At 42.3% G+C, this 130,136-nt stretch overlaps 3 protein-coding genes and 1 pseudogene across 9 annotated transcripts; all 4 read left to right on the top strand.

The window, feature by feature from the left end:
• LOC111956317 (phosphatidylinositol 3-kinase regulatory subunit gamma-like) overlaps positions 1 to 39,591 on the top strand; it is a 50,533-nt pseudogene extending 10,942 nt beyond the window's left edge.
• Positions 39,592 to 44,053: 4,462 nt separating this feature from the next.
• LOC111956765 (gamma-interferon-inducible lysosomal thiol reductase) lies at positions 44,054 to 47,018 on the top strand. Its single transcript, XM_023977349.2, has 7 exons — positions 44,054 to 44,292; positions 44,723 to 44,911; positions 45,071 to 45,145; positions 45,484 to 45,573; positions 45,897 to 46,049; positions 46,185 to 46,253; positions 46,671 to 47,018. Exons 1-7 carry the CDS (start codon positions 44,176 to 44,178, stop codon positions 46,737 to 46,739), a joined length of 762 nt encoding a protein of 253 aa, XP_023833117.1. The 5' UTR covers positions 44,054 to 44,175; the 3' UTR covers positions 46,740 to 47,018.
• Positions 47,019 to 48,865: 1,847 nt separating this feature from the next.
• Positions 48,866 to 51,094, top strand: mpv17l2 (MPV17 mitochondrial inner membrane protein like 2). Its single transcript, XM_023977350.2, has 5 exons — positions 48,866 to 49,234; positions 49,553 to 49,714; positions 49,873 to 49,949; positions 50,082 to 50,208; positions 50,312 to 51,094. The coding sequence occupies exons 1-5, from the start codon at positions 49,045 to 49,047 to the stop codon at positions 50,410 to 50,412; spliced, it is 657 nt and encodes a 218-aa protein (XP_023833118.1). The 5' UTR covers positions 48,866 to 49,044; the 3' UTR covers positions 50,413 to 51,094.
• Positions 51,095 to 58,875: 7,781 nt separating this feature from the next.
• pde4ca (phosphodiesterase 4C, cAMP-specific a) lies at positions 58,876 to 121,115 on the top strand. Of its 7 annotated transcripts, none has more exons than XM_023977445.2 (15): positions 58,876 to 59,594; positions 98,272 to 98,463; positions 99,157 to 99,198; positions 99,858 to 99,894; positions 101,067 to 101,140; positions 101,295 to 101,341; positions 101,648 to 101,760; positions 114,411 to 114,504; positions 114,783 to 114,967; positions 115,138 to 115,236; positions 115,429 to 115,593; positions 115,739 to 115,838; positions 116,048 to 116,325; positions 117,265 to 117,447; positions 117,587 to 121,115. In XM_023977445.2, the coding sequence occupies exons 1-15, from the start codon at positions 59,377 to 59,379 to the stop codon at positions 118,112 to 118,114; spliced, it is 2,355 nt and encodes a 784-aa protein (XP_023833213.1). In that variant the 5' UTR covers positions 58,876 to 59,376; the 3' UTR covers positions 118,115 to 121,115. The 7 variants fall into 7 exon arrangements, with proteins under 7 accessions (XP_023833213.1, XP_070292929.1, XP_023833215.1 ...); XM_070436828.1 differs by having other exon boundaries at positions 101,295 to 101,340; positions 101,638 to 101,760; XM_070436832.1 differs by lacking the exon at positions 58,876 to 59,594 and adding an exon at positions 66,114 to 67,173 and having other exon boundaries at positions 101,295 to 101,340; positions 101,638 to 101,760.
• The last annotated feature ends 9,021 nt before the right edge of the window (positions 121,116 to 130,136 follow it).

A 130,136-nucleotide genomic window follows, 5' to 3' on the forward strand; every position in this document is an offset into this window, starting at 1 on the left:
TGTGTTGGGTCATTGTCCTGTTGAAAAACAAATGATAGTCCCACTAAGCTCAAACCAGATGGGATGGCGTACCACAATATTCTGCAGCGATAGCCATGCTGGTTAAGTGTGCCTTGAATTGTAAATACATCAGACAGTGTCACCAGCAAAGCACCATCACACCTCCTCCATGCTTCACGGTGGGAACCACACATGCGGAGATCATCCGTTCACCTACTTTGTCACAAAGACATGGCGTTGTAGCCAAAAACCTCAAATTTGGACATCAGACCAGAGGACAGATTTCCACCAGTCTAATGTCCATTGCTCGTGTTTCTTGGCCCAAGCAAGTCTCTTTTTCGTATTGGTGTCCTTTAGTAGTGGTATCTTTGCAGCAATTTGACCACAAAGGCCTGATCCACGCAGTCTCCTCTGAACAGTTGATGTTGAGATGTGTCTGTTACTTGAACTGTGAAGCATTTATTTGGGCTGCAATTTCTGAGGCTGGTAAATCTAATGAACTTATCCTCTGCAACAGAGGTAACTCTGGGTCTTCCTTTCCTGTGGCGGTCCTCATGAGAGCCAGTTTCATCATAGTGCTTGATGGTTTTTGCGACTGCACTTGAAGAAACCTTCAAAGATCTGGAAATTTGCCTATGCCCACCCATGGCTGTGCCCCTGCCCAGTCATGTGAAATCCATAGATTAGGGCCTAATTTCTTTATTTCAATTGACTGATTTCCTTATATGAACTGTAACTCAGTAAAATTGTTTTATATTTTTGTTCAGTGTATACAGTACATACATAAAAGTAATACTTTTTTTATTCAAAATTGGGGGTCAAAATTGTCACTTTCTCAAATGTTTTATGAGATTGGAGAACACATATTTAAGAGGGATCAATTCAAACCACAGGTTTTCAATGAGTTTCAAGTTCGGAGACTGCGATCACTGTATCAACATGTTAGATTTGTGGTCAATTTAACCATTTCTTTGTGGATTTTGACGTGTGCTTGGGGTCATTGTCTTGCTGAAAGGTCCACTTGCAGCCAAGTTTCAGCCTCCTGGCAACCAGGCTTTCTGGCCAAGATGTCCTGGTACTTGGTAAAGTACGCTTAACGGCATTGTCACTTGGATTGAAACTGGTGCTATGGTCAGATGACATGAAAATAGAGCTCTAATGCCATTGGTGTGTTTGGTGTTGGGAAAAAATGGAGGCTTATGCAGAAAAGTACCTCATGGATCTTTTGTTATGGGGCTATTTTGATTCCACTGGTCCCCGGGGCCTTGTTAAAGCCAACGGCATCATGATCTTTACCAAGTACCTGGACATTTTAGCCAGAAACCTGGTTGCTTCTGCCAGGAGTATGAAACTTGGCTGCAAGTATTGGAAACAGGGGTGGGAATAATACACAAATATTTTGTATTACTTGTTAAACAAAATATAAACTCAGCAAAAAAGAAACGTCCTCTCACTGTCAAGTGCGTTTATTTTCAGCAAACTTAACGTGTAAATATTTGTATGAACATTAGATTCAACAACTGAGACATAAACTGAACAAGTTCCACAGACATGTGACTAACAGAAATTGAATAATGTGTCCCTGAACAAAGGGGGAGGAGGGGGGGTCAAAAGTAACAGTCAGTATCTGGTGTGGCCACCAGCTGCATTAAGTACTGCAGTGCATCTCCTCCTCATGGACTACACCAGATTTGCCAGTTCTTGCTGTGAGATGTTACCCCACTCTTCCACCAAGGCACCTGCAAGTTCCTGGACATTTCTGGGGGGGAATGGCCCTAGCCCTCGCCCTCACCCTCCAATCCAACAGGTCCCAGACGTGCTCAATGGGATTGAGATCCGGGCTCTTTGCTGGCCATGGCAGAACACTGACATTCCTGTCTTGCAGGAAATCACGCACAGAACGAGCAGTACGGCTGGTGGCATTGTAATGCTGTAGGGTCATGAGGGAGAAGGATGTCTTCCCTGTAACGCACAGCATTCAGATTGCCTGCAATGACAACAAGCTCAGTCCGATGATGCTGTGATACACCACCCCAGACCATGACGGACCCTCCACCTCCAAGTCGATCCCACTCCAGAGTACAGGCCTCGGTGTAACGCTCATTCCTTCGACGATAAACGCGAATCCGACCATCGCCCCAGGTGAGACAAAACCGCGACTCGTCAGTGAAGAGCACTTTTTGCCAGTCCTGTCTGGTCCAGCGACGGTGGGTTTGTGCCCATAGGCGACGTTGTTGCCGGTGATGTCTGGTGAGGACCTGCCTTACAACAGGTCTACAGGCCCTCAATTCAGCCTCTCTCAGCCTATTGCAGATAGTCTGAGCACTGATGGAGGGATTGTGCGTTCCTGGTGTAACTGGGGCAGTTGTTGTTGCCATCCTGTACCTGTCCTGCAGATGTGATGTTCAGATGTACCGATCCTGTGCAGGTGATGTTACACGTGGTCTGTCACTGCGAGGATGATCAGCTGTCCATCCTGTCTCCCTGTAGCGCTGTCTTAGGCGTGTCACAGTATGGACATTGCAATTTATTGCCCTGGCCACATCTGCAGTCCTCATGCCTCCTTGCAGCATGCCTAAGGCACGTTCACGCAGATGAGCAGGGACCCTGGGCATCTTTCTTTTGGTGTTTTTCAGAGTCAGTAGAAGGGCCTCTTTAGTGTCCTAAGTTTTCATAACTGTGACCTTAATTGTCTACCGTCTGTAAGCTGTTAGTGTCTTAACGACCGTTCCACAGGTGCATGTTCATTAATTATTTATGGTTCATTGAACAAGCATGGGAAACAGTGTTTAAACCCTTTATAATGAAGATCTGTGAAGTTATTTGGATTTTTACAAATTATCTTTGGAAGACGGGCCTGAAAAGGGGATGTTTCTTTTTTTGCTGAGTTTATAATTCTCTGAGCAATTGTATAATTTAATTTGCCCTTTTTTTTTCATAGAATATAGCTTAGTGTTTGTATTTTATACTGTCTTTTTTGCTCATCTTTATCAAGGGAGTCAATCATTTTGGATACTTTTTGTTGTTGTTGCGTTAGCTAGGGCTAGTCAGCCGTTCTTGTGCCATAAATCCGGTGTTTTTTTTAATCCTAAAGCTTGTTCTTCATCTTTTTCTAAATGCTGAGCTAACATGTTTTCAGCACTTTTATTTCCATGACTGATCAAAACTCATTTTCTCATGCTCTCTCGTCTCTCTGCAGCAGACCTGTCCTGCCCTACCAAGCAAAAAGGCAGTAACTTCTCATTTGGTTGAAAAAGAGTTAATGTCATTTTTGTTACATTAAATACATGCTTAATTATGTGGACAAGTATCCTGCCTCTATTGTGCTTTGAAGAAAATGGGGGTCATGTTAGAAGTAACTGCATAAATTTACTGTGAAACCATGGTAAATAAAATAAACAATTCTCAGTTCCACGCTATGAGCAGTTACTGCCTTTTTGCTTGGCAGGGCAGTATAGTGAGCCATATGTTTGGAACATCAAATTGCAATGAAATCGCAGTATCACATTGAATATAGAATCGTGGGAATCACAATACATAAGTATACCGATTTTAATATTGCACTGTGAGATCCCTGGCACTTCCCAGTACTTGTAAACGTATAGGACAGACTGGGTTGTCAGGAGAGGTCCTCAGAGTTGATGATCGGTGAGAGAAACCAGTTGGGCAGCAGAGATCTCTCTGATTTGGGGAGACATGCCAAAAGCTCTGCCAACAGAGACAGTGGAGCCAGAGGAGAGTGAGTAGGGCTTGGCACAGCACCAACAATGCATTGTAGATTAGGAATGGGTAGGTCCACATTTGACAGATATAATCTTTATCTTCCTCAAGAAATGGAGGCCCTAGTTTGTTGTGTGAATAGATAGCCTACTCGTTGTGTATACTTTTTTCCCTCATATGTACAGTGCCTTCAGAAAGTATTCATACCCCTTGACTTCCCACATGTTTACAAATGTAATTAAAAGTGAAAAGCTGAAATGTCTTGTGTCAATAAGTATTAAACACTTTTCTTATGGCCATAATAAAATGTGCTTAAAACAAGTCATAGGTTACATTGACTCACTGTGTGCAATAGTGTTTAAAATCATTTTTAAATGACTATCCCGTGTATTTGGGGAGTTTCTTCCATTCTTTTCTGCAGACCATCTCAAGCTCTGTCAGGTTGAATGGGGAGCGTCGCTGCACAGCTATTTTCAAGTTTCTCCAGAGATGTTCAAGTCCAGGCTCCGGCTGGGCCACTCAAGGAGATTCAGAGACTTGTCCCGAAGCCACTCCTGCATTGTCTTGGCTATGTGCTTAGGGTTGTTATCCTGTTGGAAGGTGAACCTTCGCCCCAGTCTGAGGTCCTGAGCGCTCTGGAGCAGGTTTGAATTAAGGATCTCTTAGTACTTTGCTCTGTTCATCTTTCCCTCTATCCTTACTAGTCTCCCAGTCCCTGCCGCTGAAAAACATCCCCCACAGCATGATGCTGCCACCATGCTTCGTCGTAGGGATGGTGCCATGTTTCCTCCAGACATGACGCTTGGCATTCAGGCCAAATCTCAATCTTGGTTTCATCAGACCAGAGAATCTTGTTTCTCATAGTCAGAGTCTTTTAAGTGCCCTTTGGCAAACTCCAAGCGGGCTGTCATGTGCCTTTTACTGAGTGGCTTCCGTCTGGCCATAAAAGCCTGAAGGCCTGATTGGTAAAGGCCTGATTGGTGGAGTGCTGCAGAGACAGTTGTCTTTCTGGAAGGTTCTCCCATCTCTGCAGAGGAACTCTGGAGCTCTCTGTGACCGTCGGGTTCTTGGTCACTTCCCTGACCAAGGCCCTTTTCCCCTGATTTCTCAGTTTGGCCTGGCATTTCTAGGAAGAGTCTTGGTGGTCCCAAACTTCTTCCATTTAAGAATGATTTTTTGGGGTTAACAATTCTGTCTCAGAGCACTACTAACAATTCCTTTGACCTCCTGGCTTGGTTTTTGCTCTGACATGCACTGTCAACTGTGGGACCTTCTATAGACAGGTGTGTTATTTTCCAAATCATGTCCAATCAATTGAACTTACCACAGGTGGACTCCAATGAAGTTGTAGAAACATCTCAAGGATGTTCAATGGAAACAGGGTGCACCTGAGCTCATTTTCGGGTCTCATAGCAAATGGTCTGAATAGTTATGTAAATAAGGTATTTCTGTTTTATTTTTAATACATTTGCAAGCATTTCTAAAAACCTGTTTTTCACTTTGTCATTATGGGGTGTTGTGTGTAGATTGAGGTGGAAAGTGTTTTATTTAATCCATTTTAGAATAAGGCTGTAATGTAACACAATTTGTAAAAAGAGAAGGGGTCTGAATACTTCCTGAATGCACTGTTAAAAACTCCACCTTTAGACAAATCCACCTTTTAGCAGGACAATAACCTAAAACACATGCCTATACATGGAGTTGCTTATCAAGATGACGTTGAATGTTCTTGAGTGGCCTAGTTACAGTTTTGACTTAAATCGTCTTGAAAATCTATAGCAAGACTTAAATGGCTGTCTAGAAATGATCAACAACCAATTTGACAGAGCTTGAAGAATTGTAAAAATAATAATGTGCAAATATTGTACAATCCAGGTGTGGAAAGCTCTTATCGATTTACCCAGAAAGACTCACAGCTGAAATCACAGCCAAAGGTGATTCTAACATGTATTGCCTCAGTGGTGTGAATACTTACATAAATAGATATTCTGTATTTAATTTTCAATAAATTTGCAAACATTTCTAAAAACATATTTTCACTTTCTGATTATGGGGTATTTTGTGTAGATGGGTGAGAATCAATTTTGAGTTCAGGCTGTAACACAAAAACATGTGGAATAAGTCAAGGGTTATGTATACTTTTTTGAAGGCACTGTATTTTTATTTTTTTTAGATAGAGATTTAGCCTTGATTTAATGTTTAGTTGCATTGTTAAAAAAACAGAACCTTTATCTAATGGGCTTATTTTGTATGGGCTGAATTCTTCATGCATTTGAAGATGACTTGGTTTTGTATTCGTATTCTAGAATGCACAGTCTAGGCATATGTTACGAGTACACTCTAGTTTCTTCCTCACCTTTCACAGGGAAACGTAACTTTGAATAAAATGGCCAATTGAAAGAATCCCTTGACTCAATGCGTTTCAAATTCGCTCAACTTTGGTCCTGGCTGTTTTAAGAGACAAGTATGCCTAGGCCTTTCCTTTGCAGATAGTTTTTACAGATACTTCCATTCACATAAATGTGTGTTATTTGCCAGAGAAACACAGGCACTTTGGGAATTACATCAGATTTGAAATCAAATCAGGCTGAAGGCCCCACTGTTGTCCTTTTGACATTTTAAAATTAAGCGTTTCTCGTGTTGCAAAAATAATTCTGCGAACGAGGAGGGTTTTCTCCTCCCTCTCCCTGGCCTCACTTTTACTGCCTGCTGAAGTGAACCATGGCTTGGCATTTTTGCAAACTCCTCCTCCTCATCTCCCTGGTTCACATACACGTCTGATACTGTCTCCAGGCAGCTATAAACTATCCACCCGCCCCAGTTCTCAGAAAGGAGAGGCCTTTCTCTACTCTGCTCCATTCTCCTTACCAGGAACCCGCTTTCAAATAACCCAACGAAGGGAAGGGGATGCTATGCCAATCCAGACCTAGGCAGCAGATGTAGGGACCAGCTGGAACTGTGCTCGCTTTTATTTGCAGGCTTTATATTGCTTTGTGAATATACACTGAACAAAATATATATGCAACGTAAAGTGTTGGTGACATGTTTGATGAACTGAAATAAAAGATCCCCGAAATGTTCCTTCCACACAAAAAGCTTATTTCTCTCAAATGTTTTCCACAAATTTGTTTACATTCCTGTGAGTCGGCGTTTCTCTTTTGCCAAGATAATCCATCCACCTGATAGATGTGGCATATGAAGAAGTTGACTAACAGCATGATCATTACACAGGTGCACCTTGTCCTGGAGACTATAAAAGGCCACTCAAAATTGTGCCGTTTTTTTTTTTTTACAAAATGGCCACAGATGTCTCAAGTTGAGGGAGCGTGCAATTGGCATGCTGATTGCAGTAATGTCCACCAGAGCTGTTGCCAGAGAATTGAATGTTCATTTCTCTACCATAAGCCTCCTCCGTTGTTTTAGAGACTTTGACAGTACGTCCAACTGGCCTCACAACCACCTGGATTGTGCAACATTTGCCCAGTATTCTTTTCAAAATTATTTTCAAAATTATTCAAGCTCTGTCAATGGTTGTTGCTAGACAACCATTTTCAGGTCTTGACATATAGTTTTTACTTAAATCCGCTTGAAAGTTCTGTCACTCGGGAACATTCACTGTCTTCTTGGTAAGCAACTCCAGTGTATATTTGGCGTTTTAGGTTATTGTCCTGGTGAATTTGTCTCCCAGTGTCTGTTTGAAAGCAGACCTGAACCAGGTTTTCTATGCTTAGCTCTAATCCATTTATTTTTATCCAAAAAAACTTCCAATCCTTGCAGATGACAAGCATACCCATAACATGATGCAGACACCACTATGCTTGAAAATATCAAGGGTGGTACTTTGTAACATGTTGTTGGATTTGCCCCAAACACAACGCTTTGTATTCAGGACAGAAAGTTTATTGCTTTGCCGCATTTTTTGCGGTATTACTTTAATGCCTTATTGCAAACAGGATGCATGTTTTGGAATATTTTTATTCTGTACAGTCTGTCTGTCTTTTGACTTTGGTTAGTATTGTGGAGTAATTACAATGTGGTTGATCCAGCCTCAGTTTTCTCCTGTCATAGCCATTAAACTCTGTTTTTAAAGTCACCATTAGCCTCATTTATGAAATCCTTGAGCGGCTTCCTTACACACCAGTAACTGAATTATGAAGGATGCCTGTAGTATCTTAGCAGACCAAACCAAAGTATAATAACTTCATCAAACTCAAAGGGATATTCAATGTCTGCTTCTTTAAATTTTACCCATATAGGCTTGCCATAACAAAGGGGTTGAATACTTATTTACTGAAGACATTTCAGCTTTTTCATTTCTAATTCATTTGTAAACATTTCTAAAAAACAATTCCACTTTGACATTGTGAGTCACACAATATCCCATAATTTAATTCATTTTAAATTCAGGCTGTAACACAACGAAATGTGTCAAGGGGAAAGATACCTAGTCAGTTGAATGCATTCAACTGAAATGTGTCTTCTGCAGAGGTGCGGGGGGCTGCCATAATCGACATCCATGTCTTTGGCACCCAGGGAGCAGTGGGTTAACTGCCTTGTTCAGGGGCAGAACGAGAGGTTTTTACCTTGTCAGTTCGGGGATTCGATCCAGCAACCGTTTGGTTACTAGTCCAACGCTCTAACCACTAGGCTACCTGCTGCCAGCACTGCATGTTGGTGTTCTAGCTAGGTAATAAAAGTCAAATATTTTAACTGGGGAAGTCTGTTAAGATTAAGAATAAATTCTTATTTACAATGACGGCCTACCCCGGCCAAACCCGGACGACACTGGGCCAATTGTGCGCCGCCCTATGGGACTCCCAATCACGGCCGGATGTGATTCAGCCTTGATTTGAACCAGGGACTGTAGTGACGCCTCTTGCACCAAGAAGCAGTGCCTTAGACCTCTGCGCCACTTGGGAGCCCAATGGGTTGCCGTCACTCCTGGTGTACAGACTAAGTTCTGTTCCAACGACAGTGACCCCCCCCAAAAAAAGAAGATAATTTGTATAGTAAACTGAAAGATTCAATACTGCTCTGGCCAAGAGAATGGGGGAATAGGCCAAGGTAATACATTGCTGTCACAATGACAGCGGTTCATACCAGGCAAATTTCATGGCTCCACCTATATAGTGTTCTATCTAGAGCAGGGATGGGGTGCCACAAAAAACAGAACTCATCATGAGGGGCCATGGTGATCAATGGGCCCCACCCTGGTCTGCTAGACTAATATAGCAATTCAAAAATGTTTAGCTGACATGGGCTTATTGAGTGACTACTGATGCAGATTTAATAATGATATCCACATTTCTAAATTGCACCTTGTGTATTCATTATTCTAACTCTCAACAGTAAGTTGAGACTGCGACTGAGTTCCTAAAAAAAAAAAAATCAAATAAAAAAAGATATATTTCTCAAAGGTTTAACCTGACTAATGCAATCGTAAAGCTGAAATCCTTATCGATGAAACGGCCAAGTCCGTTTTGGCAAACAAGCACACACGATTAGAGCACAATATGTACTGCAATTGTTTTATCATGCTGCACGACAGCCGTCAGATAAGCACCAGAAAAACGAACGCTGTTGGGGCGGCCAGTGGTATCGTTTCCCCCTACTGCGTATTTCATCTTTTTAAGAATTTAATCTCCATTTCTCTGCATGAAATATCCTCGGCTGAATGGCTCTAAAGCCCTCATGAGTAAAGAGAGACACAGAAAGGGAGGGAGGGAATGAATGTGGGAGAACTAGCCATGTCTTACATAACCAGACTGATGGAGGGGATAGCTCAAATATTTTTTTGCTTCAAATAGCAAGGCCTTATCCAATCTGCAGTGCCACTGCTGCTTTCCACAAACCTCTGTGAGAAGATGGTAAGCAAATGCAACATTTTACGCTTGATAATCTCGCAATTAAGTGAACATGGCTGAATGTCAAGACGATTTTTATTCGTTGTAGAAGTCTAGAAATAGGCGCTAGCCGGAGAGGCTCGGCTGGTGAGCCTGTGAGCAGACCTTTAAACTTCTACACAGCCTACCGATTCCAGCGTGAATAAAGCTGTTTATAAAGCCACCCCCCAATGGCTGCTTCACCGGGCATGTTGACTTGCAGGCCTGCCTGCCAGCACGCAGACTGCCAAGGTAGTTCTAATTGCGTAATGATGAGTTGGTGCTGTCACCAAAAACTCAAAGATGACTCCAGGGCCACAGCTGTTTTTCAAAAAGAAGATTAAAAATATATATATTTATTTGCACGAAAACCCAAGCAACTCCAAGCGTGAGGGAGAGATGGAAGAGGTATCGTTCTGGAGGAGTATATGGTGATTCCTCACGGAACTAGACCAAAAACATTAAATGTAATCCATAGAAGGTACTTTGGAAGAAAGTGTATACAGTGCCTTCAGATAGTATTCACACCCCTTGACTTTATCCACATTTTGTTGTTACAAAGTGGGATTCAAATGGATTTCATTTTCATTTTCTGTCAACGGTCTAAACAAAATACCATTTTAATCTCAGTGGAAGAAAAATTATAACAAAAAAAAAACACTAAACCAAAATATAAACACAACATGAAAAGTGTTGGTCCTATGTTTCATGAGCTGAAATGGGAAAAATGGGAAAACAAATATGTTTACATCCCTGTTAGTGAGCATTTTTCCTTTGCCAAGATAATCCATCCACCTGACAGGTGTGGCATATCAAGAAGCTGATTTAACAGCATGATCATTACACAGGTGCACCTTGTGCTGGGAACAATAAAAGGCCAGATGTGCAGTTCTGTCAGACAACACAATGCCACAGATGTCTCAATTTTTTTGAGGGTGCATGCAATTGCCATGCTAATTGCAGGAATGTCCACCAGAGCTGTTTCCAGAGAATTGAATGTTCATTTCTCTACCATAAGCTGCCTCCAATGTCGTTTTAGAGAATTTGGCAGTACATCCAACCGGCCTCACAACCGCAGACAATTTCAATTAACTGATTTTACTTATATGAACTGTAACTCAGTAAAATCTTTGAAATTGTTGCGTTTTTATATTTTTGGTGTGTGTTTGTGTTGAATGAATACATACAAACACCTTGGCTGTGTTCGAATACCCATACTAACATACTGTGTACTACATAATGAGTGTACAGTATATACTGCATATTATTAGTTAATTCTAGTGTACTGTAAACGAACGGTATCCTTTCAGTTGAGCATACTAACGCTACGCCTGTCTACCGGAAGTTGATGCTGTTGCTATACAACCTCTCGCTAGCTTGTTAGCATAACAAATGACTAGCTAGACATTTTACCACTCTAGCACTCCAGATTGAATTTACAAACATACCCAGAGTCTGTGCTCTGGACGTTTTGTAAATTGAGAACGTTGTCAGATTGTCCATTTTGTAAATTCTGAGCGTTTCCCTCTCGGAGCGTTCAGAGCGCACACTGGATACTCTGGCTGAGGAGTAGGGTTGATCTGAGCTTTTTGACCATCACAACGGCAGTCAAGCACACAAGCTAACTGGATAGCTACTTCCAGACACAAATGAGAGAACACCTCACTCGGACCATTTTACTCACGCTAGCAGAGCTGGTTAGGCTGTTCTAATGTTATCCAGAGCATTGGTGACTAAAAAGGTGGGGTTTTGTCTCCCCAATTTCATGGTATTCAATTGGTAGTTACAGTCCTGTCCCATCACTGCAACTCCCGTACGGACTCGGGAGAGGCTAAGGTCGAGAGCCGTGCGTCTTCCGAAACACAATGCCCGCTTAACCCGGAAGCCAGCCGCACCAATGTGTCGGAGGAAACACCGTGCACCTGGCAACCGTGTCAGCGTGCATTGCGCCCGGCCCGCCACAGGAGTTGCTAGTGCGCGATGGGACAAGAACATCCCTCCTGGCCAAACCCTCCTCTAACCCGGATGACACTGGACCAATTGTGCGCCTCCCCATGGGTCTCCCGGTCGCAGCCGGCTGCGACAGAGCCTGGACTCGAACCAGGATCTTTAGTGGCACAGCTAGATGCAGTGCCTTAAACCACTGCGCCGCTCGTGAGGCCTTGTAACAATTAATTATGCTTTTTGGCCGACCTTTACTGACACCGGCCATATTCAACAGGTGTTGAGTGTTCGTAAATTCATCAGTTATTCTGCGCTCTGGCACACTCAGACGCGAGTGCTCTGAAATCGGAATAGATAGCTAAGAGTGAATTTATGTTCATTGAGAACGCACAACGACTATAGCACTTAGCTAAGAATGACGTGAATAATCAAGTCAAAGGTTGGGTAGTCAGTTAGATGGCATATAGTTAATATACTGGTAAGTTTGATGTATTAGTAGCCAACTAACATTAGGTAGCTAGCTAACATACCGGTACTTACTGCTGTAATGATATGCGGTTTGTAAGGATAGCATAGCCAACAAATTGTCAGCCAACAATAACGTGTAACTTATTTGAAAAGTCATTACTTTATTACATTGCTGAACATTTTCTTAACATTTGTCATAATTAGTTAAAGCAATGAATTTGTATCCGCTCTCGTCAGACTTCGGCTGCATATTTTCTTCAAATTGCATTATGGGCCCTAACTTTAATTTAGGCGAATGTAGTACGACATCCGGGAACTTTTGGCATACGAACTCTATCCATACTATGACCATTAAGCATACTACATACCAAATTTACATCACAAATAGTATGGTTAGTGCGGTTAGGATGAGTATTCGAACACAGCTCTGGATTGTACAATATTTGCCCATTTTTAATTCGTTTCAAAATTCTTCAACCGCTGTCAAGTTGGTTGATGACCATTGCTAGACAGCCATTTTCAAGTTTTGCCAAAGATTTAAGCCAAAACTGTAACTAGGTCACTTAGGAACATTCAACGGCGTCTTGGTAAGCAACTCCAGTGTATATTTGACCTTGTGTTTTAGGTTATTGTCCTGCTGAAAGGTGAATTTGTCTCCCAGTGTCTGTTGGAAAGCAGACTGAACCAGCTTTTCCTCTAGGATTTTGCCTAGCTCTATGCCATTTTATTTTTTATCTGAAGGGCCTTGATACACTGGTAATTTGGGGGGGGGGCAATATTACTGGCAGTGGGATGTTGCCAGCAACGGGATGAGACACTGGTGCAGTCATCAGTGTTGTCAACTGAAATGGAATCTTGGATGATCTACATTTTTATTTCAGCCAATCGGAGCATAGTCGACAGTAAATTCAGTTGGCAGAGACAGTGAAGATGGATGCTGAAACCCTTTGTGCTTGTTTCAGCTTTCATTTTGCTAAGGTAAATATTATTACTAGTATTACTTCTACTTACATTATCTCTACCAATTCATTATCCATGTGATGGATACGATGTTAAAATCATTTATACATGTTTCCTAGCAAAGACAAGAAGGGAATGTTGCGGAAAAATAGAGGACATGGACCAGGTGGTTGTTGCTACAGTGACAGGGGAGGTGCTGCTGAGAGAACTGGATGAAGAGGACTCTCCCGCCTATAGAAGCTGGTTGAGGATGGACAAGGATGCCTTCAATTTCCTGTTGAGGATGGTGGAGCCACAGACCAGAGGTAGAGATACACAACTCTGCAAGACTATTCCTGCAGGGGAATGCGCCTAACAGTAACACTGAGATACCTGGCCACTGGGTTTACTTTCTCCGCTTTAGAATACACCTTCCGTGTGAGTCAACAGTGTTTTAAATGGTTATTTAGACATGCAACGCCCTGTATGAGATCTTCAGGCAAGAATACATGAAAGTGCTGATGACAGTGGAGGAGTGGGAGGCCATTCCAAGGAAGTTTGGGGAAAGCTGGAACTACCCACAGTGTCTTGGTGCCCTAAACGGCAAACGCATCACCATACCACCTAATGCTGGTTCCAATTTATTATAATTACAAAGGGACCCAACTCCGTTGTGCCTATGGCACTAGCAGATGCCGATCTGCGGTTCATTTATATAGATGTTGGTACCGATGGCAGGGTCGGCGATGGAGGTGTCTGAGCCAGGTGCGGCCTGATCAGCACACTGGAGGAAAATACAGTGCACATGCCACCTCCAAGAAGTCTGTCAGTAAGAGAGGTCCCCGTGTCCTGTGTTGTGGTGGAAGATGAGGCGTTTGGCCTGAAGCCCTACATCATGCAGCCTTTATCCTCGGACACAGCTGGATGAAGAAAAGGAGATCTACAACTACCGCCTCTCCAGAGTGAGGAGGTGTGTGGACAATGTCTTTGGAATTCTGGCAAACCGGTTTAGGGTCTTCAGGTAGCCGGTCAAAGTGGTGACCATCACCAATGCAGCGTGTGCACTGCACAACTTCCTCAGGTCTCTAACCCTTACCCGCCATGTGTGCACATTCCATGGCCTCTGCTGCACGCTCTTCCGGTTTGGCTCGCTTCCTGCTGGGTTGACTTGGAGGGTTGAAGGGGTTGCCAGGGGAAGTTTGGCACCAAGGTTGTCAGTACTCACACTGGTTTCTATAGAGTCCCATAGAAACACGAGCTGACTGTAATATTTCCATTTGGAATTGTACACATCTGCTCCTGATCCAGATCACTTGGCACAGACCATCTTGTGCTTGCAGTTCTTTCAGCTCTTCCACTGCAAACGCAAAGAATGTATTACCATGCGAGCTGTATATATGTGTTGGTTATAATACAACCAATACACTATACATGGGAATTGAAATTCATTTTGTTGTATGAATTGAATTAACTAGATACTCTGCATCAGTATACATAACCCACTTCTTAGATCAGGAAAGTGGGAGCCCACAATTGATATCCCATGACTAATTAGGAACTATCATCACATTCCGGTTACATACCTGAGAAGGGCACCTCTGTGCTCAGCCTGTGCCGGCATTTGAGCCACTTGTCCCTGTTTTTGTAGTCCTCATCTCGACTTGTAGGCATCTCGAGGATTCCAGAGATGGGGGTTCCCTGTTGGAAAAAAGTGCAGGGTGTGAGCAATGAAAGAATGGATAACAAACAGGCAAAGCTTTGTTCGCCTATTTACGTTTGTTAGCTAGCTAGTATAACAAATTGCTGCTGGTGCTGCAAGCCATCAAAGCTGCAGAATTATCTACAGTGTGTAGCTAACTTCACCGGCTAGCTTGATACGTAGTCAGCTAGGTAGCCAACTGTGGTTACTATACAGCTAATAGTACAGCTAATATTAGCTGACTATAGTCTAATAACATAGGGAAAGGCACCAATTATACGGCGCACTGATGATTGTTTCAGAACCGTGGACAGCGACCATATCCAACGTGGGAGAGTGCATTTGTTAGTATTTGATATATTAGTGTTGTACCACTTTGTACATCATAACGATATACAATTTCAGTATCGCATGTTTTAGCGTGATGGACTGTGCAATCCCAGTGACAGGTGTCTTGTGCACCATTAATTATTATCATTTATTTTGTTTTGAGACTAATCGACTACAGAAACTTTGGTTGACCAAACAGCCTATCAACCAAACAATTGACCAGTCAAGGGTGGTCAGCCCTAATAAAAACATATATATATATATATATATATATATATATATATATATATATATATATATATATATATAACACTGCTCAAAAATATAAAGGGAACACTAAAATAACACATCCTAGATCTGAATGAATGAAAATTTCTTATTAAATACTTTTTTCTTTACATAGTTGAATGTGCTGACAACAAAATCACATAAAAATTATCAATGGAATTCAAATTTATCAACACCATGGAGGTCTGGATTTGGAGTCACACTCAAAATTAAAGTGGAAAACCACACTACAGGCTGATCCAACTTTGATGTAATGTCCTTAAAACAAGTCAAAATGAGGCTCCGTAGTGTGTGTTGCCTCCACGTGCCTGTATGACCTCCTACAACGCCTGGCATGCTCCTGATGAGGTGGCGGATGGTCTCCTGAGGGATCCCTCCCAGACCTGGACTAAAGCATCCGCCAACTCCTGGACAGTCTGTGGTGCAACGTGGTGTTGGTGGATGGCGCGAGACATGATGTCCCAGATGTGCTCAATTGGATTCAGGTCTGGGGAACGGGCGGGCCAGTCCATAGCATCAATGCCTTCCTCTTGCAGGAACTGCTGACACACTCCAGCCACATGAGGTCTAGCATTGTCTTGCATTAGGAGGAACCAGGGCCAACCGCACCAGCATATGGTCTCACAAGGGGTCTCATCTTGGTACCTAATGGCAGTCAGGCTACCTCTGGCGAGCACATGGAGGCTGTGCGGCCCCCAAAGAAATGCACCCCACACCATGACTGACCACCGCCAAACGGTCATGCTGGAGGATGTTGCAGGCAGCAGAACGTTCTCCACGGCGTCTCCAGGCTCTGTCACGTCTGTCACATGTGCTCAGTGTGACCTGCTTTCATCTGTGAAGAGCACAGGGCACCAGTGGCGAATTTGCCAATCTTGGTTTTCTCTGGCAAATGCCAAACGTCCTGCACGTGTTTGGCTGTAAGCACAACCCCCACCTGTGGACGTCGGGCCCTCACACCACCCTCATGGAGTCTGTTCTGACCGTTTGAGCAGACACATGCACATTTGTGGCCTGCTGGAGGTCATTTTGCAGGGCTCTGGCAGTGCTCCTCCTGCTCCTCCTTGCACAAAGGTGGAGGTAGCGGTCCTGCTGCTGGGTTGTTGCCCCTCTACGGCCTCCTCCACGTCTCCTGATGTACTGGCCTGTCTCCTGGTAGCGCCTCCATGCTCTGGACACTACGCTGACAGACACAGCGAACCTTCTTGCCACAGCTCGCATTGATGTCCATCCTGAATGAGCTGCACTACCTGAGCCACTTGTGTGGGTTGTAGACTCCGTCTCATGCTACCACTAGAGTGAAAGCACCGCCAGCATTCAAAAGTGACCAAAACATCAGCCAGAAGCATAGGAACTGAGAAGTGGTCTGTGGTCACCACCTGCAGAACCACTCCTTTATTGGGGTGTCTTGCTAATTGCCTATAATTTCCACCTTTTGTCTATTCCATTTGCACAACAGCATGTGAAATTTATTGTCAATCAGTGTTGCTTCCTAAGTGGACAGTTGATTCACAGAAGTGTGATTGACTTGGAGTTACATTGTGTTGTTTAAGTGTTCCCTTTATTTTTTTGAGCAGTGTATATACACTGTATATACAATACCAGTCAAAAGCTTGGACACACCTAGGATTTTTCTTTTCTTTTTACTATTTTCTACATTGTAGAATAATAGTGAAGACATCAAAACTATGAAATGACACACATGGAATCATGTAGTAACCAAAAAAAGTCTTAAACATATCCAAATATATTTTCACTACTACTTCAAAGTAGCCACCCTTTGTTTGACGAGCAGGTGTCATGTAGTGTACCTTTTTTTATATAAAAAAAGGTAGGGGCATGGATCAGAAAACCGGTCGGTATCTCCTTCGCATAGAGTTGATCAGGTTGTTGAATGTGGCCTGCAGAATGTTGTTCCACTCCTCTTCAATGGCTTCGCAAAAGTGCTGGATATTGGCGGGAACTGGAACACGCTGTCATACGTGTTGATCCAGAGCATCCTAAACATGCTCAATGGGTGACATGTCTGGTGAGTATGCAGGCCATAGAAGACCTGGGACAGGAATTGTGTACAGGTCCTTGCGACGTGGGGTCATGTAATATCATGCTGAAACACAAAGTGATGGCGGCGGAGGAATGGCACGACAATGGGCCTCAGTATCTCGTCACGGTATCTCTGTGCATTCAAATTGCCATTGATAAAATGCAATTGTGTTCATTGTTCGTAGCTTATGCCTTCCCATATCATAACCCCACCGCCCCCATGGGGCACTCTGTTACATCAGCAAACCACTCGCCACCATACACGTTATCTGCCTGGTACAGTTGAAATTGGGATTCATCCATGAAGAGGACACTTCTCCAGCATGCCAGTGGCCATCGAAGTCACTGAAGTCGGTGACGACGCCGAACTGCAGTCAGGGCAAGACCCTGGTGAGGATGACGAGCACGCCGATGAGGCCGCTTATGGTAGAGAAATGAACATTACATTCTCTGGCAACAGCTCTGGTGGACATTCCTGCAGTCAATATGCCAATTGCGCGCTCCCTCAACTTGAGACATCTGTGGTGTTGTGTGACAAAACTGTACATTTTAGAGTGAGTGGCCTTTTTATTTTCCCTAGCACGGTGCACCTGTGTAATGTTCATGCTGTTTAATAATCAGCTTCTTGATATGCTGCACCTGTCAAGGGATGGATTATCTTGGCAAAGGAGAAATGCTCACACGTGTAAACAAATTTGTGCACGGAATTTGAGAGAAATAAGCTTTTTTTGCACATGGATCATTTCTGGGATCTTAATTTCAGCTAGTTAAACATGGGACCAACACTTTACATGTTGTGTTTTATATTTATTTATATATATTTTTTAAATAATATTTTTAATTGTGGGATAATTACAATCAGTCAGCAGGTAATGTCAGTGGGAAAATGTCCCTTTCTGGGGGTGGGGGGGGGGGGCTCCCTTCAACGGCATATTGAAACGTTCCGGATTGCCCTTTTTTAATGAAATGTTTTGGGTGGGTTGATTTCTGAATGTCGGTTCTCCCTCCCTCACATCTTGGAAGTATGTACATGCCTCCTTTCTCTTTCCCTCTTCCCTCTCTCGCTTTCACATGACTTGTGGATGCGTGCATGTGTGTCTCAACCTTTTTGAGGAGTTTTTTTTTTAAATGTGCATATGTTAGAGCGAGTAGAGGAAGAGCTTTCGTGTACTTACTGCATGTGCTTGCCCGTTATGGAGAGGTGAGGGAGGGAGAACTGACATTCGAAAATCAACCCACCGAAAATGCGCGCTGCTGCGTGCTAGCGCAGGCTAACGCTCACCGCTCGCTCATCCTCCGAAAAGCAGGCAAAGTTTCCATGTTTAATGTGCAACGGATAGAGCGAGCGAGAGGGGCGGAATGTGCTGACAGTGTTTTTTTTTTTGTGTCTTAACTCCCCAAATTAATAATCAGTGCGGTTTAGCCGTGCACTGCCAGGAGCAGGAGGCTGCCAAGCTCTGGCCTCGCGAGCGGTGGGCCCGAAAAGGAGGCCCTGGCAGCCGGCCACAGAGCTTTTGCTTGTTCAGGATTTTTGATTCAATCCTTTATTGTGCTCCACTCAGGCAAAGGGCCAAGGCGAAACAAACGCAGAGAAATGACTGGAGGGATGGAAAAAGGAGAGGGAAAATAAAAAGGGAAATGGGATCTCTCTTTTTTTCTCTCTCTCTTTTGCCTCGCTCTGTTGCCCTTCCCTCTTTCTCTCTTCCCTCCCTCTCTCCTTTCCCTTTATTTTTATATATTTGTAAAAAATGTATTTAACCTTAAACTAGGCAAGTCAAGGATAGAGGGAAAGGAGAGGTCTTTATTTATCCCCATCTCCTTTCCCTCTATCCCCCTCTCCCTCCCTCTCTCCTTTCCCTCTATCCCCCTCTATCCCTCCCTCTCTCCTTTCCCTGTATCGCTCTCTCCCTCTCTTTCTCCCGCTGTGACTGAAAACATATTTGGTTTACTGTATGGGGTGGTTGTGGTGAGGGTGAAAAGTCGACAGCTCTGGTTTTGTCGTCTTTCTTCCCCTTTGTCTCAATGGCAAATTGCTTCTCTGAGTATTTGTATTTTGAACAATGTAAAAGTAATGTATAAGACAATAGTCTTGTTGGCTGCCTCCAACTGCTGTTTATGGGCTATGTGGTCTTTCTTGAGCAAATATGAAATGAAAAGCACATGCATTGTAAAGGACAAGAAATGGTCTGGTCGTGCTCCTATGTCAATGGAGGCCTCCTGGAGTCCAGTTTTAAGGTCTTGTCAGAAAATGTAACCATAATTTGTGTTGTTTCAGCTGTTTCTCTTCTGGATTTGACCGAGCAGTTCACACCGCCAGAAACTGCTCCCCATACCCTGGTGAACCTAGTGGAGGCCATTGAGAAGAAAGGTACACACAACGCTACACACAGCACCATAAACATGCATACACAGTAAACATAAATAGTAGTGGCCATTCAGAGGAGAGATACTATGGGAATGCAATAAATTACTCATAGGTTTTGGCGTAATGGAATACTGTCTAATACCTCCACAGACTGCACTGCACCGTTACACTGTTGTGTTTATTTGTCGCTGATAGATTTCTCACCTGTGCGCTGATAGTGCCATGCAGTGATGCAGGACAGGGGGCTACATTCACACTGCATTATGCACGAGGTCTTCATTCACAGTTTCTCTTTTTTACACATTCAACACACACACACACACTTCCTCCCACTCTAACCAATTCCACAACATTGTGTGAAATATATATATTTTAGACAGACGTGTCAATTTCACGGTTCGGCCCATAGTGTAAATGACACATTTTCATTTACATCGCACATTCAGCAATTCCACTCTTTTGAGAACACATTCAGCCCTACATTGGGCTCTGGACAAAAGTAGTGCACTATATAAGGAAAAGGGTGACTTGTGGTATGCAGACTGAAATACTTCCTCTAACATTTTCTTCCACACAGGTTGCACAGATCGGTCTCTTCCTCTATCCTGCATCATAGCTCCCCGGAGTGTATTCATAATCACATCCCTAGTAGAGATGTGCATGAGTAATCAAGTCCTCGAACGGACGTCAAAACTAAATTTTTACCAGAGATGTAAAAAAATATATACAAAAATCTAATACTGTAAAACGATTTGGTCGAAATGTTGTCTTTATGACAACGTTAATTTGCTTTGACTCTGGTGTTCCATTTGTGCTTGTGCATTTGCGGGCTCCTTAAATTCCCTTTCGTGTCTCACTCAATAGCGTTCTGACTGCTCCCTCTAGTCTACACCCTACAGAAATAAATGCCTATAAAAACGTATCTAACTGATAGGATACACATGCTATATTCCTTGCCAAATAACGACAGTTTTTAAACAAATTCTAAATGGACTGGTTGACTGAAGTATGGAAATATGTGTTCCAACAATGACTTGCAGTTTTGGAATAATTGTCATTTTCCGTTTAGGCTACTTTGCTTTTGACACTGGTTACCCCAGCCACAAAGTCAAAATTTGCTATATCGTAAAAATTCATGAAAACCAACATTTGCTTTTTGGTCTAAATTGAAGGTAGGGGCTAGGCATAATGTCACTGGTGTGGTTAAGGTTAGGGTTGACGGTTAGGTTTAAAATCAGACTTTAAGAAATTGTAGAAACAGGCCAGTGTTTATGATTTTGTAGCTGTGGTAACTAACGTTAGTGATGACCGTACTTTGCGAGCTGCTAGTGACATTTTGAATTGGTTCGACTCGGCTATTACCCCGTAAACATAGACTGGTTCCACACTGAAAATAGCCAACAACATTAGTTTGATAAAGACGGAGCGTATTTTCATCAGAATCCTGGACATAATTCATCCCCATGCATTGTTAAATGTAGAAACATTCCAAGGCAGAGGCATAATAAACTAAATCGAACGTCTGTATATCGAAAAGACCGATTTTGTTTTGTAACCCTGAAAATGTTATTTCAACTGCCAAATTGAGCCACGTTTCGAATGAGCACTCTTTGAGAATAGCTGTTCCAGACACGAGATGCGAATCCCACTTTACAGTTTTCTTTTTCTTTTTTTTTTATACATAATGTTTTTTTTTACTATAAAATAGGTGTCTTGATTGTAATAAGGCTCTGTAAATAGGAGCTACATTATCAAAACAAGGCTATGCCATTGCCCAGCAAAAGGATTCTACAAGCAAGCGCCACACTGCTGAGGTTACTACCCTTTTGAAGATTGTTTTCCACAATATAATATAACCAGTTGATATTAGTTTCAATAAATTAATCTTAAATGGCAATACTTTTTTATAGACTGAATATGAGTCAATTTAGCAATTAGGATTCACTATCTGTAATGGTTGTGATACATTAGGTATTGTTGCTCATAATTAGGTACTGTTGGCATATAGATAAATCACACGCTCCAACAGTCAAAGTTCAAATGCCAGGCTCTAATCCCTAGGGTCTTTACATTTAATGTTACCATCTGTCTGCGTTTGTCATGCCAAGTCAGGCAGTCATGCATACTATAGAGGGGCTTGTTTTTAGAAGGCTGATGAGCTATTGTCTCGATTYGTCTGCAGGTCTGGACTGCAAGACACTGTACAGGACACCTGTGGCGTCCTCCAACTCGGAGAGCCCAACACAGAGCTGGAGTGGTGGTGAGTTACTCCCGTTACGCTCCAGCTGTATTTGTTCTGTTAGAATTATTAGTATAGTAATGCTCGAAATTAAATGTTTTGAATGAGTGTTAAATTCGTGGGGGGTGAGTTATCTTATTAGACTTAAACTGTAGTAGGCCATTTTATATCCAATTTGCGGTAACTTACTTTGTACAACTTCTATAAATAATACATGTATACCTTTTCTCAAACCCATAGTGCATGATAAGACTTGCTACACTATTAGCATATAAATGTAGGTATATCATGCACGTAATGCATTCAAAATGCTTCCAATGCTTTTTCCGTGTGGCAAATCTGGCTGAATGAAATGCAGCTGGCCGGACCCACTGACTCTCTCTCTCTCTCTCTCTCTCTCCCCAGAGGTGGAGTCAGGTAGTGACGTGGGCGCCTTGTCGGAGTGTGTGGTCCGCTACCTGAGGGAGCTGCCGTCCCCCGTCATCCCCCCCGGTGTTTACCCAGACCTGCAGGCTGCGCTGCAGCACGGCGCCGCGGGTACATGCCACATTTCACTGACCCCTGCTTGTGCGCAACCGCCCCCTCCCACCAACCTATCCCCATCCCAGACAATACAGACCTAGGCTATAGAAAGTCACAGAATCGCATGAAGCTGATTGTGTGGCGTGTCAATCGCGTGCCCCCCTCCTGCCTGCGAGAATAAGCCAGGTGTGGAGTGCTGGGGATGAGCTAGTCACAGGCATCCCAAAAATGAAACTTGTAAAGCTACCCTGGTCCCTGGGGATGTCAGAGACTTTGTGTGTATGTATGCTGAGCGCGAGTTCCTTTTTGTATGTTCACACTTGCTTGTGTGAGTGAGTAAGGGGCTGTGGTAACATGTGGTCTGCCTCCTATCACAGACGTGACGGCAAGCAGCAGCGGAGGCAGGGAGCTGAGCCTGGTCCTGGAGAGGGCCACTAGTGTGCCCCTGCACCATCGCCTCACTCTGCAGTACCTGCTCACACACCTGGGCAAGGTGGGCCAGGGCTCCCAGCTCAACGGCCTGGACCCTCACACCCTGGGCCTGGTCTTTGGGCCACTGCTGATCCGGCCCAGCTCTGCCACTTGGTGAGTAGGAAAATACATGATCTAACATCTAAGGATAAATTAAGTATTCACACCCCTGAGTCAATACTTTGTAGAATTACCTATTGGCAGCGATTACAGCAATTTGGAATTTCCAACACATTAATGTTTCTTATAAAAACTAGAAGTCAGTCTTTGTTGGTTGTTGTTTTTACAATGTTCTAACGCCGCATTCACACCACCCAGACATATGCCAACAAACAACAGAGTTGGGTCAGTGTACGCTGCTCGTCTGTGTTGGTTGCCATTTTGTTTGGTAATATTTTGTCCAATTCGGCATGTTCAATCAGCGTTTGGTGTCAGGAATGGGAGTATTGTGTGAACAGTGCGCAAACATCTTAATGGATTGCATTCATACTGTATAAACCGTTGCTTTTCAATAGTTCTCAAATTGCTTTACATTGTATTGGAGTAACTAACCTCAAACCCCACCCTTGTGATGTACAGCAGCCATTTTGTGTCAGATTGCGTAGTTACCACACAGCTAGGGAATATACTACCACATAGCTAGTGATATCCTCTTGAGATGGACAAGTGAGGGCTCCAATGGCACTGGATTAGTGGAAGAACATGTGATTGTTAGTGCTCTCTCCCTCGTGTGACTCGAGAGGAAATCCCTAACGCTAAAAGCTGTTATTACAGACTGCAGCTGAGTACTTTTCCCCTGCCTGCTCAGCACCATGTGTTTGAATGACCTGCCGCTGACTGAACATCTTATGACTATGTGTCTTACTCCCTGCTGTTGTTGATTGACAGGTTGGAGGTGGGGGAGGAGTTCCCTGCACTAGCGCTGGAGAGGCTGCTGATGGAGAGGGCCATGGGCCAGGAAGTCCCGCCCCCTGGTATGGATGGGTAGATACAGTGCTTTAAATTGGAGGGCTCAATATAAATTAATATAGAACCTGGACTGGATGGAAATAGTGTTTTTTTTAGAATGGTTTGCACAGAATAATGGATTGTACTATTTACTGTGCATAACTTAGTGCTGATTTGTACAGACCAATAAGCACACACGAAACATCCCCAACTAAAGATGATTTGGCTTGTGTGTCAGGATCTACATGTGTAAATGAGACCTTTTCTATTGAAAATCTCTTGTGATGTTTGCTTGTCCAAAACATTCTAATCTAATGGGGTTTTCGGTTGTATCCGTGTGTTTTGTAGCTCTACCAGTCAAGCCAATGAAGGCCAAAACCACGACTCCAGCCATGACTGAGACTCACATACTGAGTGATTCCGAGTGGTACTGGGGGGAAATCTCCAGGTAAAGAGCCACTCGTGTATCAATAACATTTCTAAATCCTCAATTAAATAATTTACTACATCAACAAAATAGTTTTGGCCCCCAAGTTTTCTAAGGAAAAAAAAACTATTTTTTAWTGTTAGACATAAAAGAAACTGTTAAAACACCAGCAAATCAGCTCCAAGTGATTTTAATAAGAGATTGACTTCGGAAATTATTCAGACCCCTTGACTTTTTCCACATTTTGTTGATTACAGCCTTCTAAAATAGTTTTTTTCCCTCATCAATCTACACACAATACCCCATAAGGACAAAGCAAAAACTGGTTTTTAGAAATGCTTGCAAAAGTATTAAAAATAAAACAGAAATACCTTAGTTACATGAGTATTCAGACCATATGCTATGAGACCCGAAAATGAGCTCAGGTGCATCCTGTTTCCAAATGTATTTCATATTAAAACTGAACTATTACATTAACATAGGTATTCAGACCCTTTACTCAGTACTTTGTTGAAGCATCTTGGGCAGAGATTACAGCCTCAAGTCTTCTTGGGTATGACGCTACAAGCTTGACACACCTGTATTTGGGGAGTTTCTCCCATTTCTTCTCTGCAGATCCTCTCAAGCTCTGTCAGGTTGGATGGGGAACGTTGCTGCACAGCTATTTTCAGGTCTCCAGAGATGTTCGATCAGGTTTAAGTCCRGGCTCTAGCTGGGCCACTCAAGGACATTCAGAGACTTATCCCGAAGCCACTCCTGCCTTGTCTTGGGTGTGTGCTTAGGGTCGTTGTCCTGTTGGAAGGTGAACTTTCGCCCCAGTCTGAGGTCCTGAGTGCTCTGGAGCAGATTGTCATCAAGGATCTCTCTGTACTTTGCGCCGTTCATCTTTGCTTTGATCCTGACTAGTCATCCAGTCCCTGCTGCTGAAAAACATCTCCACAGCATGATTCTGCCACCACCATGCTTCACAGTAGGGATGGTGCCAGGTTTCCTCCAGATGTGACCCTTGTCATTCAGGCCAAAGAGTTCAATCTTGGTTTCATTAGACTAGAGAATCTTGTTTCTCATTGTCTGAGAGTTTTTAGGTGTCTTTTGGCAAACTGCAAGCTGGCTGTCATTTGTCTTTTACTGAGGAGTGGCTTCCGTCTGGCCATTCTACCATAAAGKCCTGATTGGTGGAGTGTTGCAGAGATGGTTGTCCTTCTGGAAGTTTCTTCCATCTCCACAGAGGAACTCTAGAGCTTTGTCAGAGTGACCATYGGGTTCTTGGTCACCTCCCTGACCAAGGCCCTTCTCCCCCGATTGCTCAGTTTGGCCGGCCAGCTCTAGGAAGAGTCTTGGTGGTTCCAAACTTCTTCCATTTAAGAATGATGGAGGCCACTGTGTTCTTGGGGACCTTCAATGCTGCAGAAATGTTTTGTTACACTTTCCCCAGATCTGTGCCACGACACAATCCTATCTTGGAGCTCTACGGACAATTCCTTTGACCTCATGGCTTGGTTTTTGCTCTGACATGCACTTTCAACTGTGGGACCTTATATAAACAGGTGTGTGCCTTTCCAAATCATGTCCAATCAATTGGATTTACCACAGGTGGACTCCAATCAAGTTGTAGAAACATCTCAAGGATGATCAAAAGATACAGGATGCACCTGARCTCAATTTTTAGTCTCATAGCAAAGGGTCTGAATGCTTATGTATTAATGTTTTACATTTTTTWAATAAATTTGTAAACATTTCTATTAACCTGTTTTTGCTTTGTCATTATGGGGTATTGTGTGTATATTGCTGAGGATTTCTATTTAATACATTTTAAAATTAGGCTGTAACGTAACAAAATGTGAAAAAGTCAAGGGGTCTGAATACTTTCTGAAGGCGCTGTATGTGATCATATACAAATGTAAGCAAGGTTTGAAGTGGTTATGTTTTAATCAAATATTATATCTATTTGGGTTTCTTGCGGTCAATTTGCAATCTATTATGTGGAATTATGTTCCGGACCCCTGACCATCCGCTCAAGAAAAAATCGTCCCGCGGCTGAATGTAGTTGATGATCCCTGGCCTATAGTATTTATTTATCCAGTAACCACATTTTTGTGTGGATTAAAACTGGATTATAGTAAAAACTATTTGTAGATTATGGTATACGATAATCAGCTCTCATGAAACAGCCTATTGTCGTCATGTGCTAGCCATTAAATTGTATTGTGTGTTAAAGTAAAATCTTGCGTAATTTGGTCAGCTGCGTGATTAACTGCTTTGTTMATTCGTGTTAGAAATTGAGAGTTCCGGCAAAAGTTTCCACACTCTCAAAAGGAAACTCTCAGCCAGAGTCGAAGCAGTTTAAGCACCTCCTTCGCCAAATCCTAATACGTCCAAATAGCCAGTGACGAAAACCCCAAAATCTGAGCTTCTGCTGCTCGTTATCTCACGCATTCCATTTAGTCCCGGAAGATTCTTTGGTCTACGCGCAGAATCTGCCCACGGGATATTATATTGTGAAGGATGTGGCGCTTTAATGAATTCACAATCCCCTTCAACTGTGCCATTGTGTTTCCAGGGAGGAGGTGAACGAGAAGATGAGAGACACCCCTGACGGGACGTTCATGGTCCGCGACGCCTCCAGCAAACTGGAAGGAGAGTACACACTGACCCTCAGGTGAGAGGCTACTCCTTGTATCAAGTAATACAGTATATGTCTTATGTAAAGAGCGGAGGACGGTCAACATTACACATTTACTAAACTTCTGTAAATTAGTGATTTTTGATCTCCTTTTAGAATGTGGAATGTAAGTTTGCTATTGCGATTCTTGGGTTCAGGTTTGGAAAAAGAGCAAATGGTTAAAAGGATCTACAGAATGAATCTTAATGAAAGCAACGTCACTTGGGGCGGCAGGGTAGCCTAGTGGTTAGAGTGTTGAACTAGTAACCAAAAGGTTGCAAGTTCGAATCCCCGAGCTGACATCAAATCTGTTGTTCTGCACCTGAACAAGGCAGTTAACCCACTGTTCCTAGGCCGTCATTGAAAATAAGAATTTGTTCTTAACTGACTTGCCTAGTTAAATAAAGGTAAAATTWAAAAAAACTTTCACAGAGATTTCAAATGTATTTCTCACCGTTTCTCCACCACAGGAAAGGAGGCAACAACAAGCTGATAAAGATCTGCCACCGGGGCGGTCGCTATGGCTTCTCCGAGCCGCTCACCTTCGCCACGGTGGTGGAGCTCATCAACCACTACCGCCACGATTCCCTGGCCCAGTACAACGCTAAGCTGGACACCCGGCTCCTCTACCCCGTCTCCAAATACCAACAGGTACCTACTTTACACTACATGTACATTGACAACAACAGACAACTTTACTGTGCATCGAAATTGAACTTTGTCCTATTGCTGGCCTTTCTAACCTTCCTAATCTTCTGTAGTCTATACCAGAACCACAGATGCATATTTCAGCCAACTCAGATGTATACATTCAGATTTTTTTTCTCTCCACTCCTCGAATTCCAAGACATTGCCGGTTAGAGTGCAAGTTAGAATTACATTTTCATGGAAGGTTTGATTCAGTTCCTGCTCAATTTGTATTGCAGCATCATTGTCTTCCCGCTTGATTGGTTGCTTTGTGAATATTGTCACTGACGATTGTATAACGTTGCTTTCCTCAGGAGCAGCTGGTGAAAGAGGACAGCATTGAGGCGGTGGGCGAGCAGCTGAAGGTGTACCATGAGCAGTACCAGGAGAAGAGCCGGGAGTACGACGTGCTCTACGAGGAGTACACACGCACCTCACAGGTACTATACTGCTTCCTGTACTGTAAAGGGCGTACTGGGTCCATACTTCTGGAACACACCTCTGTCTCAGGCTCTGTCCCAATACTCTGAAATTAGATATTGTTCTTGTATCCTTCTTTTATCCTTGCTCTATAACCAATGATCTGAGAGGACAGGTGAAAAGAAAATGGTGGAAATTCACATCTCTCCTAACTGCCATTGCCATGAGTGGAAAAGCGAAGAAGATAAGACTCCATTTCAAAGTATTTCAATGTCCTGTGTGGTTTAGTTGGTAGAGCATGGCGCTTGCAATTCCAAGGGATGTGGGTTCGATTCCCACTGGGGCCACCCATACGTAAAATGTACGCACGCATGACTGTAAGTGGTCGCAAAAGGAGAGGAAACAAATAGGAGGATTGCATTGGTCCCATCATGCCCCATGCTGACTTGTGTTCCCCTGTGTGTCTCTGTCAGGAGCTCCAGATGAAGCGCACGGCTATCGAGGCCTTCGGCGAGACCATCAAGATCTTCGAGGAGCAGTGTGAGACCCAGGAGCGCTACAGCAAAGAGTCCATCGAGAAGTTCCTACGCGAAGGCAACGACAAGGAGATCCAGAAGTAAGGGTTTTGCCTGTCCATAGTGACATGGGTATTTAAACCACAACTTGTGTCAAACTAGTACCTCTGTATGTACGTAGGCTGTATTTTAAGACAATTTAAATCATCAGTCAATGTATTGTAAAGAACAGTCAAACCAGACCACTACCAATGAACCCCAGAGGTGATTTGTTATGGGCTCCCCCCCCCCCCCCCACTCACTTCAGGATACAGAGCAACTCAGAGCGTCTGAAGTCTAGGGTGACGGAGATCCACGACAGCAAGAGAAAGCTGGAGCAAGATCTGAAGCAGCAGGCCACTGACAACCGAGAGATTGACAAGAGAGAAACAGCCTGAAGCCGGACCTCATTCAGCTAAGGAAGATCCGGGACCAGTACCTGGTGTAAAAATACAATACTATAGAGACATTTTTTTGTTTACCTTGAAACATATTCGATTGAGTGCACTCATCCCAACATCATCAAAAGCTCTGTAGCAGGATAGCTAATAGCTAATGGTGTGATCATGAAAACACGCAAGACTGATGGCATAGCTATGTTCAACAAGTTATATTATTAAATATGCAGTTTATATATATATATATATATTATATTGATATTTGTTGACTGAATTAAGTGGACTTGTGTGCAATTCTGTTTCTTTTGTCTTGCAGATGGTTGACACAGAAGGGGACGAGGCAGAAGAGTATCAATGAGTGGCTGGGCATAAAGAACGAGGCAGAAGAGAAGTGACAAAGCTGCAACATTTGGCAAGTGTTTAGATTGCATGTTATAAAGCTATACCCGTTGGGTGCGTCTGTAAAACGTAAATTTGAAACTGTTGCCTTGTATTCTGTATTGACGTGATATTGTTCCTGTATTTGTATGGATTCATATTGACGTTTTTATTTTTTTATTTTTTTACCCCTATTTCTCCCCAATTTTCGTGGTATCCAATCGCTAGTAATTACTATCTTGTCTCATCGCTGCAACTCCCGTACGGGCTCGGGAGAGACGAAGGTCGAAAGTCATGCGTCCTCCGAAGCACAACCCAACCAAGCCGCACTGCTTCTTAACACAGCGTGCCTCCAACCCGGAAGCGCAGCCGCACCAATGTGTCGGAGGAAACACCGTGCACCCGCCCCCCTTGGTTAGCGTGCACTGCGCCCGGCCCGCCACAGGAGTCGCTGGAGCGCGATTGAGACAAGGATATCCCTACCGGCCAAACCCTCCCTAACCCGGACGACGCTAGGCCAATTGTGCGTCGCCCCACGGACCCCCCGGTCGCGGCCGGCTGCGACAGAGCCTGGGCGCGAACCCAGAGACTCTGGTGGCACAGCTAGCGCTGCGATGCAGTGCCCTAGACCACTGCGCCACCCGGGAGGCATATTGACGTATTTTATTAGGATCACCATTAGCTGTTGCGAAAGCAGCAGCTACTCTTCCTGGGGTCCACACAAAACATGAAACATGACATAATACAGAACAGTAATAGACAAGAACAGCTCAAGGACAGAACTACATACATTTTTAAAAAGGCACACGTAGCCTAAAAAAGCAATACATGCATACATACACAAACTATCATGGTCAAATAGGGGAGAAGGCGTTGTGCCGTGAGGTAGTTCTTTAGCTGTTTTTTGAAACCAGGTTTGCTGTTCATTCGAGAAATTTGAGAGAACTCTGAGGGTTTTCTTTAATGGAAGCTTCTGTTATGTCAAACGTGTACTGGGGGGGGGACTGTGGGAGGGGTCTCGAATGGTTGAGGGACAGCAATTGGGGAACTGTGGGGGGATCATTTGAGGATTCGGGTTCATGTTTTTTGGCCTGTTGGTAGATCGGTCAACATGCCCTTGAGCAGGTCATTGACCCTGGATGCTACGGTGTGTCGCTCTGAATGGGAATCTGTTGGATGACTGGTATGATGTAGTTATTGAGCGGTTTCACTGCAAGTATATTGTATGTTTCGAATATTCAATGAATAAAAAATCAATTAAAACAGTGTGGTGTACTGCAGGGAAGCTCTCTAGACCCTCTACTCTTTTCTATTTTTACCACTGACCTGCCACTGTCATTAAACAAAGCATGTGTGTCCATTTTCTTGTTGTAAAAAGATATTTACAAAATGACAATTATGTCCTTGCAACCAATTTGTGCCCACTGAGAATAACCAGGTTGCCTTTCCGTAAAAGCTGCAATGCCTTTAAACTCTGCATCAGCTACCCAAAAGTAATCCTAACACCTTTTATAAAGGATTTTGTAAAACATCCAGTGAGACGATGAGTCATTAACACCCTGTTTCCCTCCTACAGCTCATACTCGCTGGTGGAGGAGGATGAGGGCTCGCCCCACCACGACGAGTGCACATGGTACGTGGGCGACATCAAGCGCACCCAGGCAGAGGAGCTGCTTAGGGACAAGTGTGACGGCACCTTCCTAATCCGAGAGAGCCAGACGCAGAAGGGCTCCTACGCCTGCTCCGTGGTGTGAGTGTTTATTTCAGTGTGTTACATGTCAGTCAAAAGGGCTAAGATTATTCTATGATGGGTTGAACTATTTTAAAACGGGGAAAGAAAATGTATGCGGTTTTACTTCCCACCTGTTGTTGGCCTTCCCCCAAATGACCATTGTACACTGTGCCATTTAATAAAGAGGATACCAAAGGGGGGAGACCAATATAGCTCCTGGGGAGGTCAAAGCTGTGTGCTGGAAAACCTTGGCAGGGTTGGGGCTTCAGATCCAGCCCTAACGTCTCACTTAAAATGTAGTTTTTAGTGTTTAATTACAAATGAAATGTCTATTAGTGAAAACATTTTTACTTTTAGTTTGTTTCTGTAAAACATTAAATGAGTTTGCGCTGTCTCCTCCAGTGTGGACGGCGACGCCAAACACTGCGTCATCTACAAGACGGATAAAGGCTACGGCTTCGCCGAGCCTTACAACCTGTACGGCTCCCTGAAGGACCTGGTGCTCCACTACAAGCAAGAGTCCCTGGTCCAACACAACGACCAGCTGAATGTAACCCTGGCCTACCCAGTCCTCACCCAGACCCAGCAGCAGCACCCTAGATGAAGGGCAGTGTGACACGACGACCCCCAACGGTGACCAGCACTTCCAAAGCATGGCAACAACAAAAAAAAGAAGCACACTCATTACGTACCACCGTACCAGCCGCAGTAAACATTTAGACGAAAACCCTGTTTGTAGACTGAAAACAACATAAGCACACAGTTATGATGGAAGCTTTCAGACCATAGTTAGAAGAGCAAGAAGGAGCGAGAGTAGAGGGGAGAGAGTCGGGGAACTGGAGGTTAAAGATACTGGATGGAGCTCAGCTTCTTTTCTTTTTTTGTCTTGGCACCCACTTACCCTTCTAGGCAAAGGCCTGAGCTGTCATCCCCAGTAAGGACTTGGCTAACCTGGCTGCTCACCACACTGCGCTTCACAACAACGAGATCTAAGAGATGGGGGGGGGGGAATCCAGCTTTCAGATACATGGTCCTGGAAAGGCAGGGTGAAGTGGCTGGACGCACCAGTCACGTTCTATAAAAAGATTGCTTAAGTACCATAGAAAGAGCCTTGATTGACTACAAGCCTGTGTTGGGAAAGAGGGGAACTATATAGGGTGGGATGCTGGGGTAGGGAGAGGGGGGCATGACAGAAAGCTTTAGAAAAATATATTTTAAAAAGTTTAATTTACTGGTCTCCAGTTTGTTGTAAGATAAACATTCTTTATAAAAATAGACATAGTATATTTGTTGTATTGTGAAAAGATAGATAGATATTCACAATAGATCAAATATATATATATATATATGAATAGATGAATGCCGTTTCTAAAGGGATTCAGGTTTCCCTTTCCGTTTAATCATGGGTAGTGGAGAAATCCCTGCAAGCTCGTTTCTTATTTCAAATGTTCTCTTCAAGTGCTTTCCTTTATACTGTAGCCTATAGCCATGATGGACTAAGGTATTACTGTTAGTATTCTTGAGATGTTCTCATTTCTATGCTAATATACTCACAGATCATCGACCTATCAGATCTTAACTCTCAGTACTGAATGGCTTAGTCTCTAGGAAGCCTATGCAGTGTTCTTTTCACAAGCGCTTGCTTTTATGTCGCAGCGTCACTACTACTCACGGTACTTCCTCTTTTGAGCTTGACTGTTGTTTTTATTTGACACGAGCTTGATTCACAGAGCTGTAGAACTTTGTTGTACAAAATGGAAAAAAAATGATTCTTGTCGTTTATATGATCCATATATCTACCGACAGTAACAGGCGGTGTGACTGTCAAACAGAAACTATTGAATGGTTTTCTTTTCAACTGTGTCCCCCCCTGCAGGGGAAACTGCTGGAGGACGCATGGTATCCAGCTAAACGTGAGCCCAAATGAAGGATGTCTTTTCATGTAGCAAAAAAAGATTGGATCCTTTTTGACAGTAAGCATGACCACGGAGGTCCGGGGGATTTTCCATAAGTACCATATGCATGAAAATCCTTCTTTTGTTTAGTACCTAGACAACTTGCTCTAGTACTTGTGCTGTTTTAAGTGCATACGTCTTGTGTACTAGACCTGTATAATGCACAAACAATAGTAAGTGAATAAGAATACATATAGATTTACAGACAGACACACTGTCGAGGTGAATCCCTCCGCGGGTACTGAGCAGTACTTTTATTTTGCGGCTTAAAGGACTTCTTCTTGCCGACTCTTCTATGCTTTTGCGTAGCACAGACTTTGTTCGCGTGAAGACACTTCAGCCAAATTTCAAACGTTGATTCATTACTAAAAGAAGCCTGATGTAATGAAACAGAGGATATTGAGGATTTTAAACGTGGTGGCGCTTTCAGATTTCTTGAGAAAGAGGAAACTTTCCAGAGAAAAGGAGTTGTGCTATTTTTTTTGTAGAATGGCGCTCCTTTTGGGTAGTTTTAAACATGATAATTTGCTCAGAGCAGATGTATTTTTCTCATGTTGGTTGTACAGATTAAGTACGATACGTGGATACTGCAACTGAATAGTCATGCTATTGGATTGGTTAACTAGTTGGAGGAAATTGGAGTAATTTGGTTTGTGTAATTGTCACATTTTAATTGGAAGTTGAAAAAAATAACATTTTGTGGAGCGTTGCATATTGGCGAGAGCATTTTGTGTTCAAAATGTATTTTTGGTACAAATATTAGTAGAAGAAAAATAATGATCTAAAGGAAAAATAGCTTGGTACTGTATAGTAGTGTTTTGCACAGTTCTTGGCCAGAAGAATAGCCTAGAATTAAACTCGAAGTGACAGTAGTGAGATGCCTATAAAAGAGTGATTCACAAAGTTAAGAAGTGCCTTAGCTCTTGTCGTTGTCAGAGGAGCTTCTCTCCTATAGACCGTGCTACCGCATACTGTATGCTTTGTTAAAAAAGCATTTGCCAATGATCTAATGTCAAAACCCTGAAGAGAACTGGCAAATGCGCGTAGTTGTAGTCTTTCCTGTAGTGTGCGAGGTCCGAGTTATGGAGATTGTGTTAGTTTAGTTATGCTTCTCTTTTGTTACATAATTTTTAATAAGGTTACAATTGTATTTTTTTTTGTGACGGGCTATAGCTTAGTGCTCTTCAGTGAGCGAGGCAGTTTCCTTTGGGGTTTGTTGTATAGTTTATTGAATCACACCTAGAGTGGATAGAAATGTGAATACACAGTCGTAGCCCAATACGTAGCGTTTTTTGTTTTAATAAACCGAATCTCATTCAATAAGCTCTTAAGTGAATGCATGCAGTACTTCTCGCGGTGTTTTCACGTCAATTCCCTGTGAATTCATATTCTGTTTACCCATCTACTGACTCATGTATTTACTCAGTCCATCGGACCAACATTTTGCAAATGCACTTTTTCCTTAAAGAAAATKTCACCAAAAATGATCTTTTGGTATTTGTTTCATTCGTCCATTGTTGATATAGTCCTACATTTTTTTGCATGTCAGCAATCCAGTTCTCGAGATGGATGACTTTCGAAATACAGTACAGAAATACAGCCGGTATGATGCATTTTGCTTATGATGCWAAATTTATCATACCGGTTGTATTTCTGTATTTCTAAAGTCATCCATCTCGAGAACTGGATTGCTGACATGCAAAAAAATGTAGGACTATATCAACAATGGACGTAAGGTTTTTTTTAAAGTTTTTATATATAAAACTTCAACAGGGACTAAAACAAATACCAAAAGATCGTTTTTGCGTGGAGTTTTTCTTTAATTGAGTCTCCAAAATTAGTTAATTCTAAACCGCATTAGTGAAGCTCAGTAGGCCATGATAGTATTGTTTGTTTTATTAAGTGTCATGTCAGGGATGTTTTAATCGGACTTTCTTTGTGAAACAGAGTGTGGGGGAAAACACATTCAGTCGTCCCCTTACTCGATACATTTGGTGGAGGCTTCACGAACTCTGAAATTGTAMGCCGGTATTGGGGCAAGTAGGACAAATGTCCATTTATTGCTGTTTTTCATGATTTTAATGGTTTAACTGTGTTATAAATCTGTGTTTGGTTTTGATTGTGCCAGGCCCACCCATTTCCCATTCGAAAATGGGTGACTCATTTCATACCAAATGAAAGGGAAGCTAGCTAATATGCAATCGGCATATTTGGTCGGTCCTCGACGCTCCAACGGTATGGATGTCATCGCGTCACATTAACRTCACTTGATTAACATTAATGATAACACATGTGCAGTGATAGTGTTTTGGCGGTCGTGCCCATGAGATGACTTGGAGCAGGGTTAGCTTTGAGTTGTCCTTTACCCAGTTATCGTGAAACCGTCTCATAGCACTCTCCAAAATGTTCAGGTGAATTAACCAGGCCATTACTATTGCTTATCTTTGGTACAAAACACCTGTAAATAGTGGTGTCATACTTCTACCATATCAGTTACCGAATACAAGTAATTCACATTTTATTACGTTTGAATATCTAGGTTTGAAGCATATTTGAAAGAAATATATAGAAATATATCTTGACGTATTGTTTTGGGTTATATATTCTGATTTTAATTATGCTGGAAATTGATCCGAAACAGACGCTGATTAAATGAGCTTAGATGTGAAACGAGTCTATTGACAAGTGCCACAGCAGCTTTGCATCAGTGGGCCAAGTCATTTCTAGTTTTCGTGTTAACGCCCTGATGTGTAAGTCATAAGCTAAGCTTTATCATTATCACCAGCAAGCGTTCCTTCCTTTTTGATCGTGGTATTATTGGTTTTAATTGACCCGCAATGATTGAGGAAGAGGGGGCACGCTCATCTACGTTTTAAAATGCAGCGCTGAATCTAGTTGTCCATGATGACATACTGATTGGCAAACCTTGGCCCCATTCACCTACTCACACGTAAGTGTCTCTGTCAAATTTGAGTAGAGATKATCAATAGTCTTGACACAAGTGTCTTTCAGCAAAGCTCCGTTGTTGCTACCCTACCAAGGACGGTGACGACAGAGTTGACCAATACTGGGACTAACTGGTGTCTAGACTACAGCCTGTATATTTTGAGATTATAAAATGTATTATCTGAGCAGAAAATAGATTCCTATACAGATATGCTTTGTCCATAGGGATGGGGAAAGCACCTTTTTATTTTTTTTCATTTATTTTTAAATCATGGTGGAAAAATGACATGAAAATATATTCTCAGCTTGGAGATTCTGGTTGTGTTTTTTTATATTGCGAGAGGAGGCAGTTTGAAAGTGATAACAGGGGAGTGTTTGAGGTATGAAAATAATGTATGATTCGAAGAGAGGGGCATTTAATAATCGGATAAAAGTCCCCCAAATGCACTAGACAACACATGATACTTCATACCGGCCAAACATGTTGCCAACAAGTTAAGGAACAAATTTAAACAGTTCAGAAACACTCCTTCAGTGAATAACCAACCTTTGTAGATGGAACAATGATATCATTGGAACGTGTTCCTTTATGGTGCCTAGGGTTTGTTTTTAATTAGACTTCTTTTTTTTTTAGCAAATTGATTTGTCTGTCCAAGTGTTTTTGTTTATCTTTGTTAATGATAACCTTACAGAATCTATCAAATAAGCTAGCTTGAATATTTTCCTTCATACAGAAAAGTACAAATGTTTACGATATCTAATTAACCAAATAGCAAGTATGCGTTTGAGAGTCAATCTGTCTGTCCCTAAAAGGGACTCCGATAGATTGATTTGATTTCTTTTTTTCCTTTGTCATTTTAAACTTGAAAATGTTATGACTGCTTGTTCATTTGTTTTGATTATTTTTGTACTTGTCGAACAGTGCTCCCTCTAAAAAAAAMAAAAAAMGAATTGTTACTGTCTTCTGCTTAGAACCGAATCGACTAAATCATTTTTTGATTGGTCTGCAATGGGCCCTCTTCCCTGAGTGGCTCAAAATCCTTGATTTCTGTTCCTTTACCCTCTGTACTGCCGACTACTTCATCTTAGACTGAGCCTTGTGTATTCACGACTGAATCTTAACTTTAGATAAAGGCTTAACTTCGCGTTTTTTGATGTCAATGGGAAATTTTGAGTTGCGCTTGCAGATCTCAGTTAGGATTTGGCCGTAGATTGCACCCTAGATGATTTGGGAGGTTTTAGTTTTCAGGCTTTTCAAGTTTGAAAGCGAGGGAGGTGCACACTACTTGGTGAAAAATGTATGTCTACAGTCTTGGGTTGAGTCAACTATTAAATTAATTTGGAAATGTGTGAAAGTGAAGAGGCATGTATTTCGATTTTGCACTAAGTCATTCTCGTCTCACTACACTCTAAGATAAAGACGTTCCGTGACTTGCTCTCTCTCATTCAAAACGTTTTTTATTTGTTCAGTCCTATTTGTAAACTCCATTTAAAAATATGCTTTCATTTACTTCTAAAAGTTTATCTAATCTCTGTAACCCTTCAATCAGGGTTGGGTAGTAACGGATTACATGTCACGGGCATTACGCAATTCAATTACAAATATATGAAGTAGGCCTAACTAATCAGCCCGGATTACATTTTTTTAAATTATAATAATGTAATCGGATTACAGTTACATTATTAAAAACATCTGATTTACATGTGGGATTACTTCATCTAATATCAAGAGAAAAAAAGGATAAAACTTTTGTCCGTTTTGCTGTCATTTAGCACACCCTCAAGACTTCTCCCATGCACTCAAATATGCTATTGTTCTGCTGATCGCCCATCAAGGGTGGGTGGCTTCTTTTGTATTCAAACGGGTTTAGTGACTAGGTAAGGCTTCCAAAAGATTTACACCTAGCCTTCTGGTCAATCAGACAGTTGTCTGGACTCAACAGTGTTCCTGCTTGCTGCTCTATAGCAGTGCACTTTCACTCTAGCTCTCTCCTTTGGCTTTGTGTGCTCCTAGCGGGAGAGAGAAATGCTCTCTGATTAGCTCTCTGGCCAATAAACACAGTCTTGAAAGCAACCACTGTTGTTACTTTAGAAGAGAAGAGGGTCCCAGCTTTCTGTAGGTTTACTTTTATTGATCAACTCTTAATATTGAACAAAGGGCACTCACGTCGGCCATTCAATTCCAAGGTGATTGCATAGGCCTACTCCTCATCATTATTATTATTCATTAATTTACTATTTAATAATCAATTACACAGGTATAATTAGAATGTAGATTTAGCAACTAGCTAACCACTTCATCAGGTGTTGAATGAGCCCCAAATGATTTAGCCTGAAGTGAACAAAATTATGTAGACAAATGTAATCTCTTGAAAAAACATTTTGGAAGATTCAGGAACCCTATTGTGACTGACAATTAGGCAATTGTTATTAGTTTACAAACTCAAAATTCATGACAATGACTGGTTTAGATTGCACATCTAAATATCTGGAATAATGCATTCCTGCTTGGACATGTTAGATTAATCAAATGTATTTCTTGAATCATACTAATACACTACCTTTTTAATGAAGCATTTTGAATGACTATAAGTTAATTAGGCAACACATTCTCTCTATTGCGTGACCCTGCAATAACATTTTTGTGCGACCAAATCATGGGTGGGTGCCCCAACTAAAAACATTTAGTATGGAGCCTTGTGACTATGCTCTAATACATTAGAATATAGAACTTGTGAATTATAGTCCCCAATTTGGAAATAGTCATGTTGCTAAATTAATAATGTATGCTATTTAGCAGACGCTTTTATCCGAAGAGACTTAGTCATACGTGCATAGATTTCATGTATGGGTGGTCCCGGGAATTGAACCCACTTCCCTGGCGTTACAAGCACCATGCTCTACCAACTAGGTGCACTTTAAAAAAGCATATACATCTGGGTGTTAAAAAATAACTTTAAAAAAACGTTAAGTAATCTGATTACTCAAAATGAGAAATGTAATCTGATTACTGATAATTTTTCATGTAACTGTAATCCATTACTGATTACATTTTAAATAATCTGGCCAACACTGCCTTCTATGTAGATTTCATCCTAAGTGGCTGTGTATGTGATCATGTGACTCATTCGAATGCAGGTCAGGTACAGTACATTTTGACAAACCTTTCTTTGGAGAAAACAAAGTACAGTATGATATGATTCTTATTGTTCTGAGATGTGGTGTGAAGTTTTTCCCTTTTTCAAAACGGTGACTGGAAATTAACGGGACAGTCTGATAAAGCTACTCTACACCAAAGTGCAATTGAACTCAGAGGGAGGGAGCACTGTCAGTGAACCAGTGGGAGTCTACTGGTTGTGATGTGCACAATCCTTATGTACTTAAAATGATTATTCTCTCTTTCCCCAATCTGTCTTAATTCAGATGCAACATTTTATTTCTTTTGTTTTCTGTGTACAGCTTGCTTTGGAGTTGTTTGTCTCAAACAGGTACTCTTACTTCTGTACTGTTATTTCCTTAGGTTGATGAAATGATTTTTAAAAATCTATAAAATATGTAAGAAAAAGAAAGAAAAGGTCTTGTGTATTTTGTCAGTAAGTTTCAGTCAAACCTGCACCATGAATAAATGGGRAAAATTCAGAGAGTGGGAGCCTTTCCTGCTCTGAGGATAGTTTGGGTCAATTCCTTCTTGAATTCCTGTCAGTTGAAGGCTATGGTAGACTTGCCGACGTGTGACGCAGTTGGTATTGAATTTAAACCACAGGAGGGTGCCATTTTCTGGATGAATTTCAACATGTGTGGGCCTACACACACATTAAGGGTTGGAATCAATCAAACCTGTACTGACTGCATTTGAGCCAAATTTCAGAAGAATCACTTTTCTCATGTTCAACGAAAAGCATATTTGTTATTACTATATGTTCACTTGGGGTGGGGGGGCGGGACTCAGTTTGGGTTCATTGAAACATGCATTTCCTGGGGTTTTAAGTAGACAATTCCATAAGGAGTTTGCAAGAGAGCAGAGACAGACCGAGGCAACAATCGATCCTTAGAGGAGAACCGACTACAGAAAAGTAGTCCAGTCATAAACAGTCAACTGTCACAGGATCATCATAAAGTCATCCTCCTGTCCTGTTTGTCTGCACTGAAGATTATGAGACAGCCCTAAAGGATCCCATGACACTAGGTTAATCTTTAACAATAAATTAGTCTGTCTTTTGCTGTGGTGTGCATTGCCCATGAGGCCATGACTCTTGAGTAAGAACAGTCAGGTGGTATGAGGAACAGTAGCAGGGTTTCTAATAATAAAGGGGGAACTTCCAAGATCTTTGAGCGAAGACCACACTGACTCACCAGTGGCCTGATTGGTTGGAAATTACAATTTAATACTGCCACTGATAGACTGATTGTGCAACCCAACACTACTACGAACATGTTGACATAAACCTCATATTTCCTCATTCTGCCTGAAAAACTACTTCTAATCAATGTGAGAAACTTGCTTCCTAAAGGACACTTAGTACATTGCAAGACGTCAGTGCTCCACACAGTCAATAATAGACCAAAGAAGTGTGTAGGCGCTTAAAGCGATAGAAGACCGCAGCAATGTAACAGGACGATTTGGAAAGAGTGAGTTGTAACTGGTTTAATCTATGGATCCGACAGGCCCAGAGGAAGAGTGCTCTTGCCTCTGCATCGCAGGATCGATGGATCAAAACCCTGTTACAGCTCACTTTCCACATCAACCTGTTACAGTGATGTAGCAATGTAAAGCATGCATTGATGTGAATATCTAGAACAATATACAGTTGAAGTCGGAAGTTTACATACACTTAGGTTGGAGTCATTAAAACTAGTTTTTCTTGTTTTCTTCTTGTTCACAATTTCTTGTGAACAAACTTGTTTTGCCAAGTGGGTTAGCACATCTACTTTGTGCATGACACAAGTAATTTTTCCAACAATTGTTTACAGACAGATTATTTCACTTATAATTCACTGTATCACAATTCCAGTGCCAGTGGGTCAGAAGTTTACATACACGAAGTTGACTGTGCCTTTAAACAGCTTGGAAAATTACAGAAAATGATGTCATGGCTTTAGAAGCTTCTGATAGGCTAATTGACATCATTTGAGTCAATTGGAGGTGTACCTGTGGATGTATTTCAAGGCCTACCTTCAAACTCAGTGCCTCTTTGCTTGACATCATGGGAAAATCAAAAGAAATCAGAAAAATAACTAGACCTCCACAAGTCTGGTTCAGCCTTGGGAGCAATTTCCAAACGCCTGAAGGAACCTTGTTCATCTGTACAAACAATAGTACGCAAGTATAAACACCATGGGACCATGCAGCCATCATACCGCTCAGGAAGGAGACGTGTTCTGTCTCCTAGAGATGAACATACTTTGGTGCGAAAAGTGCAAATCAATCCCAGAACAACAGCAAAGGACTTGTGAAGATGCTGGAGGAAACAGGTACAAAAGTATCTATATCCACAGTAAAACGAGTACTATATCGACATAACCTGAAAGGCCGCTCAGCAAGGAAGAAGCCACTGCTCCAAAACCGCCATTAAAAAATCCAGACTACGGCTTTGCAACTTCACATGGGGACAAAGATCGTACTTTTTGGATAAATGTCCTCTGGTCTGATGAAACAAAAAGATAACTTTTTGGCCATAATGACCATCATTATGTTTGGAGGTAAAAGGGTGATGCTTGCAAGCCGAAGAACACCGTCCCAACCGTGAAGAACGGGGGTGGCAGCATCATGTTGTGGGGGTGCTTTGCTGCAGGAGGGACTGGTGCACTTCACAAAATAGATGCCATCATGTGGATATATTGAAGCAACATTTATTTTTTTTATTTTTTTATTTCACCTTTATTTAACCAGGTAGGCTAGTTGAGAACAAGTTCTCATTTGCAACTGCGACCTGGCCAAGATAAAGCATAGCAATTCGACACATACAACAACACAGAGTTACACATGGAATAAACAAAACATACAGTCAATAATACAGTAGAAAAATAAGTCTATATACAATGTGAGCAAATGAGGTGAGATAAGGGAGGTAAAGGCCATGGTGGCGAGGTAAATACAATATAGCAAGTAAAACACTGGAATGGTAGATTTGAAGTGGAAGAATGTGCAAAGTAGAAATAGAAATAATGGGGTGCAAAGGAGGAAAATAAATAAATACAGTAGGGGAAGAGGTAGTTGTTTGGGCTAAATTATAGATAGGCTAGCTATGTACAGGTGCAGTAATCTGTGAGCTGCTCTGACAGCTGGTGCCTAAAGCTAGTGAGGGAAATAAGTGTTTCCAGCTTCAGAGATTTTTGCAGTTCGTTCCAGTCATTGGCAGCAGAGAACTGGAAGGAAAGACGACCAAAGAAGGAATTGGCTTTGGGGGTGACCAGTGAGATATACCTGCTGGAGTGCGTGCTACGAGTGGGTGCTGCTATGGTGACTAGTGAGCTGAGATAAGGCGGGGCTTTACCGAGCAGAGACTTGTAGATAACCTGTAGCCAGTGGGTTTGGCGACGAGTATGAAGCGAGGGCCAACCAACGAGAGCGTACAGGTCGCAATGGTGGGTAGTGTATGGGGCTTTGGTGACAAAACGGATGGCACTGTGATAGACTGCATCCARTTTGTTGAGTAGAGTGTTGGAGGCTATTTTATAGATGACATCACCGAAGTCGAGGATCCGTAGGATGGTCAGTTTTACGAGGGTATGTTTGGCAGCATGAGTGAAGGATGCTTTGTTGCGATATAGGAAGCCGATTCTAGATTTAATTTTGGATTGGAGATTCTTAATGTGAGTCTGGAAGGAGAGTTTACAGTCTAACCAGACACCTAGGTATTTGTAGTTGTCCATGTATTCTAAGTCAGAGCCGTCCAGAGTAGTGATGCTGGACGGGCGAGCAGGTGCGGGCAGTGATCGGTTGAATAGCATGCATCTCAAGACATCAGTCAGGAAGTTAACGTTTGGTCACAAATCAGTCTTCCAAATGGACAATAACCCCAAACATACTTCCAAAGTTGTGGCAAAATGGCTAAAGGACAACAAAGTCAAACTATTGGAGTGGCCATCACAAAGCCCTGACCTCAATCCTATAGAACATTTGTGGGCATAACTGAAAAAGTGTGTGCGAGCAAGGAGGCCTACAAACCTGACTCAGTTACACCAGCTCTGTCAGGAGGAATGGGCCAAAATTCACCCAACTTATTGTGAGAAGCTTGTGGAAGGCTACCCGAAACGTTTGACCGAAGTTAAACAATTTAAAGGCAATGCTACCAAATACTAATTGAGTGTATGTAAACTTCTGACCCACTGGGAATGTGATGAAAGAAATTCAAACTGAAATAAATGATTCTCTACTATTATTCTGACATTTCACATTCTTAAAGTGGTGATCCTAAGACAGGGAATTTTTCTAGGATTAAATGTCAGGAATTGTGAAAAACTGAGTTTAAATGTATTTGGCTAAGGTGTATGTAAACTTCCAACTTCAACTGTATATGTATCTGGGTAAAGCTTGCAGGTATAATGCTTAACTTGTAATAATCATGTACATGTATGAGCCTTTAATGTATTATAAGGTTTATAAAATGTTTTGTCTATGTATCAGCTTTTCAACTGGCTCAGAATGTTAGGTATAAGAAGTAGGCTATAAAAAGTATGGTATAAATATTTAGTCAGGATATGATTATAATACATTATAAACAGTTAAGTTATGCTCGTTTTACAATACAGTAATGAATCTCTATAAACAGTAATAAGAGTCGGATGAAACAAAGCTCCAAAAATATCTCCAGGTGAATAACAACTCGTGACAACGTACGCGTTTTCAAGACAATTCCAACTCGTGATGTGGTACAATGTTACTAGTCTCTCTAGATATCTGTGTTGTCTAGCTTTTTCAAATGGTCCCGATAGAGTCTGTTTTTCCGGGCTACAATGTTACGCCACCGTTGTTTTTTATAGCACTACTTTGCCGGTGCTTAGTGACGTTGTTAGTGGTCACATGACTTAGAACCAATCACATAATCGAAAATCTCTTTAACAAGGAAGAGGGCAAGCGACGCAATTTGAATCACTTGAGATATTTGCTAGTTTAGGTGGGTGACGGCAGAGTTTGTCATCTTGTGCTGAAGGAAAGATGAAGGGTATTATTCTGTTCACACTTTTGACCATCTGGTCAAATGTAGATTGTACGCCGTGCTCATATTCTCCATCACAGTGGTGTACCTCCGTGGACTCAGCCATCGAATGTGGGGTAAGATACATTCACGAGTTTCTTCTCGGGATTAAATGGATAGAATGTTTTGGTAACACTGCATGAAAACTTTCATTTTGATTACATGGATCGTCAGTCCTTGCATCCAATAGCCATGTCTATGAATTTGAGTGTGGTTTAATTTCTCCAGCCACATCTCTCAGCTTTTTCCCGAAACGGGTGCGTTTCAACTCCTGATTGCCGCTTTATTAGAGAATGGACTGAGAGAATGAGAAACGTGTGGTGAATCTTTTTGTACATTAAAAATAATATTAAAATATAACATCAACACCCATCAACTTTTTCTCTTCCATATGTCCTGATTGACATATCATATCTAGAACCAATTTAGACCTACTAAACATTCAACCAAACTCATTCTGTGTGTGTATTGCTTTACTGTAAAGTCGTTTTACTTTTCTTGTGGCAGGTTCTGAAGCAGTGCCTGGAAGCCAATTCCACCAAGCCCAACACACAGGTGCAGCCCGTGCAGGTGGAGCTGTATTTTGAAAGTCTGTGCCCAGGATGCCGGTTATTCCTTACCTCACAGCTCTTTCCCACATGGACCATGTTGCAGGACATCATGAGTGTCACACTGGTGCCCTACGGAAATGCACACGTAGGTCTTATACAGTAGGCTAGAAATGATGACGCTTGTCTCATGTATTATGACACTATATTGGATATTGGATATTGCTTAGACAACGTAGTTAGCAGTGATTGGAGTTGAGGAATTCTGTGTTTTAGTTTGAAATCATTTTCGTTGGTCTCACTACAGGAATCTTTTGATGGGAAGCAGTATCAGTTCACCTGCCAGCATGGTGAGGAGGAGTGTCTCGGCAACATGATTGAGGTGAGATTTTGGTAACGCTTTATTTTACAGCCCACTGTTGACCAGGTAGTTACTTGTAAGTGACTTATTAAAACTGTACTTGTCTAATAATTGCATAGTAATAACACTTTGGTTTCTCTGCGATTCATTGGCACACGCTTCACTTTGTAAGCTGAATTATTTGATGTAAGTACCAGAAAGTGTCACCATTGTCACCACATAGCTTCCTATTTGAATAGCAGGTAAGTAAGTAGCAGCTTAAAACGGGCTGTAACATGAAGCTTTCCAGAAGAAAAAAAAGTGACATTGTTTTACACCTTTAAAAAAAAAAAAAAAAGTATCTTCCCTTCTCTCTCCAGACCTGCATATTGAATGCTACAGGAAGCAAAGCATTCCAGATCACCTACTGCATGGAGGCCTCCACTGATGTAGTTAAAGCGGGAGAGAAGGTGAGTGACATGTTACCTCTTACCTTCTTTCTCTCAACACAAGACCATGAAAAGACCACGCCTCAAACAATATACAGCAACCCCCTATTTTTATTCAAATGCTCCTGAGAAATACGAAACAAAGAGGCTGAAATTAAATCCAGAAATGTATAATACCGAATCACTTTTTGTGGTTGGTGATTAATGATGTGTTCTGCTCACATGTGGTAGTCTAAGGGTATGGCTGGAGGGCAAGATAAGATATGACCGGATGGCATTGTAAATATGAGGATACTTGGAAATATTGACAATAATAATGTTCCAACCACCTGTCCCCTTGACAGTGTGTGGCGCTCTATGACCCGAACACCAAGTGGGACAGCATCATGACCTGTGTGAAGGGAGACCAGGGGAATCAGCTGATGCATCAGAACGCAGTGAAGACTGGTGCCTTGAAGCCAGCCCACGAATATGTGCCTTGGATTGTCATAAATGGGGTTAGTTCACTGAGGCGAAATATTTTTGTTGTATGTGTCAGCAAGTTTACTGTATTGCTAACGGCTTCTAGTAAAGTCTGTCACATTCGACAAAGTTTATTGCCTCGATTTGTTATATCCGGAATCTTCTTTCAGGAGCACTCCGATGACCTTCAGAACAAAGCAATGTCTTCACTCTTCACTCTGATCTGTAGCATGTGGAAGGTAGGTTTTGGCGAACAAACTTACCATTCCAGTTTTAACAGTGTTATGTCCTATCCATCTTGTCCATTCTTCCTTCCTTGTTTCTATACAGTGTATTTGGAAAGTATTCAGACCCCTTCCCTTTTCCAATTTTTTTTTATTTTTACGTTACTGTGGGAAAAGTCAAGAGGTCTGAATACTTTCCGAATGCACTGTGCGTAGTTTTCCTGTCTATAGAAACCACTGACTAAGATCAAATGATTAGAATGAGTATAGACTAGTCTTTGCAGATACTGTACTAAAAATAGGTAATTCAGTCACCCTCTGAAGTTGGAATTTGTTGACGCCATTCTCCACTAGAGTATGCTGTGAGGAAAAAGAAAGATAAGCGTGCCATCCTTTGATTTCTGAAGTATACTCTGTCATACTATCCTTTAGGGGCCCAAGCCTGAAGCCTGCGGTGCAGCTCCAATGAAACGACACAGAAGTTACTGCCATGACGAGTAAATAATCTACGTCTTACCATACCGCCGTATGCCTTTGTGTTCAACTTCAATTACCAAATAGGGATGGTAAATCTGAACTTTTTGACACACTATCAATAATGTTTTAAACTGGTTTGACTGTCGGTATCACATAGTTCTTCAGATATTCAAGAAAAGGGATGTCGTGTACTGTATCACATTGCTCAGTGAATGAGCCTTCTGTGGAATGAGCTATCTGAAATAAACTCTCTTAGTCATCTGTTTTTATGAAGGGACGAAATTAAAGCTAACTATTTTAAAAGGACTCTGTCTTCACTTAATCTGCATTTTATGTTGAATGTGATGGGTGTATAGCCTATGAGAGCAGATCTTTCATTTTTGACAAGCGCTGTGGTGTAATGGAGATGAATACCTCTTTGAGTGAGGGCTCTTACAGTAGAAAGGCTTTGACGTGGTTGTCATGGTTCTGCATGGCCTCAGTCTTGCCTAGGGGAGACAGCAGTCAAACCAGTGATAACAAGCCTCTTCCCTGGTGGTTTAATAGGACTGCCTGTGCTGCATTTAGTAGTGTTAAAGAGCCATGTTCTTCTATATAATGCTGATTACGAGATAAAGGGTCATGTCCTTCAAGATCATTTGGTTTGTCTATTGGATCACAATTTTTAAAATGTATACCGGTAAGAAAGAAATGCAAGATGAGATTGAAAGTATGATGGCTACAAAATTTCAGTCTTTTTGATTATTCTTCGGGTTGTTAGAAGGGGTTCACAGCAAAATTATTTGACCGTTAGGAAAGACACCTACATCCAAAGTCTCTTGGTCAAACGGGGCAGCGGATATGAGGGTTTAAGTGAGACTACTTATAACAGTGCCACTTATAGGCCAATCAGTGCCAATCTTTTGACGTCTTTCCTCACGCTGAACAAATTTGCCTGGAGGACCCATAAGGTCTGTCAGGATAGATTTTCCTCCATCTTGGACATTTTGGAAAACCTTTTAAAAACTTCAAATGTTTGTTAGACCATGGTGCATCTCTTAGCTTTTCTCAAACTAAGGGATTAGTTAAGGGATGACTGAGTTATTGATAAATCAGGAAAGCAGGTTTTACATGTCCATTTAAATATTTTGTTAATACACTTCACAATGTCCTATCATCTTGAAACTGTAGGGTCATCAGACATTACCATGATGAACCATTTTAAGTTTGGCATTGATATCTTTAAGAAAAAGGAAACTACAGTATTAACAATTCACATTTTGACTATGTAACGCTAATGCTTAAAATAATCCATAAAAAAATCTTGTTCTCATGGACTAAAAGTCAGATTCACTCCAGATGTGTTATTTGGACTAATCACAATAGTCTAAAGAGTTTGAGAAAATAATATTGATGCACTCAAAGATGGCCACACTTTACCAGTAGATGCATATTAGGACATGTGCTAATATGCTACAATATGCAAAAAATACTTCAAAAATCTTTTTCTCATGAACCATAGGACCAAATGACACCAATTTGGAATGTAGGCCCATTTTAATGGCTTAACTTCGTTTGAGAAAAGCTAAGGGATTGGTCAAAAGATGGCTGAGTGATTGACAAGTTAAACATCAGATTTTACCTGTTCAAGAATGAGTAGCATACTCACAGGCCTTACACACTGATCTAAAGCTAGAGATGCTTGTGTTGCATAGGCCCTACCTAGGTTTGGATGGATGCACCATTTTTATTGAGCCATTTGGTTGTTTAAAACAAACCACCTTTACACAATATGGATTATGATCCCTAGTGAATCAGTGACAAAACTGAAGTCTGGATTTCTGCTTACTCAATGTCTTTCTAATCAAAGCAGACATATGACCTTTGTTCATTTTCTATGCATTGTTTCTGGAGTGTTTTATGAAAGACAAAATAGTAGGCTAGGCATAGAAAGTTATGTCAAAACAGTTCAATGTTGGTCTATTTATGGATTTAATTTGTCAAGTATTTTTCATCATACAAATTATTTGATGTGTTAACGTAATTTTTTTTGAGAAATCCGAATTCGCGCTTCAGCTGTTTTTTGTTGTTGTTGCGCAGCATTGGCGGCGAGGATGATGTCCTCAAACTCCTCCCTGTTTCGCATTTGACACATAACCAAATTGCGCTTGGCAAGGGCAGGTAGGCCTAGTCAGGGGACCTGATGAAATAAACTGATATAGCAGCCTATATAAGTATGGATAGCAGCACTCTTCGATAGTACTGCAAAAAATATATATACGATATTGAACCTTTTATAGTGCCGTAGTGGACCAGTTAAATTGGATTTACGTCGTTTAGAATAAGAATCATGATTCCTCAGTCGAGCAGAGCATTTCTCTTCAAGATTGCTGGTTATTGGAAGCCGCTTTTCAAAGGCAGGTTTCTAATTGTAACGAATACTGTGAGCTGCGGGTGTATGCTTGCCGCCGGCGACATCATTCAGCAAACCAGGGAGAGACGGAGGGTCCCCGAGAAGGCACGTGACTGGACGCGAACAGGTAAGGTCCACGACCAAGGACAGCAGCCGATAAGGAGCCCAATTTCCACCTTGTATGAAATAAGTTCTGAAGCGAAATTAACCATGTGCTAGGGGCAAGAGAGCCAATCATAGTCATAAAGTAGCCTAGCCGAAATAAAAATGCAAAAGCATACACAATGAACTTCAACTATAATATTCCAAACAATAGGTATAATGATATGCTTTATGTTGACATAATTTTTGCTTATTATGTTTTCCAACATCCTATACAGTAGTTATGGGTTTCACTAACTGCAAAGAACGTTTCATTTAGCTGTGTTACTGCTACCCTCTGCAGGTTGCATGTTTGCAGTGGGATGCTCAATGGGGCCCTTCATGCACTACTGGTACCAGTGGCTGGACAAGTTCTTTCTTGGCAATGCTTTACCTGCTGTCACGAAGAAAGTCCTCACTGATCAACTGATTGCATCACCGACCATGGGAGCATGGTATTTCATTGGTGAGATATTGATGTGTTTTTTCAAGAAGTCAATATTTCAGTATACTGAAATCAATGTGTACTTGGACTGTTTGCAGAGAATGGGAATTGTCAGGGCAAAAAAATACAAAGTGTTTTTCTTTATGTATTTCTTCTTTATTGTCCCTTTCTTTCTCCAGGTATGGGAAAGATGGAGGGCCACAGTCTATCTGAGGGGTTAGAGGAATTCAAAGAAAAGTTCTGGGAGTTCTACAAGGTTAGTGGAACAGTTTGGCTAAGAGTATGAGGAACAGTTTGATTAAGAAACCCAAGCCTATTGTACTGAATATTGCTGTCCCGGTTGATGCTCCTAGTTCTCAGAGTTTGTTTGTGCTCCTTTTCATTCAAGGCGGACTGGTGTGTTTGGCCCGCGGCACAGATGATCAACTTCTACTTCTTGCCTCCTAAGTTCCGTGTCCTCTATGTCAATGTCATCACCCTGGGGTGGGACACCTACCTCTCCTACCTCAAACACCGTAAGAGCTGCTCTGACGCCATTTTGTTTTTGTCTATTCAACATTACACCGTCAATGATTCAGATGTTCTTTAACAGTAATAGTATCGTCTCTGTTGTTCCAGGAGACAACGTTGAAGGAAGCACTGGAGATGTCACTGAGTTGAATGAGCCAGAACTGGAAGTGTCAGGGTCAGCAACCAAACAGTTGAAAGAGAAGCTCTAACATTGCATTTTTGGGAGCATCGCCGGACTTGAATTCGATGTCAATGTCACTGACCATGACCATGGCAACATTCCTTATCATGTGTGCCTTAAAAGCACTACCTATTTCAACAGTTTTATACTAAACTGTGGTGAAAAATGTGGCACCCAGACAATGCATACCACATGTACTGTATAGTGCATGCATTTCCACTATAGCCTAAAGCGTTGTCTGGTTGTTGGTGTATTTAGTGTCTAGTTGATTAGTATACGAAGGCAATGTCCCGGTCAACTCAGTTGCTAATCTACCAACCTATTAATGAGAGTGAGACTTGTTTCAGGTGTGCCACAGTTTACTTCTCCTACTATAATATAATCTATGTTGTTTACCCAGTCAAACCTGTTTAAGTAATGACTGATGTGCAGAAGGTTACACATATCATTCTTGTGTAATAGGCATAGGCTAATATATGTCTAGTAGGTGACATGAATTACTCCTCTTGTGTTATTTAACAATCCTGTATTTTATTGATAGGAATAGCTTTTTCAAGCATCTTAAAAGAGTTCTAAAATCTTGATAATCTTTTATTTAAATGATGTCTTTTAATTTCAACCGATTTCTTTACTGGTATGGTTTGAATGTGTTAATATCGAATGTTATTTATAATATGCCTGTAGGTTTCTTAGGTTTATATTGAAGTTGAATAAATGCCTTATAATACAGTATGTCAAATGAATCAATCCAATACTGTAGCTGCAACTGGTCAAAGATAATGTTAATCTCCAAACAAAATGTATGTTTATAATTGCATTGTAACAACAAACTCCAGGGCCCAGATTCACAAAACTTTCTTAAGAAGAAATTTCTTAACTGCCATATTCTTCCTTAACTATAGACTTATGAAGAAAGTTAAGAAAAGTTGCTATTCCTCAAAAAGGTTGTTTGAAATGTTATTGCGTTATTTCTTATGTTTCTCCTTAAGCACGAAGTTAAGAAGACATTTGATTCTTGAAAATAAAGTTATTGGATTTGTTCTTGGAAATGTTCTCAATTTCAAGATGGGTAAACCCTTGTCTGAAACTCAGGGCAGTGAGAGAATAAGCTAATTAAAGCAATTGAACATGTGTAGCCCTTTTCTGCAGTCATTGGACAAATTGCCTTTTAATGGCCTCATAGGTGGAATGTTATTCATATTTTTTATAATTATTTCAAATGTATTTTAAAAACGGGTGTTTCTATGTCAAACGGATTTGTTCCATTTCAGTCATCTGTCATGTATATTAAGTGTAATATATGGGATGCAAACTCCAAATCAAATACATTTGAACTCTATATCTGACATGATACAGGTGTCGTGTTTTGTTTAAGCCCATAACCATGTGTGTGAGGTGTATACTTTTGTTTCAAAGTAAATTTGTTTAAGACTAACAAGAAACACTGCGTGACCCAGATTTAACCCAATGCTAAAGAATGTGCAAAGCTGTCATAAAGGCAAAGGGTTGCTACTTTGAAGTAGCTCAAATATAACATATATTTTGTTGTTTAACACTTTTTTGGTTACTACATGATTCCATATGTGTTATTTCATAGTTTTGATGTCTTCACTATTATTCTATAATGTAGAAAATGGTAAAAATAAAGAACAACCCTGGAAAGGGTAGGTGTCCAAACTTTTGACTGGTACTGTATATATATATCTATATATATTTTTTAAACTATATTATTACACCTAGTGTGCACATTACTGCACTTAAAATGTGAAGAAATAATAGTTTTGCAGTTTTTTTTTTTAAACAGGACAAATCTGAGGGGGCACATGTCAATGTACCCCCTATGGGCATGACACCACTACGACATACATTTGATGTGGAAGTGTAGCACATGATGCTACTACATGTAACCTGAGATACCTACTGGCATAGGCATAAGGATAGCCTACCTTGCAGGCAGACCTGGTGATTTTTAACGTTGGCGAGGGTAATTTTCTGCTTTTTCGGAACAAACTGCTTTTTATTACAGTATTGGAAGCTTTTCAAAGTCAAATTCAGATGGGGTCAACATTTCATCAGCATTTCATCAACATTTCATCAGTTCATCTGCTCAGTGGATAAGCAGTGGATAATATAATGTGACGTATGAATTCGAACCCTCCCAGGCCTGCCAAACTAGTAGGTCTAGCTGAGGATTGTGGAGATAGACAAGTATCTATTTCAAACCAGCATCTCTATTCTGATCTCTTGCTCTGCAGTTGAACTGGAATGCTCCCTGAACTCTTCCCTTTGTACACTTCAAATCCAATTATTGGCCACATCACAGGTTGACATGCATGTTTCGATCTATGAATCATCTTTTTGTGAAGGAGAGTGAACGAACACAGACCGGTTGCAATGGAGTGCGAAAGGCCAGTTCAGACCAATGTCTTTATGGATATTATAAAAGATCTATGACATCATGGTACTCAAATCATTTCTGTGGGACTGTTTCAAAGCTTGGCTCATCGTGTAGGACCTGTGGTAAGCATGAAGAAAGACTCTTCATCAAGGTTTTTCAGTTTAACACAACAGAGATTCCCATTGGATTGTTATACCTTTAAATGACATCTACTGAGTCAGTTCCCACTGGGCACAGACGACAGTTCAACGTCGAGTTTTGATTTATATTTGGTTGAGTTGTCAACTAATGGTGAATTCAACAAAACATTTCACCATGATATAGGATTTAGGTTCAAAGTTGAGTGAAATAAATACGTAATTCCCTTACTTTGATGACATTTTGCAAATCCAATCAGTGTTCCATGTTGATTCAACTTCATCACATAGATTTATTTTGTTGAAATTACGTGAAAGCAATGTTCATTCAACCAGTTCTTGCCCAGTGGGTTATTACGAGACTGCATGGTTTTAGTCCAATTACTGTGGAATAAAGACAATAAGCACTTGTTGTAAAGAAATACTGTGTGTAAATACTGGAGTGATGTATGATTGCTAATAAAATTGTTCATAGATCAATTCTGTGTACCATGTGTATAGGCTGTAAGCACATTGAAATGAAGTCGTTTTCAAGTCGTTGAAACAATGACCAAAAAAAATAGGTATTTTCAACCTTCACTTTCAACCAAAACCGAACGTAGACGGACATCTTTGTATTGTCGTCTTTTCAGCGACGTGAAATATACATCTTTTCCACAACCTGAGAAATATGTATTTTCAATGACCTGAAAAAGTTGTCTTTTCAACTTTCAACCAAAACCGAACTTAGATTTGACGGCGGGCACAGTCATTTTTTCCACAACATTGTGTTAGGTGGGTAGGAGGAAATTATGTCATACTGAGTGCTATAGACGAGTTCAAATAAAATGTGCGTACTGTACTAAGATCAATACTTAATTGAGGATGGAAATGTGTTTATGTTAAACTCTGTAGTGAAATAATATACAGTTCACTGAGTGTATAAAACATTAGAAACACCTTCTTAATATTGAGGCGCACCTGATTTTGCCCTCAGARCAGCCTCAATTCGTCGGGGCATGGATTCTACTAGGTCGGAAGCGTTTCACAGGGATGCTGGCCCATGTTGASTCCAATGCTTCCCACAGTTGTGTCAAGTTTGCTGGATGGCCTTTGGGTGGTGGACTATTTTTCAAACGCACAGGAAACTGTCGAGCATGAAAAACTCAGCAGTGTTGCAGTTCTTGACTCAAACCGGTGCACTTGGCACCTACTACCATACACTGTTCAAAGGCACTTAAATCTTTTGTCTTGCCTATTCACTCTCTGAATGGCACACATACACAATCCATATCTTAATTGTCTTAAGGCTTAAAAATCCTTCTTTAACCTGTCTCCTCCCCTTCATCTACACTGATTGAAGTGGATTTAACAAGTGACATCATTAAGGGATCATAGCTTTCCCCTGTATTCACCTGGTCAGCCCATGTCATGGAAAGAGCAGGTGTTTTGTAATGTTTTGTACACTCAGKGTATATTCACTTTAATACGATTTCTCTTGTACAAGAGTACAACATTTCAGGTATTTCAGGTATTTTATGGCAATGTATTCAGTGGTCTTATAAATATGACAATAGTGAGTGTATTAGCATAGATAGCTTTCCTGCTATTGTTGTTATTGTTTATGGCAAGGTACCATTCTGTCATAGATGGAAAATGAAGTCATGGGATTGAAGGGGTTTTGTTTGCTTCAACCGTCTGAAGCTTTATTAAGAGATGGCCTGAAAGACAGACCTAGTTTCAAAACAGTGACCTGGAAAATTGTGCTAAAGGTGATACAGTCCCAGGAACGGCCGGGTGACTCACACTAATGGTGCTTTCAAGACAACTGGGAACTCTGAAAAAAAACCTGAGATCAAATCAGGACGTCAGTGATCGTCAGGTTGAAAAGTCGGCGCTCCAGTTGGATTAATGTTCAAAACCATTTTTTTTTGTCAGAGTTCGTTTTGTCAGAGTTCCCAGTTGACTTGAACTCACTGAAGTCGGAAGTTGGAGATTTCCCAGTTCCGAGTTCCGAGTACCCAGTTGTTTTGAACGCGGCATGTATTCTTCCACTGCTGTCAGTGGGCGTGCCATAAGTCTGGGTGGTTGCAGTCTGGTCTCACAGACAAGACGTAACATAATACATGTAAATTCAGTACATTCAAATTAGTATGATATGTCACGTTTGGTATGGTTACATAAGACAGTAGCTTACTTAAGACAAAAACGAAAGGAGGGTGGTTGGTCGGACAACTTGAGAATTTTAGCCAATCAGCAACTTTGCAACTACTTAGCATGTAAACTAACCCTTCTCCTTCCTCTAACCCTAACCCTAACTGTAACCCTTTCAGTTAACCCTAACCCTAACCTTAACCATTTAGCCATGTAACCTAACTCCTAACATTAATCCTAACCTTAACCATAACCCAGTGTTTCCCAAACAGTCCTCGGGACCCCAAGGGGTGCACGTTTTTGTTTTTGCCCTAGCACTACACAACTGATTAAAATAATCAACTAATCATCAAGCTTTGATCATTTGAATCAGCTGTGTAGTGTTARGGCAAAAAACAAAACATGCACTCCTTGGGGTCCTAACCCCTAACTCCTAGCCTAGCTAATGCTAGCCAGCTAGCTAACGTTAGCATTAGCCAAATAGTCACCTAGCTATTGTTAGCCACAACAAATTGGAATTCGTAACATATCATGTATTTCGCAAATTCGTAACATATTTGGTTTTGCAAATTCATAACATATCATAAGAATTGTAATTCGTAACATATCATACGAAATGGAGGGACTGCGAATTTACATACAGAATAATACTAAATGCTCTGAGACCAGGTTGGCAGGTTGGCAGGTAGCCAGGCAAAGGAATAGAGCCCATTTCCAAGAAACAGAGCTTAGATGGCTTTGAAGATTTTAAGATTTCATCACATTTCCAACATTCTCATGAAAACACCAAAGTCTTTGTAGACCAATTTAGAGTTTCTTATCTAMTGTTGTCATCGTTCTCCCAGTCTTCAAATTAAGTACAACATACAGACATTTATTGTCTTGTGTTTGATTCTATAGATTTGTTAGGTTTATTTCCAAATAGCGGAGTAAAGGAATACATTTGGTTTGAAGGTATTTTGGTATATAAAACATTTTGTATTTTTTGTTATTGTTATGTTGTGGCACCTTTTGAAAATGGAAAACCGTTTTATTAAGAGATTCCATTTGAGTTTCTGAGACGGTCATATTTTACATTGAGGAAACGTATATTAAATGTTGGCATTGTGATGTAGGCATATTGAGCTTGACGGGTGGACAAACACCAAACAACCCCAAAAATGTTAACAAACAGTCAGATATAAGTTTTGTCCACAGAGTCGCAATCTCAGGCCTTAGGTGGCCACTGCTAGTGTTCTAATGTGTTTTTCACTCCCATCCAGGACCAGTGGGAAAATGCTTAACCTGCATGAAGAACATTCAGAGGAGGACTCCATGGAACCCATACTCAAGCCTGACCTCACCTGTACTGTCAAAAGCCTCTTCTCTGGGAGACTGCAACTCCCCCTTCTGTCCAGCTGACACTCCACCCAGGACGTCAGAAAGAGCGCAGAACAAGCACAGCCCSTCTCCAAGTCCTCCTCGCTCGGCCTCCACTTCACTAGGAGCCTGGAAACCATCACCGGCTGTTTTTCCAGGGCTCTCCAGTAAGTGAAATGTTTTTTGTTGTTGCTCTTGGGCCCAATTCCAAACCAATTTATGACTCTTTCCTCATAGGTCTTTGTTAGTCTGGTTGTTTGTTTGGAATGCTGGGGCTTTCCAAGCCTCTTCTCCCTGTGGTGTGGTGCAGAGTGAGTGGGAAAGGTAGCAGATGAAGGTGGGCTATATTTAGACGTTTAGATCCTCTCAGTTGGAGTAGTGCTTTCTATATCTTTCGTGCTATGCTTGCCTCAACCTAAAAATAAATTACAATATTTTGATACTTTGAAATAGTAAAATGGTCCTAATACAAGTCCTTGCTGACTCCCGATAGCATATTATTGGATGCAATATGCACATGAAAGAGCCCTACTGAATAATTAAGGACATTGCTTGGCTCTGTTGAAGGTCTGGTATGAACAAGCTATAGAAATATCAACTTTATTCTTGACATGTCTTCCTCATTCAATGGAACGACATTTTCCCAATAATGATCTATGACAGCTCTGCAACTGCAACTACAGAAATTAAATGTAAATTACAGGGCCAGCTCCAGGCATAAGCGACATAAGTGGTCACTTAGGGCCCCAGACCACTAGGAGGCCCCCAAAGCCCCAAAATAAAAATCATAATAATATACACTGAGTATACAAAACATTAAAAACACTCAGCATTGACAACAGTGCCTCACAGTCTTTATATGCTTCTCACTGTGGCCATATTGTCTGGCAAGACGGCCATGTGCTTGCATGTTAAGTTGCAAGTGCAGTTTTAATGCAGTGCCAAGGGAATTGAAGTGCCTGGGTTGGTAGCTACGATACACTCTCAAACTAGTATGTAGTTCAATGGAATCTAAACAAAACTTGATCAATCCTGTTAACGTCAAACCTTTAGAACTGGGCGTTAAGAGTGTAGTACTCTTAACAGTTGGCACTGTGCATTCCTCTTAACTGTATGGATTGTGGTTATTTCTAGCCTTTATGTTGACCTAACTGCTGAGATCTCCAGTCATCGTCCTCATGCTTGTTCTCATGGGGAGCATTACAAGACGCTGCTTCCTTTCGAAAGCAAAAATATGCCATCATGCATGTCCTGCTAATATCCCTGTATATGGTCAGGTCATTTTGGTCTGGTTAACACTGAAAAACAGCTGTGTTTAAAGGGATAGTTTGCCCAAATATAACATTTTCATTATATTTTCTTGGAAGTAGTCCAGGGGCCAGGGGTGACTGCAACCCAAAATGATGCTTTCACTGGCTAATATTAGCGTTGATTATCCTCCCCAAAAATTGGGTTAATTTGTGCCCACTTTAGCATTGTCTGAATTGCAAGCCAAAATCAACTTCAGCTAAAAAAACAAGTCCTTTTGACGCAACAAAAGCATTTCAATTGAGCTCTATTCAATATTTTCTTMAAACGAACCTTGGTGATCTGTCGAAGGCTAACTTGAAATGTTACTCTTATTTAAGAAATAACTTTAGAACAGCAGGTTGGTTCAGACATTTAATCATTTACCCTGAGATGGTTGTTTGTGGCTGTTAGAAAGTGGTGCGTCAGTCTCTCCTAAAGGGGTCGAGTAGCTCTTTTCACCACCGTCCCATTGTTAAGGATTGGTGTTCTTTAATAAGGACACTCGTTGACAGTTGCAAGAGAACCAAAAAAGCCTGTTTTTAAAAGGCAACACTGTCTTAGCCTCTACCCGGCTGGCTGTCATAGGTTCCTCCTGCGTCAGATGTTCTGACTCCTAGGTTATTCTGGGGAGCGCGGTGCTCAGCTGCAAGTCGTAAGATCGCAGGAAAACCTTTTCTCTTTTCCTCCTGATAAACAAAGCCCCCCAGGGAAGCGAGTACTCTAGTCACAGATAGAGAGAGCCATCGTGACAGGGCCCATGCTCTTTATCATTTTATCTACCCTGACTTTTTTATAGTCGCGGGCCCTTCATGTGACTTTTCCTGGTAGACTTGTGAGCATGTGAAAGGCAAAATGGATTTTTGGACTTCGCAATAGCGCTGGGACTTAGACCAGAGTAATGTTAAGTTGAGCAGGGTTAATGTTTATACTCAGAGAAATTGAGAGAGGAAGTTATTATGGAGCATAGTTTGAAGTGGACCAGTGCTATGCTCTGGCAAGGGGAGGGGGAGGGGGTGATCTGTCATGCCTCTTGTTCACTGTAAATCAGACGTCCATATTTAGTCGGGAGGGAGGGAGGGAGGGAGGGAGGGAAGGCCTAGCAGTTATGTAAACAAAAGCCTGGGCAGGCAGGGGAGGGATTGCACTGCACTAATGTTTGAGTCCATTAACCACAACTATGATCTTTGGAGAGAGACAGGGCTGTTTTCAAATTAAGGACAGGGTCAGATAGAGCGCTGTCTAGCTTTTTCAGGTGCTCTTATCAGAGCACTTTCTAGAGTCAGTTTTAGTTGTATCCCTGACTAATGGAGAGATAAACCCAGGTTTACTGGCCTCTGCGCTGACCAGTTAGTTTTGTGAGAGGAGGATTGGAACAGCCAAGCTTCACGGTTGATCAGATTCACCAGGACAGCATAGCCAAGCTAGGACATTTGCATTTTTTGCATTTTAGTCATTTAGCAGACATTCTTATCCAGAACGACTTACAGGAGCAATTTGTGTTAAGTACCTTGCTCAAGGGCACATTGACAGATTTTTCACTGWGTCGGCTCAGGGATTTGAACCAGTGACCTTTCGGTTACTGGCCCGACACTTAATCTCTAGGCTACCTGCCACCCCCAGGACAAAGGGACAGAGGGAACCAGGATCAAACAACTGAGTGAAAACGACTGACGCCATGAGTGAAGCGTGCTCTGAGAGCTCTGAGGAGGAGCGGTCCGAAGAACAGTCTGAGGAGGTGCCGGTCAGCAGGCTTCCAGTCATCCAACTCAAGCCCAGATCGCCAGGCACATCCCCCAAGATGTCCCCCCGTGACTCCCCGCTGCTCTTCAGGAAGCTGCTGATGAACCGGAGCATTAGTCTACAGAGGCGCTTCACTCTGGCCCACACTCCCAGGTAGAGACCTCCTTGTGTTCCATGCCTGTTTTATCTGAGCTTGGGGTCCCTCAGGGTTGTGTGACTACCCCGTTGTATTTAGAGAGCAAACCTTCAAAGGTGGTAGAAGAAAACTCTTCGAGACCCTTTCTAAAGGTGATCTGAAGTTTAAGTCAGCAGTGAGGGTTTTTTATACTGCAGCTAACAATTACTTTTGAAAGTACTGACTTGTGCTGTGCTTGAATAGATGCCTTTGTTGTGTATGAGCAGAATTTCTTCTGGCCTGAGGTGGTCTAAATTAGTCGGAGCCTTGTTTCTTTGTTGTGTTTTGCACATAGTGACTGTTAATTAGAAAAAAAATATTATGGATTCTTTAAAGTTAGGAGCTTTCATGAAATGGTTTTACAAGGTCCTCTTCATACACTAGAGTTGTTGTAATAAACAGATTTACACTCAATATTGTGGAATATAAAAGATTTGTTCTCTGGATTTTGCTTGTTTATTTTTTTWAATCTCATCCCCTCTTTAATCTGCACACGTGTCCTTGTTTTTCTTGTGGACTAACAAAACAAATTAGATTAGGTGTTCATGATATTCTTCAAGTAGGGCTCCTGAGTGGCGCATCAGTCTAAGGCACTGCATCTCAGTGCTAGAGACGTCACTACAGACCCTGGTTTGATTCCAGGCTGTGTCACAACCGGCTGTGATTGGTAGTCCAAAAGGGCGGCGCACAATTGGCCCAGCGTCGTCCGGGTTAGGTTTTGGCCGGTTTACRCTGTCATTGTAAATAAGAATTTGTTCTTAACTGACTTGCCTAGTTAAATAAAGGTTTTTAAAAAACTCCCAAGTAAATGTGAATTTAGTCCGTTTTTGGTTGGTCTGCCAAATGCTTATTCATTGGGTGCTCTGCTGAGGTGAAAAAAAATATAGGCCAATTATGTAAATTTGCATTAAGCCTACAACATACTATATACATTTACTGAAGATTTGTTACAATTGTGTGACCGGAGTTTTATTTGTAGTTCAATATACAGTCCTTGAACATGGGCTCACTGATGACAAACTTGCAATATTTCATTTGTATTTGTATTTGGTAGTTATTAAGGCAGTTATATACAATTTCAAATATTATATCACATTACATTTCATAACACTTTACCAAACACATTGTGTTCCCTCAGGCCACTACTCTAATACCACATATCTACAATACAACATCCATGTGTACATGTGTGTAGAGTGCGTATGTGTGTCTGTACCTGTGTGTGTCTCTTCACAGTCCCCGCAGTTCCATAAGGTATTTTAATCCGCTTTTTAAATGTGATTCTACTGTTTGCATCAGTTACCTGATGTGGAATAGAGTTCCATGTAGCCATGGATCTATGTAGTACTGTGTGCCTCCCATAGTCTGTTCTGGACATGGGGACTGTGAAGAGACCTCTGGTGGCATGTCTTGTGGGGTATGCATGGGTGTCTGAGCTGTGTGCTAGTAGTTTAAACAGACACCTCGGTACATTCAGCATGTCAACACTTCTTACAAAAACAAGTAGTGATGAAGTCAATCTCTCCTCCAATAACCTGGTTAGGCCTAAGTTTAAGACTCTCTTTGAAGTTGAGTCGTACAGTATACTCAAGTTCTTCTGCATTGTCAAGTACAAATGTGTTTCTTGACTAGGTGGCTTTTTGTCATACGCGGCGGTTCGTCACCTTTTCTGCTCGGATACTAGAAAGCAACGTGATGCGCGACGTCCCCTGAAAAGGCAGAGCCACGCTCATTCTAGTAGTACTTAATGAGGACAGCTGCCTGATAGGGACGCTTTTCAAGCCCTTCTCTGACTAAACCTATTGATAGGATTAGTTTAATGACCCTGTTACGCCATTCCCACTAGTCATAACCCATGATATTGATGCAAATCAAATATTTACTGTGTTTGTGTTGAAGAGACGAAGCATCCGGGCCGATTAAAGAGCACTTGACCTTAATTGCTTTGGAGCGAAATAAATAGTTTGTCGGGTAGGACAGTTTTTTCAAACAGTAAAACACTCACTGGGTTTTTTTCTCATATGTTTGTGACAGTGTCTGCCTCAGAGGGATGGGTGTTTCCAGTTTATACACCATGTGTTGCTTGTGCAAAAAGCAGTTTAGGAGAATGGAGAGAATTGCACTCATTAACATCACACACACCCTCACAAGAAGTAAGACGTAAGCACACAGGACTGTTAAAGAGGTGTCTCTGAATTGTTGGAAGCAAAGTAACGTTTCAGCAACCATGAAAAACGTAAAAACCCTGAGACTGTTGACATGGTACAAAACCTTGTCACCTATGTTAGCCTCTAATTTGCATATAAATAAACCGTTTTTTWAAAAATGGGTTCATACATCTTTATTACATTTTACTGGTGGGATCATTTTGCTAAGGCATTTAAACATTACTCCTAATGGTCCTGCCTGTGAGTGTGTGATATAAACCAAGAAAGGCACTCCATCTTTATGGTTTATCTCAGATCTGTCCATCTCATGGAAATTTGGTCTTTTTAAAACTATAATTAGAAAGAGGGGCCATCCTGTAGGGACGGAGCCTTATGAAGGGCCTGAGCCCCTGAGAATGTACAGTGCCCCTAACAACGAGAACGAAACAAACTGCTGGAGATGAGTTATAGCAGGATGGCTGGAAAAGGGGATGAATTAAACAAACTAGCAGTCTGTTGGAAAAACGTACAGACAGGCAGCTTAAGTTTATCAGGGCAGGAGACGATAAATGTTTTAGTTTGAGGGAAATGTTGGAGACCATGTTGGAGGAAACCACAGTAGTTCCTTCCGGTGTAATGTGATGCTTTGTTGTCAAGCATTGTGCTTTATGTTGATTGCCTTAGAAAAACGGCTGGACTGACAGGCACTTCCCTAGTAAAAGTGAGTCACAGTAAAAAATAAAAATAAATGTAAAACGTAATTTCTGAGCGATGAATGAAAGTACTGCACCTCAAACAGTTTTTTAGTTGATTGTTAGAAAAATACCTTTGACTGGGTCAAAGTCAGGTGAGGCATCCCTTTTTTCATAGCATTGATGCTCGTTTCATTAGCAACACAATTCAATCATATGGTACTATATGTTGATCAGTCCTGTTGTTTTGTCTGGTCTTGAGGATTGTTAAGTGCTGTCTGGCGTTAGCAGGCGTAACTGATCAAGGCCTGACCCCAACGGCATTCACTTTCAAGTGCCTCCAGGTGGTTCAACTCTCCTGCAGTTGCTTTACCCTCTGTATGACACTCAACAGACATGGCATAGTGCAAAAACCCACATCCTTGTCCTTTTACACTGATTGTGCTTAGGTTAATCCTTTTGTTTTGGGGTACGGTTTTTCGTTCTCTGTCTAGGTCACCAGACAGTTGTCTTGAACACAACAGTAGCCTGTTTATAGTAAAGCAAGGCTCTGGGTCTGGTTTTACAAGGCTCCGGGACTGGTTTTACAAGGCTCCGGGTCTGGTTTTACAAGGCTCCGGGGCTGGTTTTACAAGGCTCCGGGTCTGGTTTTACAAGGCTCCGGTCTGTTTACAATGCTCCGGGTCTGGTTTTACAAGGCTCGGGGTCTGGTTTTACAAGGCTCCGGTACTGGTTTACAAGGCTCTGGTCTGGTTTTACAAGGCTCCGGAACTGGTTTTACAAGGCTCCGGTCTGGTTTACAAGCTCCGGGTCTGGTTTTACAAGGCTCCGGGTCTGGTTTACAAGGCTCCGGGTCTGGTTTACAAGGCTCCGGGACTGGTTTTACAAGGCTCCGGTACTGGTTTTACAAGGCCCCGGGACTGGTTTACAAAAGGCTCCGGGACTGGTTTAACCAGAGCTCGTGTCTGGTTACAAGGCTCTCGGACTGGTGTTTACAAGGCTCGACGACTGTTTTACAAGGCTCAGACAGGACTGGTTTTACAAGGCTCCGGGTCGGTTTTACAAGGCTCCGGTCTGGTTTTACAAGGCTCCGGACTGGTTTACAAGGCTCCGGACTGGTTTTACAAGGCTCCGGCCGAACTGGTTTTACAAGGCTCCGGGTCTGGTTTTACAAGGCTCCGGGTCTGGTTTTACAAGGCTCCTGGACTGGTTTTACAAGGCTCCGGGACTGGTTTTACAAGGCTCCGGGACTGGTTTTACAAGGCTCTGTGTCTGGTTTTACAAGGCTCTCGGACTGGTTTTACAAGGCTCACAGACTGGTTTTACAAGGCTCCGGGTCTGTTTTTACAAGGCTCTGTGTCTGGTTTTACAAGGCTATGTGTCTGGTTTTACAAGGCTTTGCATAGTGTTCCAGTTAGAAACTACATCAGGGCCAATGTTTGAATCATGTTACGAATCAAAATTGCCCCTCGCTTTTCGAAATTGGACAAAAAATTTAACAATGTAATGCCTCTAATTTCCACCAGAGGCTGCTATATTATGTATTGTAGATACATATTTTTGCCTCTGGGCTTATGCTCAGACTGTTGGATTGATGTGTTTCCTTGACAGTAATCCCGTATGTTGCCCACCCATGTCTTAGTCACTCTGGAGCCTCATGCAACATACAGGCCTGGCCTCCTTTGCTGCAAACCAGCTGCAGGAGGTATTTGTTTCATGTAAACATTATCTTACTACTGCAGAGGAAGCATGACCATAAACAATATGAGTCTGTTTTCATATGAATAACTTGAGGACTCACAACCAAGGGCACATTCAAGGACATATGAAGAGGGGAAAGATGACTATGCATATACATTGAGTTTACTAAACAGACCTTCCTAAAATTGAGTTGCACCCCCAAACTTAATMTTTTGTCTTGCCCATTCACCCTCATACACAATCCATGTCTCAATCATTCTTTCACCTGTCTCCTCCACTTCATCTACACTGATTGAAGTGGATTTAACAGGTGACATACACTATATATACAAAAGTATGTGTACACCCCTTCAGATTTATGGATTTGGCCATTTCTGCCACACCCGTTGCTGACAGGTTTATAATATCGAGCACACAGCCATGCAATCTCCATAGACAAACATTGTCAGTAGAATGGCCTTACTGAAGAGYTCAGTGACTTTCAACGTGGCACCGTCATAGGATGCCACCTTTCCAACAAGTCAGTTGGTCAAATTTCTGCCCTGCTCGTGCTGTAGGTGCTGTTATTGTGAAGTGGAAATGTCTAGGAGCAACAACGGCTCAGCCGTAAGTGGTAGCTCACAAAACGTGACGGCCGAGTGCTGTAGCGTGTAGCGTGTAAAAATCTTCTGTCCCCAGTTGCAACACTCACTACTGATTTCCAAACTGCCTCTGGAAGAAATGTAAGCACAAGAACTGTTCGCCAGGAGCTTCATGAAATGGGTTTCCATGGCCGAGCAGCTGCACACAAGCCTAAGATGCCAAGCGTCTAGAGTGATGTAAAGCTCACTGCCATTGGACTCTGGAGCAGTGGAAACGCATTCTCTGGAGTGATGAATCAAGCTTCACCATCTGGCATGACAAATCTGAGTTTGGCAGATGCCAGGAGAACGCTACCTGCCCGAATGCATAGTGCTAACTGTAAAGTTTGGTGGAGGAGGAATAATGGTCTGGGGCTGTTTTTCATGGTTCGGGCTAGGCCCCTTAGTTCCAGTGAAGAGAAATTTTTATGCTACAGCATACAATGACATTCTAAACGATTCTGTGCTTCCAACTTTGTGGCAACAGTTTGGGGAAGGCCCTTTGCTGTTTCAGCATGACAACCTGCTCCCTTTCAATTGCTACCATGGTTATGCACATGCGTTTCATATTTCTTCTGTAAGAAACATTTCTATTTAACCCTATCCATATAGGCCAATTCCCATGAGTGTAAAGGGTTAAACAAGCAGCATTCGCCAGAGTAGCCTGTTCTCAGACTGTGCATATAGAATAAACACGTGCGTAGAAGCTTCTGGACTAGTGCACGTAAAAAAAGACCAGGGAAAAGTCTGATCCGCAGCCGCTCCATAGTTTAAGCACTCAGACAGAACTCCATGTCCATGACACCTCCCCCTCCCATTATCTATTGGATTTAAAAAAAACACAGTTTTATTGAGCTACTGGGGTGAGTTGCCGCTGCCTCATTTGGAAGCAGGTCAGTCCTATGAGTGCGGCTTGTAGTGGAGCTATAGGGAACTAGACGAGGCATCCGTAGAGGACCGCAATGGAAGCTTGCATCTGGGTTTAGAAAAGACCTCTCTCCTCCTGCCTCCCCCTTCACTAGCATAGTCCCGGTAGGCTTCAGCAGTACAACCCGGCCCCTAGCACCATTCAGACTGCTCCAACTTCTCATCTTATGACTCTCTCTCTCTCTCTCTCTCTCTCTCTCTCTCTCTCTCTCTTCTCTCTTCTCTCTCTCTCTCTCTCTCTCTCTCTCTCTCTCTCTCTCTCCTCCTCTCTCTCTCTTTCTCTCTCTCCTCTCTTCTCTCTCTCTCTCTCTCTCTCTCTCTCTCTCTCTCTCTCTCTCTCTCTCTCTCTCTCTCTCTCTCTCTCTCTCTCTCTCTCTCTCTCTCTCTCTCGGCAGAGTTAGTGTTGTTGTCTGTTATTCCAAGGCGGAGTAAGTGTTGTTGTTTCTTGTTCCAGGCCAGAGTTTAGTCCCAGCAGTTTCAGAAGAGAGGAGAGTCTGATATAGACGGTTGAGGGGCCACACACTCCTGGGAGCATTTTTGGGATTATTTTCTCTCTGTCTCTCTTGATTTTTATAAAGTTCTTCAAGCTTTTATTTGAACAAAGAAAGAAGCAGCTCTTGGGCTCTAGATCAGCGCAGTATTTGTTTTAAGGCGACTTTTGGACCCTATTTGGAGGACTCTCGCACCCCTCCCCCTGTCAGTCCTCTGGCTATTGGGAAGATTGAGTTTTCTGTTAACCTATTTAGGAATGCGAGGAGTAAAAGTGAAAAGTTTATCTCGGCTTCTTGCTGGTGAGCAGAACGGAAAACAAGCAGGGAATTAGCTCCAGACCTGCGCTGACAGCTGATATGAGACACAATTTAAATTGATTTGATTTGGCCCGTTGGTAAACTCATATGCTTTCTGAGATGGGCTCCTAACAGGCATCATTCTRCCTTTTTAGGTGTGTTTACACAGAGTTAGGTGAACTTTATCAGTAAAAAAAAAAAAGGACATATCCCCACTGCAGGGACCAGAACCTGAAGAACTTTGGTGGCTCAGTTGAGCTTTCTGCTTTTCAATGAAGGCACTACTTTATCATAACATGTTCTTCTTCTCAGGAATTGCATGGAAAACCTGTTATTGACCGTGCAGAACTTGAATTAATCCCTCTTGTGTCTCTGCTAGATGCAGTAGATGTAACTTTGTTCTGCTTTTGTGGACCGATTGTTCTCACAAAGGTGTACCATGTTTAGTTTGTAACTGAACAGTACCAATAGACATTGGACATTCACATTCAACCCAGACAGGCCACATAAATGTTGCAGTCCATTCTGTTCATCCCCTGTCATCTGAAGGCTGTTGCGTCTCTGAATTCCACCGGTACCTTTGGCTCTTTGAAGTAGCCGGCCCAATGATGAACAAAGACTCTCGCTTCCCCAGGAAAGCTGTGCATAGCAACCCCTCCTCTCGAAGGCACTCATGCATTGGGTATGTACAGTCCTGTGGTGTAAGCTGTTTGTTGTGATGAGTTACTTGCTGACACAACTCTACTGTGTGTGTGTGTGTACTGTACAAATACCAGGGCTGGAAATTGCCAGGGACCTCAAGATACGATATTATCACAATACTTAGGTGCCGATACAATATGTATTGCGATTCTCACAATTCTCACGATTCTATTATGTATTGCAATTCGATACTACGATTTGATGTTCCAAACATATTGCTCACTGTATGTCTGCTGCAGAGAGATAAGAGAGAGCACGAGAAAATGAGTTTTGATCAATCATGGAAATAAATGTGCTGAAAACATGTTGGCTCACTATTTAAAAAGAAGATGGAGAACAAGCTGTATGATGAAAAATACTGGAGTTTTGGCGCAGGTACTGCCGATTGCGCTCTTAGAAAAAAAGGGTGCTATCTGGAACCTAAAATGGTTATTTGGCTGTCCCCATAGGAGAACCCTTTGAAGAACCCTATTTGGTTCCAGGTAGAACACTTTTTGGTTCCATTTAGGACCCTTTCCACAGAGGGTTCTGCATGGAACCAAAAAGACTTATCCAATGGGGACAGCCGAATAACTATTATGGAACCCTTTTTTCTAAGAGTGTAGCGCTAGCTAACGCTACCTAGCAACAAAACAACATTTTACAAATCGATACTTGGAGTCAAAGTATCGATATAATATGGTAAAAAAATAATATCGCAGTATGTAACTGTATCGATCCCCCCATCACTAACAAATACTGGACTGTATGTTCTCTATTATAAGTTGTTTTCATATTCATTACGCATGACAAATTATTACATTTTTCTCCCTGTAACCAGTAAGACATAATTAATCATCATTAAATAAGGATAATGATCATGAATTAATCCTTAATAATGATTTTTATATGTGTTGCCTCTTTTTTTACCTGTTGTTGGTGATACCAAAGGGTTTCTAATGTAGTGGATAGTAAACTTTCATAAGGTTATCATCGAGGAATATTATTGAGAAGTAGACTCCCCCCCAAATCATTGTATCTTTTAACAACCAAAGTTTCACTGCTGTGCAGAAGTGCTATCCCTAACAGTTCTAACATATTGCACTTGTCTGCATTTGGTTTCAGTTGTATCACTTTGTGCTCACTTTGTGCTTTTTGCCTTTCAGGGAAGTTGTGATATGCCACGGGATTGTTATTTATAGTAACATACTCAGCATTTTAGTTGGTGCTAAAACACCCTCAAGTGGGTGACAAGAGAAGCCAATGTTGAAGCCAAAGCTCTGTCATTTGGTGGTGTTGCTATTCTTTGTTTAGTTTCAGCAGTTTTCTGTGGTGTGTTTTCAATGTTTTTATAGAGTATTTTGGAGTGTTGAGCATTTTGTTATGTTCTAGGGCATTTTGTGATGGCACTGTAGTCTGGCTGTGGTGCGTTTTGTAGTTTCACTATGGTGCGTTTTGTAGTTTGGCTGTGGTGTGTTTTGCTGTGGTGCGTTTTGTAGTTTCACTATGCTGCGTTTTGTAGTTTGGCTGTGGTGTGTTTTGCTGTGGTGCGTTTGTAGTTTCACTATGCTGCGTTTGTAGTTTGGTGTCTGTGGTGCGTTTTTGCTGTGGTGCATTTTGTGTTTCTGGGTTGTCCCACCCTGAGGGCGCTGGGACGGGGTACGATGGCACAGCCAGTGTCCATTGATGTCTTTCCTTGGGGGCGATGGCCGCAGCCAAGCCAGAGTCACGATGACAGACATGCCATGATCCCATATGAGGATAGACCCCTTCCCACACACACACACACACACAACACCACACAAACACACACACACACACACACACACACACACACACACACACACACAACACACCACACACACTACAACACCACACAACACACACACACTACACACACACACACACACCACACACATAGGAGTTAGCCATAGTGTCACACTAAAGTAGTCAGAATTATAGGTAACTTATACAATGTAATATTTTGGGGGGGGTTTACGTATACAGCGTTACCTCATTTTCAACCCCCAGTTTTTCCAGAAGAAATATATTGATACTGTTATATACTTAATAATAAAATTAAAAACCCAAAGGTTTGAAATACAGATGCCTAATCCATTATTTCTCAAATATTCGCATTTATTCACTCCGTCTACCGTGAGTTAAATAATGAGAGACATGAAAATATTGATGGGGAGCTTTAAGTACTCTGTCTTTTGATCTCAGTCTACCCTTTGCCTCCAAGCAGTTCCTCCAGCTGTGATTATGTGCACAATCATATGAGCAGATCAAAGACAGAGATCTAGCGCACAGACAACAGAACAGAACACTCGCCCATAATATGACCAGTAGTATCGCCACATTTCTTGCCAGCATGTCTCGCCAACCGTTCAAAGTGGAGTTCATCGTATGGGATTAGGGAAGTCTAATGGTGTCATAGGAAATTTTAATCTACAAAGATCTCGTTAGTCTGTGACAGAGTTTCAACAGAGTTAACAAGGAGTTATTCCGCCACATGGTTATTTTATAGGTATCTATTATTCATGGCTCTATTTAACTATGTAATAGTGCTGTTCATGAGAATAACTACTATTCCTGGTTCTATTTAACTATGTAATAGTGTTGTTCATGAGAATAACTATTATTCATGTCTCTATTTAACTATGTAATAGTGCTGTTCATGAGAATAACTATTATTCATGGCTCTATTTAACTATGTAATNCATGAGAATAACTATTATTCATGTCTCTATTTAACTATGTAATAGTGCTGTTCATGAGAATAACTATTATTCATGGCTCTATTTAACTATGTAATAGTGTAGTTAATGAGAATAACTATTATTCATAGTAAATCAGTCATGCATGTCGATTATAGAGTTATAGTGTACATGTTCAGGGAAAGCGCCATATAGGGTGACTTAATAACGGGTTGGTTTATCCTTTGTTTTGTTTGCCACTGGAGCCTGCCTCTCTCTGCCCTGCATGTCATAATAGAACTCTGCTGGCTTCAGAAATCTTTAGCCCCCAATAGTGACAATCCCTCTGAACACACAGACATGAGCGCGCATGCACTCACGCACACACAGCCGAGACAAAGCAGTCTGTGATATTCGAGATGTGCTCCCAACCCATCACAATAGAAGCTCATCAGCTTGTTCTGGTAGTACCAGGCCACCATTCATCTCTGTAACATTTGGTATCAGGACACCATTACGACTTGGAGACATCACTGGCATCATTTTTCTAGCAGAGATGGATTAGATTCACTACAGTTCGACACCATTCAAGTCAACTAACAATACATTGATGGTATATTAACGAGGTGCAATGGAATAGACAGTTATTCGTTCTGGTATGAAAGGAATGTTTGGATTCCTAATAATGAATTGCCTTAGTACATTCTGTGTTCTACGTCTATGAGCTAGGCCTAAGGGCCATAGTTCTCTAGAGGATAAGTTTTAGCGAGGATCTGATTAGGGGTGTTAATAAGAGATATCTAGGGTGTCAAGCGAGGTAACGCAATTACAGGACAACAGTGTCAGTGTCCACAGGTTCCCAAAATAGCCCCCAGCCCAGAATAGTCGATAAGCGCTGCTGTGGCTGGGCACTGTCCATGTGCGTCAATGCTCTGCTCCATATTTTCAGCATGACTGATTTCCCCAATCACCCCCCCCCCTTTCCCAAAGCACATCGATCCAGTCCAGCGTGGCTGTTGCCTGGCCTGGGCCAACTCTGGCTGTCACAGCGCCAAGCCGCCGTTTCCAAGCCTCCCTGTTTACCTCCCTATTGTCCAGACCCAGGTCACATCAATGAACCACAATTAAATCATTAAGACATTGTGGCAAATGTCTTTCAGTTTATATTTTACACCGTGTCGACTGAGAATTTATTGAATTTATTAAGTTGAATTGTTTTGGGTCATATTTTGATGACGATAGCGTGATTGGTTACAACTAATTTAGAGCATTTAGTAAATTGCCTTCATACGATTCGTAATGTTTAAGGAGGATTTTGTCCTGATAGGTGTCAGAGGGATCTAATGCCTTGCTTTGTAGTGTTCTAACAAGGTATTAAGCCCTATCTGTTCGGTCCTGACCTGAGCTCTGTATTGAAGTCTGTTCTCTCTCACATGGCATGTGGTTGTTGCCCTGGGTGTTGTGGAAGTATCAGGGCACCAGGACTTGTTTGCGACCACTAGAGGGCGGAAGTGTCCAGCTTTTGCATGGAGACTGGCTGAGCAAAGGAACAGTGGTTGGGAACAAACTTGTGAGGATTATTCCTCGTTTTGTTATCAAGCACTCATCAAATCAAATCAACGTTTATTGGTCACGTAGMCAGATTTGCAGATGTTATCRCAGGTGCAGCAAAATTMTTGTGTTTCTCGCTCTAACAGTGCAGTAATACCTAACAACATATACTGTATATTTTTTTTAACAATACACACATAATCCAGATTTTTTTATATTTTTTATATAGAATGAGCCATGACTAGAATACAATATATACATAGAAAGTGGGTGAAACAGTGCGCAAACTGTCATGCACAAACACATAAACTTGGAAATACACACATACCTAGCCATGGTGTAATCTCAGTGCATTAGTCTGCCTGGCCATGCTTCAGGGGTGATACAGTGACGTGGGGACTGTGACTGTGCATGCCTGGGCCAGATAGGGTTACATAGAGGAGGGCTCCAGACCAGGGCGGGGCCGGGTTAGGTTATGTAGCCCACTCCTGACGAGTCCTCAGGCCACTCTGAGACCCCCTATCACTGACAGACGGCAGTTTATGATTCATACGRTGACACACTGATACCCCACCAGAGTACATGCCATAACATAACATTTGATGTCCCTGAGACATATATATAGGCTTTGGCAAGTACCATACTCGAGCAGGTTCACTCCTAGCTGGGTGACAACCGTTTTGGCTTCTTTTTTTAAGTCAACACGTGTAGCTAATATAATGGGTGCTGTGACAAAACTCTCCCTCTATCCTTCCAGTGTTTCCCCCTGCGCTCATTTTTTTTCGGGCATAATCCGATTTGTGTCATTGTTTCCTTTGGCTGTTTATGTTAATGGTGTCTACGCATGGCACCAAATGTTACTTTTCAACTTGAGCAGGTCCATTAGTTTTGACGTATGGGGATGTTGTTGGCCCATGCAGCCAGCGTTGCGGCGGCCCCAGACAGACACATCACCATTGAGTCTGGCTCATGCGGGCCAACTGTAGCGTTCCCTAGGTTACTGACCAATGCCTATAGACCAAACACTGAGACAAGTTCTACTGTTCACTCTTAAGCTTTTTAGTAATCAGGTGATTTGACAATATTAAAATGAAGACAGAAAAAGACTGACTTGATACTTGATGTCCTACTTTTCACTTGGTGGAATGCCTATTGTAGTCTGACTCAGCTTGTCAGAGTTTGTGACAATAATAGTCGGCCTTTTTTATCTAGACCGGTCAACATAGCTCCAATGTTCTGTTCTAGAACCATTGTTTCAGGACAAATGGGAAGACGTTGACCAGACCTAAACACTGGAATCTGGCTTTACTCAGATGTCCACCAGCTTCCAGGATTGTGACGTGGAGCCAGAGTCCTCCCCAAGCCCTTTATAATGCAGAAATTGGAGAGGATAGGAGCCCAGTGTGTATTCACACCACAAGAAGAGGCCAGAAATAATGTATTTGACCTTGCACTTCTAGCTCCTTATTCATCTTCTTTGATTACTTTATTTTTGCTCTGTGGTGAAATAAGTCCAAATATAATTTTTTTCATTTATAGAATATTGCTCTGCGAAAAGGCCATCTGGTACATCTCACATCCCAAGAACGCAGTAATGTTTTTTTGTCCACTAATATGCTAGTAATAGGCCCACCTGCCAAAGCACAAGTCATTGTGCTGATTAACTCATAACCAGTGCTTTGGCAAAAGGGCTCTCAAACAGAGTAAATATAGTGGCGTCCATTTTACATGATTAATGTGAATACAGCAACCCGATAGATAGATATGAGGAAGACACGTGGGGGTAATTGCCAATAATACCCTGTTGCAAAAGACTTACATTCTCAGAATGTGTTTTAATGTGTTGGCCTCGTTCTTGTTGAGGAGAAAAGAGCTGTTGACAGGACTGCAGTAGAAATAATTACTTATTTTTTTCTTTTACATATCTGATTTCACATTATTCCAAGTAGTGCTTTTGTTATCTCTGAATACTTAGACAATGACATGTTTTTGTCTGCTTCATCACTTTTTTATATTTGCCACAACATTTATAGTCGATTCCATACATTATTGTATCACATTCATAGAATTTAACTTTAGGGCTCATATGTGGTCTACTGTCAAAAACGTTCCGCTGTAAATTCTCCTATTAGGACTAGAGTGGGTCAGYCGGGTAAGGTTTCGTATTTTGAAAACATTTAAGTTTTAGAGTAAAATTTGTGCAATTTTACAAATTTTGCCAAGGGGGTAGAGAAAATGTTGCAGTTTTAAAGCAAGTTTGCTGCMATTCTGTACATTTTTCCATGGGGCGTGATGTCAAATTCAGTTTTTTATATGATATTTGAGTGAGAGTGACAAACAAAATCAACGGGGGCCCCACGATCGGTAATTTGACCATGATTACTACAAGTTTAGATTGCTTGGCGCGCTACACTAACTTACAATGTAAAATAATGTTAGCTGACATGGGCTAATTGACTGACTATCAGTGACTGACATAAGAGAAAAAACTATGCACAACCACATTTAAAATTGCACCTGTGTATTTACATTCTCCTAGCCGAACAGTAAGTTGAAGACCCCGAAGAGCTAGTTGCCCATTCCTGGTCAAACCACAAGTCATTCTAGGAAGCCTGTGCCCTAGGAGGTACTAAGTACCCCATCATGATACTCCTTCTTCTGTTATGACTCACTACTATCCTTTGGGCAACAGAAAAACAGCCATCCTTCCCCCCTCACAAACCTCTGCTACATTCACACGCATCCAAAACCGGAAAACGTCCTTCTCCCTACATCCAGTCACGCTGCAGCTGCCATGTATCGATAGCCCTGTGTTTTTTATTATTATTAGCAGCTCGGTTATGTCAATTTTAATATCGAGATATTCGCTTTTTTTGGTCATAGGAATAACTCCGGAAATAATATGTTTATGTGCCCAATGAGAGAATATCGAAGAATGTGTGCTCTGATGTTATCTGCAGGATGTTGTTCCTATTAATTGCTACATTGATGTATTAGGAAGCTAAACTAACTCACACCGCACTCCATAAGCGTTTCAGTCTCGTGGAAGTGCAACAAAGGGTTAATGGTGTCAGACATTCTGAGGAGGCTGGAACCATGCTCCTTGGGCCACGCCCCTTTCTTAGCCATGACCTCACAGTGAAACTTGCTCCCTGTCTAGCACAACACACACACACACACACAACACACACACACACACAACACACACACACCACCACACACACACACACACACACACACACACACACAACACACACACACACACACACACACACCACACAAACACACACACACACACACACACCACACACACACACACACACACACACACCACACACACACACCCACACACACGCGCACGCATCGAGAGAGAGAGCTAGACAGAAAGAGAGAGAGAGAGACACACCCTCGCTCTCTCATAGGGTTAGAGTGGCAGGCTGGCACACAGGAACCACTGCTTCCAGTCCTGTAGGACTACACAGGGACAGGAGTCAGTGCTGAGTTTAAGTTCTAACAACCAGAGGGAAACAGATAGAAGACGATAACGGTGTTCCGTTTGTAAACCTGAAGAAACCTGAAACATGGACAGAAGTACCGAGACTGAGAGCCACTGAGAACAAATGGAGAAATTGACAGCAGGCAGAGTCTGCGTTTTCTGGCTTTGCTTCAAGAACCCATCCATGTGCTTTTGTCATTGATGTTTCATACCAACGCTGAAGAAATGAACTAGAAGAATCTAGGTGCTTGAAGAACAGATAGAATGCACATTTCTACCATTATTATCCTCCCTATGTTTTGGAGCCCGGGGCATAGCTTCTGCCTTAGAGGTGATAAGAACCAAGGGTGATTGTAGAAGAGTTGGTCCTCCTGACAGAACAAGAAAGAGACAATGGGTTGTACAGGGATGACAACTTGAGATGACAACCTGGGAAGAAGCACCAAGAGAAAAAGAAAAGAGCGAAAGAGAGGGAGAGAGAAAAGGAAGGTGAAAAATGAGTGTGCCAAGGAACTGTGGATTCTATTTCTCCGCTGATCGCTCTTTCCAAGCGCGGAACGGGAATGTCTGTGGATCGCCCTGTTCCGTCAACAGGCCTATTGACATCATACAAAAACGCAGGCGGTAATATGCTAAACAAATCTACATTTTGTTGCCTTGCCATTTGTATGCTGCTGTAGAATGCACTATTTGGAGTGGTATCATTAAAATTGATACAATGACTCAAAGTTGAAAGTTACCATAATGGCTGTTGAGATGACTCCAAAGAAGCCGTTTCTGTGATTACAAAGATATATCCCAGATATCCCAGGATTCTTTATCATCACAGGCCTACTGTATATGAAATTAAATATTAAGGGGTTTCTTTGTGAAATGGAGAATATCTATGTTCTGTGATCTTGATCCATCTAATCACAGCTAATCAATGGGATACTGTAGCAGTAAAAATGTCCCCCAACAATTTCCAAATGAACTACTACCCTATCATGTATTCTCCATTATGAGTCTAACTTATTAGATAGCTGTTCAGCTTCATGGGATCATTCAGAAAACGCATACTGTAGCCTACAGCGATATCGCTTCAAGGATGACCTCCTACATTAGATATGTATGTTCAACATTAAAACAGTAGCCTTGTGCATAGCAGTCGAGACTTGAGAACAGGCAGGTCCAGCAACAATCGCCAGGCAGTTCTGTAAACAGCAGCATAGCAGTGTCTCGAAGCTTCTCCCCTCCACTATCAATTAGACTGTGTGGGCTGTGGGAGAACAAGTCACACACACACACACGCGCGCACACACATGCACACGCACACACGCACACACGCACGCACGCACGCACACACTCACACACACACACACACATATATACTGTACATACAGTACACACACACACACACACATACATATATACTGTATATACAGTACACACACACACTCACATCTATGAACATACTGTTCAACAAAGCTCTCCATCGACTCTAATGAATCTTCTCACAGGGCTCAAGAAGTTGGAGATTTTTTATGTCACATATAATCAATCCTCAATGCCAGTAGGGAGTGAGGAAATCGAGACATAAAGACATGTTTACATTTCATTCCTCTGACCCTTTTCTCATGCCTGATCTATGTTTATCAGATATAATGCAGAACATTTGGGAGTATGGGAGTCAGAGGGCAGGGAAATCACTGGCCTCTTGTATCTCCTCAACAATATCATTAGAGATTTTTTTTCTCTTCACAATTTGGATAGAGAATGTATTTTGTTCCCCCCCAAAAAAATATGTAGGATATGCCCGAACAATAACCAACAACTGTGTGAAATTCTGGAATGAAAATACTTGTATATTTAATTCAGTTGGATGGTTTAGGCTTAGAGTCTACTGGAAAAAGCAATCGCACTTGTAGTGTACCAGAGCTTTTCCTACCAGTGAGAACAGGCCACTCGTTTTTTTCACCCTCCTGTGCTGTATGACCACAAGATGGGCCACTGAAGGGAATTATAGAACAAGGGGACTCCTGCGAGCTTCTGAATAACTCCCCGACCCAGCCTTGCTCCCCAGAGAGCAAAATGGCTTCCTGACTGTGAGTAATCTCCCGTGGGCAGATTCTGTGTGTAGATTGAAGGGATGAGATGGGATGAGATAAAGAGCAGTATTAGTTCCAGTTTTGGGGTTTTCTTCACTGGTTATTTGGAGGAATCAGGGTTAGTCGAAGGAGGTGCTTAAAGTGCTTTGCCTCGAGTGCTTCACGCAGATCGGAAGAGGGGGGGGGGGGGGGCATTGGCTAAGAGTTTCCTTTTGCAAGGGTGGCGACTTCGTTTATTTTTTGCGTGAACTCTCCATTTCAAACACATATGAACACAAAAGTTAAACACGCAGCGGACCAAATTACGCAAGATTTTACTTCTGGGTTAAACAGAGATTAGATTGTGAGAGGCTAGCTGCCAGTCTGGTGCTCTATCATTAGTKGGCCGAGGGCGATCGATACCACAACCCAAATAAAGAAGCTTCCTGTTGTTGTTGTAACCGGTCTCCGCGGGCCGCTTCATCGCCTGCCTTTTAGCTGTCTGCTCTGGAGGAGTAGGGCTTTAAGTGTGGCCTTCTGTATGTGGTTGTTGGTGCATATGGRCCTGCTTAATAATCAATTTGCCTGTTGGAGAACCTAGGAACACATGATTTAAATGGTGTTTATTTTGCCCCGAGTTCCAGCTGTCTAAGTGAGCAAAAATGATAATCCGTCAAACGTCTGAAAAGCCTTTCATCTGTGGAGGGTGTTATATGCTGGCTACCTGGTAATCTAATCCCTCATCACCTGCAAGAGTGCCTATGTCAAATCACCAAGAGCTTTACTCTTTACTTGGAGTGACCCTCTCAGCCCAATCTATTCTCATAAAGAAGCGTACAAAGTGTCATTATTAAAGCAGCTGGAGAGGGAGATACATGGTTTTACACTACGGATCAGGCACTCCCTCACATACACTCACCGGACAGACTATTAGGAATTAGTACCGGGTCATACCCCCCCCCCCCCCCTCCCTTTGCCTCCAGAACAGCCGGAATTATTTGGGGCATTCTACAAGGTGTCGGAAATGTTCCACAGGGATGTTGGTGCATGCTGACGCGATGGCATCACGCAGTTGCTGCATATTTTGGACAGCGGTACATTCATGCTGCAAACAGTCCGTTCCATCTCATCTGAAAAAGATGCCCTGTTGGGTTGAGGTCTGAGGACTGACCAGGTCACTCAAGTAAACTGAACGTGCTGTCATGTTCCAGGCAATGTTTTTCCACTCCTGAATTGTCCAGTGTTGGTGATCACGTGCCCACTGGAGCCGCTTCTTCTTGTTTTTAGCTGATAGGAGTGAAACCCGGTGTGGTCGTCTGCTGCAATAGCCCATCCGTGACAAGGACCGACGTGTTGTGTGTTCCGAGATGCCGTTCTGCTCACCACTGTTGCACTGGGCCGTTACTTGTCTGTTTTTGGTCTGCTTGTTTGCTTGCACGAATCATAACATTCTCCTTCCACCTCTCTCATCAACTAACTGTTTTCGCCACAGGACTGCCGCTGACTGGATGTGTTTGTCGCACCATTCTCTGTAAACCCTAGACACTGTTGTGCGTGAAAAGCCCAGGAGGGCGGCCATTTCTGAGATACTGGATCCAGCGCCCCTTACCGACGATCATACCACGCTCAAAGTCACTTAGGTGATTCGTTTTGACAATTTTAACGTTCAATAAAACAGTAACTGAATGCCTTGATGCCAACTTTGTCTGTAGGACCGATACATTTTTCGTGAACGGGTGGTGTACCTAATAAACTGGCCAGTGAGTGTATATTGTGCGTATGGGTGCATCTTCAGACATAAGCAGAGAGGCTTGTGGGGAGTGGAACTGTAAGGGGAGGATGGATACAAATGAGTCTGACGTCAGACACCGGTCTAGCACCCCACCGGCGGCAGGTTAAGATTCGACTATCTCTGATTTACAGTTGAGACGTTCCGCTCTACCGCACCGAAATTAGATACATCTTTTTTAATCGTTATATTTTTTATTCAGTTGACTGAATTTAGTTGACTGAGAGCACGTTCTCATTTAGAGCAACAACTTGGGGAATAGTTACAGTGGAGATATGTCATGTTATGCTAGATTTTATGTTTCCTATGATGTTATGATGAGGTGAGGTATGAGTAGGTAAGACATATAAGTGTTGGGCACATCTGCTTCCCTACATAACACCTTTTTTTTCTTGAAGAAAGCTGTGGTAGCATACTTCAGCTGATGGGGGGGAGATATTTTGTGTTATTCGTAGAACCTAGTAACCTACCACCAGTTTTTTCAAAGATAGGAAAGAAGATAAATACTTCCTGGAATTCCATAGTGAATCCTGGCGATTCACTGTCATGGTCTGTCAACATCCAGTTTATGATACATGGATCAATCTCAATCTATTCATTTCAAAATCTTTTTTTTTTTTAAACAGACACAGGCTGTACATTTACGTCTGTGGTTGATTTGCATACATAAGCAAACCATCGTAGAAATTGATTTTCCAGAAGCACACCATTACCCTTTAAAAACCTTGTTACCAGCCGCAGTAATATGCTTGAGGGAGGCAGGCGAGCAGTCACAGTGTATCCTCACTTTAAATTGAAGGCGAAAAGCCAGTTGATTAAATCCATTAGTTGATTAAATCTGTTTTAGTCACGCCGTCCATCCTCTGTTGCCTCCACCGTTCAGACCCAGCTGTCTGTCGAAGGACCTTTCATTTCATTTCCCTCAACACTCAAGTAAAAGGCCAAGTTAAAAAATGAAGCGGCAATGACATTTATGCAAGTAATGGCACGGGGGGGAAGGGGGGGAGTGGAAACATTTAATGGAGCCTAAGGATTATTTCTAAATGAGACATTGACACAACACACGTATGAGCTTTGTGTGTCTGCTCCGTCTGCTCGGTGTCGGACCGGAGGTTTGATTTATGTGTTATGTAATTTCATGTGAGTAAAGGGTTTGGGGCACAGACAGTTTTGGCTAGTGGTAAGTGAATGAGGTAATTGAGGGTGCTTTAGTCATGATCCCCAGTATTCTACAGCAGGCTTACTTCCTGGAACAGAGAGTTGAATACATCAACCCCCTCATCCAACTCGACTTGAAGTGAGTGGAAAAGGAAGATATTAATGCTTGATATGTCAAATTGAGATAATATGAAGCCTGGGCCGGTGCTGTTTTTTGTGGCCAAATGCAAAGTTGCAAACAACATTATTTTTTGGCCAGAAAATAGAAACGCATTCTAAGAAAACATGACAAATTGCTTAGATCAGATGAATGTACTGCATTTGAAACAAAGGTGGACAATTGATTCATTCCATGGCATGTCACATCAATGTGCTCTTGATAAAATAATTCAAGACGTTATCTAGTACCTGAAACACCTCATTTACACAGATTATAAAGTCATCAAGCCTTTTCCACAGAATAGCCTATAACTCATTCCTCTGGCAGGGGCGGTGCCGGTAACAGCCAGGAGAGGACTTGTTGTTATTAATGTGTCTAGAGGCATTTCCAAGCTTTTCCTAAATCACTTCTGAGTAGGGTGTAATGGTGGGTCTTGGATATCCTCACAGACATTCATCTATCCACAGACAGCGGTCTTGGTGCTATTGGGATGCACTCCTATGGTGTGCTGCGGGGTCATTAGTTACAAGCTCACCGAGAGTTCTGTCATGACTGAATAACTCTTTTGACTCTCCATAGTGGATGCTTTCCTAATAACCTTGACTTAACTGTCCACTAAGGAGATCTCCAGATCCAAGAAGATGTGAAACGCTTTTAAAGCCACTCCATAGAAACCGGGAATGTGTGCCATAGCAAATACTAGACCATTAGCGCATATGCGAATGGATTCTGTGTAAATTCGTCAATAATGCCACATAGCATAATAGCATAATAATATCCCTATCCCAGCTGTGTTCCTTCTACTACTTTTCCCCACTCCAGTCATCAGTTTATTCCAGACTGCCTCCCCTTCCCTTCACCTCAGCCCTGGAACACACACTACAGTAGCCCGAGCCCCTTTCCCCTCTCATCTCACTCTAATGTTTTCTCTTGAGTGCAAAACGATCCCGGAGGATAACAGAGAGAGAGTCCTCATTGAGTCCCTGCCCCACAGGAGACCCTCCTGTTTTCATAGCCCAGGTCAGCCCCGGAACAGCTCTATGGTTCCAGCATGGAAAGACTGATGCGCCCCATTTGCTCTGTTTGTAGTTAGAAGGCCCTTTTATGAATTATGACTCAGAGGTTTTCGACTCGGCGGCTTTTATAGTGAGCCTTTAGCCCTGCCGAACTAAGCAACCGTCCTCTTTACAATTCGCTGTAGTGCGAGAGGTGTTCATTGGAGCAGAATTGTGCTTACGTACTTTGTTTACGTGGGCTTTTATTTGTTTTAGTCAGTATTAGTATCTTATTTATGTGCCTAATGTCATATTTATGTTTCAATGCGTCGGTGAGGCTAGGCCCGTGTTGGGTCAGTAAAACTGTCCGCCATTACACATTACATACTAATTCACAAAGGGGTCTGTATGTAATATGTCCTCACCAGACCTCTCAGACTGTATGGGTTATACGTCTCTTCCGGGTGTCCCAGTGCCATACGATTAGTTTTTATTTGGGGGTTTGAGGAAAGGGCTTGTGCTTGGAAACGGTGATTAAACCAATCAGAGAGAACTAGGAGCACACTTCCTCTGGGTTCCTCGAATCCCCATAACATGACCTAGCACAGTCGGGGATTACCAGTCCCAGAACACCAGATGGCTATCTCAGCGGCGTTTATAGAGTCATAGGGATGTACTGTGCAGCAAGGTGTGTGTGTGTGTGCGTGCATGTGTGTGTAGCCCAAACACAACAGTTAATTAGCTGTCTTTGGAGTTGTGCTATTTGTTTGCCTATATTTCTATTTTACTGGGAAGTCTTGTAATGTCTTACTCTGTGGTTAATGCTCAGGTCCTTGGCATACCAAATTTGGTGAGTTGGATCCATTGAAGTTAAACTCATTGGTAAATCTCAAGTAAGTGAGTTCTAGAATGTTATGTACCCAAATTAAGACTATGGTCCATGGAAACGTGCAACAATATAGAGAACCTACAGTATAGTCGCCCAATAAAGTAATACAAACGCAGTGAAAGTGAGTGCAGCCAGAAATGTGTGCAAAACCAATCAGCAGGCAAGCCAAAATGCACACGTGCTGATTATACAGACCACCCAGACTGGGATTTTTCATACTTTTTCCGCTGCTTCTCCTCTTTGCTGCTCCTGCAATAAGACGTGCAAAATCACATGAACAAATAGGCGATATGACTTTATTTGAGGGTAAACTGCTCACAAACCATTTAGTTTATTAGCCATTAATTAACTCTTTGTTCATGTACTTATTAGCATATACAAATCATGAACAACAGGCCTTATACATGTGTTTACTTGATTTACTAGTAAACAAACTATGTACTAATGTTTATGATTAGTTTATATGCAGATCTTCAAATTAAGTGTTACAAATACATTAAGGGCATGCGCAATTTTTTCATTATATACTGTATAATCCATTCATCATAAAATAAAGAGTCAGCTAATTAATTATGTTCTCTGAGCCGATACTCTCTCCTGGCCCCAGCCCATTCCACATGCGAGGGTCAYGTCCTCTCTAATGTCTGATTAGGAACAATGGAGACACAGTATAAACGCACACCAGACAGGCTGAACCAGACCTGTGTCCCAGGAGACTGGTTATTCAACCTCAGCAGGCAGGGAGTATCTTAATCCAACAGGCCTATAGTTTCACCCCAGTACCCCTCACTACCTCCCCCCACCTCCCCTCCTCACCCCGCCTGCGGCCTAATGTCTAATGCCACAGGAAAGGCAGTACATTGGAAACAAAACAAGTCCCACTTAGGGATGGGCGATATATTGAATGTATGTTTTTGCGCGACGTTTAAATGCCTGTTACGCAATAATCAAGGTTTTGTTATTTTTCGTTTTTAGGAGCATTTATGTCCGCTTGCTCTCATGTTGTATTTCTGGCCTCGTCTCCTTTGCTCCATCTGTGCTGTGTGCGCCTTCCCATTTACACCAGAGATCTGTATGACGAGATACACGTCTCCGTCCTAACAATGGCAGTCGTTGTCCCAAAGGCGGGAAGGTTAGCTTAGGTTCAAAATAAGCCAATAGAAATGCATTGGCCTTATTTTTGACAGATTTGAGCTCTCGCTTCACCTCTTTCTCTATGGTCTACACACATGCCAAGCCTCTCCCCCTGCATCTCACGCCAACACAGTCGAGAGATCACATCTTCCTCTCTGACAAGCGGTTTCAACTCGCTATTTATATTTGAGGTTTGGTCCGACAGAATGGGTCATATGGACACCAACACACATTGAGACATTGTTTTACTGTAATAGGAGGAGATGTTCATTTTTCTAACGATACCCTTTTTATGTCTCAACTACTCCAATTGCACGCATTGCAGACATTACTAAAACGAGTGTCAACGAACATTGATTATGGAAAATTAATGCTCAGTTTGTCACGCATTGTGGTACCACGTACCGCTAACAGCATTTTTGCCAAAGACTGTTATACTAGCTGTCTAGTCTGTGTTTTATAAATGTGCAATAAGCATAAACACACAATTTATATAGGGAAATGGCAACTCGTTCTCATTCTGAGAAGTAAGGTAGGCCACTTGATTTCAACATCTGAACAAAGTGGACAGGCTAGCCTGCTGTTCAAACAGTTGGAGAATGACAGAAGGGTGTGTTCATAACAATTCAACTGTTCAACCTTGTAGCTAGCAAATACACTGAACAAAAATATAAACGCAACATGTAAAGTGTTGGTCCCATGTTTCATGTGCTGAAATGAAACATCCCAGAAATATTCCATACRCACAAAAAGCGTATTTTGTTTACATCCCTGTTAGTGAGCATTTATCCTTTGCCAAGATAATCCATCCACCTGACAGGTGTGGCAAATCAAGAAGCTGATTAAACAGCATGCTCATTACACAGGCGYACTTTATGCTGGGGACAATAAAAGGRGGTGGGGAGTAATGAGGAGTTTTTCTGTCTGTTATAAAGCTCTTTTGTGGGSGAAACCTCATTCTGATTGGCTGGGCCTGACTCTCCAGTGGGTGGACCTATGCTGCGCCCCTGGCCAGTCATGTGATGTCCATAGATTAGGGCCTAATTTATTTATTTCAATTGACTGATGTCCTTATATGAACTGTAACTCAGTAAAATCTTTCAATTATTGCATGTTGCGTTTATATTTTTGTTCAGTATCGATCCAAGTAGGCTAAAGGTGAAATATAAAGAGTAGCTGGCTAAACCACTAGCACGTGGGTTTAAGAGATTGTTGATGAGACTGGTGTTAATTTTCTATAGCCTAATGCCTGCTACAAGAAGTTAGTCATTATTAGTGAATGTGCATTATGCATGGTTTCAGTTAAATTTGTAACAAATTTTCATAGACAGACTTGAAAGCCAGATCAGTGATTATTGCACAAAAAAAAGCAGGTTAAACTATTTTGATAAAATAATAAAATGATCAGTGGGTCTTCTGGTTGTGTGTGGAAGGCTTATATTTACTAGGTAATACTTCACAAGCCCTGAATTCATTAGATTATTGCTGACTGTTTGAAATGCAGTGTATTTGACCTTTCATTGTCCAACAATCCTTTTTTAATAAGAGACAACATTTTTTTTTAACTATCTAGATACACAGTACCAGTCAATAGTTTGGACACAGCTGCTCATTCAAAGGTTTTTCTTTATTTTTACTATGTTCTACATTGTAGAATAATAGTGAATACATCAAAACCATGAAATAACACATATGGAATCATGTAGTAACCAAAAAAGTGTTCAACAAATCAAAATATATTTGAGATTCTTCAAAGTAGAAACCCTTCGCCTTCATGACAGCTTTGCACACTCTTGGCATTCTCTCAACCAGCTTCATAAGGAATGCTTTTCCAACCATCTTGAAGGAGTTCAAACATATGCTGAGCTCTTGTTGGCTGCTTTTCCTTCACTTGGCAGTCCAACTCATCCCCAAAAATCTCAATTGGGTTGAGGTCGGGTGACTATGGAGGCCAGGTCATCTGATGCAGCACTCCATCACTCTCCTTGGTCAAATAGCCCTTACACAGCCTGGAGGTGTGTTTTGGTTCATTGTCCTGTTGAAAAACAAATGATAGTCCCATTAAGCGCAAACCAGATGGGATGGTGTATCGCTGCAGAATGCTGTGGTAGCCATGCTGGTTAAGTGTGCCTTGAATTCTAAATAAATCACAGACAGTGTCACCAGCAAAGCACCCCCACACCATCACACCTCCTCCTCCATGCTTTATGGAGGGAACCACACATGCAGAGATCATCCGTTCATCTACTTTGCGTCTCACAACGACACGGCAGTTGGAACCAAAAATCTCCAATTTGGACTCATTAGACCAAAGGCCAGATTTTCACCAGTCTAATGTCCATTGCCCCGTGTTTCTTGGCCCAAGCAAATCTATTCTTCTTATTGGTGTCCTTTAGTAGTGGTTTCTTTGCCGCAATTCGACCATGAAGGCCTGATTCACGCAGTTTCCTCTGAACAGTTGATGTTGAGATGTGTCTGTTACTTGAACTCTGTGAAGCATTTATATGGGCTGCAATTTCTGAGGCTGGTAACTCTAATAAACTTATCCTCTGCAGCAGAGGTAACTCTGGGTCTTGCTTTCCTGTGGCGGTCCTCATGAGAGCCAGTTTCATCATAGCGCTTGATGGTTTTTGCGACTGCACTTGAAGAAACTTTCAAAGTTCTTGAAATGTTCCGTATTGACTGACCTTCATGTCTAAAAGTGATTTTTGGCTGTCGTTTCTCTTTCCTTATTTGAGCTGTTCTTGCCATAATATGGACTTGGTCTTTTACCAAATAGGGCTATCTTCTGTATACCACCTCTACCTTGTCACAACACAACTGATTGTCTCAAACGCATTAAGAAAGAAAGAAATTCCACAAATTAACTTTTTGGTTACAACATGATTCCATATGTGTTATTTCAGAGTTTTGATGTCTTCACTATTATTCTACAATGTAGAAAATAGTAAAAAATAAAGAAAAACCCTTGAATTAATAGGCGTGCCCAAACTTTTGACTGGTATTGTATATCGTGAATCGTCCATAGGTTTGAAAAAAATTGAGATATGACTTTTAGGCCATATCGCCTAGTCACACTCTCCCTCTGTCTGGAGTCAGTGGATTTAGGACCACAACATTATTTCACACACAACTGATGAGAAAGAAATTAAAAAAATAGAAGAAAGTTGAGTTATGCATGAGACTTTTCTGCTCACGGTAGCTTTTCACTGAGTGGACACGCTGGTGTAATAACATCTTTTCTCACGGCTCTTCTTTTATATTGGCCTGACATACTGACCACACCGCCCGCGTCCCGAGTGCGAGCGTTGCAAAGTAAATATATACATACATGTTATTCAATCATAGCACCCACACTGCTTGCGAGCGTCTGCGTAGGCAGGCGCTAAAATAGAACTTGGTTCTATTTGTGACACGTGATGCGCTGCAAGTCCCGCCTCTCTCATCTCCTCATTGGTTTTTAGGAGCATATACCCACGTGGGAGATTGAAAGATGAACTGAGGTCCACACTCCAGTCAAGTTGGCGGTGGTAACACGGTTTACCCTTTTATCTGTGGATTAATTGTCAGAGTAGAGGACCTTGTGCATTTCAGGTAAAATAACAACCCAAAGTTTATACAAATTAGCAAGCTGCAGCAAACTACCAAGCTAAATTGCCATAAATGTTTAACCCTTTTTTACCTGTCCACAAATACAGTGGGGCAAAAAAGTATTTAGTCAGCCACCAATTGTGCAAGTTCTTCCACTTAAAAAGATGAAAGAGGCCTGTAATTTTCATCATAGGTACACTTCAACAGACAAAATGACAGACAAAATGAGGAAAAAAAATCCAGAAAATCACATTGTAGGATTTTTAATGAATTTATTTGCAAATTATGGTGGTAAATAAGTATTTGGTCAATAACAAAAGTTTATCTCAATACTTTGTTATATACCCTTTGTTGGCAATGACAGAGGTCAAACGTTTTCTGTAAGTCTTCACAAGGTTTTCACACACTGTTGCTGGTATTTTGGCCCATTCCTCCATGCAGATCTCCTCTAGAGCAGTGAAAGCAGCCCCAAAGCATGATGTTTCCACCCCCATGCTTCACAGTAGGTATGGTGTTCTTTGGATGCAACTCAGCATTCTTTGTCCTCCAAACACGACGAGTTGAGTTTTTACCAAAAAGTTATATTTTGGTTTCATCTGACCATATGACATTCTCCCAATCTTCTTCTGGATCATCCAAATGCTCTCTAGCAAACTTCAGACGGGCCTAGACCTGTCTCTTATACACATCTAGATGTGTATAAGAGACAGGTGTGACTGTTTGAGGTTGTGGACAGGTGTCTTTTATACTGATAACAAGTTCAAACAGGTGCCATTAATACAGGTAACGAGTGGAGGACAGAGGCTGTCTCTTATACACATCTAGATGTGTATAAGAGACAGGCTCTTTGGTCTTGGCCATAGTGGAGTTTGGAGTGTGACTGTTTGAGGTTGTGGACAGGTGTCTTTTATACTGATAACAAGTTCAAACAGGTGCCATTAATACAGGTAACGAGTGGAGGACAGAGGAGCCTCTTAAAGAAGAAGTTACAGGTCTGTGAGAGCCAGAAATCTTGCTTGTTTGTAGGTGACCAAATACTTATTTTCCACCATAATTTGCAAATAAATTCATTAAAAATCCTACAATGTGATTTTCTGGAATTTTTTTTCTCATTTTGTCTGTCATAGTTGAAGTGTACCTATGATGAAAATTACAGGCCTCTCTCATCTTTTTAAGTGGGAGAACTTGCACAATTGGTGGCTGACTAAATACTTTTTTGCCCCACTGTATATTGTTTTGATATTTCAACCTGTGTGTCCTCATTGCGTCTGGTATGGGTGGACAAAATCAACAAACACGCACACGCCCGGTCTAGTCAGCATGTTACAAGTCCTGCCAGAGAGGAAGAGGCGACTCAAGAGGACTTACTCCGCCCAAAATCTGTCCACGTGAGATAAGCACGCATTAGTTGTGCCTGTTGTTCACATGTGTATGTTCCCTCTCATTGGCTAGAATGGTCCCAGCTGATCTCGCCTCCTCCCGCCTACCTTCCCTCTTTGAGAGGTCCTTGCTATCTGTGATCTTTGGGATATCCCTACCCCCATTGAAGTTTACATTTGAAATGGTTCTGGTAAGGGTTAGGTAAGAGTTATGGTTATGGTTAGGGTTAGGGTAGGGGTTAGGGTCAGAATATCCCAAGGATCCCGTATAGCATTGGTGGTGTTGCTCTTTAGTACCCTTGCAGGTGCAATGGAGTTTATAACAAGACAATGCTCATTTCTGTTTACGAACCCTTGTCAGAGTTAGCACTTCTCGCTTCAAAAAAGTGAGACACTGGGCTTTAATTGACAGGCTTCTGTTTACCAGATATGACATAGAAATGGTAAAATAGTAATTTCATGATGATTACCAAATAATTACTCTTTGGGATTCATTACCCATCATTTAGCAGTAGGTAGTTGTCAATTGCGGTGAATTCTCTCATGTAACATTAGGTAGCAAAGGTATCGTGTCCCTTATTACGACATGATTTTATAGTAAAGATTGGGCTAACACCATTACCAGGACTGTAAAGTAAACCAATAGCCTACCAAGTTCTGCAAGTAGCGTTATAAGCAGTTGGTGGGAGCTTCTTCGTTTCAAAGCCCTATGAATTGGCCAGCCGGTGCTGGAGTCTGGTGTAACTAACTGTACAGTGGGTGTATGTCTGGAGAGTTCTGTGGATGAAAATGATGGATGAGGAGTCGGATGACAGGCCTGGCCTGGTTTTTTCGGAGCTACTCTTACTCTCCTCTGCCTCTCGTAATCTCTCTCCAACGCTCGTACCGTGCCTCAGAGGGACGAGGTAGACCTCCCGCAGTGCAGGCAGGGCGCTCCAGTGCTTTAATGTTCTCCAGCTGGAATTGACGCAGCCGTGACATGCAGTGACGCAGGCGGGGTGTCAGGTAGCCAACCTACTGACAGGCTGACATCAATCACGCTTACTTACCAGGCAGCATATTAAGTAACACGCCTCCTTTTCTTTCAGGAAAGGTTCACGCTGGAATGTGAGCTTTAGAACAGAGAATCAGGTGTGCTTCAGAGAAACATGGTATTTGCTCCTGTGGGTTTGTCTTCATTGTCTGTCTGGCCCCCACCCTAATGCGGTTCTGTACACAAAAGCTCTTGGATTGCACAGTAACCAGGGCCGTAACCAGAGTTTGTTTTAGTGAGGTCCGGACAGCGGGCTGGCGTTTGGGGTGTGGGGATTCTTCTATACAATTTAAAAACTCTAAATGCTGTTTGGAGAACAGCAAAAACAAGCAAAAATGACCGCAGATCATTATCACCTTGGCTGCTGTAGCTTCATTCACCTCAGTCGATTTACAAACACATGGCCTATTAGCTATACAATTAGCCGCTACACRTTAACTCACATGAACACAGCCCTGGGATCAAAAAATATCATTTAATACGTACGATCTGTTAGCAGAAAAAGTATTATATTAACAAAAAAGTAAACAAATTCATTTCGCTTTACAAAAGAAAAAAAATCTGTTGCAATTTTACAGCTAATTTCCTGCAATTACACATTTTGCCATGGGGCGGGGGACATTTTTGCAGTTTTAGAGGAAATTTCCTGCAATTCTACACATTTTGCCATGACTTATGCCATGATAATATGATAGCTGAGTGAGAGTGACGAACAAAATCAATGGGGCCCCCTGGAGGTCAGGGCACCTGGTCATGTGCCCTGGTTTCCCAGTCGGTAATTTGGCAATTATTACTACAAGTTTAAATCGCTGTCTAGACTAACTACACTAATTTACCAAACAATTTGTTTTTACTGAGTTGGGCTAGTTGAGTGACTGTCAGTGAGTGACATAAAACAAGAGGGAAACTGCTGATATATACACTACATTACCAAAAGTATGTGGACACCTGCTCGTCGAACATCTCATTCCAAAATCATGGGCATTAATATGGAGCTGATCCCCACTCTGCTGCTATAACAGCCTCCACTCTTCTGGAAAGGCTTTCCACTAGATGTTGGAACATTGCTGCGGGGGACTTGCTTCCATTCAGCCACAAGAGCATTACTGAGGTCGGGCACGAATGTTGGGCGATTAGGCCTGGCTCGCAGTCTGCGTTCCAATTCATCCCAAAGGTGTTCGATGGGGTTGAGGTCAGGGCTCTGTGCAGGCCAGTCAAGTTCTTCCACGCCGATCTCGACAAACCATTTCTGTATGGACCTTGATTTGTGCACAGGGGCATTGTCATGCTGAAATAGGAAAGGGCCTTCCCCAAACTCTTGCCACAAAGTTGGAACCACAGAATTGTCTAGAATGTCATTGTATGCTGTAGCGCCATGGAAACCCATTTCATGAAGCTCCTGACTAACAGTTATTGTGCTGACGTTGCTTCCAGAGGGAGTTTGGAACTCGTAAGTGAGTGTTGCAACCGATGGCAGACGATTTTTACTCGCTACTCGCTTCAGCACTCGGCGGTCCCCTCCTGTGACTTACCACTTCGCTGCTGAGCTGTTGTTGCTACTAGATGTTTCCACTTCACAATAACAGCCCTTACAGTTGACCGGGGCTACTGTAGCAGGGCAGAAATGTGCAAACTGACTTGTTGGAAAGGTGGCATCCTATGACGGTGCCACGTTGAAAGTCACTGAGCTCTTCAGTAAGGCCATTCTACTACCAATGTTTGTCGATGGAGATTTCATGGCTGTGTGCTCGATTTATACGCCTGTCAGCAACGGTGTGGCTGAAATAGACGAATCCATTCATTTGAATGGGTGTCCACATACTTTTGTATATATTTGTGTAATTACCCCCTTTTTCTCCCCAATTTCGATCTTGTCTCGTTGCTGCAACTCCCCAACGAGCTCAGGAGAGGCGAAGGTCGAGTCATGCGTCCTCCGAAACATGACCCGCCAAACCGCGTTTCTTAACACCCTCCAGCTTAACCTGGAAGCCAGCTGCACCAATGTGTCGGAGGAAACACTGTGCAACTGATGACCAAAATCAGCCTGCAGGCGCCCAGCCCGCCACAAGGAGATGCTAGAGCGCGATGAGCCAAGTAAAGCACCCCCGGCCAACCCCCGGCCAAACCCTCCCCTAACCCGGACAACGCTGGGCCAATTGTGCGCCGCCCTATGGGACTCCCAGTCACAGCCAGTTGTGACACAGCCTGGGATCAATCCCGGGTCTGTAGTGACGCCTCAAGCACTGCGAAGCAGTGCCTTAGACCGCGATGCAGTGCCTTAGACTGCTGCGCCACTCGGGAGGCCCTTATATATATTATTTTTGATTACTCTATGTCTTCATATGTAGTTACGGCCCTGACAGTAACTTACCTACATTTTTTATGATAATGAATGAAGATATCTTATTGATTGCAAGAGGGGAAATGTGTGTTTAGAACTAGTGTGGTATCATGCAATCTTCATGTGTGAAGGGCTTTTATCATGAGAACATCAATGATGATTTTTGGGGTATTTTTTTTTAAGAAGCAACATTTATTCTTCCTGTGTTCCACACAAAACATAGAACATGACAAAATACAGAACACTAATGGACAGGAACAGCTAAGGACACTGAGACTAAAGAACAATACGACTAGACCTATTTCAAAAAGGAAGAAGAAGAAAGAGAAAATAAATCACAATAAATATTCAATAGCTATCAATAGTTGTTTTTACTAGCATCTCTCTCGTGTTCTAAGGGCAATGGTTCCCAAACTGGTGTTCGCGGAGGTACTGCAGGGAGTCCGCGGCAAAATAAAAAATAAATAAATGAATATTGCTAGCAACAACAGATGAAATAAATTTGGCCAACGGGTCCATGGAAGAAGGTAGACGGTGCAATACAACACAATACAATGTAATATTATTAATAGGGCTGTTCAATTCCGGTCCTACTGTTTTTTGTTTCTACTGGATACTAGTTAATTGCACTCAGAAGGTGTCCCAGGTCTGAAGTCCCATATTAAAAGGAGAAGGACGAAAACCAGAAATGTTTCGGCCCTCCAGGACCGACATTGAACAGCCCTGATCTACAATATACACTTAGATGCACAACAGGACCTGGGAGACTCACAGGGATCCACAGTATTCCATCAATGATCCAGTTTTCAACTCATTACTTCTTGTATTCCCTACATTTTGGGGTTTGAACATAAGTGCACTGTAATTTAAGCCTTAAAACTGCAAAATTGTCTCTCTTCTCCATGGGAAAATTGCAGGAAATTAGCTCTAAAACTGAAAGGGGTTGGGGTGGGGGGTGGGGGCATTAAAATGTTATTTCACAGGGTCTGAGACTTGGTTAGTCTGACCATGTACGGCAGCATTCATAATAAAAGTCATTGTATGCACACAAATTGTGTTGTATGCACAAAAGTTGTGTTCTGATTTTGAGGGGGTACCTGATGAATTTGCCATCACAAAATGGGTCCCCGGTCCCCAAAAAGTTTGCGAACCCATGTTCTAGGGCAGTGGTTYCCAACCAGAGGTACTAGGACCCCTGGGGGTACTTGGCCTATCCACAGGGGGTACTTAAGAAGACCCATGAGGGAGTACTTCAGTGGGAACCACTGTTCTAGGGCCCTCGGTCGAGTCAATTCAAGGCTTGTGATTTCAACAAAGTCCAGTAGAGGGACCCTATCCCAAGCAGAACAAACATTCACAGTCAAACGTTCAATACCTACAGCTCTCCGATCACTCACTATGTTCCCAATCTTATGTTGAACGCCCACTCCCCCAGAATTATTTTGGGACCGTTTTCCTTTCCGCTCTTTTAATTTCTGTTCACACTTGTGTTTGTTTGTGTCTGAGGGTATGACTGGTAGGTATGGGAATGAGAGAAGACAATGGAGGTTTTTTTWAAGTACAGAAGCACAAAGAAGCCATAGTGGTGCCATATGGGAGCTTCCTCTGCTCTGAATTTAAACCCTGAACTCCAAACAAATACAGATAACATATTCAGCATTTCTCCATGGTGGCTCGCATCCATATACAAAACCCTAGGTTGGACATGTAGACCTGTGGTGTGTCTCTTTAAGTGTATGAAGATGATTTGAAACTTAGCCAAACATGCACATTATTGCATGTGTCCAGCAGTATCTGTTGTATCACAGTATGACTACACTCATGTTTTGTCGATATGCCCAAAATTGGCTAATGTAACACTTCCAATGTGCCAAGTGTAATGATACTCATATTTCAAAAATGTATTTGTACTTTCAATACATATCGAACAACAATAGCCCAAGAGTGTGCTAAGGAAACAATGTATACTCTCGCACTGCACAACATGTACGAGCGAATCAACCGTGGTAGCCTACAGCGTCACTGTGCAGTAATCAACTGAAAGGTAAACAAAGTAAAAACTGATGATTAAGTCAGAAGGCCCATTCAGAAGGCTTTGAACCGAGCCGCTGAGGAGAAAAGCTGTGCGAGTGCCAGCGAGGGAAAGACGTGGGCGGACATTTTTGATGGAAACTAAATTTAGCCTGGCATCTGTTTAAAATAGAAACCCTCCATAAATATTTATGAATGAAGGGAAGACTGTGGTCTCGGCGATGGGAGTGGGGGAAGGAGAGAAAATGAGAGAAAGTGGGAGCCCGATTCACCTGAAAACCTATTTTTAGATGTTCTGCCTCTAATCCCAGCACGGAGAGGCTATTTTTTTGCAGCGCAGAGACAGAAGCGATCGAGCTGCAGATGCACAAATAGCCATACAGTAGTCAGTGTCTAGAATCAACCAGAGGAAGAGAGAGAGGGAGCGATGGCACAGGTATTTTTAGAACACTACACACAACACATTCTCACACTCTCACACACACGTATATACATGCACAGCGCCCCTAGCAATGCCACCTCGTTCAATATAGAATCCCCTCACGCTCAGTATGTACACTACGAGCGAAATGCCCTAATGTGTCTCAGTGTTGAACAACCTGTGCTCTCTCAATTCAATTACAATTTAAGTACTTTATTGGCAGTTACATTGCCAAAGTAAGTGAAATAGATAATACATAAAAGTTAAATAAACTATATAAAATTATCAGTAAACATTACACTTATAAAAGTTCCAAAATAATAAAGACATTTCAAATGTCATATTATGTATATATACAGTGTTGTAATGATGTGCAAATAGTTAAAGTACGAAAGGGAAAATAAATAAACATAAATATAGATTGTATTTACAATGGTGTTTGTTCTTGTTGTTTTCTCGTGGCAACAGGTCACAAATCTTGCTGCTGTGATGGCACACTGTGGTATTTCACCCAATAGATATGGGAGTTTATCAAAATTGGATTTGTTTTTGAATTCTTTGTGCGTCTGTGTTATCTGAGGGAAATATGTGTCTCTGTTATGGTCATACTTTTGGAGGTTAGGAAGTGCAGCTCAGTTTCCACCTCATGTTCACCTCAGCTTGTCTTCTCTTGAGAGCCAGGTCTGCCTACGGCGACCTTTCTCAATAGCAAGGCTATTCTCACTACATATCCTTCTGTACATATCCTTATTTTTGTGTCAATCACAGTGGTCAGGTGTTCTGCCACTGTGTACTCTGTTTTGGGACAAATAGCATTCTAATTTGCTCTGATTTTTGGTAAATTATTTCCAATGTTTTCCAATGTATTTCCAAAGTAATTATCGTTTCCTCATGATTTGGTTGGGTCTAATTGTGTTGCTGTCCTGGGGCTCTGTGGGGTCTGTTTGTGTTTGTGTTTGTGAACAGAGCCCCAGGACCAGCTTGCTTAGGGGGCTCTTCTCCAGGTTTATTTCTCTGTAGGTGATGGCTTTGTTATGGAAGGTTTGGAAATCTCTCTCGCTCACTCTCACTCTCTCGCTCTCTCTGCTCGTCTCAGCACTGAACAGTCTGTGCTCCTACATAGTAATAAATAATAATTTTGTGGATGCTTATATTTGTCCTATTTCAGACATGTACAAGTGTGTTTTATACGCATGTGGGAATTGGAAATGTTTTTCTTGCATATCCCAACTCTACCTGAGAGAACCTCGGAGAGTGGGGCCACGGCCAGTGTCTCCCCCATCGCTCTCTGTCACTACAGTATCTATAGTATTCTGTCATATGAATGGAGGAGGGCTTCAGCATCGATTGCATAACACACTGTATTAGACCAGCGTCTTGCCCTCATGCAACATTCCAGGGAATGAAGTGGATGGCGAATTGAATGGAGTGCCTACTGTAGCCATATATACTTTTGGCTTGCCTATTGTTCTCTCCATTTGATTTACATGTTTTTGGTTTTAATCCTAAAACAGGTACAGTGGCAAGAAAAAGTATGTGAACCCTTTGGAATTACCTGGATTTCTGAATAAATTGGTCATAACATTTGATCTGATCTTCATCGAAGTCACTACAATAGACAAACACAGTCTGCTTAAACTGATAACACACAAACAATTAAACGTTTTCATGTCTTTATTGAACATACCGTGTAAACATTCACAGTGCAGGGTGGGAAAAGTATGTGCACCCTTGGATTTAATAACTGGTTGTTATTAAATCCAGGTGCACTTTTGCAAACTTCAGACGTGTAGCAATGTTTTTTTTGGACAGCAGTGGCTTCTTCCGTGGTGTCCTCTCATGAACACCATTCTTGTTTAGTGTTTTACGTATCGTAGACTCGTCAACAGAGATGTTAGCATGTTCCAGAGATTTCTTTAAGTCTAGGATTCTTCTTAACTTCATTGAGCATTCTGCAGTGTGCTCTTGCAGTCATCTTYGCAGGACGGCCACTCCTAGGGAGAGTAGCAACAGTGCTGAACTTTCTCCATTTATAGACAATTTGTTTTACTGTGGACTGATGAACATCAAGGCTTTTAGAGATACTTTTGTAACCCTTTCCAGCTTTATGCAAGTCAACAATTCTTAATCTTACGTATTCTGAGATCTCTTTTGTTCGAGGCATGGTTGACATCAGACAATGCTTCTTGTGAATAGCAAACTCAAATTTTGTGTTTGTTTTTATAGGGCTGGGCAGCTCTAACCAACATCTCCAATCTTCTCTCATTGATTGGACTCCAGGTTAGCTGACTCCTGACTCCAATTATCTTTTGGAGAAGTCATTAGCCTAGTGGTTCACATACTTTTTCCAACCTACACTGTGAATGTTTAAATGATGTATTCAATATAGACAAAAAAAAATCGATCATTTGTGTGTTATTAGTTAAGCACACTGTGTTTGTTTATTGTTGTGACTTAGATTAAGATCAGATCAAATTTGATGACCAATTTATGCAGAAATCCAGGTCATTCCAAAGGCTTCACATACTTTTTCTTGCCACTGTATATAATAGATTGTGTAGATATCATTTTTTTTACTTACATTGTATACAATTTTTGCAATCAGAAAATACATTCATTGTATAAATCGTGTTCCTGCATATAGACATAGTACTTTATGCTGTGATATATTCAATATAACAGGTGTTTTGGCAATATAATGTACTATGACCACAATAATGTATGAAGTATGTACTGTATACATCTGAAATGATCTATTATGTATCAATACCTATTTCTATGCACCTGACTGCCAGCAAAATAAATCCCTCCAGTGGGGTTCCCAAAGCAGAGCAGGAAGTTTGATTTTGCCATGAAACCACTGGCTCTACTGTTTAATAGCTCATCTTACAAACGACAGATGTTAATGTTGTCTAATTGCCTCGTGTCATCAGGCGAGAGACGTCTACGGGGAAAGTTCGAGCTCGGGTTAGTTTCAATTACGTGTTCCATAACGGTTTTAGCATGATGTTTTTTTCCCCCATATCACTCTGCACTAATTATCTGCAAAGGGATCGAGCTACATCCAGTCTCTGTCCATGAACCGCCACGGTTTCTGCAAACGGTTTTCGGGCTCTGGAGTTCATCAGAACCTGCATACCAAGGGGAGCAAAGCTTGGATGTTAGCGGAGGTTGGGGGACTGTGGATGGGGATCAAGGTGGAAATGCCTTTATTTGGCTGGAGACGGACCGTGCCCGGTGTGATCGGGACACTCCACTCTACCTGAAGAGTCGATAGTCTAGAAATAGCACAACTCACATTCTACCACGTCAATACTGAAGGGCTATTTTTATCTCCCCCCCGAATCCTACATCACACTGATCTTGCAGCCCGATCAATGCGTGGCTGCATCCCAGTTCCCTCTACTATAGGCAGTGCAGACTCTTGGCCGCATCTCAATAATCTACAGTGGCTTCCTTATCTCGTCTCCTTCCCTTTGTCTGCACAGATCTGAAAATGCTCTGCTGGTGGATGTGATGGGGCAGATATGTAGTGTAGAATTCATTTGGGGGATCTCCTTTGATCCACCTGTGTTTTTAAGATCTGTCGCAGATGAAGGGAAGGAGACGAGGAGAGGAAGCCCCTTTAGACTATTGAGATGCGTTATTATCAAAGAGAACTGTTCATGCATGTCAACCTTGGCTACGCATGGCAGAGATGCAGTAATCTGAATCCATATGGATGTGTTCATATCTATATGAATTGCCTTAAATATGGTTTATAGTTTATAGAATTGCCATAAAGATGGTTTTTATAGTTTATAGGAGTACTGGTAGCAGCTACCTCAGACTGACCCTCGTCATCAAATAGCCAGTTCCCACAGTTTGACCAGCCAACACCATTCAGACACACTGTTCTTCCTGAGTGCCATTGAAATGTTCTCTGACGTACCCAACTCCACAATGCGTTATTATATGTTTTTGTTCCCCTCTCAACCACAAATGTTTTCTTTCATATCAGGTTTATTGGTGTGACTTGGAACAATGATGGGCCTTTTTTTAAATGCTGCCATTTCCTGTTCTTTTGATAAATCACATTCATTGTTGAAAGGGGTTTGTGCGATGATTGACGCCATTTTGATATTTTTAGTTTGGGGGCTTTCTCAAATGAACTTAATTTGTTGAGGAGGTGTGTGTGTGTGGGGGGTGGGGGGGGGGGGGCTTGATGCGTTCAATTTATTGAGTGACAGAGCATCATTTTTAAGAAATTGCAATGATTTTTGGAGCATGATTATTACAATGATGAATGATAGGAAGAAATGAACTGGATGTTGAGAACAGTGAATTATTTCCTCATCTTCTCTCTTCCTCTTTATCTCCCCCATAGTTTCGATGTTGAGAATGGATTGTCGGTGGGGCGTAGCCCTCTGGACCCCCAGGCCAGTCCCGGCTCCGGCCTGGTGCTCCAGGCCAACTACGCTCACAGCCAGCGCCGGGAATCTTTCCTCTACCGCTCCGACTCTGACTTTGACCTCTCACCCAAGGCCCCCTCGAGGAACTCCTCCACTGCCAGTGAGCTGTAAGTGCCCCCCCCCCCTTCCTATTGGTTAATGTCTCCCTCTGTGACCTTTCACCTTCCTCTCATATCTATTGGTAAGTGTCATGGCAGAGATGTCTCACTGTAGGCCTTGATGATACAGGGATTTCCACTCCAAGGTTATATACAGATATGGTTTTGTGGAACTAATCAAATCATATGTGGAAAGCAAGTCGTTTCTTGGGTCGCTTTCCATAAGGGAATTCCAATCGCAAAGCATGAGGAACACGTTAGGCCAATTTGAAATCTTTCCCTTATACTACAGTAGTTTGTGTGGTCCCTTAAGTTATTCTGTGAAAGAGCCTACTAAGTGGACTGTATCTTAAGCGCTTTATTGTGCTTTTTTTAATGTAGCACAGTTTTATTAGCACAAAATGCTATATTAAACCATATTGCTCTGTGGGTTTGGAAAATCTACCGTCCTCCAGTTTGAAAGCCCCTATTACTGAAACCAGCAGTTCTTTCCATCCCAGCACGCTTGCATGTCAACTCTGCTTCAGTAGGATTAGACATAGACAAAGTCGGAAAAATTGGCCACTTCCATTTTTTTCTCTTCTTCTTCTGCTGTTTGTTTTTCCAGCCTACTGTCAGCCTAAGCCAGTTTCCACGTGTCTGAACACCTTAGCTTGTGATTAATCGGTTGCAGGTCACCAACTCTTGCCTCTGTTTTTAAAGGGAAGAAAGCTTGAAGCACTGGGAAGTCAACTGGTTGTCTCGGTGAGAAGAACTTGACAAAACACTGACTAGGTTCCCTCAAAGGCCTGTCCTGCATTCTCCATTACAGGTTTCAGAGCCATTGTCCCCTCCCCATGGCACCAGTGACTAACACTTTAGCCCTCCCCTAGGTGACCCCCGAGAAAGCCATTTTTGTTTTGCATGTGAAGCTTCAAGAAAATACCTTAGCATAACTCCCCAACCCTGTAACTTTACCAGTTGCACTTTAATGTCTCCCTACATGTCTCCCTACCTCACGGTTCATAACATGTACAGTGCATGGCATCCTTTGTTTGACCTGCATTTCACCTGGCCTGTTCTACCCTTCTCTGTTTTCTTTGCTTTAATGTCAGTCTGCAGGTTGTTGAAGTTTTATTTCAGACACTGATCAACTGTCCTGATTAAGGATTAGGATTATTGCAAATGTGTAATGTGCACAGTAGTCATTAGTGCCACAGTAGTCATTAGTACCACAGTAGTCATTAGTACCACAGTAGTTATGTTGGATTAATTAACCTAAATATTGTATGCGCACTAAGTGGTTGCAATTTGTTTAACTCTTTCACTGATTCCATTACTGTACTTTGAAAACATCAAGACCAGAGCCTAAACCAATATCTAGATGTAACCTCATTTTGTTCCGTTTTTTCTCTCCATTGTAGACATGGAGAAGACATGATTGTGACACCATTTGCACAGGTTAGTTTTGGAAATATTTTGCCCTTTCCTGTGTTTTTCAGCCGAACAAATGATTCAGCAAATGACCTGGGGTGGTCTCGGGGTCTAGGCTGCTGCCACTGGAGCACATGACCAGTGTATTGCTGCTAGCATAGCTTTGAATCCTGCCCATTGCTCTTTCAGCAGTCTCTCTTCTACCTTTTACCTTTATCTCTCTCTAGCCAATAAACATACAAAATACTTAGAAAATAGATATATGGAATGAGATTTAGCTGTAATGTTGGCTTCACCTTCGTTAAGCACACCAACACAACAAGGAAATAACTCATAAATCTGACTGAACACGGACTAACCCTGAGTAACTAAGACTTTAAAAAAAATAAGAATACCTATAAATAGGTTGTTGCCATTGGCCCAGTGAAGTCACAGCTGTCACTAGGCACCGGTGACACTAGTAGAGAGGACCACCGGAACAGCCTTTGGCATGTGGCTGGCGCATCCCGGCAGCCGGGCCTATGACGAGGGAAGTGCGTCACAGCTGGACTCACTTTACTGAACAAGCTAGGAATCTAATACGGCATTCCCTCGATATGGCTGCTGACTGGTAAGACACCCGCAGGAAACCAGATACCGTCTCTTTTAATGTGCCGACTCAAGATTTCGATGGGCGCCCAGACTCTGACATGTATGACGTATGGGGGGGTGGGGCTTATAAGGTACACTATACATACAACAGTATGTAGACACCCCTTCAAAGTAGAGGTTTTAGCTATTTCAGCCACACCCGTTGCTGACAGGTGTATACAATTGAGCACACAGCCATGCAATCTCCATAGACAAACATTGACAGTAGAATGAACTTACTTAAGAGCTCAGTGACTTTCCACTTGACCAACTCCATATTAATGCCCATGATTTTGGAATGAGATGTTCGACGAGCATGTGTCCACATACTTTTGGTACTTTTTTGTAGTGTAGCTTTTGTCATTCTGACAAATATTTTACACAAACAATTGAGGTACCTTACATTCAACAGCACGTTTGATAGGATACAAACACTCACAGAGTAAATATGAATCCCACTAATCTAGTGTTGAAATAACAATTTGTATGTGTTTTTATTCATACATGATGGACCTCAACTATCACAATGTAGAGATGGCGTACCCTATTTATCTTTACCGTTCTTGTAGGTACTTGCCAGTTTGAGGACGGTAAGAAGCAACTTCGCCGTTTTGACCCATCAGCAAGATCGTCAACCCAGCAAGTAAGTTCAATCTACACCTCTCATACCCAAACTCGCATGTCCCCTCAAATCCTTTAACAATGAAGTGAACAGGAAATACAAAATAGATATAGATATACATTATATATATATATATTTATAAACTTTACTCAAACTGGGATGTCTGTGTCCACAGGAGAACTGGCAGTAACCCACCATCCATGTGCAAGACAACCTTAGCAGGTGAGGGTTTCTGAAGTATGTGATTGGTTGAGTTCGTTTGACTATTCATTCAGCAGTTGAAAGTTTTTTGGGGCTTTACAAAAGTTGACGAGAGCTTAACAAGGTTTCCTCCTAGGTTACCCGTCTTTGTTTGACTGATTAAACCGAACTGATGATATCACCACCCATAGAAACCGCAAAGGGGACTTGCGTCACTGGACAACATTCTAGATTGAATCATTGGTTCTTGAATGAATGTCGAACGTTAAAAGAACATTGATTCGTAAGCTCATCTCCTTGTGTGTTGTCCTTGTGTGGGTGTGACAGAGGAGCCGTTCCAGCAGCTGGCCGTGGAGACTCTGGACGAGCTGGACTGGTGTCTGGAGCAGCTGGAGACTCTGAAGACACGCCACTCTGTCAGCGAGATGGCCTCCAACAAGGTACAGTCACACACACACACACATTTGTTTTACTATCTTTGTGGGGACCAAACAAGTGATTCCCATTCAAAATACTATTTTCCCTAAACCCTGAATCAAACCCTTAACCTAACCCTAACCTTAACCCCTAACTCTAATTCTAACCATAATGCAACCCTAACAGTAAACCTAACCCCTAATCCTAAAATAGCATTTTTCCTTTTGGGGACCGGAGAAATGTCCCCACCAAATTTTTCTTTGTTTTACCATCCTTGTGAGGACTTCTGGTCCCCACAAGGATAGTAAAACCACACGCGTACGCGTGTGCGCACACACACACACACACACACACACACACACACACACACACACACACACACACACACACACACACACACACACACACACACACACACAAACACACACACACACCTCATAACCCTGGGTGCTTTAATGAGTCACCTGTACCCTTGACTTCAATGGTAAGGTTGAAGCTACTAATGTCTTACATCAAGATTTGGTTCAGTTTGAGTTCATTCGCTATGATGGACTTAGACAAGATACAATATCCTACCAGCTCAAGGCCCACCAGTGATTTAGAATCATCGTGGCTTTATGAAGAGTTGTCATGAAGACTGTGATGTCGAGTGCTGTATGCTGTATGCATCATGACCTAGCCAAATGAATCTACAGAGAATTGTTATCACATCTGTATCTGTATCTGCACAATATCTATAAAGACTCTCTTTCAGACTTTGATTTAATCTAGTTTCCTTCTTATTTAGCCAAAACACGTAACCCCCCCATTAAAACAGAGAAAAATGATTTCACACTTATGTCAATGTGAACAATATATATATATATATATACACTGCTCAAAAAATAAAGGGAACACTTAAACAACACAATGTAAATCCAAGTCAATCACACTTCTGTGAAATCAAACTGTCCACTTAGGAAGCAACACTGATTGACAATAAATTTCACATGCTGTTGTGCAAATGGGATAGACAAAAGGTGGAAATTATAGGCAATTAGCAAGACACCCCCAATAAAGGAGTGATTCTGCAGGTGGTGACCACAGACCACTTCTCAGTTCCTTATGCTTCCTGGCTGATGTTTTGGTCACTTTTGAAGCTGGCGGTGCTCTCACTCTAGTGGTAGCATGAGACGGAGTCAACCCACACAAGTGGCTCAGGTAGTGCAGCTCATCCAGGATGGCACATCAATGCGAGCTGTGGCAAGAAGGTTTGCTGTGGTCTGCAGCATAGTGTCTAGAGCATGGAGGCGCTACCAGGAGACAGGCCAGTACATCAGGAACGTGGAGGAGGCCGTAGGAGGGCAACAACCAGCAGCAGGACCGCACCTCCGCCTTTGTGCAAGGAGAGCACTACCAGAGCCCTGCAAAATGACCTCCAGCAGGCCACAAATGTGCATGTGTCTGCTCAAACGGTCAGAAACAGACTCCATGAGGGTGGGTATGAGGGCCCGACGTCCACAGGGGTTTTGCTTACAGCCCAACACCGTGCAGGACGTTTGGCATTTGCCAGAGAACACCAATATTGGCAAATTTGCCACTGGCGCCCTGTGCTCTTCACAGATGAGAGCAGGTTCACACTGAGCACATGTGACAGACGTGACAGAGTCTGGAGACGCCGTGGAGAACGTTCTGCTGCCTGCACCATCCTCCAGCATGACCGGTTGGCGGTGGGTCAGTCATGGGGTGGCATTTCTATGTGCCGCACAGCCCTCCATGTGCTCGCCAGAGGTAGCCTGACTGCCATTAGTACCGAGATGAGATCCTCAGAGCCCTTGTGAGACCATATGCTGACACATGCACTTTGTAGCCTGCTGGAGGTCATTTTGCAGGCTCTGGTAGTGCTCCTCCTTGCACAGAGTGGAGGTAGCGGTCCTGCTGCTGGGTTGTTGCCCTCCTACGGCCTCCTCCACGTCTCCTGTGTACTGGCCTGTCTCCTGGTAGCGCCTCCATGCTCTGGACACTACGCTGACAGACACAGCAAACCTTCTTGGTCTGTGGTCACCACCTGCAGAATCACTCCTTTATTGGGGGTGTCTTCTAATTGCCTATAATTTCCACCTTGTCTATTCCATTTGCACAACAGCATGTGAAATTTATTGTCAATCAGTGTTGCTTCCTAAGTGGACAGTTTGATTTCACAGAAGTGTGATTGACTTGGAGTTACATTGTGTTGTTTAAGTGTTCCCTTTATTTTTTTGAGCAGTGTATATATATATATATAGAGAGAGAGAGAGAGAGAGAGAGAGAGAGAGAGAGAGAGAGAGAGAGAGAGAGAGAGAAGAGAGAGAGAGAGAGAGATTTTTTTATGCAATATTTCGGCCATGTATTTTTTGTGCCTCCCAAATTAGAAAGAACCCACTAAGCCAGTGACTGACTCTGCAAATGCATTTCGTTCTGATCCTGACTGAGCTCATGTGAAAGGCCACTAATACGATGAATCTCATCAGCGATTAGGAAATATGAATGAAATCTCCAATCCCTTCTGACGTTTGAAAGCTCATCCATGAATGAATGAGATGGTTGCATGCATGCACCACCAGACCCACACACCTTCCCTCAACTCCCAGTATCTCTGTGTCAAACTTTTTTAATGAGGGAGTGGGATCTTGTGTTGTAACGGCATCCCCCATCTCCTCCCCATCCATCCATCCATCCTCATCCCTCTCTCCCCTCCCCCTTCTTCCAGACCAGGGGTTAGTGCTGCCGGAGCGCCACCGGAGAGTCACTCCGCCACTTCTACAATGGTGTCATTTAATAAAGTTAGAGCAAAGCGGAATCAATGTCTCGCAAGATCACATAATGATTCATTAGTCATTTACATAACAGAACCAAATATACCAGAACACATTTTTTAATGATTTAATATATTCAAGTATACTGAAGTGTACTTACATAAACCTACAAATTTATATAATATACTTGAAATACGAGATGTATTTTTTCAAGTATATCTTTAAGTTACTATAAATATACTCACTAATATCATTTCACTTCAATACACATATTAAAGGTGCTTTTTTAAATGTATTGTTTTTCAGTCTTTAAGTGTTACTATATGTTCACTATCATTACACTTCAATACATGTATTAAAAGTGTACTGTAAATTATTTTTTGTGTGTGTTTTAGAAACTTTGCTTGTGAGTGATCAAGTACACTATAAGTATAGTTTCAATTCGCCATGAATGAGTGTAACGGGTGTCCTCCTCCTCTTCAGACGAAGAGGAGGAGTAGGGATTGGACCAAAGTGCAGCGTGATATTTGGACATAATGAAGTTTATTAAAGTACTGACGAAAACCGAAAACACTTCAACAAACTACAAAATAAGAAAACGACGTAGACAGACCTGAACATGGAACTTACATAAATGCACGAAGAACTCACGAACAGGAACGGACTACATCAAACGAACAAACAAACCGAAACAGTCCCGTGTGGTGCAACATACACAGACACAGAAGACAATCACCCACAAACAAACAGTGTGAACAGCCAACCTATATATGGTTCTCAATCAGAGGAAACGTCAAACACCTGTCCCTGATTGAGAACCATATAAGGCTAATTACAAGTGACCTAAACATAGAAACACAAAACATAGAATGCCCACCCCAACTCACGCCCTGACCAACTAAACACATACAAAAATAACATAAAACAGGTCAGGAACGTGACAATGAGTTTCAAAGTGCTTTCTGAATTCCACTTCAGAAGAGTGCAGAGAAAGAGAAAGTTGACAATGAATAGCTGAATGTATACTTTTTGTAAAGTATGTGCAAAGAAAATAGCATATTACCCAGAATCCTTTTTACAGGTGAAATTTGTATTACTAATATGATGTTGTTCCTCATATTTAGCTTAGGAAATTGTTTTGATGTTCATTTTACAACTGAATAATATTGTACTTTTAATAACACATTGCGYGTTTTTAAAATGTTAATTTATCACTATAATGTGAGCAATGAAAGTGTGAATTGCCACTGGTGCACAATTACCAAAAATAGACTTTCAAATTGCCACTCCAGCCACAACTGCTTTGTACATAGTCTGTTGTAACATTGGCTGAGAGGATGCCTTTTTCAATCAAGGTAACCTTTACATGGCTAGTTACAATAGCCAATATGGTTAATGAGTAGAAGTATATTTGTAAAAGTATGCTTAACACATTATATGTACATTTAATTAATAAATAATATACAGAAATTCTAATACAAATATAATTTAATTGATCATCCTACAATACTAATAATATAATGACATTGATTGGTGAACTACATCAAACTTACATTTATACTGAATTTGAATTTTTGTGTCCTTCTTATATTTGAAAAAGATACATCAAAAGTACCTAAAGGGTATTCAAAGAATATTTGTTTTCCTCTTTATCTAATATACTAAGGATGTGCTTAAGAACTAAAAAGTGTCCCAATTTGGATCATTTTAAATGTATTTAATATACTTAAATGCTAATAAGACACTTATAAAGAATACATTAAATGCATTAACTGTATTTCAAATTGTTCCAACTTAGATAATTACGCAATAAGGCATGAGACCCCAGGGAATATCGTGTGATAACTCCCGATTAAGGGCTGTTCTTAGGCCTGAAGCGAAGCTAAGGTTGCCAACATATTTCAAAAAAGATTTGCAAAATGTTTTCATTAAAAACTATATTTTAATTAGTAAATTACTTTTATTTTATCCGTCCACCAGACGATATAGTCTGGGCAAAAGCCAGTTGTTTCTGAGGTTCTGAAGTTGCTAACCAAACAGGCTGGTCGTTAATTATATTATCATATTTTGACCCAGTCGTTCTATTCATTCCACATTGCTATGTTAAACAAATAATTAGCATGTACTGTAGCTAGCTAGCAGCGGTTCAATGATGATGAGAGACATGATCTTCAATAAATAATGATTTAATAAATCATGTTTAAMTAGGCAACAAGAACTTCAGCTGACAGTGAATTATTAAATAATGTATAAATAAGTAACAATTAGCTGATGGTCGAGTCAATAAGATAGCTAAAGCTAAGCTAACGTTACTTCTCCTTTGCTAGCTAGCTAACCAACTAAAGCTAACACACAATCACATCTATTGCCAATTCTTTGGATATATCCATTTTAATAATCCTGACAAATGAATTCGCCAGGATCAGAGAAGCTGTCAGTCTTGCCACCTTCATATGCATATGTGGAGATCACAGAAAGCAAAGTCAACATGTTACACAGGGCAGATAGGCACACAGCGAAGCTGTCATTGTACATAAGAATTTGTTCTTAATTGACTTGTGTTTGGTACCCCCGCTGTACCAAACCAAATGCTAGGCAAGAAGCATGGGGAAATAATGTATAGATGCTTTTCTCCGTGGGTGATGAAGTTTATGAATGGCTGGCTGGGCTGCAGGACTCTGGATGCACATTGATACTTGAAATGTAATAATGGCATAATGGCATCATGGCATTTTGCATGAACTATTGTGAATAACTAATAGCTATAAACCAATCAGCATCCAGGATCCAAACTCACCATTTTATAATTTTAAATATTCTAAATTATATTTATCACGGACATACGTTTATGTACCTAAATATATTCATGAAGTATGATTTAAGTATATTTAAATAAATGACAATTCCACTCAGGTAAAATACTAGTAAAAGCTAAGGTAACTGAGCTAAACGACTACCGTCCCGTAGCACTCACTTCCGTCATCATGAAGTGCTTTGAGAGACTAGTCAAGGACCATATCACCTCCACCCTACCTGACACCCTAGACCCACTCCAATTTGCTTACCGCCCCAATAGGTCCACAGATGACGCAATCGCAACCACACTGCACACTGCCCTAACCCATCTGGACAAGAGGAATACCTATGTGAGAATGCTGTTCATCGACTACAGCTCAGGCATTTAACACCATAGTACCTCCAAACTCGTCATCAAGCTCGAGACCCTGGGTCTCGACCCGCCCTGTGCAACTGGGTTACTTGACTTCCTGACGCGCGCCCCAGGTGGTGAGGTAGGTAACAACATCTCCACCCGCTGATCCTGCGTTCTGAGCCTCTCCTGTACTCCCTGTTCACCACGACTGCGTGGCCATGCACGCCTCCAACTCAATCATCAAGTTTGCAGACGACACTACAGTGTGGCTTGATTACCAACAAACGACGAGACGGCTACAGGGAGGAGGTGAGGGCCCTAGGAGTGTGGTGTCAGGAAAATAACCTCACACTCAACGTCAACAAAACAAAGGAGATGATGTGATCTTCAGGAAACAGCAGAGGACACCCCCTATCCACAGCGACGGACAGTAGTGGAGAGGGTAGTAAGTTTAAGTTCCTCGCGTACACATCACGGACAAACTGAATGGTCCACCCACACAGAAAGCGTGGTGAAAAAGGCGCAGCAGCGCCTCTTCAACCTCAGGAGGCTGAAGAAATTGGCTGTTACCAAAAGCACTCACAAACCTTTACAGATGCACAATCGAGAGCATCCTGTCGGGCTGTATCACCGCCTGGTACGGCAACTGCTCCGCCCATAACCGTAAGGCTCTCCAGAGGGTAGTGAGGTCTGCACAACGCATCACCGGGGGCAAACTACCTGCCCTCCAGGACAACCTACACCACCCGATGTCACAGGAAGGCCATAAAGATCATCAAGGACAACAACCACCCGAGCCCTGCCTGTTCACCCCGCTATCATCCAGAAGGCGAGGTCAGTACAGGTTGCATCAAAGCAGGGACCGAGAGACTGAAAAACAGCTTCTATCTCAAGGCCATCTCAACTCCAGCCACTTTAATAATGGAAAAATTGATGTAAAAAATGTATCACTAGCCACTTTAAACAATGCCACTTAATATAATGTTTACATACCCTTTATTACTCATCTCATATGTATATACTGTACTCTATACCATCTACTGCATCTTGCCATCTTTATGTAATACATGTATCACTAGCCACTTTAAACAATGCCACTTTTATATGTTTACATACCCTACATTACTCATCTCATATGTATAAACTGTACTCTATACCATCTACTGCATCTTGCCTATGCCGTTCTGTACCATCACTCATTCATATATTTTTATGTACATATTCTTCATCCCTTTACACTTGTGTGTATAAGGTAGTTGTTGTGAAATTGTTAGGTTAGATTACTCTTTGGGTATTACTGCATTGTCGGAACTAGAAGCACAAGCATTTCGCTACACTCGCATTAACATCTGCTAACCATGTGTATGTGACAAATAAAATTGTATTTTATTTTATTAGTATAACATTACTGTAATACCAAAAACACCACCTCATTTCTTATTACATTTTAGGATGGTTAGCTGAATAGTCAACAAAAAGACACTGCACGCGGCCAAAACTCAATAGAGAGTGACACTAGGCAGACCGTGCTTTGATTGAATCAAAATACAGAAAGGCTTATAATTTAACACCATCTGCGCTAATTCGCTCATGAAACAGTAACTCATGAAGCTCTAAATGAATATTCCCGTGAAACTGATTGAGATCAAATGATTGGCATGCAGATGCAATTTGCATGTTTCACTGCAAACGTGAAGAATTATCATCCACAGTGATGATGGCCTATTTTGAAATTAGGTATGCCTAACTTGGTGTTTGAGGGTATTAAMAACAAAACAATTTATTGAGACAATATGTGTGGGCGTAGGCATTTTAAGCATATTCTATAATGATATTCGATAGGCTATCTGTTGGTAGCCTATAAACTTGAAGAAATAATGATGTCCAGCTAAAGAATAGCACTACAACACTCTTCCAGACGTTTATAGCTTGTGTGATTCCATGATTAGCCTGCCTACGCAAGAGCCATGTGCGCTGGGCACACACACACCCACCCAACACACACAGGCTCTGTCTGGATGCACACACCGCACTCACGCCAGTCACACACACACGTGTTGGTGTGTTTCATGTGCTGCAGATTAGTCAATGAAAAGGTAGAGTCAGTGGGAGGTATCATCCATGCTAGCACCTTGCAACAGGCTCAGTGATGTTTCTGCATCACTTGATTTTTCCTATTAAAAAAAAGCATGTTTGCCTTTATGAATATTTCACCCTTTGCCATACATCTTTGTATGGTCTATTTGACCAACTTTGTATGTTAACCATCTTCACCACATTGTATTGTATCAAGAAATATACTGAATAAATAAGCTGAAATAAAAGATCCCAGAAATGTTCCAGATGCACAAAAAGCTTATTTCTCTCAAATTTAGTGCACAAATTTGTTTACATCCCTGTTAGTTAGCATTTCTCCTTTGCCAAGATGATCCATCCACTTGACAGGTGTGGCATTTCAAGAAGCTGATTAAACAGCATGGTCATTACACAGGTGCACCTTGTGCTGGGGACAATAAAAGGCCACTCTAAAATGTGTAGTTTTGTCACACAACACAATGCCACAGATGTCTTAAGTTTTGAGGGAGCTTGCAATTGGCATGCTGACTGCAGGAATGTCTTTTGCCAGAAAATTGAATCTCTACCATAAGCTGCCTCCAATGTCGTTTTAGAGAATTTGGCAAAACGTCCAACTGGCCTCACAACTGCAGACCACGTGTAACCACATCAGCCCAGCCCAGGACCTCCACATCTGGCTTCAAAACCTGCGAGATGGTCTGAGACAAGCCAGCCGGACAGCTAATGAAACTGTGGGTTTGCACAACCAAAGGACTGTCAGAAACCATCTCAGGGAAGCTCATCTGCGTGCTCGTGGTCCTCAACAGGGTCTTGACCTGACTGCAGTTCGACATCGTCACTGACTTCAGTGGGCAAATGTTCACCTTCGATGGCCACTGGCACGCTGGAGAAGTATGCTCTTCATGGATGAATCCTGGTTTCAACTTTCCCGGCAGATGGCAGACAGGTGTATGGACTTGTGTGGGCGAGCGGTTTGCTGATGTCAACCTTGTGAACAGAGTGCCCCATGGTGGCGGTGGGGTTATGTTATGGGCAGGCATAAACTACGGACAACCAACACAATTTCATTTTATTAATGGCAATTTGAATGCACAGAGATACCGTGATGAGATCCTGAGGCCCATTGTCATGCCATTCATTTGCAGCCATCACCTCATGTTTCACCATGATAATGCACGGCCCCATGTCACAAGGATCTGTACACAATTCCTGGAAGCTGAAAATGTCCCAGTTCTTTCATGGCCTGCATACACACCAGACATGTCACCCATTGAGCATGTTTGAGATGCTCTGGATCGACGTGTACGACCGCGTGTTCCAGTTCCCGCCAATATCCAGAAACTTCGCACAGCCATTAAAGGAGTAGGACAACATTCCACAGGCCACAATCACCAGCCTGATCAACTCTWCGCGAAGGAGATGTCGCGCTGAATGAGGCAAATGGTGGTCACACCAGATACTGACTGGTTTTCTGATACACGCCCCTACCTTTTTTTTAAGGTATCTGTGACCAACAAATGCATCTGTATTCCCAGTCATGTGAAATCCATAGATTAAGGCCATATGAATTTATATGATAGGCTCCACAGTAAAATCTTTGAAATTCTTGCATTTATTTTAGTTCAGTGTATAATGTGCAATGGATTTCTGAAAATATCTTTTATCTTCTAAAATAATGGATTTTCTATTCTGCTTTCTGCAAATATCTAGGATTTGTACATTTATAATATGATACTGATACTACAGCATGTTGCGTATCATGCCAAATCATCCTATTCTCCCATTTTCCTATGAGGATTTTCTCTTTCCTCATAGCGTCATCGTCATCATGTCAGTACTAGCAATGCATTCATGCGTTCACATACAGTATATGTGAAATAAATACCTCAGCCATTCAAGGCATTGGGCTCCCTCACATCATCTTCAAACTTGGTGCATATGGTGCAGCCTCAACCCCCCGCCTCCAACCCAACCAGCCCCCACCTGTCTCCTCTACCATGGGCCAATGAGCTCTGTCCCCCTGTCCCAGCCTCTGATGCAGCAGGCCACCGATCGGCTCCTTCCTTTGGGCAATATGGAAGGGGGGGGGGGAGTTGGGAGTTTACACACAGAGCAGGCAGAATAGTGCTGCTGAGGGAGAGAGGCAGGAGTCGTTTCTCGGCCATGCTCCCCAGCACCCCGCATCCTCAGCCTGGCTTTCGCGCTTCCTTTTGCGAGCAAACTCTTATCTTTGCCCATTCCTGTAGCATGTGGATAAAGGCTTTCTTGTGGACTGTCTGCTTGCAGTGGAATTGAGGAGTTCAGGCAAGCAGGACAGGAGCACGGAGTGTGTTCTGCTTGTACAGTACCAGGGACCGTAAACACAGTACAGTAGCTAGAGGAAGGAATCTGGTCTTTAATTCATTTCTTTCTACTCCATGATTTATTTGGTGCTGAAATGCCCGAAGTCAATTACTTGTTTTTTGTGTCGAGGATGTACATTGAGGTAAGATGGGCTGGGCTGGGATGCACGTGTGTAGTACAGGTGTACTTGTTTGCAGAGTTCTTTGCAGTTAGTTGGGAAGTGATGCTGTCTTTGCAGTGTGTGTGTGTGGGCATGTGTATGAGTGTGTGTGTGTGTGTGTGCTTCCAGGAGTGCATGAGCATGGAGTGAGTCCATAAAGTCCATTCATGTATGTGCATGCAGATGTGTCCCTTTATCTTTGTGTGTGTGTGTAAGAAGTGTGCGTGTCTCACATATGGTTGATTCTACAGAAGTGGTGCAAATTGCAGTCCCATCTCAAAAATGCAATTAAAAATATAAAAAAAGTTCAATCTCCAAACATTTATTTACATCATGGTATGTTCTAATTTAATCCAAGGCAATAGCAAATATATTGTTAAATGAATACAGTACAAAGTCATAGGTTATACTCTATATGTCTACCTGATGAAGATGTTCTGAAAGTTTGGGGAAAATACTATACAAATGGGATTCTTTTTTTTCTTCCAACCCCCAATTTGCACCACTTCTGTAGAATGACCCATATAAAGTGAGCTCCAAAAGTACTGGGACAGAGACACATGTTGTTTTGGCTCTGTACTCCAGCACTTTGGATTTGAAATGACACAATGACTGAGGTTAAAATGCAGACTTAGGGTATTTTTGTCTATATCGGGTGAACTGTTTAGAAATTACAGCTCTTTTTGTACGTAGTCCCTCCATTTTAGGGGACCTAAGTATTGGGACAAATTCATTTATAAGCCTGTTAAAGTAGTACAACTTTGCCCAATAGACATTAATGGTAAATAATGTATTGTGTCATTTTGGATTGACTTTAATTGTAAATAAGAATATGTTTCTGAACACTTCTACATTAATGTGGATGCTACCATGATTACAGATAGTCCTGAATGAATCGTGAATAATGATGAGTGAGAAAGTTACAGAATCACAAATATCACACCCCCTCAAAAATGCTAACCTCCCCTGTTATTGTAATGGTGAGAAGTTAGCATGTCTTGGGGTTATGATATTTGTGAGTCTAACTTTCTCACTCATCATGGTAGCATCCACATGAATGTAGAATTATTTAGAAACATATTCTAATCTTATTTACAATAAAAGTGACTCCAAAATGACACAATGGGGGGACTGCATACACAAAAAGTGCTGTAATTTCTAAACGCTTCAACCGATATGGATGAAAATACCCTCAAATTAAACTCATAGTCATTGCATCATTTCAAATCCAAAGTGCTGGAGTACAGAGTCAAAAGAACAAAAAATGCGTCACTCTCCCAATACTTTTGGAGCCCACTGTATATATATCTGTGGGTGTGCGTCTTCAGAGCAGACTGCCGCTGTTTCAGACAGGGGGAACTCTATTATCCTTGTGTATGATGATTCCATAATACATTATTTGATCATCTTCTGCACCTATGAAGGAAGCGTTCTCTACTCAGCCTCCGCTGTAAGCTCCTCTTAATGGAGATATTCTAGCCAGCCTGTACTCTAGCCACTATGAGTGAAGCACAGGGAACAATGAAGGTACACTACATGAAACTAAAGCGTCACTTGATTGACTGTCACCGAGGGGGCGGGCTCATACTAGAGCTAGATGATGACTGGCAGTCCGGAGTACCAATCAAGACTGTTTACTCTTGCTGAGCAGCCTAGGGCCCACCTAACGTAGCAGGGGTGAAAGAGGACCCTGCATCTCAGAAAGACAATGGTGTTATTCTCATCCACTTCAGTAGAAAAGTTAATGCCAGCTACATAGTCTTGCAGAAGGACATACTCAGAAAAGGTTACATACAGCGTTCCAAAAGGGTTCTTCGGGTGTCCCCATAGGAGAATCCTTTTTGGTTCCAGGTAGAACCCTTTTGGGTTCCATGTAGAGCCCTCTGTGGAAGGAGTTCTTATGGAACCAAAAAGGGATCTTCAAAGGGTTCTCCTATGGGGAAAGCCGGAAAACCAATTTTAGGTTCTAGATAGCACCTTTTTTTCTAAGAGTGTATTATTTCAGATGTGGTTGGACAGCAAATGGACTCACCATTTACTGCATACTACTAAATGTCTCATAGTGTACTGTACATGTGCCTACCATGTGTATGTCTACTGTCTATAGTAGAAAGTGTATTGGTACAGTCAGAGTGATGCGGTGTGTTGTGTTGTTGTTTGTCTCCCCAGTTCAAGAGGATGCTGAACAGGGAGCTTACTCAGCTATCAGAGACCAGCAGATCAGGGAACCAGGTGTCAGAGTTCATCTCCAGCACCTTCCTAGGTACGTCTCTCTCTCTCTCTCTCCACAAGCCTTCACTGACTGACTGTGCTAGTAGAGACCTGTAATGTGGACCTAATAGTTACTAATGTATACGTATTGTATAGTAGTGACATGTCATTACACCAATACAATATAATTCCATGTAACCACATGATATCTGTGGCACTTCAACTCAATGTAAAGGGGCACCAGCCCTAGTTTCAATAGACAACCATTCTGAACCTATGGTTATCACGGTGTCAATGTGTAATAACGCGCCGTGTCTGTCCGTACCACAGAAAAGCAACACGACATGGAGATCATGTCTCCGCCCACCAAGGAGAAGAAGGAGAAGACGGACAAGAAGAAGCGCCCCATGTCCCAGATCGTGGGGGTAAAGAAGCCGATCCTGATCCCCAGTGTGGCCCCCTCCAGCATTCCCCGCTTCGGGGTCCCTTCCAGTCAGGAGAGCCTCCTTGCCAAGGTAGTCTACACAACCCTTCTTTTCTGACGATTTAACTAGAACATACCTCCCTTTTAGGGTTCTGTTCTGTCACAAGTTGTCACTTATGACAGGATCTAGTAGTCCCCGGCACATTTTGGGGGTAAAGGATCTGTTGTTCTTTCTAACTGAAATGTTTTTCCATCTGGCAGGAGTTGGAAGAGATCAACCAATGGGGTGTGGATATTTTCAAAATATCTGAATATTCTGCGAATCGTCCACTGACGGTGGCGATGTATTCCATTTTCCAGGTATGTCATCCGTCTGCGTCCACAAAGATACTGTTTGGGGAACTTAGATGATGTCACTGTTGTCTTGAAGGATAAAAAGTGTGTTTCATATGATTCAAATGACATTTCTCTAAATAGAATGATCTCTAATTAAGTAGTCTCTCTCTAATGATGACAATTTCGTTTTCCCCCCCTTCTATGTTTCCTCTATAGGAGCGAGAGCTGCGGAAGTCCTTCAAGATCCCTGCAGACACCTTCATCACCTTCATGATGACCCTGGAGGACCACTACCACCACGACGTGGCCTACCACAACAACATCCATGCTGCAGACGTGGTCCAGTCCACCCACGTCCTTCTCTCCACCCCCGCCCTGGAGGTACGTCAATACAATACAACTTTTTAGCTAGAAACTGACAATACTGTATTTTTAATACTGTATTGTTGTTACGTCTATGAATGAGTCCCACACACATACAGTATTTACCTGCATTAACATCCCTGTGTTTCTCCCATCTCTGCAGGCTGTGTTCACTGACTTGGAGATCTTGGCTGCTCTGTTTGCCAGTGCTATACATGATGTGGACCATCCGGGGGTGTCCAACCAGTTCCTCATCAACACCAGTGAGTTCACATGGGGCACTAGGATGTAGATGTTTCAAATCTTGGAATCCTTTGTGTGTCCACATTAAAATCAATTCACGGGCCACATATGGCCCGCACGCCACCAGTTTGAGACCCCCTGCTGTAGAATATCTCTCTTTGTGTGTGTGCGTATATATCTGTCTTTGTCTGTACAACACTGTTCCATTCTCTCCTGTGTGTCCGTTCAGACTCAGAGCTGGCCCTGATGTATAACGACGTGTCAGTCCTGGAGAACCACCACCTGGCAGTGGGCTTCAAGCTGCTGCAGGAGAACAACTGTGACATCTTCCAGAACCTCAGCAAGAAACAGAGGCAGTCCCTACGCAAGATGGTCATAGACATGGTGTTAGCCACAGACATGTCCAAACACATGAACCTGCTGGCGGACCTGAAGACCATGGTGGAGACCAAGAAAGTGACCAGCTCTGGAGTGCTGCTGCTGGACAACTATGGAGATCGCATCCAGGTTAGACTTCGAAAGAATCCCATTCATTCTCTGAGCAGGGATTCGTATTCAGCATAACTGATGTGAATTAGATGATAATATGGCCATTTTGGCTGACACTTTCATCTCAAGCCTCTTACAGTTAACCCATTCATTCAGTGTATTTGGCATATTCAGGAATTGAACCCCAAAACATTTGCCTAAACTGACAGCACCATGATCCAACCAACTGAACCATTGGGAACATATTACTGTCATATCACCGCACCTGCTGTTTCGACCTCTGAATGCTCAGATATGAAAAGCCAACAGACATTTACTCCTGAGGTGCTGACTTGTTGCACCTGTAACAGTATAACTTTAGTACGTCCCCTCGCCCCGACACGGGCGCGAACCAGGGACCCTCTGCACACATCAACAACTGACACCCACGAAGCGTCGTTACCCATCGCTCCACAAAAGCCGCGGCCCTTGCAGAGCAAGGAGCAACACTACTTCTAGGTTTCAGAGCAAGTGACGTAACTGATTGAAACGCTACTAGCGCGTACCCGCTAACTAGCTAGCCATTTCACATCCGTTACACACCCTCACTGTGATTACTATTTGACCCTTATGGTCATCTATGAACTTTTGAACATCTTGAAGAACGATTTGGCCTTAATGGGTATCTAGTCTCAAAATCTCCACCCAGCACATCCAGAAATGGACTGGGCCACCCCTCGGATCCTGGTTCCTCTCTAGGTTCCTGTCTTTCTAGGGAGTTTTTCCTAGCCACCGTGCTTCTACATCTACATTGCTTGATCTTTGTTTTTTTGGGGCTGTGTTTCTGTACAAAGCACTTTGTGACAGCTGTTGATGTAAAAAGGGCTTTATAAAATAGATTGGATTGATTGACTGATATGCTTCTATGGCCATTTCATTCCTCAATGCTCAATAAGAAGTGGTTTTGGGTTTCTCCAGGTCCTCCAGAACATGGTTCACTGTGCTGACCTCAGTAACCCCACCAAACCCCTGGAGCTGTACCGCCAGTGGACCGACCGCATCATGGTGGAGTTCTTCACCCAGGGGGACAGGGAGAGGGACAAGGGCATGGAGATCAGCCCCATGTGTGACAAACACAACGCCTCCATCGAGAAGAACCAGGTACGGTTACGACACACACAAGCACAGAGACACAGATACACACTATGTACACATGCATAGAGAGACATACGCTGTCTGTTTCGGAAAGGTCTGCCTCTCTGGCAAATATGTCAATGAATATATTCCTCTTCCCCTCCAGGTGGGCTTCATAGACTACATCGTTCATCCTCTATGGGAGACGTGGGCCGATCTGGTCCATCCCGACGCCCAGGAGATCCTAGACACGCTAGAGGACAACCGTGAGTGGTACCAGAGCATGATCCCCCACAGCCCATCGCCTACCCCCGAGGCCCAGGACAAGGTGGGCCTGCCTGGGGGAGCCATTGGGGCCGGAGGGGGTGGATCTTCCATCGGAGACAAATTCCAGTTTGAGCTGACCCTAGAGGAGGAAGGCGAGTCCGACACAGAGAGCCCCCCAGAAGAGGAGGAGGGGTACAGTAGCACTGGGGCGGAGCCTTCTAGAACTGACCCGGACAGCAGACTCCATTCCGTGTCTGCCACTGCTCACCCACACTATCAGGGGCTTTCCAAAATGGCCGCCTCTGTCCTCAATCTCGGTGGCACGACTTTGTCCACCGACTCTGACCCAGACAAGGAGGCAGCCGAAGACAAAGAACATGACCAAGAAGGTAATGCCGGTGTGAGGCGCTTCAGGCTAGGTACATAACACCAGTGCAATGTTCTTTTTTGTTCGTTTTTTGTTGTTGATTGTCTGTGCCTCCCCCTGAACCCTTTACCCCACATCTTTGGCTTCCTTGGACTGAATGGCAGGACAAAGCTGAGGTAGAGAACGTAAAGGGGGTGCGTTCAGGAAGTCTGCACTTACACAGCAGTCACCTTGCACTGGAGAAACGAGAGCCCCACGGTTCCTATTTGTTAGGTTGCAGAGAACAGGAAACCCGTGCTTTTGAGCTGGTCTTTTGTGTTTTACCGATATGTTTCGGAGTTGAACATGCGTCACCGTCTTTGGCTTACGTTTTTCAGAGACGCTGAGATAACCAACCATCCTGTTTTGACAGCCAGGTCTACGACGAAGGAGCGAGGAATTTTGCGGGGACACGTCTTCCTTTATACTACTTATGACCGCTTGAAACAATTGACGGCGCTTTGAACTTAGTAACAACAAACACCATCAAGTATTTTGAGACTTTATGCCAAACAGCGCAATAAACAGGAATTTGGCCAATGGCAATGTTTGCCTGCCTTTACAACTGTTGATGATTTGATATTTTATTCAAGTCCTTTGCAGACCTTACCAGATATGTACCACAAAGGACAAAGTACAGAGCAGGCCTTCAGAATGGTTTGAGGAAGAGATTGTTTAAAATGCAGCAACAATACTTTTTGGGTACCACTGTTGCAACTGCTACTAGGTGCCTCGCAAGGGGTCTTGTGCTAAGATTGACTGAAGCAGCAGCACTACAGCAGCATTACAAACTCTTAACAACTGGTTTAGGGTCAGTTCTTCCTCACACAGTCCTAACCTGAACTGTTACGTGTACACCTACAAAACCAACCCTGAGCCAGTCGTTATAGGGGCATAAAGTAAGACAAAGCTATGCTGTTTGCACCTGGCGCCTCCCAGTGTTGAAATTCGGAATTGAAGTCAGCCCGTGTAATACAATTCAAGGCATTGAAAATGCCCATACCTACTGTAAATTGACTATAGTTATGTTAATTGGATTGGGTTTAGCTATGGTTTTATTGTACCCAAAACAAGGACTTCAGTTAAGAATCAACCCTTTTCTGTATGATTTTATTTATTGGAAGTCACTCAAAGTGTATACATACTGCTTTATGCTGTAAATGTGTGTGTATCATTAACCTTTTTACAGCACCCATTTTCATCAGTCTGCCTCCACTTTTAGCACTTTACAATTTAACTCACAGCCAATATCCTGCTTGAAAGGGCTTGTGCCAATCCATGAACACATTGGAGGAAGGTGTAACCAGCACTTACCTAGCCTGGCACATTAGGAGAACTGGTTGTTTTTTAGGGGAACCTGGACTAAGATAAGAACTGTTTGACAGTAGGTCTGTGGACAATGTCCTTTCAAGTCCATTATTGTTGTTACAATACAGTAGGTCTCACGTTTTCCACAGGTAACATCACCACTGGTCACATTTTCAACCAGTTGAATTACTAAATAAGATACATTGGTAGCTGGGTTTGTGAAGAAAATGTGTAAGTTGTAATATTTGCCAAACTATTTCAGAGATGTGTGAAAGATGTGCCACTCAAGCGCAATTCTGTCATGGGCCAGTTCTCTGTGCCAGAATGTTTTCCCCCCTTTCCCTTTGTCATTGGTCAATATTCTGCTCTTCACAGGGACAAAGCCAATGACAGTACAAGTGCCAAGCAAGCATGACACAATTTGTACTGTAATTTCCATTTTGCCCCTGGCTAATTTCCATCAATGACTGACTGACAGCATTGTTGATCATGTCGCCCTCCCTGTGTACTCGTTCTGTCCAGTAGGTTTTCGGTTTCAGAACAATAATCCCCTGATAACTGTACTTGTCTTAAAGAAGTGGTATGTTTGAATGGTTGGACGTTTTGATGAATTGAATTTGTAAAGAAACCAAAGCACTCTGTATGGTACTTTCACAAGTCTCTGCACTTCCGGCACAGTTGAGTGTAATGTAACTTGACGAATCCACGTTAGTTTTCTGTCTGTATTCTGGTATTATACGGCCTGATTATTACAATTGATTCACAGCACAGGCTGGACCACTACAGCTGAAATAGGGGACTTGTTAGCTTATGGAATTGAACCTTTTTGTAACTAACCACAATATATTTTGATAAAGATACATGATTTTTTTTTGCTGCAAGATTCATAAGGAGAGTTTTCAAGTAACTAAGATAAACTCATCTGTGGACGAAACACAAACATTGAATCGCCATCGTGGAGTAAATTTATGTTGTGTTTTTACGAAAGATCTAGAAATGAGACTTTCTGGAGCCTTATATTTGCATATGTTTTCTTTCAGCATAGATTTGATATAAGGTGGAGAGAAACCAGTGCCATGCATAACGTAGCTAAGGAGCACAAACAGTCAAGAACTCAAGCAAGCCTTTCTGCCTTCCTCAGCTGCCATGCAACATTTTTTCACCAGCCCTTGCAATGACTGTCTAACATTTATTGTTTTGTATATTTCATTTATTGTTTTGTATACTTTCCTCACAATGCTTTGTGTACAGTTTATTTATTATTTCTATATATATGTCCGAAATGAAGAACTATAGACTTTGTCGGAGGCGGAGTATTTATTTGTAGCTACCTTCCGAGCTTTGGGAGAAGAAAAAAAATGGGACAGATTTCAACTACAGTACTCAACCAAATGTTTTAGTTTCCCTATGTCTGCCATTAAAGAAAGGAATAATACTCAAACTTTCAGGATTTTCTGGATAACATCAGTAGAGTAGGAGATCCCAGTTTCAGACACTCTGTTCCTATGTTTCTCTCCTGACCAGGTCCCGGTTTCCCAAAAGCATCTCAAGGCTAAATTGAATTTAGCCTTATGATGCTTTTGGGAAACTTGGCCCAGAACACCTGTCTACAGTCTCGACAATCCAAACACAACTGTTTACTACGGGTTTCTAAGCGCTTACTGTTACTGTACGCCTGTCCACCTTTTCAATAAAGGAGTCTTCATGCCTTTGACATCATGGATGCTTATTGGAAATAATGTTGACCATGGAATTCTACAATAATACGCATGTTTTTTTTCCCAATGACACTGAATTCGGATTACATTATGTCATCTAAGTGTATTTCAATAGGAAATTGTTAAAACAATCATTCTAAATAAAAACATATGTATGTTGACTACAGTCACACTAGCAAAGGATAGATGGAAAAATAATTGACTCAGGAGCTATCAGTGGCGCGATGGGTTGGGCCCAGTGATGTACAGTTGAAGTCGGACGTTTACTTACATCTTAGCCAAATACATTTAAACTCAGTTTTTCACAATTCCTGACATTTAATCCTAGTAAAAATTCCCTGTCTTAGGTCAGTTAGGATCACCACTTTATTTTAAGAATGTGAAATGTCAGAATAATAKTAGAGAGAATGATTTATTTCAGCTTTTATTTCTTTCATCACATTCCCAGTAGGTCACAAGTTTACATACACTCAATTAGTATTTGGTAGTATTGCCTTTAAATTGTTTAACTTGGGTCAAACGTTTCGGGTAGCCTTCCACAAGCTTCTCAAAATAAGTTGGGTGAATTTTGGCCCATTCCTCCTGACAGAGCTGGTGTAACTTAGTCAGGTTTGTAGGCCTCCTTGCTCGCACATGCTTTTTCAGTTATGCCCACACATTTTCTATAGGCTTGAGGTCAGGGCTTTGTGATGGCCACTGCAATACCTTGACTTTGTTGTCCTTAAGCGCATTTTGCCACAACTTTGGAAGTATGCTGAGGTCATTGTCAATTTGGAAGACCCATTTGCGACAAGCTTTAACTTCCTGACTGATGTCTTGAGATGTTGCTTCAATATATCCACATAATTTTCTCCCTCATGATGCCATCTATTTTGTGAAGTGCCCAGTCCCTCCTGCACTAAAACACCCCACAACATGATGCTGCCACCCCCGTGCATCATGGTTGGGATGGTGTTCTTCGGCTTGCAAGCCTCCCCCTTTTTCTCCAAACATAACGGTGGTCATTATGGCCAAACAGTTCTATTTTTGTTTCATCAGACCAGAGGACATTTCTCCAAAAAGTTCAATCTTTGTCCCCATGTGCAGTTGCAAACCGTAGTGTGGCTTTTAATGGCGGTTTGGAGCAGTGACTTCTTCCTTGGTGAGTGTCCTATAGATACTTTTGTAGCTGTTTCCTCCAGCATCTTCACAGGTCCTTTGCTGTTGTTCTGGATTGATTTGCACTTTTCGCACCAAAGTACATTCATCTCTAGGAGACAGAACGCGTCTCCTTCCTGAGCGGTATGACGGCTGCATGGTCCATGGTGTTTATACTTGCATACTATTGCTTGTACAGATGAATGTGTACCTTCAGCGTTTGGAATTGCTCCCAAGGATGAACCAGACTTGTGGAGGTCTACATTTTTTCTCTGACGTCTTGGCTGATTTCTTTTGATTTCCCCCATGATGTCAAGCAAAGAGGCACTGAGTTTGAAGGTAAGCCTTGAAATACATCCACAGGTACACTACAATTGACTCAAATTATGTCAATTACCTATTAAATAAACTGTCTGTAAACAATTGTTGGAAAAATGACTTGTGTCATGCACAAAGCAGATGTCCTACTTGACTTGCCAAAACTATAGTTTGTTAACAAGAAATTTGTGGAGTGGTTGAAAAACGAGTTTTAATGACTCCAACCTAAGTGTATGTAAACTTCTGACTTCAACTGTAGCTCAGCATTCAAAACCATAGTACCCTCCAAGCTCATCATTAAGCTTGACGCCCTGGGTCTAAACCCCGCCCTGTGCAATTGGGTCCTGGACTTCCTGACAGACCATCCCCAGGTGGTGAAGGTAGGAAACAACATCTCCACTTCACTGATCCTCAACACTGGGGCCCCACAAGGGTGCGTGCTCCGTCCCCTCCTGTACTCCCTGTTCACCCATGACTGCGTGGCCAAGCACGCAGACAAGAATGTAGACAACACAACAGTAGTAGGCTTGATTACCAACCACGACGAGACAGCCTACAGGGAGGAGGTGAGGACTCTGGGAGTGTGGTGCAAGGAAAATAACCACTCAATGTCAACAAATCAAAAGGACATGATCGGGGACTTCAGGAAACAGCAGAGGGAGCACTCCCCTATCCACATCGACGGGACAGCAGTGGAGAAGGTGGAAAGTTTTAAGTTCCTCGGTGTACATGTCACTGACAAACTGACATGGTCCACCCACACAGACAGTGTGGTGAAGAAGGCGCAACAGCGCCCTCAGGAGGCTGAAGAAATTTGGCTTGTAACCTAAAACCCTCACAAACTTTTCCAGATGCACAATTGAGAGCATCCTGTCTGTCTGTATCATCACCTGGTACAGCAACTGCACCGCCCACAACAACAGGGCTTTCCAGAGGGTGGTGCGGTCTGCACAATGCATCAACGGGGGCAAACTACCTGTCACAGGAATGCCAAAAAGATCATCAAGGACAACAATCACCCGAGCCACTGCCTGTTCACCCCGCTATCATCCAGAAGGTGAGGTCAGTACAGGTGCATCAAAGTGGGGACAGAGAGACTGAAAAACAGCTTCTATCTCAAGGCCATCAGACTGTTAAATAGCCATCACTAGCACAGAGAGGCTGCTGACTATACACAAACTTGAAATCATTGGCCACTTTAGTAAATGGAACACTAGTAAATTTAATAATGTCACTTTAATAATGTTGAAATATCTTGCATTACTCATCTCATATGTATATTCTGCATTCTATACTTTCTACTGTATCTTAGTCTATGCCGCTCTGACATTGCTTGTCTAAATATTTATATATTATTAATTCCATTCCTTTACTTAGATTTGTGTATATTGGGTATATGTTGTAAAATTGTTAGATATTACTTGTTTGATATTGCTGCACTGTCTGAACTAGAAGCACAAGCATTTCGCTACACGCACAATAACATCTGCTAAACACGTGTATGTGACCAATAGAATTAGATTTTATTACAGCATATTGGATGACTGTCATTCATATTCCATTCACCCAGCTCAATGTAACATTGATAGGTTTAGGCTACTACATGATACTCACATTTTCTCTATACCCATCATGAGGTTGCTACAACCTAGCCTATGAATGAACGTTTACAAGTAGGTGCACAGGTCGAGAGAAATTGTGACACATTCATTGAATGTGTTGGATAGCCATAGCCAGCTAGCTAACATAATCATTAGTTCAATAGTTGCAAACGAGAGTCCTGTAGTCCATAATCAGCTCATTGGTTTTTACTGATGTTGCAATGTGGGGGCACGCACTGCTGCCAGACCCTGAGCTCACCTGCGTGAATTGTTTGTTTGTTTATAGTTATATTGCTCAATTTTGTTTCGTTTTGTTGAACACCAACAGTGTCATTGCGCAAAATGGTACGCAGCATCATCTGGATATGTGTGCAACAAAAGTTCAACCTTCACCTTCTGCTACCGTTTCTGTCAAGCCGTCTACGCATACTGTACATTCTCCGCATATGTTCGAGAAATCTATATGCGCCACACAGAACGCACTGCAACTGCCTCTGCAAAGCAATGCTGCAAGGCAAACGCAGCGTTCCGTTAGAAATTAATGTACTTCTGGTGTACCAAAATGCAATTTAATGTAATTATTTAACCAGGCAATTCAGTTAAGAACATCTTCTAATTTACAATGACAGCCTACCCCGGCCAAACCCTAACCTATGGGACTCCCAATCGCGGCCGGTTGTGATAAAGCTTGGAATGGAACCTGGGTCGTTTGTGACACCTCTAGCACTGAAATGCAGTATCTTAGACCGCTGCGCCACCCGGAAACCTCAATGTGTGATCGAGGCGTAATTCCAAGTGCGTCGCAAATTTGAAAGTGGATTGTACATGGTGTGGGACTTTCTCAATCCTAATCGCTGTAATATGCACAAAATTTTACAATCTATACCGGAGGTTGTATGGATTCAGTGAGTAAATCAACCACCATCCCCTACTCCTGTGAGTTTCGGCTTTCTTTTCGAGATAAAGCTCACACTCTCGAAAACAGCATTGCTTTACTTGATGGTTGTTCTACAAAGTCAAAAAGTGAAACTAAGATGAAGCGAGGCTGAAGAGGTGGTGTTAGGAACAGACTACGGAGGCGGGGAAACCGTCACCCGCTCCCGGTGATTACTCTGTCAAATGTGAGGTCACTAAATAATGAACTGGATGAGTTAGCGGCAAGTGCTTAATGTGAAGAGGACTTCAGACAAAGTATGACTTTAGACAAAGTGATTTAATCTGCTTTACAGAAACGTGTTTCAAGCAGAACTATATTGATGTGAACATTGATGGATGCGCTGTCATTAGAGCAGATGGAGACAAAACACATAAATCAATTGCTGGGTGGCTATGTATCTTTGTAGATAATACTTGGGCCACGCAGTGTACTGTGACTGAACAAGTGTGCACCAGAGACTATGAGATTCTCGTCGTGTCATTCAAACTAGTCTATCTACCACGCGAATTTGTACAGATTACCATTATTCTGGTCTATGTGCCTGGATCTAACTATAAAGACCCTGCTGATTATATACTGTTTCATTGCTGCACTTTCACCATTAGTTGACCAGTCAGTATTTGTGCTTGGGGATTTTAATACGCTCTCCATCTCCGCGCACCTCCCCACTCTGCAAAAGTGTGTCACCTGTCCAACTCGCATCCTGGACGAGTGTTATGGCAACGTAGAGGACGCATAAACGGCAGTGTGCAGAGCATCCATCGGGAAATCAGACCATAACGTTATCCATCTCCTACGGAGATCTACGCGAGAAACCTAGAGAGAAATCATTCAGGTATGTCAGAGGAGAGCAGCGAGGAGCTCAAGGATCGCTTGACGTCACAGACTGGGAGGTGTTCTCTGACTCGTGCAGGATTCCCCACGAGTTGACAGACAGAACGACAAAATCAAACATCCAGTTCTGTGAGTAGACTGTCATTAAACACAAAAACTGTCCGAGTATTACCCAACAACAAGCCCATGGCTGTCTAAGGACTTGAAAAATGTGCCTCAATGAACGGAATTTTGCTTTCCTGAAAGGAGATACTGATGCTGTAAAGGAGAATGAAAATGAATTCAGGTCTAAAAGGTGGAAAGCTTAAAAAAAGGACAGCAGAAGTTCTGTACAGGCAATCCAAGACAATGATGGGAAGAGAAGAGAAAAGAGAACAATACAAGTTCATCCTTTGTAAATGACCTTAACTGTATTATTTTATTATAAAAAAAATGTTTACCCTCTTTTTCTCCCCAATTTCGTGATATCCAATTGGTAGTTACAGTATTGTCCCATCGCTGCAACTCCCGTACGGACTCGGTAGAGGCGAAGGTTGAGAGCCATGCGTCCTTCGAAATACGACCCTGCCAAGCCGCACTGCTTCTTGACACACTGCTTGCTAAACTTGGAAGCCAGCCGCACCAATGTGTTGGAGGAAGGGATGGGAGGGACTGAATGGAGCTGAAGGGTGGGACTAATAACAAGATAACCAATGTGAAACATACGGGGTCTGTAAAATGTATATAGGTTCAGAACTTTTGTGAAATAGCACAGTTACAAATAGAAATCAAACTGGATGGACATCAGAAATAGAGGAAGGACTAAAAACAAAACAAAATATAACTATTGTAAAATAGATTGTGTCTGTAAAATGTGTATAAGATATATAAACTGAAGGTAGAAGCCTAAGTGTTTATTGGTTTACTCCAATTGGGGGAAGGGTGGTAGGGTTTGCGGGGAATAATAAAGGTATATTCCCCAAAAAGTATTTATGTCTATATAGGTATGCGTATGTATATATGTGTATATGTATGCATGCGTGTATGTATATGGATATTTTTACCCAAAAATGATATGGGGGATTGGAAATGATGCAGACAATTACATTGATGGAAGCAACATTCTTTCCGCAATATTAAGCTGATCCAACCCTTAGGGGGAAAAAAAGGGGAAAAAAGTTTGAGAGCCATGCGTCCTTCGAAATACGACCCTGCCTAGCCGCACTGCTTCTTGACACACTGCTTGCTAAACTTGGAAGCCAGCCGCACCAATGTGTCGGAGGAAACACCATACAATTGGAAACCGCGTCAGCATGCATGCACCCGGCCCGCCACAGGAGTCGCTAGAGCGCAATGGGACAAGGACATCCCGGCCGGCCAAACCCTCTCCTAACCCGGACGATGCTGGGCCAATTGTGCGCTGCCTCATGGGTCTCCCAGTCGCGGAAAGCTGTGACACAGCCTGGGATCGGACCAGGGTCTGTAGTGAAGCCGGGTCAGGAGTCGCTAGAGCGCGATGGGACAAGAGCCTTCCGGCCAGCCAAACCCTCCCTTAACCCGGATGACGCTGGGCCAATTGTGCGCTACCTCATGGGGCCCCGGTCGCGGCCGGCTGTGGCACAGCCCGGGATCGAACTTGGGTCTGTAGTGAAGCTGCGCCTCTCGGGAGGCTGACCTTAACTGTTTTTATGGAAGATTTGACAAATGTAAACACATATGTGAGAGTATCCACAAATCCTCTCCTGTCCAGATAACAGAGAACGAGGTGGCCTCATGCTTGTCACATATTAAGCCACACAAAGCACCAGACCCAGACAGACTACGGGGAAAAGTACTGAAGGTCTGCGCTGACTAGCTCAAGGGAGTCTTCACACGACTGTTTCAACTCCTGCTGAGCACCTGTACAGTGCCAAACAATCCTGGAAGGTGTTGATCATTGTACCAGTGCCTAAGAAGTCAGGGGCCAAATCACCAAATTACTTTCGACCTGTGGCCCTCACGCCCCTCTGGCCAAATGCATGGAAAGGGTTGTCAGTAAGCACCTTACCCTGTCCATAGCAGATCAACTAGAACTGTTACAGTTTGCCTATAAGGCACAGAGCAGAGGGGGACGGAGGACACTACCCTGACCTTGGTGAACATGGTGGCTAATCACCTTCAACATGCTAAATCATATGCACACATTTTATTTATTGATTTTAGTTCATCCTTCAATACAATGCAAATACACACACTGCTGAAATGACTACTGGACCTGAATGTAAACGGAGGCCTCGCAGGTTGGATCAAGGACTTTTTAACTGACCGCCCACAGAGGGTCCTCAGGAATGGGGCCCTCTCTGATGAACTGACCCTGAACACAGGGGCGCCCCAGGGGTGTGTCCTTTCACCGTTGTTGTTCTCTATCTACACTAATGAGATGAAGATCCAAGGAAACAATGTGAGCCTTTTCAAGTACGTGGATGACATGGCTCTGGTAGGACTATTTTTTAAAGATGCTACGTCAGATGGGAACAGCTATTTTAAACAGACCAACAACCTTCAAGAATGTTGCGGGTTAAGTGCCCTCCATATCAATGTGGAAAAGACAACGGAGCTGACCATCAATGACAACAACTTGCCAATGTCCCAACCACTCTCTCTGAACGACCAACCAGTGGAGATGGTTGAGTGTTTCAAATACACAAATTGATAACAAGCTGAGTTTTACAGAGAATACAGACTGTATTTTTTTTAAAGCAAGCCAATGCCTGTTTTTAATCAGGAAATTAAAGGGGTTTGGGGTCAGCCAGCATGTTCTGGAGAGGGTGTACAGCAGCTTGGTGGAGAGCACGCTCACGTTCAATATGACAGTCTGGTATGGTAATCTGAGCCTGAGGAGCAAAAGCAAACTGACCAAAATAGTAAACACAGCCAGCAAAGTAATTGGTCGACCACAGGCACATTTGAGCAGTCTGTTCCACAAGGCAACCAAAAAGAAGGTTACTGGCTGTTATTGTCAGCTCGAGAGTCTTCCCTCTGGCCGGCGCTTCAGAATGCCCATGGCCAAGAAGAACGTGTTAAAACAATTTGTTCCTTGTGCTGTTGGACTACTAAACTCAACGTAAATTATATTGGTTATATTGGTATATGTCAATCCAGTGCATTGTGAGTGAATGTATCAATGTTCTACGTATATGTTTTTAGTGTATGCAGTATGATGGACTGAATGGTTTAAATGTGTGTGATGTGAGAATATGTATATGTGATCCTTTTAATGGAATGTGATGCCAAAGAAATATATGCATCCTGGATGGACAATAAAGTTTTATTCTATTCTACTGGACAAATTCAGATATGTTTATCCCTGTTTCGTTCCGTCTGCCTATGTTTAAGAAACTATTTTCAACAGAATCGTCGGAATGAATACACCCCTGATCACACGCAAAAACAGTTCACTTTTATAGTAGCCACATACAAACAGCACAATCCCTTTGATCGTTGTATAATTCCTTCTCACATCTACGAACTCTCCTCCTCTCACCTTTTACCTTCGCTTGTGGACTTCAGTGCACAACACATCAGCTGTCTGTGACCAAGCGAAAAAACCTTTCCAAGCCAAACCTTCATATAATAACCGCTAATCTGTACACACAGCCTACATCGCTGTCACCATATTAACGTCATAGTCAACATAGCTACTAGAACTAACGCATTACAGACCCACTACAATCATGCAGTACAGTGTACAGTCAGCAGCAAGCAGTTCAGCAGTTACACCGGCGGGCCCCGATGGCATTACATTTATAAAACCAAAAGCTTACCATGACTTGGAAGAGTTCCAGTGTTGTATAGCCATAGCCAGCAAGCTAGCTAACATAGCWTTCCTCTCTGTTTGAGCCGGTTGTTTGAGTAGGCCAAACTAGCTAGCTGCATTCGCTAGTTAAGTAAGTGAACGTGAAAAAAAATCCTCTCTCGCTTGTAATTGTTCAAAACTGTTCAACTATTTTCTTTCCCTCGCTTTGTGGTCATCTACTCACCTCATTAATTTATGCTTTCAGTACTAGATTAATTCTCTGATCTTTTGATTGGGTGGACAACATGTCAGTTCATGCGGCAAGTCCCCTGATAGGTTGGAAGACGTCCTTTGGAAGTTGTCATAATTACTGTCTATGGAAGGGGATGGATGGAAACTAGCTGTCCTCCGGCTACACCATGGTGCTACCCTACAG

Source organism: Salvelinus sp. IW2-2015, linkage group LG32 (genome assembly GCF_002910315.2).
Source record: "Salvelinus sp. IW2-2015 linkage group LG32, ASM291031v2, whole genome shotgun sequence".
Classification (NCBI taxonomy): Eukaryota; Metazoa; Chordata; class Actinopteri; order Salmoniformes; family Salmonidae; genus Salvelinus; species Salvelinus sp. IW2-2015.

Bases quoted from the DNA above. Each gene is read 5' to 3' on its own strand.
- pde4ca (XM_070436828.1), top strand. From the start codon at position 59,377: ATGAGTGAAGCGTGCTCTGAGAGCTCTGAGGAGGAGCGGTCCGAAGAA. The intron at 98,464-99,156 runs GTAAGTGCCCCC...CTGTTTTTAAAG, and splicing joins TCCTCCACTGCCAGTGAGCT to GGAAGAAAGCTTGAAGCACT. The intron at 99,199-99,857 runs GTGAGAAGAACT...TCTCCATTGTAG, and splicing joins GAAGTCAACTGGTTGTCTCG to ACATGGAGAAGACATGATTG.
- mpv17l2 (XM_023977350.2), top strand. From the start codon at position 49,045: ATGATTCCTCAGTCGAGCAGAGCATTTCTCTTCAAGATTGCTGGTTAT. The intron at 49,715-49,872 runs GTGAGATATTGA...TTCTTTCTCCAG, and splicing joins GGGAGCATGGTATTTCATTG to GTATGGGAAAGATGGAGGGC. The intron at 49,950-50,081 runs GTTAGTGGAACA...TTTTCATTCAAG, and splicing joins AGTTCTGGGAGTTCTACAAG to GCGGACTGGTGTGTTTGGCC.
- LOC111956765 (XM_023977349.2), top strand. From the start codon at position 44,176: ATGAAGGGTATTATTCTGTTCACACTTTTGACCATCTGGTCAAATGTA. The intron at 44,293-44,722 runs GTAAGATACATT...TTCTTGTGGCAG, and splicing joins ACTCAGCCATCGAATGTGGG to GTTCTGAAGCAGTGCCTGGA. The intron at 44,912-45,070 runs GTAGGTCTTATA...GTCTCACTACAG, and splicing joins TGCCCTACGGAAATGCACAC to GAATCTTTTGATGGGAAGCA.